Source organism: Ostrea edulis, chromosome 9 (assembly GCF_947568905.1).
Source record: "Ostrea edulis chromosome 9, xbOstEdul1.1, whole genome shotgun sequence".
Taxonomy (NCBI): Eukaryota; Metazoa; Mollusca; class Bivalvia; order Ostreida; family Ostreidae; genus Ostrea; species Ostrea edulis.
In genome coordinates, this window is record NC_079172.1 from 60,704,508 (window position 1) to 60,848,686 (window position 144,179).

General features: G+C 35.8%; 6 protein-coding genes across 41 annotated transcripts in view; 3 read left to right on the forward strand and 3 right to left on the reverse strand.

Moving 5' to 3' along the window:
* Positions 1–3,664: 3,664 nt before the first annotated feature.
* LOC125658175 (telomerase protein component 1-like) lies at positions 3,665–56,319 on the reverse strand. Of its 2 annotated transcripts, none has more exons than XM_056149776.1 (55): positions 56,166–56,319; positions 55,274–55,399; positions 54,289–55,076; positions 53,882–54,016; positions 53,481–53,642; positions 52,335–52,431; positions 51,901–52,133; positions 50,283–50,419; positions 49,196–49,353; positions 48,154–48,263; positions 47,782–47,872; positions 46,603–46,780; positions 46,165–46,345; positions 45,428–45,574; positions 43,520–43,609; positions 42,778–42,920; positions 39,759–39,830; positions 39,176–39,337; positions 36,980–37,150; positions 36,521–36,763; positions 35,927–36,040; positions 35,019–35,139; positions 34,103–34,285; positions 33,284–33,459; positions 32,718–32,865; positions 32,361–32,537; positions 31,759–31,851; positions 31,143–31,275; positions 30,820–30,997; positions 30,185–30,380; positions 29,533–29,647; positions 29,093–29,198; positions 27,479–27,653; positions 25,833–25,928; positions 25,469–25,593; positions 24,083–24,232; positions 23,322–23,427; positions 22,217–22,336; positions 21,951–22,049; positions 20,673–20,820; positions 20,242–20,354; positions 19,418–19,566; positions 16,656–16,764; positions 15,205–15,333; positions 13,318–13,425; positions 12,604–12,754; positions 12,074–12,210; positions 11,417–11,628; positions 11,156–11,225; positions 10,152–10,264; positions 8,905–9,075; positions 8,505–8,622; positions 7,514–7,738; positions 7,065–7,211; positions 3,665–5,774 (listed from the first exon to the last, which is right to left on the reverse strand). In XM_056149776.1, the coding sequence occupies exons 2-55, from the start codon at positions 55,323–55,325 to the stop codon at positions 5,622–5,624; spliced, it is 8,214 nt and encodes a 2,737-aa protein (XP_056005751.1). In that variant the 5' UTR covers positions 55,326–55,399; positions 56,166–56,319; the 3' UTR covers positions 3,665–5,621. The 2 variants fall into 2 exon arrangements, with proteins under 2 accessions (XP_056005751.1, XP_056005750.1); XM_056149775.1 differs by lacking the exon at positions 56,166–56,319 and adding an exon at positions 55,968–56,067.
* On the forward strand, positions 56,078–80,223 carry LOC125657494 (sperm flagellar protein 1-like). 17 transcript variants are annotated; one of them, XM_048888073.2, is made up of 9 exons: positions 56,078–56,595; positions 62,282–62,393; positions 63,705–63,937; positions 70,638–70,740; positions 73,190–73,252; positions 75,085–75,123; positions 76,318–76,447; positions 77,979–78,063; positions 78,329–80,223. In XM_048888073.2, exons 1-9 carry the CDS (start codon positions 56,436–56,438, stop codon positions 78,355–78,357), a joined length of 954 nt encoding a protein of 317 aa, XP_048744030.2. In that variant the 5' UTR covers positions 56,078–56,435; the 3' UTR covers positions 78,358–80,223. The 17 variants fall into 17 exon arrangements, with proteins under 17 accessions (XP_048744030.2, XP_048744028.2, XP_048744034.1 ...); XM_056149787.1 differs by lacking the exon at positions 73,190–73,252 and adding an exon at positions 71,891–71,914 and having other exon boundaries at positions 56,079–56,595; positions 63,705–63,838; XM_056149782.1 differs by lacking the exon at positions 73,190–73,252 and adding an exon at positions 71,891–71,914 and having other exon boundaries at positions 56,080–56,595.
* Positions 80,224–98,188: 17,965 nt separating this feature from the next.
* LOC125658674 (suppressor of cytokine signaling 2-like) lies at positions 98,189–98,830 on the reverse strand. Its single transcript, XM_048890009.2, has one exon. It carries the CDS (start codon positions 98,828–98,830, stop codon positions 98,189–98,191), a length of 642 nt encoding a protein of 213 aa, XP_048745966.2.
* A 7,636-nt stretch (positions 98,831–106,466) lies between these two features.
* LOC125657497 (sperm flagellar protein 1-like) lies at positions 106,467–116,623 on the reverse strand. 8 transcript variants are annotated; one of them, XM_056149790.1, is made up of 8 exons: positions 116,430–116,623; positions 116,149–116,265; positions 114,507–114,618; positions 111,456–111,673; positions 110,843–110,894; positions 110,125–110,184; positions 107,638–107,767; positions 106,467–107,322 (listed from the first exon to the last, which is right to left on the reverse strand). In XM_056149790.1, the coding sequence occupies exons 1-8, from the start codon at positions 116,473–116,475 to the stop codon at positions 107,203–107,205; spliced, it is 855 nt and encodes a 284-aa protein (XP_056005765.1). In that variant the 5' UTR covers positions 116,476–116,623; the 3' UTR covers positions 106,467–107,202. The 8 variants fall into 8 exon arrangements, with proteins under 8 accessions (XP_056005765.1, XP_056005764.1, XP_056005763.1 ...); XM_056149789.1 differs by lacking the exons at positions 110,125–110,184; positions 114,507–114,618 and adding exons at positions 108,856–108,915; positions 113,591–113,702 and having other exon boundaries at positions 116,430–116,620; XM_056149788.1 differs by lacking the exon at positions 114,507–114,618 and adding an exon at positions 113,591–113,702 and having other exon boundaries at positions 116,430–116,620.
* Positions 116,624–116,665: 42 nt separating this feature from the next.
* On the forward strand, positions 116,666–135,320 carry LOC125657496 (sperm flagellar protein 1-like). Of its 10 annotated transcripts, none has more exons than XM_048888083.2 (8): positions 116,666–116,952; positions 120,878–120,989; positions 122,467–122,675; positions 123,207–123,239; positions 125,601–125,646; positions 129,485–129,532; positions 131,622–131,748; positions 133,973–135,320. In XM_048888083.2, exons 1-8 carry the CDS (start codon positions 116,811–116,813, stop codon positions 134,087–134,089), a joined length of 834 nt encoding a protein of 277 aa, XP_048744040.2. In that variant the 5' UTR covers positions 116,666–116,810; the 3' UTR covers positions 134,090–135,320. The 10 variants fall into 10 exon arrangements, with proteins under 10 accessions (XP_048744040.2, XP_048744038.2, XP_048744044.2 ...); XM_048888081.2 differs by lacking the exon at positions 129,485–129,532 and adding an exon at positions 129,714–129,770; XM_048888082.2 differs by lacking the exons at positions 120,878–120,989; positions 129,485–129,532 and adding exons at positions 118,823–118,934; positions 129,714–129,770 and having other exon boundaries at positions 116,667–116,952.
* Positions 135,321–135,641: 321 nt separating this feature from the next.
* LOC125657493 (uncharacterized) overlaps positions 135,642–144,179 on the forward strand; it is a 30,937-nt gene continuing 22,399 nt past the window's right edge. Inside the window, exons 1-3 of one of the 3 annotated variants that reach the window (XM_056149779.1) lie at positions 135,642–135,927; positions 143,628–143,804; positions 144,016–144,173. In XM_056149779.1, the coding sequence (XP_056005754.1) occupies positions 135,880–135,927; positions 143,628–143,804; positions 144,016–144,173 (383 nt within the window). In that variant the 5' untranslated portion in view covers positions 135,642–135,879. Of the gene's footprint in view, positions 135,928–140,688; positions 142,254–143,627; positions 143,805–144,015; positions 144,174–144,179 lie in introns of those variants that run through there. The other 2 variants (XM_056149778.1, XM_056149777.1) reach the window with 2 other exon arrangements.

Below are 144,179 nucleotides of genomic sequence, written 5' to 3' on the forward strand. Positions count from 1 at the left end.
GATAAAATCCAAAATAGACCTTCACCAATATATCTGTTAAAATGACATGCGCACACCCAACAATGGCATAATAATCATCATTTTGACGGTGACCGCGTTTGCTGGTAGAAGTAGAATCACAGGAATCGCTACCTCAGAATGTTTACGACTAGAATGTTCATCTGTGGGCACCAATGGCGCTGGAGGTAACACGTGAAAAAGTGAAGATAACGAACAGTGAGCAATCTCACAACTCCTATAAAAGTGAAGATAACGAACAGTGAGCAATCTCACAACTCCTATAAAAGTGAAGATAACGAACAGTGAGCAATCTCACAACTCCTATAAAAGTGAAGATAACGAACAGTGAGCAATCTCACAACTCCTATAAAAGTGAAGATAACGAACAGTGAGCAATCTCATAACTCCTATAAAAGTGAAGATAACGAACAGTGAGCAATCTCACAACTCCTATAAAAGTGAAGATAACGAACAGTGAGCAATCTCACAACTCCTATAAAAGTGAAGATAACGAACAGTGAGCAATCTCACAACTCCTATAAAGGTGAAGATAACGAACAGTGAGCAATCTCACAACTCCTATAAAGGTGAAGATAACGAACAGTGAGCAATCTCACAACTCCTATAAAAGTGAAGATAACGAACAGTGATCTATAAAGGTGAAGATAACGAACAGTGAGCAATCTCACAACTCCTATAAACAATACAGAATTAAGAGTAAGCACTTTGGAGCCAACATATGAAGAAGAAAAAATGAAGTTAACGAGTAGAGCAAGTATGGACCTCTGGACACACCAGAGGAACGATTAGGTGCCTAGGAGCGGTATAAGCATCCCCCGTTGACTGGTAACATCCGCCATGAGTCCTACATTTTGATAAGATAAACGGAGTCAAGATTAGTATGTGAAGAACGACATATCAAGTAGTATGAAACCACAGGGACTAAGCCCGTTTTGGGCCCGAACTCTGTGATACCATAAATATAGAATGGTATCACAGAGTTTGGGCCCAAAACGGGCTTAGCCCCTGTGTATATGAAACACTTCAGATCGCATTCGCCCTAATAACATGTTGTATTAATTTTGTAAATTTTATTGTTATAACGACCATAGAATTTGCGAAGTACTGACTTTAAACGATACTGTTTAAATCCCTGTAACATCAACATATTTGTCAGTAGTCCACCTCTACTTATAAAGTGATCATACGCAGAACATGTTCTTGCGTATCAAATCAGTTAAGGGACATGAACATCAGATGCAGGTTTTCCCAGTAATAGAATATTGCTACACAAATATGGGGAAATGACGATAGAGAAGCTGACGTCATCTCGTTTGTCATAAAGTTGAATGGTTAGGGTGCCGTTATTATCTATAGTCAATAAAATATCCGAGTGTGATGCATTTGTGGAAGACTCTGTATGTAAGTGTCTTTTATTTCAAGTTCACTGGGATATATCGAATCGATGTAAGAATGAAAACAAGTTGCTGTCCTTTATTAACACAGGACTGTAATATGTGGATCATAGGCACGTGTTTTTAGCAGAAACGTGATGTTTTAGGTTGAAATGAAAATGCGTTTTAAAACAAATTTTGAAATTTCGAAACATACAGATATTTCATGACAAATTTCGTTGCAAGATAGATGCGGATCTAGAGAGGGTTACGTGGATTGTACGGTTTGTACCCTCCCTAGTGGCGGATCTAGAGAGGGTTACGTGGATTGCACGGTTTGTACCTCCCTAGTGGCGGATCTAGAGAGGGTTACGTGGATTGTACGGTTTGTACCCTCCCTAGTGGCGGATCTAGAGAGGGTTACGTGGATTGTACGGTTTGTACCCTCCTTAGTGGCGGATCTAGAGAGGGTCACGTGAATTGTACGGTTTGTACCCTTCCTAGTGACGGATCTAGAGCCTTGTAAGAATATAAAAACAGGTCGGCTTATAAAGGAGCACAATTCGATCTCATGGGCTGTTGGAAGACCTGATTACCAAAGACCACGAAGATATTGTCAATGAGGAACTCCAGCATATTTTTCATTTCAATTCAGAGTACTTGCGCGTGGAATCAGAGTGTTGTTTAAGAAAGTATTTTTTGGATGACTGATTACAAGATATGAATATTTACGTGTTCCACTAGATTTTTATTGAAGAAGCAGTTGTCTATGATGTAAAAAAAAGCCTGGTCTTTCACTCATTGTGAGGAATGGTCGTGTACTCCATATTTGGTAATGGACAGGTGGTACTAAAAATCCGGATCAAACTAGTTTGCAAGGAACATGCATTCATTGCAGCAGATGAAAGCAATGTCAATTTCAAAAGAAATATAAGAGAAAAGATTCAGTGAATGTAAATATTACACTTTGACTCCATTATTAAGACCATGATGACATGAAAATATCTTAATCTCTGGCAACAGGAGTCATGATATACCAAAAAACTTCTAATTTCTGTACATGGGAATGCTTACATATCAACTTAATAATCAGCCCCCTAGTGAAAAAGATGCTCTCAGATTTCTCCTATAAGTAACCAATGGTTATACATTTGAACTCCCAGGGATCATGGTATAAACAATTTCCAAACTGCACTAATGAGGATATGTACATGCAAATTAATCTAAGAATACGAACCTTTGTGGTTCTTGAGATTTTAAAATATTTTTCTGATATACATCTAATTTTGAAAATTGAAACCCTATGGTTGCCCCAGGGAGTCATATGGTATCATCAGTATATAAGAAATATTTCTTACAAGTTTCAACTTTTCTGGTTTCTTGAGTAAAAGATTTACTTAACACCCTACCTAAGTTTTACTGCATCTTATCTGCCTAAGTGAAGGAGCACCACACTTCATTTGAACAAACTTGTAATTCCCTCACCTTAAGGCTATTTTGGTTGGGATTATCCCCGTGGTTGACTGTTCTTGAGAAGTAGAAAACATGAAAAGTATACAGACACCTTTTACTTGAGCCATCATTTCAGGTGAGCAAAATTTCAAAAATACAATAACTTGCCATTAATTTTATGTCATACCTCCGGGAAAGTCAAGCACAACCGTAATGTATTGGATGTACTAATAAGTGGTGGATCTAGTGGGGGTGGGTGGGTATGGAGTTTCAACACCCCTGCCCTCTTTGTTTAATCATTTTTAACAAAAAAAAGGTCTTGGGGGGGGGGGGGGGGGGGGAGGTACAAAGTTGGGTTAAGACCTCCCCCTGAAATTTTTCACTTCTACTAACAAACTGAGAAACATCCTCGGGATAAGGTGGCCAGATGTTGTAAGCAATGCAAACCCGTGGAAGAGGACCAACCAACAACCAGTGGAAATCACCATCAGAACACCAGATGGAACTGGATAGGGCATACACTGAGGAAACCCAGTACTAACATCACAAAACAAGCCCTAGAATGGAATCCACAGGGACAGAGAAAGCGGAGACGGCCAAAGAACACCTGGCGCAGGATATTAACATCAGACCTGAAGAAAATTGTCAAGACCTGGGGAGAAGTTAAGACCATTGCACAAGACAGAGGGAGATGGAAAGCCACTGTAGTCGTCCTATGTCCCCCATGGGACGAAGTGGATTAATGATGATGAATGAACAAAGTATTACATTTATACAAGTTAGGTAAACCACTTTAAAGAATGAATAGGCAGACGAAGTTTGTTTGAAAATCATTTTATTATAAACAGTAACAGGAAGTTGTTATGTATACACTTTGGCATCCTGTATGGAAGATAGCAAGTCAACATAACGGTCTTCATTAAAAACACAGAAATCTTTAAATATTAATCACAATTCCTGCAAATAAATTTCTAAATATCTATGTCAATTTTACCCTTACAATGATAAATAAACAATTGTCATACATGTACAATTTTATGTACATGCTTCTACATCATCAAATGAAATATGACGCTTTAAAGAAACAAGCACGACTTTTAAAAATAAAATGGAACCCTTTCATGCCTATTTGCTAATTAACCCCCCCCCCTCCCCCTCCTCCATATATATAAAGAAATATGAAAACATTATTTGTAAAAGATATAAAACAAAATTTTCTGAAAATTATTAAATATTGATCCAAGCCTAGAGTACGCTTGATAATGTTTGTTTTTGCCACCCCCTCCATGTAACCCCAACCCCCCCCCCCCCCTATATAAGGTTGGTACATATTTATTTGATCAATAATTCTGTTACAAAGCTCAAAGCTGTGTGCATGTTTGTCTTGGGAGAGATATTTTTTCCTCACCTTTCATTGCTACAGTTTGACCTCTCTCTTTAATATCACACATCAACATGACCCAAGCTTCACAATGTAAATTACCATTTATCATACAGTGTTTCTATTCTACACAGCATTCAATACTTCATGAGACAGTATTTTATTCTGATTGCACACATTAGACTGACTGGCACATGATAACCCTTGTGAGTAGTCACTTCATGAAACACTGGAAATTTGTTCTCATTCTCTGTGATGTCTATGTAATTTGTGCACAAATGTAACTCAAGGAAACTTTACGCAGGAGAAAATTTACGCAAGAAGTTCTTATCACATATATTGTCAGTTTCTACTACAGGTTTTGTGCACACCGATTTCTTACGAGAATTATTCTCGGCTCTCTGCAACGAGCGTAAAACAACCCCTTCAAAAATATCAAACACAGTCACATACATGTACAATACGTACACTATTAAACAGACAATGCAGTTAATACAGGCTAGTCAATTACAGTCAGTCACACGGAGAAAATGGACATCACACATCATAAATATTTATAGTGTACAGTCAGTCATACAGAGAAAATGGACATCACACATCATAAATATTTATAGTGTACATAGCAGCACTAGGATACCAGGACTATACACAAATAATGATAAAGGTACAGGTATAGGTATATACAAATCACAGTACATATGCATCTGGATCAAAACCTTGTAAACAAATTTCATGGGAAATTACAAATATGTACAATTAACTCAACTATGAGTATATAAATATAAATGCAAAAGTCTCTGCAAAATAGAATAAATAAACAAGAAGAAATAACTAATCTAAAAAAAATTTACATCCAGCTGGATATCCAATTTTTTCTCAAAGGCAAGTACATATACAATTATACTTGTACATATACAATTATACTTGTACATATACAATTATACTTGTACATATACAATTATACATATACATATTACATTTATATGCTGCGTCTTTACATACATGTATATTAACATTTAATTGGAAAAATGCATGTAATGGTTTCTAATCAAGAAATATCAATTCATGAAATTTTATGATTATCTATGAATTATGTATATAAATACAAACAGTTTATACATTTCAACATCACCAGGCAAACTTACCCACAGTTCTAATGTCCATGATAAAGAAACACTGTGTGTGAGAAAGAATCCTAATAATGATTAATTATAAATACATTAAAGGAAAAAACAGATTGTTAAAACAAATCACGATATCTGTTCCCATACTGTTTATTCCCTACAGTAATATTAGTGGTTCATTATGTTCAGTTTTTAAGATTTATTCTGACATGGGGAATTTTTTTTTCTTCTATTTTTAAAAAAAAAAAAAATCACATTTTGGTCAGCACTTCACAAACACATGTCACCATGAACCTGCTTAAGATCAAGCACTTTGAAGAAATGAACATTGCCTAGTTGGTCCCCACAAACTAGTTCCATTCCAGAGGAGCTGTCCAAAATCTCCATGCAAGTCACTGGTGCTGGACACAAAAACTGACCAACCTACCAATGGAAAACACACATCATCATCTCCTCGCAAAAATTCATGGTCACTTTATGATAGATAAAAGAGAATATTGCTATTTATACAAACAACACTCACCTGAGTATCACATCCAAAAAATTAATTTACCTAAAAAGTGTCACATGTTGCCAGTGCGAAATTTAAAAATATTATCTTTTTTTTGGGGGGGGGGGGGATTAGAAAAGATGATTAATATAACAAATTAGATAATAATCCCAGAGACCTCCGTCCCTTCACTCCCAGAGTGACTTTATTTAAACTCAACTCTGCCAGGGCACATCAATATATATTGCACGCCCAACTTTCTTTTTCTAAACATTTAAATCTACATTCACTGCATGTCAGTCACCACCTCACCCAAGTGACATCTTAGGGCTGGCCATTTTTAAATTCATCTTCGAGGCATTTTTAAAATAAGGCATGTCACATGATTTTTTGCACTCTCTCACCCCATAACCCCCCCCCCCCTCCAAACCTTTAAACTTACCATCAAAGACTATTCCAAACATGCAGCCTTTTTAGATTCCTCATTGTTAGGAAATTTCCAAAAACATATTATTTAACCATCTTTCAACATATTATAATCTTAAAGATGAACTACATTAAACACAACCTGATCTGTATTACCCACCCTGGAGCCTGAACCCCTGACCAAGGGGTCATGAATTCCACAATTTGATAGATTCGATGTTAATCATAACATTGTACCAAGTTCATGTGTTAGATGTCTAGGAGTAAAGAGAATTTTATGCATTTTTAGTACAGGGGTAAAAAATTACAAACTTTTGGTAGAAGCCTCCATGCTCATTAGACCATATTGTTTCTAAAAAGAAACTAAAAATGCTCAAAGTCTACTGATAACACTTCAAGAAAAACAGAGGGGAAGGGAGTGCAAAAGTCACCAAAGTGTCTCAAGCAACCTAATGATACTAACTCTTTGATCAATTGAGACCCCCCCCCCCCCCCCCTGTCTCAGTATTGTGGTACCTGTTCCGTCCCCATGGGGATCCAGGTTAAAGTAGCTCCTCAAATACCCCTAGCTTGTGGTAAAAGGTGACTAAATGGGGTGGTCCTTCGGATGAGACCACAAAAACCGAGATCCAGTGTCACAGCAGGTGTGGCACGATAAAGATCCCTCCCTGGTCAAAGGCCAAAAGCACCATGCATGGGCCTAAATGTTGCGGCCCTTCACCGGCAATGGTGAAGTCTCCATATGAATGAAGATTCTCGAGAGGGACGTTAAACAATATACAATCAAGCAACAATACCTGTTCCAGTCCATCGGTGAGCACCTGCTGTAGCGTGGTGTACGATCTGTTGTAGTCTATTTTCCAGGCCTTCACTGACCGGTCCAAGGATGCCGTCAACACTATGCTGTCCATGACCCTGACGCAGGTTAAACCGCCATCGTGTATCTAAAGAACATAAATATTCTACGAATTTATATGAGTACTTTTAAAAAAACACATCCCTGCGAGTTTACTTTTATGTGTACTTGAAAACACGTCCCTGCGAGTTTATTTATATACAGGTGTACTTGTAAACACATCCCTGCGAGTTTGTATGTGTACTTGTAAACACGTCCCTGAGAGTTTGTATGTGTACTTGAAAACATGTCCCTTGTTCAAAGTAAATCTACAGTGCACTTTCATTTTTATTTGCAATACGGATAATTTATACTTGTGCTATTTATCTTACCACTAACGAGAGCACTAACCTTTAATGAAGCAGTTTCGGAAGTCCCAAGCAGAATGGTCAGCTGACCCTTGGAATCCCCCAGTAGGCGGGCTCCGTTTCCGTTACCTGCCAATCTTATATCATTTTTAAGAACTGTCCCACACAGTACCATGTTCAGTCCACGCTTGTGTTCGGGCACTTCCTGTGTGATGTCGGCTAGACACTTAATTTTGCATGTTGTGCTCACATTTATTTCGCAGCTTCCCTGTCAACACACAAAAAATGTGAAATCACATGACAGATATAGATAATCTAAATATTCCTTGACTTTGACCAGTAAAAACAAGAGGTACTGTGAGCAATGCTCACTAAGAATACCCCCCGCTTACCCCAATCTCCCAAAGGGTGTTGGTAATAGGTATAAACTACCTCTTTTCTGAGTGTAAAAAACAAATGGCATGACAAACCGAACCATATTGCTACTTCAATGTCCAGTGCGCGTGACCTTTGACCTTTTGACCCCAAAATCGATAGGGAACATCTTCATCCCATGGGTAGTCCGTATGTATGATATGGTGACTGTAGGTGGAAAGGATAACGCTTTAGAGCCCGGAAACCATATTGCTACTTCGATGTCCAGTGCGCTTGACCTTTTGACCCCAAAATCGATAGGGAACATCTTCATCCCATGGGTAGTCCATATATATGATATGGTGACGGTAGGTGGAAAGGATAATGCTTTAGAGTCCGGAAACCATTGCGTCTACAGACGGACGGACGGACAGACAGACGGACAACCTGATTCCAGTATACCCCCCCCCCCCCCCCCCACAACTTGTTGCGGGGGGTATAATAAAATTTATGGCTCATATTTCATCCATGGGTGGCAAACTTAGACAATTGAAATGCAGCAAAGCACAGTTGCAAATATAACTAGGACAAATTCCTAATTATGATGAAGTGAAAAGAATGTATGAAATTCAGTATTTTTCTTGGATGGTCTTTAATTTTAGCACATTCTCTGGACTTACCTTGGGTGTAAATGAGCCAGTAACCCTGAGAGTCTGTATCTGAGAGTCTGACATCATTGCTGTTAATTGCTCTCCATTGAGCAGCAAATTCATCACCCACATCCCACTGTCACCTGACCTATAGATGTATAAAAAGAAAATCCTAGAGTAGGACAAAATCAGTAATATACATACTGGGAAATTTAATGTTCCGCATATATACTGAGTAATGTTTCATTTTTGTTCAGCCATACTGACATATTTTCTAATCGGCTGAGACAGAACTGACCACAAAAATAACATGCAGAATTTAATGTTACATCCATCCTTGTCTTAATTAAGCCATAATGTTTTCTCATTTGGTAAGGATTTCATATCTCACGCAAACATCTTATGAAAACAAAAAATGCTGTTTCCTTACGTGAGTGGCACGGACTTTAATGGAGAGTTCTTATCAGTATTGATGATGGTCACTCTGGCACGGTCCCACTCTGCACAGATCACGACATGACCACTGCCGGCTGCTGCTCTCTCGTGCCACAGAATGCAGGTCACTGGTGATTTCAGCGTATAACCCTTGGTTTTGCTGATCCTTATGAAATAGAGATATCATACAATAACCAAATTAAACGTTCCCACTCAGTGAAACAAACTGACACTCATTTAACATACATTGTCTAATTTCTGCATTATGAACATCAAGTATACTTGTGTAGACCTTACACTGAAGTAGACCCTACACAGAGACGCTGCTGTAGTACCCGATACAGTAAAACACACTTATAACAAAAACACTTATTACAAAAACACTTATAATGATCAAGCTTATTACAAAGTGATATCTACCCTCCTGTTATCTATGAGAGGAAAATGACAAAAATTTTATTGGATAGTTATAATGAACTGTTTTTTACAGACCCAGATAGTTTGCTATAACTGTGTTTTACTGTATAATGAAGTTTGGTTATATAATGAACTGTTTTTTGCTGGCCCTGAAGTTTGCTAAAACTGTGTTTTACTGTGTAATGAAGTTTGGTTATAATGAACTGTTTTTGCTTGCTCTGATTCATAAAAACATTTACAGTGAACATTCTGACATCAGACTTATATGTATGTGGTAAAACTGATTTATGAAAACATTTACAGTGAAGATTCTGACGTCAGACTTATAAAGTAACACTGATTTATGATTCTTTTTCCTTAGAATATGCAAAATATTTAAATTAGTAGAATTGATAAATAGAATGCACATCATTGAGTAATCACAACTAGATCAGCCTGTTTACTTCTAACAGTTCAGCTGATGTATTAATTTTGTGTGTGATTCACTCAGTGTAATATTGTAGGCCCAATATTAACGTTAGGCACCCGACATAAAGCTACATGTACTTATGACACGTGGAGTTAGTCAATCAGGACAATGATATAAAGCTACATGTACTTATGACACGTGGAGTTAGTCAATCAGGACAATGATATAAAGCTACATGTACTTATGACACGTGGAGTTAGTCAATCAGGACAATGATGCCTGGCATCTGACAAAACTCTACGCACAATGTCAGGTGGAGTTGATGATTCAGTTATGTAAGGAACAGGATGAATAAAAACATGTATGTGAATACAGTAACAACAACAACCCCCTCCCCCTCCTTGTGGATGACCTACCTCGTGGCTCCCTGCCACTTCCACTCCGAGACCACAGCATCATCACCACCTGTCATAAACCTTTTACTGTCGCGTCCGACAAAACATCCGGCATTGACTGACTTGGTGTGTGCCTGTATTAACAAAAATAATATACAGAATTCAAGTAAAATTGTCAAACTGTGGGCGTGTAAGTGGGCGTGTAAGTGGGCGTGTAAGTGGGCGTGTAAGTGGGCGTGTAAGTGGACGTGTAAGTGGACGTGTAAGTGGGCGTGTAAGTGGGCGTGTAAGTGGGCGTGTAAGTGGGCGTGTAAGTGGACGTGTAAGTGGACGTGTAAGTGGGCGTGTAAGAAGTACAATGAGATATATAGTCCATGGTCACATAATCTGATGCAGAAATCCAATGTCTGTGTAAACATGTCTCAGCAGGCCACTCATGGCTTTACATTTTACACGTCAAACTAATGAGCATAAAAAACACAGACATGAGATTTGGAACACTTTATAGTTTTGTATTCCTTTTATACCTTTCTTTCATAGAAAATAAATACTACACAACCTGATTTGCATGGGAATTTGTGCACAATTACTTGATTTAATGAATTTTGATAAATTAACACACAACTTGTCAAACAAAGACAGTGGGAATATGAAATTTTCAGGAAATCTTGTCAGGTTCCTTTTCATTTAATTTAATCATAAATTTGATAGAAAAAATTCAAAATCTTGGTTTCCATGGCAACAGATTTCTTGATTTTTCTTCAAAAGTTTATTTTCAAGAATTTCACAGCAAATGGACACTTACAGTGTATCTAAATGAATTTTCATGCAATACTGATTCATCTTGAGACACTATTCTTTATATAATATAGAATTTCTAATGTGTTTTTTTTTTTTAATGAAATACAAGGGATACATGTACAAATGTTGTATCTTCCTTCAAAGTATTCTAAGTTTTCCTCCATTTCAAAATTGTTTAACAGGTAAGATGAAGATGGACTCTCCCTCTCAGTTCTCTTTCTTACCTTCAGGGATTGAACAAGATCCACATTGGTCTGATCAGCATTTACACACCACAGCTTGATGTAACCATCTCTGTCAAAGCAAAACAGAAATGTAAAACATCATCTCTGTCAAAGCAAAACAGAAATGTAAAATATCATCTCTGCATTTAATCGTTAGTTTACTCAGTTTGCAAATTTGTGGTAGGTTTTATCTAACACAAATAATTCCTCACTGTGATCATTTGCTCTGAAACAAATGTTGTAGTTTTGCAATAGACTAACCTGCTTCCTGTTAATAAACAGCTTCCGTCCTTGGAGAAGGATGTGAAGGTCACCTGAGCGTCATGACAACTGGACACGGTCTCCGAGCTGAGGGTGGGTTTCCACAGCCTGACAGACTTATCCAGTGAACTGGTACACAGGTTGCCATGGGAATCGGAGGCCACACTTAGGACTCTGTCATCATGTCCAGTCAAGCTAGCCAGCTCGTTAGCCTACAGAGATAGAAATGGTTAATGACAGCATCATATACCATGCAGCGGGGCCTGTGTTAGTCCTATCCTGACAATAGGTCCCACACTAACCAGATAACTGTCATCAAATTTAAGTACTTTCTTATTTACATAGTATATTCTAATTAGTACATATCAGTTAGTTCATAGACAAATTTACAACCAACAAAATCATTGAAACACCTTTATTGCCAAAAGCAAAATTTTAAGCCTGTCATGAAAATCTAATATCTAGTGGTACTAAACTCATTCAGAAGTATAGATTACAAAATTAATTACACTGAAATTCATCTTATATATATGTTAATCCAAAAACTTAAACTGTGTATTCAGCGGCATAAATCATAAACTGAAATGTTTTCTCTCCAACAGATACAGAAACCTGACAACAGAGAAAAATGAAGTTAATTCCACTGATAAGACTGACCTGTAGTGGATTCCAGAGTCGGACAGTTCCATCGTCAGAACAGCTGGCCACCAGCACATCTTCCATGTCTACTTTCGGTTTCTTTTTGCCTACTTTATCTTCTACTGGAAGCGCTGACCAATCACTGAAGTCTTCCTCTGTAATGAATATTGTGATGTCACAGTATCACGACGTTTAGCAGAAATCATAACTTACAGTCCTATTGCATACTACATCATTACAATACAGACTTCACACCTCACTAGAATGGGTTGATGTCTATTGGTGTCTATTAAAACTATGTGGCTATTAGAAAATTATCATTAATTGCTGTAAAATGAAATAGTTCAATGAAAATATAATAGAATCATTAATTGGCCTGGATATTTTTCATAGTGAACTACAGCAAACAGTTTTCTAACCACCAAATCAAAATAGAAACCAACATAATAATTCTCTCAAAACCACAAAATTCTGATCCCACTAAAATCATGCACCTCCAGTATCATAAAGGGATGGTCAGCAAGACCATGATAAATCTGGTCACTCACCTTCGTCTACGGCTGAGGACTCGGACACACTGACCAGGAGAGCACAGTCATTGGCACACTGGGTGTGACCATGGAGAGTGGTGATTTCTGTGCCTTTCTGGGACCACACCTTGACCGTCCCATCACTGGACGTAGACACAATACAGCCGTACTGCAAAAAAAACCAAAATCACAACACTCTGAGAAACAGATAAAATGGTGATCAGTCACAAACTTCATAAAATTCTTATGATAATTATAGAAATATGAAAGGTTGCAACCTCATGATCTTTTTTAATCAGTGATTCATGAATGAGAACATATGACATTGTGTTGATTTAATAAAATTTACTGGTGATATTTGATTTATGACATAGCTATATTAATGAATTACACAAAAGATGGAAATTTTGACCCAAGTAGTTATAAGATTGTTCCTTTAATCATTCAACACAATGTCGGACAGATCTGTTCTGTTAAAACTGTAATATTTTCATGCATTGTTAAAATATTTCCCATATCAATAAAAATAAGGTATGATTACATGATAGAGATTATAAGGTAGGATCACATGATAGAGATTATAAGGTATAATCACATGATAGAGATTATAAGGTACGATTACATGATAGAGATTATAAGGTAGGATTACATGATAGAGATTATAAGGTAGGATTACATGATAGAGATTATAAGGTAGGATCACATGATAGAGATTATTGGATACAGACTTACACTGAAACCTATGGCAGTGATAGATGCCATGTGACCTGTCAGTTTAAACTTCTCTTGGCCCGTTTTCACATCCCAGACTTTTAGATTAAAGTCCAACGACCCAGTCACCTGTGAGAGAAGACCAAAGACTGATTATGTAAAAGGATAAATCATATCTTTAGTGAGTCTACTTTCATGTGGATCAGACTGTAAAATAAATAAACAAGAGACCCATGTACCGTAACGGTCACCTCAGCAAACACAACATAGAATGCATGGTCTTTTCATTCCCGGGGCCTGAGCCTTGATCCAGGAGCCTTGTGTTTCACAATTTTGGCAGAAGTATCAGTGAACACCCAGCACTTGTGCATAATATTTGGGATCAGAGAAAATTTTCACAGATTCAGATAACTGCAGTTTTCATAATATGATCCTTATGGGTGGAGCACCCTGGAGTCCGAACCCTTTTAAATCAATTTCACAATTATACAAGAAGAGACTGTTGTTCTCAATATAACTTAGGACCTAATTTGTTTCCTACATGATCCGGAGTTATAAGCAGATTTTTAAACGTTTAATGCATTTTCACAACATGGTCCATAGAGCCCTAACTTGGAACCAGAATCTCTGATCCATGGACCATGAATTTCACCATTTTGCACAAGACCCCCATGCTCAATATAACAATGTGCCTAGTTGTGTTACCTATGTATTCAGGGATATGACAATTTTTAAACATTAATGCATTTTCACTGCCTTGGTCCAGAACCTTTAACTAAAAGATCACATATTTCACAATTTTGGTAGAGGTTTTCATGCTCAGTATAACTATACAGCCAGGTTTTATGCTAAATGTGAATGTTTAATGATCATACTAATTTCAGAGGTTTCACACTTAACCCCTAGAGCCCCCAAACTCATCGTTTTTGTTCCCCTAGCCCAAATGATGATCCAAAGCATTTTGATCAAAATCAATCATGCAGTTTTCAAAGAAGTCAAAAGATGACCCATGATGATAGACAGGCATAGAGGGCAATAGGTCAACCAATTACAACATAATTAAGACTGACAAGAGGCCAATGGGCCATGTTGTTCACCCGAGTCACTCAGGTAACCTGATAAATAGAACACAACATACTCAAAAACAACACATTAATGCTAACCCGAGACACAGGAGTTAAAGATATTCATAATAGGTGTAAACAAGAGGCCCATGGGCCACATCGCTCACCTGAGCAGCAGTTCCTAGCAATAAATAAATTTGAGAAAAACTATCATTATACAAGCAGCTTGATTCAGAAAACTTTTCAAAGGTAATGACTAAAAATTCATTAATTATCAAACTTAATTATAAAACTTGACTACAAATTCATCAATTATCATATGTGCTTGTAGACAGGTATGGCCTTCCATATCAACAAATTTCATCTACTTAAGGATGCTTAGTGCCAAGTTTGGTTCTCTATATAATCACCATGTAAAATTTGATTCCCTATTGTGGCCCCTTCCTAACCCCTGGCTTTCATGTCCAGTGGATCTTGAAAAGATTTTTAAATGACCCCATCGTATTTTTGCATTTTTATGATTATCTCCCCTTTGAAGGGGGCATGGTCCTTCATTTGAATAAACTTCAATCCCCTTCACCCAAGGATACTATGTGCCAAGTTTGGTTGAAATTGGCTGAGTGGTTCTGGAGAAGATGAAAATGTGAAAAGTTTACGCCGACAGAGATGCTGACAGACAGCGGACAAATTTTGATCCAAAAAGCTCAGGTGAGCTAAAAGTAGATAAAAAATGAATGCTTGTATAATACCATTTTTCCTTCAGAAGGAATTAATATCAATTCATTATAATCAGAAATCACAGTGTGTGGGTTAGAATTAAACATCTTAACGGTACGAAACATACCAGGAAGTCTCCAATGTTTGACCACCGGCAGTCCGTTATCCAGTCTGCATGACAAGCATGAAGTTTCTGGACTGGAGTGGGGTCACTGGGGTCAAGCAGACAGCCCCGAATGTCCCAGATAAATACCGACTGTAAAAAATGGAGATCTATTAAAATACCCCATCATTTATACTTACAACATGTGCATCATTGACATTTGCATTAAAAAGCCGTGATAATCAACAGAACACAATAAATCTATAGCATTAATAGTACAATACTAATAATGCTAATTGATAATCTACAACACACTGTAACATGATAGTATTAGTACAACATACTGTAACATGATAGTATTAGTACAACACATTATAACATGATAGTATTAGTACAACACACTATAACATGATAGTATTAGTACAACACACTATAACATGATAGTATTAGTACAACACACTATAACATGATAGTATTAGTACAACACATTATAACATGATAGTATTAGTACAACACACTGTAACATGATAGTATTAGTACAACACATTATAACATGATAGCATTAGTACAACACATTATAACATGACAGTATTAGTACAACACACTGTAACATGACAGTATTAGTACAACACACTGTAACATGATAGTATTAGTACAACACACTATAACATGATAGTATTAGTACAACACATTATAACATGATAGTATTAGTACAACACACTATAACATGACAGTATTAGTACAACACACTGTAACATGATAGTATTAGTACAACACACTGTAACATGATAGTATTAGTACAACACACTGTAACATGATAGCATTAGTACAACACACTGTAACATGATAGTATTAGTACAACACACTGTAACATGATAGTATTAGTACAACACACTATAACATGATAGTATTAGTACAACACACTATAACATGATAGTATTAGTATAACACATTGTAACATGATAGTATTAGTACAACACACTGTAACATGATAGTATTAGTACAACACACTATAACATGACAGTATTAGTACAACACACTATAACATGATAGTATTAGTATAACACATTGTAACATGATAGTATTAGTACAACACACTATAACACGATAGTATTAGTACAACACACTGTAACATGATAGTATTAGTACAACACACTGTAACATGACAGTATTAGTACAACACACTGTAACATGATAGTATTAGTACAACACACTATAACACGATAGTATTAGTACAACACACTATAACATGATATCATTAGTACAACACTGACAGTATCGATTCTTGGTTGTATCAGTGACAAAATCGGAAATAGAAAAACATGCACTGCATGCATATTCACAAATTTTAGATCTCATTTTAAATTAGATTTCATTCAATGACTCATTAGAATTGATTTAATTGTTACTTACAGCATCTCGACATTTTAGATGTCATTCAATGGCTCATTAAAATTGATTTGAATGTTACTTACAGCATCTCGACTTGCAGTGGCCAGTTTGGACACATCGCTATTAAATGTACAGCTTGTGATTGGTCCATTTTGACCTCGTAGGGACAACAGCTTTTTCAGAAGAGTTCCACTAAAACCAGAAAATTGATGATGTACATGTAAGTACAAAATTTAACAAGAGGCCCATGGACCACATCGCTCACCTGAGTCACCTTGGCCCATATCTGAAGACTTTCCATATATATTTGCATGTAAAACCTTAGTCCCTATTATGGCCCCAACTACCCCTGGAGGCCACAATTTTTGCAAACTTGAATCTACACTACGTCAGAAAGTTTTCATGTAAATGTCAACTTCTTTGGCCCAATGGTTCTTGAGAAGAAGATTTTTAAAGATTTTCCCTATATTTGTATGTAAAACTTTGACCCCCCCCCACTTGTGGCCCCATCCTACCCCCCGGGGGCCATGATTTGAACAAACTTGAATCTGCACTATTTCAGGAAGCGTTCAGCTCTTCTGGCCCAGTGGTTCTTGAGAAGAAGATTTTTAAATGACCCCACCCTATTTTTGCATTTTTGTGATTATCTCCCCTTTGAAAGAGACATGGCCCTTCATTTGAACAAACTTGAAAGCCCTTCACCCAAGGATACTCTGTGCCAAATTTTGTTGAAATTGGCCCAGTAGTTCTGAAGAAGATACAATTGTGAAAAGTTTACAACGACAACGACGATAGACAACCGACAAATTTTGATCAGAAAAGCTGACTTGAACCTTCGGCTCAGGTGAGCTAAAATACACAGCATATTCAGTACAATCATTTAACAAGGTATATACTATTTGAAAAGTTTGCTTGCAATGTTGGGAGGGGGGGGGGGGGGGGGTGGGGGGGGTGGGGGGTGATGTACTACACATATACAATAACAAACCATTTGAATTTAGAAAATTTCTTTTGTCATCAATTGAACTTTTTCATGTATCTTTTTTTTAATCTAAAGACAAGCCATGTTTTCATTTTCTCAAACAAGAGGCCCATGGGCCACATCGCTCACCTGAGTCACCTTGGTCCATATCAGAAGACTTTCCATATATATTTGCATGTAAAACCATAGTCCCTATTATGGTCCCAAACCTACCCCTGGAGGCTATGGCTTTTGCAAACTTGAATCTACATTATGTCAGAAAGCTTTCACATAAATGTGAACTTCTTTGGCCCAATGGTTCTTGAGAAGAAGATTTTTAAAGATTTTCCCTATATATTTGTATGTAAAACTTTGATACCCTATTTTGGCCCCATCCTACCCCAGGGGGGGGGGGGGGCATGATTTTAACAAACCTGAATCTGCACTATATCAGAAACCTTTCATATAAATCTCAGCTTTTCTGGCTCAGTGGTTCTTGGGAAGAAGATTTTTCCTGTATATTTGTATGTAAAACTTTGACCCCCTATTGTGGCCCCATCCGACCCCCGGGGGCCATGATTTTAACACTTTAGAATCTGCACTATATCAGGAAGCTTTCATATAAATCTCAGCTTTTCTGGCTCAGTGGTACGTGAGAAGAAGATTTTTAAAGATTTTTCCTATATATTTGTATGTAAAACTTTGATCCCTCCCTTGTGGCCCCATCCGATTCCCGGGGTCCATGATTTTAACAAACTTGAATCTGCACTATATAAAAAAAACCCAAAAAAAACAACAACCAAACTTTGACCCCCTATTGTGGCCCCATCCGATCCCCGGGGTCCATGATTTTAACAAACTTGAATTTGCACTATATCAGGAAGCTTTCATATAAATCTCAGTTTTTCTGGCTAAGTGGTTCTTGAGAAGATTTTTCCTATATATTTGTATGTAAAACTTTGATCCCCCCTTGTGGCCCCATCCAATCCCTGGGGGCCATGATGTTAACAATTTAGAATCTGCACTATATCAGGAAGCTTTCATATAAATCTCAGCTTTTCTGGCTCAGTGGTTCTTGAGAAGAAGATTTTTAAAGATTTTTCCTATATATTTGTATATAAAACTTTGATTCCTCCCTTGTGGCCCCATCCGATCCCCGGGGTCCATGATTTTAACAAACTTGAATCTGCACTAAATATAAAAAAACCAAACCCAACTTTGACCCCCTATTGTGGCCCCATCCGACCCCCGGGGGCCATGATTTTAACAATTTAGAATCTGCACTATATCAGGAAGCTTTCATATAAATCTCAGCTTTTCTGGCTCAGTGGTTCTTGAGAAGATTTTTCCTATATATTTGTATGTAAAACTTTGATCCCCTATTGTGGCCCCATCTGACTCCCGGGGGCCATGATTTTAACAATTTAGAATCTGCACTACCTAATAAAGCTTATCTATATATTTCATCTTTTCTGGCCCAGTGGTTCTTTAATGACCCTACTTTATTTTTACCTTTTCTTGATTATCTCCCCTTGGAAGGTGGCCTGGCCCTTTATTTGAACAATTTAGAATTCCCTTTACTTAAGGATGTTTTGTGACAACTTTGGTTGAAATTAACCCAGTGGTTTTTGAGAATTCAAAAATGTTTAAAAGTTTACAGACGGACAGACAGACAGACGGACGGACGCCGGAATACAGGTGATCAGAATAGCTCACTTGAGCTTTTAGCTCAGGTGAGCTAAAAGAATAGATTTCATAAATCAAATGAGTAAAATTTGAATAAAACTATTGAAAATCAACTTGTTTTCCAAACAACACTTTCCACCACTAAAACTATGTGATCCATGCCTGGGACATTGATAATCTCTCCTGTTTGATACTCACCGTGTACTTTTGTTTTTAACACTAGGATACACCAAACACTGATTATCCTCAGTTCCCACGGCGATGTAGGTTTTTGTGACCGTCACACAGAGAAGGGGGCTGACTGTGGACATTGTAGCCAGCAGTGACCCTGACGGCACATCGAACACCTACAACGAAACAGGTACGTCATAAATCAGACAGACACATCACACACAGAGACATCACAAACAGCCCATCAAACATTTACAGCAAAACAGGTACGTCATAAATCATACAGACACATCACACACAGAGACATCACAGACAACACATCAAAAATTTACAACAGAAGTTTCATGCTGTGTTTCAGTTTCTGGTTTCATTCAGTGTTTCTGACAGTTTCTGGTTTTGTGCAGTGTTTCTGACAGTTTCTGGTTTTGTGCAGTGTTTGTAGTTTCATGCTGTGTTTTAGTTTCTGGTTTCATTCAGTGTTTCTGACAGTTTCTGGTTTTGTGCAGTGTTTGTGGTTTCATGCTGTGTTTCAGTTTCTGGTTTCATTCAGTGTTTCTGACAGTTTCTGGTTTCATTCAGTGTTTCTGACAGTTTCTGGTTTCATTCAGTGTTTCTGGTTTTGTGCAGTGTTTGAGATTGATGCTAGCAAGGTACAAGGATACACATCACATGGTATGGAGGGTGAACATCAAGCATCAGACTGGAACCGAGTTTGTCGGTCTGAAATCTGTTGGTTTTTTTTTGCATTGCCTGTCCTTTATTTGGGGATAACCTTTCAGATCACACAAGTTTAAGATAAGTTTACTGAAAATTATTCTGTCTGCCATCAACATAAATATGTTATACATTACCATAGCTTTGCTGTCTGCTGATGCTGATACCAGGTAGCTTCCACTGCTAGATGGACTGAAGGCGAGGCGCCGTACAGCAGCAGCGTGTGGACTGAAACTGTGGATCAGGGTGCCTGTAAACACACCAAAAACATCATCATCCCAGGCCACATAGAATATACAAAAAGGGACCTGTGAACACACCAAAAACACCAACCTCCCAGGCCACATAAAATATACAAAAATTTTCATTGTTCACCAGAAGTTATAAACAGTGAATACACAATCAAGTTCTATATGTATAGGTGTTCTTCACATCTTCTTATAATGTTATTGAACAATCACCCATACATCTATAGAAATCATTACATGTAATTAAATTTCCAATTTCATACAGCATCAAATGCTCAGTTATTCAACATAGAGCATGGAAATACTAAGTACATTGGTACCTGATGTGACATCGTAGAATCTTATAAACCCCTCATGGTACCCCACAGCAAGTGTTTCCCCATCTGGTGACAGGGCCACAGATTTCACCTGGCCGTCTGTCTCCTCCCCAAGGCAGTGGATTGGCTTCCCCATGTGTCCTGACCACACCTACAAAACACAGGTAAATAAATAAATAGATGTCCTGACCACACCTACAAAACACAGGTAAATAAATAAATAAATGTCCTGACCACACCTACAAAACACAGGTAAATAAATAAATAGATGTCCTGACCACACCTACAAAACCAGGTAAATAAAAAACCAGGTATATAAACAAATACCCTGATTAAACCAACAGAACAGGTAAATAAACAAATACCCTGATTAAACCAACAGAACAGGTAAATAAACAAACAGGTATATAAACAAATACCCTGATTAAACCAACAAAACAGGTAAATAAACAAATACCCTGATTAAACCAACAGAACAGGTAAATAAACAAACAGGTAAATAAACAAATACCCTGATTAAACCAACAGACCAGGTACTAAATAAATAAACAAGTGTCCTCATCATGCCAACATATCAGGTAAATAAACAGGTGTTCTGACCCCTCACCTGGTGTGGTGATGATTGACAGATTGTTTGATTATGATTAATTGTCAGTTTGGTGATGATTGATTAACTGATAGTTTAGTGATGATTAACTGATAGTTCAGTGATGATTAACTGATAGTTCAGTGATGAATAACTGATAGTTTGGTGATGATTAAATGATAGTTTGGTGATAATTAACTGATAGCTTAATAATGATTAACTGATAGTTTGGTGATGATTAACTGACAGTTCAGTGATGATTAACTGATCGTTCAGTGATGAATAACTGATAGTTTGGTGATGATTGACAGATAGGTGGGTGATGATTAACTGATAGTTCAGTGATGATTAACTGATAGTTTGATGATTAACTGATAGTTCAGTGATGATTAACTGATAGTTCAGTGATGATTAACTGATAGTTCAATGATGATTAACTGATAGTTTGGTGATTAACTGATAGTTCAGTGATGATTAACTGATAGTTCAGTGATGATTAACTGATAGTTCAGTGATGATTAACTGATAGTTCAATGATGATTAACTGATAGTTTGGTGATTAACTGATAGTTCAGTGATGATTAACTGATAGGTTGGTGATTAACTGACAGTTTGGTGATTAACTGATGGTTTCAGTGATGATTGACAGATAGGTTGATGAGGATTTATCGATAATTCAGCTATGTAAAACTTACCTTGACTTTGTGATCATCGCTGACAGTGATTAAGTTCCTCCCAGTTGGAGAGAATGTAAGTTTATTGATTGGCAGAGCATGGCCTCGAATATTGCCAACCTATAAATATCCAAAAATATATCAAAATCCTGTCCACTGCAAAATAAAGCAGACCAAAAAAGATTTGCTGTCACTTTTGGCACAATAGAACTAAACATTGACTAGGTTGTCTGACATAATTATACACGAATGACAGTCATTTTACATCTACATCATTTTCCCCATACCGGAGTTCCTTTCTGGGACTCCCAGAGTTTGACATCACCGTCCAGGGCGGCAGATGCAATGTATCGACCACACGGAGAGTACGCTACGTCTCGGACTGAGGTATTGTGGCCACGTAACACCTGTTGATCAATCAATATATCCGTGTGTATTATATTCTTACAATCATTACATCTAACTGCTCTCAATCAAGCAAAACAACAGATTAAGGAGAAGGGGAAAACAACAAAACAACAGATTAAGGAGAAGGGAAAACAAACATGAACAACAAAACAACAGATTAAGGAGAAGGGGAAAACAACAAAACAACAGATTAAGGAGAAGGGAAAACAAATATGAACAACAAAACTTAAGAATATGGTTATTTCAAGTCATGATGGGGAATATTATCTTGCTTGATTTACTTTTGAAACAAACTGTGTTTGTGAATATGAATGCCCCTGATTGTGGCCAAAAAGTATTACACTGACATGACCTTGAGTCATACAACTTCTGACCTTATCTTTTAAATAAATGAAGTATAAAATTTGCAAGTAAACCTCATAAAAATCAAAAGTTAAAACCAAGATTGATCATCGACTTATACATTTGACATTAAAGTGATGAATAGCTTTGACAGTGTTCTTTCACTTGAGCCAATATGAAGTCTCCGTTGTGTATTGCTTAAAATTTACAACCATAAATTAATAAAAACAAAGACAAAGTAAATAATGATTGTCTCCTTATCTTTAAATTTGGGAGAAAAAAAATGCAAAAAAAAAAGGTTATTTACATGTACAGTATACAGGTGAAGTCCACATTAACACAAAATACAGGATTTACCTACCACTCTACGTGAATTCCACATAAACATGCAGATATAAAATACAAGATTTACCTACCACTCTATGTGAATTCCACATAAACATGCAGATATAAAATACAGGATTTACCTACCACTCTATGTGAATTCCACATAAACATGCATATATGAAATGCGGGACTTACCACTTTCAGCGCAGTCCTCACAAAAAGAAAACCGGACTTACCACTTTCAGCGCAGTCCTCACAAATAGAATAACGGACTTACCACTTTCAGTGCAGTCCTTGATGATATATTGAACTTACCGCTTTCCTTGTTTTGTGGAAGACGTCCCAGATTTTGAGGGTGGAGTCCCACATCCCTATTACGACCAGCTGACCCTCGGGGTGGAAGGAAACTGCATTCACAGGGCTGAAACAGCGAAAGTGGTGAAAGAGCAGAGAAAGGTTAATTTTTCAAGTCCTCAAACTCATGATTCACAATAAATGATGAAATACGCTTACAAATACATGCATACAGTCAATTTCTGCGATCTTGTTTTGTAAGATTTATCAGAAAGATATATAAGAGTCAATTTCTGTAATCTTGTTTTGTAAGACTCATAAAAATTATCAGAAAGATATAACATAATTCTTATAGATGTTCAATATCGACATCACATCATAAAATTATTCACAAGAACCTTTTTTTCGTATCAATCCAAACTCACGAATTATACAGAAAGAGTAAAATGGTGATTTACAGTATACAAATAGTACAATACTAATACTATAGTACAATACTAATACTATAGTACAATACTAATAAATGTAGAACAATACTAATACTGTTATTAGTACTAATTTACAACTGTACCAAATGTTAAATTTTGAATACATGTAATATATGTACACACCCAATACACATGTAACAATCAAAACATTTATCCAATATTCTGCTTGTTGTGTAATTTTCTGTACTCTTTCTGGTAAAGAAAAACTTCACAGTGAACCTTAGGCCGAACATCATAGCACCATTAAATGACACTTTTGGTCCGATGCTGTCCTAAATTGGAATTCAGCCATACCTGCCAACTTTAAGGTCACATTCGCAGACCCCCTTCACGAGGTTCCACACCTTGATGGTACAATCCCATGATGCTGAGGCCAGAGTTTTGCCAGAGGCATCGGAGCTGATGGACTGAACCCTACGACTGTGTCCTTTCAATATGTGTACCCTGCAATAAAGTTTTAAACATTTCTCAGACTTCCTCTACAAGCAAGACAACTAAAAATGTCTATTGGACTTCCCTCTTTTTATCCTTGCTGACTCCTTCTCTCTGTCGATTCCCAGTGGGAATTCTCTGTTGCTCAGACATTTACCATTACCAAAAATAAAGATCATTATTGTCTGAAGCTGCTCTTACAATGTACAAGGTAATACTACAGATGTGTTTTTCTCTGTGGAAGCTAGATAAAAATACAAGATACAAATATTGGTTGAGAAAAAAGTATGAGGTTCAATAACACTAGAGTATGTTATGAGTTTCTAGAGCATGTTATGAGGTTCTATGACACTGGAGTGTTATGAGGTTCTATGATACTGGAGTGTTATGAGGTTCTATGATACTGGAGTATGTTACGAAGTTCTATGACACTGGAGTATGTTACGAGGTTCTAGAGTATGTAACGAGTTCTAGAGTATGTTATGAGGTCCTATGATACTGGAGTATGTTATGAGGTTCTAGAGTATGTTATGAGGTTCTAGAGTATGTTATGAGGTTCTATGACACTGGAGTATGTTATGAGGTTCTGGAGTATGGTAGGTGGTCCTATGATACTGGATTAAGTTATGAGGTTCTATGACACTGGAGTATGTTATGAGGTTCTATGACACTGGAGTATGTTATGAGGTTCAATGACACTGGAGTATGTTATGAGGTTCTATGACACTGGAGTATGTTATGAGGTTCTATGACACTGGAGTATGTTATGAGGTTCTAGAGTATGTTATGAGGTTCTATGATACTGGAGTATGTTATGAGGTTCTATGATACTGGAGTATGTTATGAGGTTCTATGACACTGGAGTATGTTATGAGGTTCTATGACACTGGAGTATGTTATGAGGTTCTATGATACTGGAGTATGTTATGAGGTTCTATGACACTGGAGTATGTTATGAGGTTCTATGACACTGGAGTATGTTACGAGGTTCTATGACACTGGAGTATGTTACGAGGTTCTAGAGTATGTTATGAGGTTCTATGATACTAGAGTATGTTATGAGGTTCTATGATACTGGAGTATGTTATGAGGTTCTATGACACTGGAGTATGTTATGAGGTTCTATGACACTGGAGTATGTTACGAGGTTCTAGAGTATGTTATGAGGTTCTATGATACTAGAGTATGTTATGAAGTTCTATGACACTGGAGTATGTTATGAGGTTCTATGACACTGTAGTATGTTACCTGTGTCCGTCGTCTATGTGCCACACACTGATCTTGTTGTCCAGGGAAGCACTGCAGATGTACGTCTTCCCCGCGAAGCAGACGTCAGTGATGACATCAGCGTGTCCATGGAAACTCCTCACCTCCTGTGATACAACAGACCATTAGATACATGCCAGCAAACATAGCACAATCTACATCATTAACCAGTCCTGAAGATCACATTTATTTCATGAGACATAACTTTTGCACATCATCATTTATTCTTTAAGTCTTCAATATTTGAATGTTTATTAGCAAGAACTAACTTTTCACAAATGACAAGTCTCACAAAATTGAATGTTTTTGCAACTAATATGTGATTTACAGTATCTGAATGTACTACCTTTCCTGTGTCCATTTTGTGAAGATGAACAAGGCAATCAAGGCCTCCACAAGCAAAATAGGTGTTATCCTGGCTGATGGCGACACACGTCACTGGCTACAAAAGATGGTAGAAAGATTTGTGACTACAGATAACCATGACAACAGACACAGCATTACACAAAGTGGTTTTTCCCTGTACTTTGGGACTGGGGCCAGGGACACTTACAATTGGGAAAATTAACGACAAAACAAGTAGAAAAATTCATTTTTAATGAAAATGACAGTCACCTGTCAATACATGAGGCTCAGCCTGATTTACTTCATTTAGATCTACTCTCCAAAACGATGATATTTTACTGTTTTCTCTTCCGATTTCTTTGTTTTTTAATGCAATATTTACTATTATGCGACATGATTTACATGTACCAGAAATCACTAGATTTTCATCACCAGAAGTGCCACAATAGGTAAAGTGTACACAATATAATCATTTTGTTTAATAGATAAGTCATACAAAGAATTTTCTTTATTTTTCGGTCAGATTTAAGGAAAATTTCAGATTAGTACTGAGGCCATTATTTGGCCCCAAATATGCCCCCCCCCCCTCCCCCAAAAAAACCCCACTGACCCATCAAACATTGAATTCTCAGTGGTCACTGAGGTTGTGGGGATTTGTTACTTGTGACAGGTGAGGGATAGTTTACATGTGATACCTGTGATAGGTGAGGGATAGTTTACATGTGTTACCTATGACAGGTGAGGGATAGTTTACATGTGTTACCTGTGACAGGTGAGGGATAGTTTACACGTGTTACCTATGACAGGTGAGAGATAGTTTACACGTGTTACCTGTGACAGGTGAGAGATAGTTTACATGTGTTACCTGTGACAGGTGAGGGATAGTTTACATGTGTTACCTGTGACAGGTGAGGGATAGTTTACATGTGTTACCTGTGACAGGTGAGGGATAGTTTACATGTGTTACCTGTGACAGGTGAGGGATAGTTTACATGTGTTACCTGTGACAGGTGAGGGATAGTTTACATGTGTTACCTGTGACAGGTGAGAGATAGTTTACATGTGTTACCTGTGACAGGTGAGGGATAGTTTACATGTGTTACCTGTGACAGGTGAGGGATAGTTTACATGTGTTACCTGTGACAGGTGAGGGATAGTTTACATGTGTTACCTGTGACAGGTGAGGGATAGTTTACATGTGTTACCTATGACAGGTGAGGGATAGTTTACATGTGTTACCTGTGACAGGTGAGGGATAGTTTACATGTGTTACCTGTGACAGGTGAGGGATAGTTTACACGTGTTACCTGTGACAGGTGAGAGATAGTTTACATGTGTTACCTGTGACAGGTGAGAGATAGTTTACATGTGTTACCTGTGACAGGTGAGGGATAGTTTACATGTGTTACCTGTGACAGGTGAGGGATAGTTTACATGTGTTACCTGTGACAGGTGAGGGATAGTTTACATGTGTTACCTGTGACAGGTGAGGGATAGTTTACATGTGTTACCTGTGACAGGTGAGAGATAGTTTACATGTGTTACCTGTGACAGGTGAGGGATAGTTTACATGTGTTACCTGTGACAGGTGAGGGATAGTTTACATGTGTTACCTGTGACAGGTGAGGGATAGTTTACATGTGTTACCTGTGACAGGTTGCTGAGTGTCAGGTAATTGGGATGCTGGCTCTGAGGTCGGTTGCACCATCTAAAGCACATTTCACTCTGGTTCTGTGCTGAGTCAATCGTAGCAAAACCATCCGTGTACAGTTCACTATCCTGGAGATCATTGACAGCTTGCTGCCAAGTCAGAGATGGAAATCTACAACGAGTGTACAATCAACATCAACAACACCAATCAACATCTCTACATCATAAATACAACATCAACAACCGACATCTCTACATCATAAAAACAACACCAATGGACATCTCTACATCATAAAAACAACATTGCTACAACAAAATTGTATCGCTACATCATAAATACATCGCTACATCTTAAATATATTGCTACATCATAATTGTATTACTACATCGAAATACATTTCTGCATCATGAATATAAATATATGTAGTTACACTGTGCGTAGAATTAAATTTGGGAATATGTTGCTAAATTCAGTACTCTACTGCTATAAACATATGTGATTTCAAATTAAAAACTAAAGGTAAAAACTTTTGTCCTTGAGAAAATGTCTCTCTGAATCACTTACAAATATTTAATTTGTGTGTCACTGTATCATGAAATATGTATATCTCTCTCATCTCTGTACCCCCCCCCCCCCCCCCCCCCCCATGCAGCAGGTTGCCTGTGGAGCCTTGATTAAGTTATTATATTTCACTATGGTAATGCTGCTGACACTTACTTGATTAAGTTGTTATATTTCACTATGGTAATGCTGCTGACACTTACTTGATTAAGTTGTTATATTTCACTATGGTAATGCTGCTGACACTTACTTGATTAAGTTGTTATATTTCACTATGGTAATGCTGCTGACACTTACTTGATTAAGTTGTTATATTTCACTATGGTAATGCTGCTGACACTTACTTGATTAAGTTGTTATATTTCACTATGGTAATGCTGCTGACACTTACTTGATTAAGTTGTTATATTTCACTATGGTAATGCTGCTGACACTTACTTGATTAAGTTGTTATATTTCACTATGGTAATGCTGCTGACACTTACTTGATTAAGTTGTTATATTTCACTATGGTAATGCTGCTGACACTTACTTGATTAAGTTGTTATATTTCACTATGGTAATGCTGCTGACACTTACTTGATTAAGTTGTTATATTTCACTATGGTAATGCTGCTGACACTTACTTGATTAAGTTGTTATATTTCACTATGGTAATGCTGCTGACACTTACTTGATTAAGTTGTTATATTTCACTATGGTAATGCTGCTGACACTTACTTGATTAAGTTGTTATATTTCACTATGGTAATGCTGCTGACACTTACTTGATTAAGTTGTTATATTTCACTATGGTAATGCTGCTGACACTTACTTGATTAAGTTGTTATATTTCACTATGGTAATGCTGCTGACACTTACTTGATTAAGTTGTTATATTTCACTATGGTAATGCTGCTGACACTTACTTGATTAAGTTGTTATATTTCACTATGGTAATGCTGCTGACACTTACTTGATTAAGTTGTTATATTTCACTATGGTAATGCTGCTGACACTTACTTGATTAAGTTGTTATATTTCACTATGGTAATGCTGCTGACACTTACTTGTCCAGGAGGTGGATGTTTTGTGACACAAACATCTTGTATTCCTGAAACCGGGCCGTTCCCATCATTCTTTGCTGTTCACGCTCCATTGTTCTGCCAGTGAACTCTGTCAGGATACAAGAGAGTTGTAACTGTAGGCGTAACCTAATTTTGTATCATGCAGTCCTTCCAAGATTTTATTTCAGTGGTATGACATAGAATTACAGTAAAACATGGTTATAATGAACCTCTAAGGCCAGTGAAAACAGATCGTTATAACCAAACTTCGCTATATCTGATAACATTTTTATAACGTCTAATGATGGAACAAATATCACTTCACAATAAACATGAATTAATTTTTTAAGAGTGTGTTAGTTATAAGCATGTTTTACTGTATAGGATATTTTAAATGTTTAACGTGTCAGGAACATCCAGTGACAGCCCTTTATGACACTCACCCTTTTCTTGGTAGTCGTCAAGAAGAACCTTTCCAAGACCAAGTCGACATTTGTTACTGATGAATTCTAATGTACAAAGCACTCTGGCTAGAACCTTAAATTCCCCTCCATATGCCTGTAAAAGACGGACCAACCATTACAAAATAAATATACCTGTAACAGACAAATCATTACAAAATAAATATACCTGTAACAGACACATCATCACAAGATAAATATACCTGTAATGATAATATTTCATAGGTAACCTAGATAATACACCCATAGACCAAAGTATTTCATTTATTATTTCATAGGTGACCCAGATAATATGCCAAAGTAACTCATTCATTATTTCATAGGTAACCCAGATAATATGCCAAAGTAACTCATTCATTATTTCATAGGTAACCCAGATAATACGCCAAAGTAACTCATTCATTATTTCATAGGTAACCCAGATAATATGCCAAAGTAACTCATTCATTATTTCATAGGTAACCTAGATAATACACCCAAGACCAAAGTATCTAAAGATTCATAAAAAATTGCAAACTGACAACATTTCGGCGGTGCATACAGATTAGAAAAGTTTAGCTGCACCACATTCTCTTTCCTTTTCTGTGTAAATGAATTTTTTCAGACAAATTTTACAGCTTAAAGCCCTCCATACCAGATGAAAAGGTAATTCCGAGAATGCTCTGACACTGTTTCCTGTGTATGATTCGTCCCGTTTGGGGTCCACCAGCTGTAGAAAGTAGCCAGCCATTAATCGATGCAGACTGGCCTCCTGGTCTTGTGAACTCTTCATGTAACGCGATCTGACTGCCATCGCCACGTCCAGGTGTGCGAGAGACAGACAAGAGTCCCTGACAAATCAAACACGCATTCTAATTTTGGGAATTTCATAATATGAAAAATATCATTTTTATATTCCCCCCCCCCCCCCCCCCCAATTATGAGTGTAAATGAGTTGTTAAACAAGAATTTAGAACTTTAGTGCATTAAACTTCTTTATCTTTAAATATTTTTCAACCCATTAAATTTTTCACAATCTTGAAATTGTGATACTCTGAATACTTTACGAGATGCAGAATTTTGTTGTGTTACTGTTAAAGTTCCAATGTTTTCTTTGTTCATTTTGTAATTTGGATTTTGGAGACAGGTTTCCACTAGCCAGCACATTTTGAAATCGAGGTTTCCACTAGTTAGCACATTTTGAAATCAAGGTTTCCACTAGCAAGCACATTCTGAAATCAAGGTTTCCACTAGCAAGCATATTTTGAAATCTAGTAACACAATACTTACATATTATCATTAGGATTCAGGAAGGTCTGCAGCGATCTGCGGAGATGAGAGAAGACTGCGGTGGGCATCATTTTGTCCGGAGACAAGAGAACATTACAGACATCATCAGCTGTATACCGGGCATTGTTCAGCAGAGCGTGGAGACTCAGCAGGTCATGCAATTCCTCCGGCATTAACCCTGAATTAGATACATGCATAAAACACTGAGAGACCTCTTTATAAAAGTTGTGTACCTGTATTAAGCTTTCTCTGGCAAGTCTCTAAATAAATGTCTGGAAAAACGCTTCTAATTGTTGTTTTTAAAACAGATATGGGTATCTTACCATCCCTGCTGCAGACCAATAAGGACATCGCCAAGGATACGACCTCCTGACCCAGGTCTGTTTCTAGGCGACTGAGAACTTCCTGTAACATCTGAGGGACGGTCTGAGGGAGGGACTTCAGTTTACTGGTCACCTGTGATGTCATGAAACAAGGTCATCATTCCTGCACTCAAAGGTGATCTTACTAAAGCCAATCTCTACAAATTTTGGACTACCACAAAACAGATTTCCATTGACAGAGAAAACCACAGTAATTAATTCGAAAAAACATGCTATCTGTATATTTTCTAATCTAGCCTTTTTTCCTCATAGATCAACTGTATTTTATTAAAGTAAATATGTACTAAGACATGTATTGCAACTATTAAATCACTAAATCGCAAGTATTGCTACTAAGAATTCACTGCATTACTTTTAATAAATCACCAAAAAATTACTACAGTCTACCTCGTAAATCATAGTGTATTGCTACTTATAAATCACTTAAGTAATTGGGTTGTGATTTCTACATGTAATTCTATTGGGCACATGTATGTATACTGAAGAATTGAATAAGGGCTCAAAATATCAGATGTACACAGTCATGGATTGAAAATATTAATGAATTTACACTTACCATTTCAAATTTTCCAAATACCCTCAATTCCTCACAAGCCAATTTTAGAAACAGTGGGTTTCCTGCATCCTTCTTTCCCATCAAGAACTTCATCTGAATGAAATAGGTCAAATAACTTCATTAGGGCAAGTCAAAAAATATTTCACATTTTACATGGAGCAAACAAAATAACAAATAGTTGTCATAGATACAAACTTGTATCTTAAGTAAAAAACATTCTGTTGTAACAGGCAATTTGATTGGGTGATCAGAATTTGTTAAAACATCACAATACAGATCTTCCATATGTTGTTATAAATTCAGACTTTTTGAGTCAGTATAAATTACACTGCATTTTATTTAGCATAAACTGTACAAAACCAAGAAGTAGTGTAAAAATTGGTCAACAATTAGCTTAATTCCCTAAACACTGCACACTAATTAACTTAACCCTGCTACATTGGACTTTAATTTATTGCTAATACTGAATTACTAACACTAATTCCAGCGAATCTAGCAGTACGTTATGTGCAGGTATCCGTCCCTATTGAATATCAGTCTATGAATTAAATTCCTGTAAATATTACAAACATTTTTTGTCCCCGAGATATTAAAAATCTTACCTGATTCGTGAATGGAGATTCGTCCAGTTTTTTTCTGTATACTGCTAGATTGTTTCTGACGATCTCAGCCTTGTCAAACATGTCAAGGTTACTTACAATGACCTCAGTGAAAGGTCGTCTCTTCAGGGACTTGTGACATTTCCCACTGTCAACTGTTGTCATCACAAATACAACATTCTGAAAAATTATCAATGGACTCTGTGATTGTTCAACAACATTCTCAGCAATAATATCCCTTCGTGATTATTCATCAACATTCTCAGAAATTTGATGATATGACACACATGAGACAATTAATTCAAAGTTATTATCTAGTTTGATAATTTTAGCCTCTGTATAAATAGTGATCCCCCTTACTTTTGGGATGTTCTGAGGTAGCCATTCCAAGTTGTAGGGCTGGTGGGTATTCTCCATTAAATCCAGTCCATCTATAAATACCACCAAGGGAGACCCACACACTGAAGCGCCCTCTACCAGCAATTCATAAAACTTCTGGGTCAAGTTCCTACCATGCAAGAATAAGTTACAGATTAAAGGTTGGCAAATAAAACTGTGAATACTGATACAGTGGAACCCCGTTATTACATTTCCCTAATAACGGGGTTCCACTGTAAATATGAATTACATCAAATAAACACACAGATTAAAGGTTGGCAAATAAAACTGTGAATACTGATACAGTGGAACCCCGTTATTACATTTCCCTAATAACGGGGTTCCACTGTAAATATGAATTACATCAAATAACCACAAATAACATTGAATAATTATGGTTATCAAGGTTGCTGACAAAACCTACATTCACATGTTTTTTTGGGGGGGTGGGGGTGGGAATGGTTGGATGAGGGTGGGGTGGCAATTAAATTCAGTTACAGTTGGAAATGTGCACTTATGACACAAAAAGAAGAGGAAGTAAATTGTACTTGAAGTCCTCTGGAATCTCAGTCTCCACACCAAACTGTCTCCTTAGTTCGTAACACAGCCTCCTCAGGGTCGCTACAATGTTTGTGGAGCCGGGGGCTGCACCCACTACATGAACCAGAGCTGAGCTGGATCCATCACTCTGAGGACTCTCAATGTAACTGTGAACAAGGGTCGACTGAAAAAAATAATCATCAAACAATTCATTCCTAGAGGTCTGGTGAGTCAGTGCATTCAAGCCGTTCCCACATAAATGTTTTTTCTTGTATTCTTGAGAGTTGTTGTATTTTCTACGTTGTAATTAAAAAATTCATAAAATTCAAAATGAATGTTCGAGAGATAATCTACTCTGACATTATACACGTTCTGCTGGAGGGTAACATGTATGATAGCAATAGCTGAATATTTCTTTACTATACATGTACATGTATATTGTAAGACTTCATACAGGGTTATTTTCGTCCCGTGTTATTTTCACCTTTCTGCACTTGCTGACGGTTTTGCTCCATTTTAAATTCGCCCAGACACAGTTGTGTTAAAAGAGAGATAAAAGAAACAAACAATTTTGCAGATCTTTCATATGTTGTTATAAATTCAGATTTTTTAATTCAGAGAAAAAAAACCCCAATTTTGCCCGGTCTTAAATTTGCCAACTAACAACTGTAACAAGGGCGAAAGGGGCAAAAATAAAACGGGGGTGAGTCTTTTCCTGTTTACAGTGTACTAGTATATGTACACAATAAAAGTGAATTTGTGAAAGTGTGCATATCAAATATGTCCAGTATGTCAACAGAGAAGAAGATATCAGGGGAGATAACTACCAGAAGGGCTGTTTTCCCAGTGCCTGGCTTGCCATTCAGTGCGATGATGCTGGTCTGCCTTTCCATGATGTGTTTTAGACATTCTTTGATCAAATTCTTCCTTCCCACAAACTTGTCTTTGTGGGACTCCACAATGGCCTCATGTTGCTTAGCAACATGCATGTTCTCATCCAAAATGGCCTCCTAAGGTGAAAAAAGGATTATTTTATGTTTAGAAAGGTTGTCTTTCTGTTCAAAGTTTTAAATAATCAAATGCCAAATTACCTAAACGTGTGTAAGAGATGTGAGTTGCTGCCAAACCAGGTCGAATGATTGTATGTCTAATTTACTATGTTTACCAAGAGCTAAAATTGAAAATTTTAAACGTTCATACAGCTACTCTTCTGCATTCCTTTGGAACAAACTGTCTCAAAATGTTCAAAGCTCTGGTTTGGTTGGCATTTTTAAAGCTATGTATTTGATGGAATATTTTCATAGAAGTAGCACTTAAACATCATGCTTTCCTCTTTTTGTTCAGGTGTGCCAAATGTAGTTGTGATATGGCACTGTGTGTGCGTGTGTCTTATGCTATTTTTTCTTCTTTCCTTTTATGTCATGTATTCATATTTAGGTAGTCATTTTATCACTAATTTGGCATGTCTTATGCTATATTTATGTTTAGATACTAATTTTAGATGCTAATTTTATGTTTGTGTATATGTTTTAATGCAGGACCACAATGGAAACTAGCTATATGCTAATTTGTGTAATCCTGGATAAATAAAGGCTATTATTATTATTATTAAAAAAAAATCATATAATTTCATCTGCACAACTTTTACATCAGAAAAATGTACATTTCAACAACACTTTGGAATGAGTTGATATTCTGATTACAGACTGAGAAATTCCATGTTTTCACTGTTACAGCTCTCACCTCATCTGGGTATGCCTTTTTGATTGCGTTCCACAGATTGTTCAAGACTCGGACAGCAAAGTCCTCCAGGCCTGCTACCATCGGTTTACCATCGCACACTCCCCCCCAGTGACAAGGGTACCTGTGTTACCATAGAAACATAATAGTCTCATCTGAACGGGTTTAAAGGTCAATATCAGAGATCTCTGACATTATATATGATTTTCACTGCAGATTGACTTTTGCTGTAAACTTTAAAAGACCACTACCCGGGAAATTAAAATGACAATCAACACAGCCAGTTAAAACATGTTTAGAGCTGCACATAAAAACTGAAATTACAAAAGTGTGTGAAAATTGACTTGGGCAAAATATCATGAAAATAACCAAGTGTGAATATCTAATTCAAATTAGCAATTATTTCAATATCAAAGTTATAGTTTATTCCAATTATAATGAAATTTAGGGGATCAACCTCAATTGTTCAATATATCCAAAGTTCAATATAACCAATGTTGAACTGTATAAATGTTACTGGGGATTTCTTTTACTTCAACATAACAGGTACATGTAATTCAATATCAGAGTGGTAATGTCTGTCATCCTGTTCATCAGCCTGTCTGTCTGTCTGTCTGTCTGCCTGCCTGCCTGCCTGTCTGTCTGTCTTGTCTGTCTGTCCATCTAATATTAAAGAATGAGATATCTCGATCACACACTCAGCATTGTTTACTATAGCTAGAGTTAATCAGGCTTAGATTTCTTGAGAAAATCCCCGACTTAAGTCTGAATTGTCTTTTATCTAAGCAGTCTGAGCAAAATCCCTGACTTAAGCCAGAGTTTCCTTTTATTTGAGCAGTCTGATTAAAATCCCCGACTTAAGTCTCAGTTTCAACTTGATTTTATCTTGAGAAATCCAGGTCAGAACTTACCCTTTGTAGACCTCTAGCCCACTGTAGTACACTTGATTTTTAAGGTCCTCCAATTTGTCTCGAGCCTGAGCATCCTCACAGATAAACTCGGAGCACAGTTCCTTTGGTAAATCTCTGCAAAATAAAGTTACATCTCAAACTCAATATTTTACAGCAGGCATGCTGCAAGTCACTCGAATTCTGAAATAACTAACACATGTCTAAAGTGAAAAATTTACATGTACACGAAAACAACTTCATCATATACTCCTCAATACTCCGTGTTTTGATACTGTAAAATTCACAGAGTGCGATACGACTTTTCTGGATTAATAATTTCACTGTATGTCTGTTTTTTGATGATTTGGAATACATTTATTATCTTATAAATGTGGATTTAAAAACACATATGGGGGTAGATAATAAAATCATTAATACAGTTACTTTGATCCGAAGAGTTGGATCACGTCTTGTTGACAGGCACGTCTCATTTGATCTGATGATCCACGCCTGTCAACTCGACATAATCCGACTCAAACTCTTCAGATCAAGTTACCATAGTAATAATATATATTTACTATCAGATTACAACACAATGTTGTAACTAACTCTTACATCTCAAAACTTGGATCTCGTACGTAGAAGAAAGCTTTCCCCATGTGTGTACCAGGGTTAGACAATGCACCCAAATGCATCTCTAATTCTGTCACAGAAGCTTTTGGGGGGTATGTCTTCAACCAGTCAAATTCCTCTATATCTGGTACATCATAGCTCTTTGGAACGTAACCATAGCGACTTCCCAGGATGCCAATGAAGAACTCACATTTCATTACCTCTGATAGGCAAAGTGCAATCGCTCTGTAATGATCAAAATATAAAACCTTTATGTCCTAGAAATTCACATTCCTCGAGGATCAAAATAAAGTTAAACAAAGCATGATATTTGCACTTGTTAATTTGAAATGACATATTCCCACAGACATGGTTTATCAGATCTTTGAACTCTGTAAATGCATCACTTTTCAGTGACCTAATGACCTTTCTGTGACCCATGACCTCTGTATGTACACCCACCTGTTGCTATCCTCCTCCGTAATCCCCCATCTAAGGTCCACTTCCTGTACGTTAATGAAGTGCTTCCTGCCAAGAGCTCGAAGTTCTGGGAAGACAAATCGAGTCAGGACGTCCCTTTCTCCGTGCATGTCGCGGAATGTGGAGGAAATAAATACCCTTGTCTTTCTCCAGCTAAAAATTCATTGGAAAACTCAATCATACAAGCTATCCAAAATGACCATTGATTATATAGTAAAACACACTTATAACAAACTCATGCTTATTGCGAAGTGATATTTATTCTCTAACAAGAGGAGAACAATAAAAAAATTATTGGATATACAGTTGTAATGAAATTTGGTTATAACGAATGCCTTTTTGCTGGCCCTGGAGGTTCATTATAACCTTGTTTGACTGTATAATGAAGTTTGGTTATAACGAACAGTTTTTCACTTGTTCTGGAGGTTCACTATAACTGTGTATTAGTGTGGAATGAAGTTTGGATATAACGAAGTTTTTTGCTTGCTCTGGGAGTTTGCTATAACTGTGTTTTACTGTATAACAAAGTTTGGTTATAAAAAACTGGTTTTTGCTGGTCCTAGAAGCTAACTATAACTGTGTTTTACTGTATACAGTATACATGTAATATGATAATGTTTTACTACGTACAGTGTATATGTAATATGATGACGTTTTACTGTGTACAGTATATATGTAATATGATAATGTTTTACTGTGTACAGTGTATATGTAATATGATAATGTTTTACTGTGTACAGTGTATATGTAATATGATAATGTTTTACTGTGTACAGTGTATATGTAATATGATGTTTTACTGTGTACAGTATATATGTAATATGATAATGTTTTACTATGTACAGTGTATATGTAATATGATGATGTTTTACTGTGTACAGTATATATGTAATATGATAATGTTTTACTGTGTACAGTATATATGTAATATGATAATGTTTTACTGTGTACAGTATACATGTAATATGATAATGTCTTACTGTGTACAGTGTATATGTAATATGATAATGTTTTACTGTGTACAGTATATATGTAATATGATAATGTTTTACTGTGTACAGTGTATATGTAATATGATAATGTCTTACTGTGTACAGTATACATGTAATATGATAATGTTTTACTGTGTACAGTGTATATGTAATATGATAATGTCTTACTGTGTACAGTATATATGTAATATGATAATGTTTTACTGTGTACAGTATACATGTAATATGATAATGTTTTACTGTGTACAGTATACATGTAATATGATAATGTTTGACTATGTACAGTGTATATGTAATATGATAATGTTTTACTGTGTACAGTATACATGTAATATGATAATGTTTTACTGTGTACAGTGTATATGTAATATGATAATGTTTTACTGTGTACAGTATATATGTAATATGATAATGTTTTACTGTGTACAGTGTATATGTAATATGATAATGTTTTACTGTGTACAGTATACATGTAATATGATAATGTTTTACTGTGTACAGTGTATATGTAATATGATAATGTTTTACTGTGTACAGTATATATGTAATATGATAATGTTTTACTGTGTACAGTATATATGTAATATGATAATGTTTTACTGTGTACAGTGTATATGTAATATGATAATGTTTTACTGTGTACAGTGTATATGTAATATGATAATGTTTTACTGTGTACAGTATATATGTAATATGATAATGTTTTACTGTGTACAGTATATATGTAATATGATAATGTTTTATAGTATATATATGTAATAAAGGTACTGAGACAATGTGTAAAAGTGACCAGTGATGTTTAAGGAACGGATATTAATTCCCACTTTCCCAAACTCTGCCCCAAAAATGCGATGTTTTTCACCACTGACGATAACAATTCAATGTTGGAAAATTTTATCTTGACATTAAGATATGTGTACTATAAGTCAGACAAAAACTTTTCAATCCAAACTGGACTCCCATAAAGCTGACTTATACACGAGTATATACGGTGAGCATGTCCCCGTATCTCAAATTCTAAAATGAACTGCTTCGTAATTCGCTGTTGTGTTAAGCATTCAGTTTTGATTTCGTCACTTTGAGTCTGTTAATTTCCATTGAGAGACTTTATAAACACTGATACAATTAAAATTATCGTCTGAAGCATCATATTTTTACTGCCAGTTAATATAGATCTACAATGTACCTTGGTTTTCCCGAGAGCAGGGTGAGAGGTACTTCTGGTCGGGGGGTGGGCGGAGTCTTCGTGTTGTCTAGGGACACTCCCGCCAGCGGTTTCAGCTGATATGCCACGTCAACTTTCTCCACATGAATTAATTGTCCACCCTCTCCTCTTTCCGCTATGAACCTGAAAAGCAAAACACATTTTGTATACACATGCTTTTCTATAGTCATCAAGATTTTTTAAAAAGTATACACACACTTTTATTCATCAGGATTTTTTATAGCATAGATCAACACCACACCTAAATATTTACATTTCCAATTTGCAGGGATCGGCACCACACCTAAATACACATGTATTTACCTTTCTATTGTTTTTGCCTTTTTGATATCTCCACAAATTGTAATGATAGCCATTTCATCATTAATATCTTGCAGTTGTAAACAATGCACATAAGAATCTTGATATATATAGAAAATCTATTTCAATAGCTGGAAATTCCAACAGAACGTAACACACTTCATGAAGGACGCTGGTGGAAAACAATGCAGGTCATACCCTCATGTGTTGATTTATTTCTTAAATCACAATATGGAGGACCTACCTTAGAATGGCATCACTGTAACCAGAGATGTAGATATCATTGTCATGCTCTGGCTTAATGGACTGCGAGAACCTACAAAAAATCGCAACAGTATATATTCCTAGCTGTAAATTAACTCCCGAGTGATATTCCTAGCTGTAAATTAACTCCGAGTGATATTCCTAGCTGTAAATTCATTATGAGTGATATTCCAAACTGTAAATTAACTCTGAGTGATTTATTCCTAGCTGTAAATTTATTCTGAGTGATATATTCCTAGCTGTATAAATTAATTCTGAGTGATATTACGATCTGTAACTTAATTCTGAGTGATATTCCTAGCTGTAAATTAACTCTGAGTGATATTCCTCACTGTAAATTAATTTTGAGTGATATATTCCTAGCTGTTAATTCATTCTGAATGTTGAATCCTTCAATCACGTTGGTTTTGTACATTATCACTACGATGGGTAGTACCAATGTTTCACTGTTACACACGTGTATACACATCTAACATGTTGGTTTTGTACATTATCACTATGATGGGTAGTACCAATGTTTCACTGTTACACATGTGTATACACATCTAACATGTTGGTTTTGTACATTATCACTATGATGGGTAGTATCAATGTTTCACTGTTACACACGTGTATACACATCTAACATGTTGGTTTTGTACATTATCACTATGATGGGTAGTATCAATGTTTCACTGTTACACACGTGTATACACATCTAACATGTTGGTTTTGTACATTATCACTACGATGGGTAGTACCAATGTTTCACTGTTACACACATGTATACACATCTAACTGCGATTACATCAATCTCCAAGTTTTTGTATAGTGTAATTTATATTATTTTACCTGTATATCTATATTATTTTACCTGTATATTTATATTATGTTACCTGTATATTTATATTATGTTACCTGTATATTTTATTATTTTACCTGTATATTCTTAATCACCATTAGTGAATAATTATGCTAATTTGCAGGACAGATTTTCAAAAAAATAACTAATTGTCTATATTAGAATTTTCACACTGAAATACTTTAATAAGTTGAAATTTACTGCTTACTCCAATACATGTATGTGAAATTGACAAAACAGGTACAGCTGGCTTGGTGTCTATTTCTAGTTTTGACCCATTCTATAAATAACTGTCTGTGCAGGGCTTCTCTGGTAGGGATGAGGTTTAGGACAAGAGTATTCTCAATTTTATAGTAAAATAAATCATAAAGCTTTAATAAAAATGTAATTCAAAGAGAAAAACGACACGTAAAAATAATTTACCATCATTTCAAATTTGGTTGTCACTTCAAATCCTAGATTATATGTACTTACATGATGCAAGTGCTATTTTCGCAAAATCAAGTGTAAAGTAAATTCATCAGAACATGACATCACGAGATACAGTATATACATGTATATACTTTATATATACTCCAAAAGACTTTTTAGAAATCTAAATAACTGATTTCACAAAATGGGCTTCTACTGAATTAACGTGAATATCAATGGCCTACATTTTCCATAACGCTATGCGAGTTATTTCCCCCTGATTACAAATGGCGTGCAGCAAATTGCGGTCCTCAGTTGACGGTGTCATATAAGGAATAAATAGAAAATTTACAATCTTTGATTGCAATCAATTGCCAGTTAAGGAATTTTTCTAAGAATCGAGTGTAATGACTTAAAAATAGTATAAGTGAACAAAATATTTTAGTTACTAATTACATTAAATTTTATGTGTCCCTTGCGTGGTTTTCTCGCAAGCAATGCATGGTCATGATGTAATAAAGCATGTAAATATTACCTAGTCCTCAATTTCTTTACATCATGTCCTTAGTATATCAGCAATTCTTCCTTATTAATTTTTATTAATATTTTCGACAACCAAAACACAAAAAACATGCAATACGATATGCCTAAAAACACATGTAAAACCAACGTATACATGTACATTATTAATTTATCGTTTCACACTGAAAAAACTACTTGTTACTAAATGTACACTAGGTGCCAATAAATAAAGTATTATCTCGAATTGGTATGTTGAGTGTAATATTTTTGTTAAAATTATTTTTCGCGTGTGATTCAATCTTTTGAAAGTTAGATTTTGTGTACATCAACTTACACCACTTCTTGCACTTCCAATTACTCAAATGAGCACAAAAACAATCATCAGGCTCCTAGCAACAATGGGTCTGCCTCCTCTTATTATCACATACAAAGTTGGTTATTTTTATGTGCAGAGATAGATTTATAGTTGGATAGGCTGCCCCCCCCCCCCCCCCCCCCCCCCCCCCACAAAAAAAACATTGTTATGAATGGTAGTGGAAATGTAAAATTTAACCGATGAAGGGAACTGAAAAATCATCCCTTGCCGCCTTCCTTCTCGAGCTTTGGATTATTATCTTTATAAATTTACTTGTCAAAAAATTTTAGGCAATATTATGAAGTCAACTCCCCCCCCCCCCCCCCCCCCCCCCTTTATGATGTTATGTGCCTGATTGTATCACAGTCATGTTTTCATTGTGCTTTTAATTTTAGGTGTCTGTTGTTTTCAAAACAGATTACTATTGAACTCCTCGGTATTAATTGCATAATTTGGACAGAAATAAACGCTAAATACACCTATAACACCCCCCCCCCTCCCCAACTCTACAATTTGACAAAGTGCATACTTTTAAAAATTTTCTCCATAAAATCGAAGAAATTAAACCTTGTTTTTGTCATAGACAAAATACAACCTGTTAAAACTTGGAATACTATAGAATTTGCTAACGTAAGCTTTACTATACACTATTTGTTAATACTATTTATGTGAAGCTTAGGACCGCAATCGTAAGTGCGCCCCCAACTTCCGGTGTAAGGGGAGTAAATGCAAAAATGTAGGCCATTGCTCAGACAAAGATAATCAGGAATCTGCAATACACAGCAGTCTGTACGATGAAAATGGAATTTAGTTGACAGTGGAAAACATTGTACCATTCAGGCTGTCTGACTTATTGAAATGTAAACTCACCCGCATCCCTTTCCCGCAAAGGAGATGTTAACGTAGAGAAGATTGGGATTGACAATCTGTCGATATTTCTTCAGGAAGTTGGAGAGGATTTTCTGCTGACTCTGAGCAAGGTCTCCTCCTGAAAGGACCACGATGTTATCCACCTGTAAGAAAATTATCATCATAGTATGGTAATTAATCATTTCATCATTAAACATTGCCTACATAACACCTCATACATTCTGAACATGTACAAAACACCATACACTTGTACAAGTATACAAAACACCACACACATGTACAAAACACCACACACATGTACAAGACAACACACACATGTACAAAACATCACACACATGTACAAAACATCACACACATGTACAAGACAACACACACATGTACAAAACAACACACACATGTACAAAACATCACACACATGTACAAAACACCACAAACATGTACAAAACACAACATACATGTACAAAACACAACATACATATACAAAACACCACACACATGTACAAAACACAACATACATGTACAAAACATCATATATATGTACAAAACACCACATACATATACAAAACACCACACACATGTACAAAACACAACATACATGTACAGAACACTACATACAAAATTCATGTACAAGGCATCATACAGTGTATATATGTACAAAACACTGTGTTGTGTGTCAATTAATTACTGTAATCAACACACAACACAGTATTACTGTTTGAAACGGACTACATGTTATAAGTACCTGAATCCTGTCTCTCAGTTTCTCCATCAGAATGGACTCCGGGAATCCATTTGGCATGTCCTCTTCCTTCCCAATTTCAGGGAAATCAATCTATCAAAGAAAAGAGTTTCAAACATAAAATACATGTACTGACATTAACAACATAACATTTGTACTGACATCAACAACATAACATTTGTACTGATATTAACAACATAACATTTGTACTGACATCAACAACATAACATTTGTACTGACATTTACAACATAACATTTGTACTGACATTAACAACATAACATTTGTACTGACATTAACAACATAACATTTGTACTGACATTAACAACATAACATTTGTACTGACATTAACAACATAACATTGGTACTGACATTAACAACATAACATTGGTACTGACATTAACAACATAACATTGGTACTGACATTAACAACATAACATTGGTACTGACATTAACAACATAACATTGGTACTGACATTAACAACATAACATTTGTACTGACATTAACAACATAACATTGGTACTGACATTAACAACATAACATTGGTACTGACATTAACAACATAACATGAATATACTGTCATTTCATCAGTTTTCATTGAATACCAATTTTCATTGTTTTCATTGCTGTGTCAGACCACAAAACTAGGTGTCCAATTCGTATACATGTAATTCTTGCTCATGGAGGAAGAACATGGAGTGTTTTTTCATGAAATCATGTATCAACAAAATTCTAGAAATCTACAAAACTTGCCACCCAAGAAAATGAATGAAACGACAGTCATCTTACTGTTCTCTAGAGATGTCTAATGTTTTATCATATACCCATTGAGGCATTGTTTTTTGATACTGTGGATTTCACAGAGTGTGATCAGATTTTCCAGATCACTAAATGGTAGTTTTCTGATTCCGTATCAGTATCCTCTGAAACTAATGATGTCACAATGCATCAATGCAACATTTTTTTTGGAAAATATTGACCACGTCACAAACAAAACGTACACAAAACAGAATTTCACTGTATGTCTGTTTTTGATAATTTGGATTACATTTATTATCTTATAAATGTGGATTTAAAATGCATAAGGGGGGTATATAATAATTTTATCATTACTAGAGTAACTTGATTCGAAGAGTTGGATCATGTCTCATTGACAGGTACGGATCATCAGATCAAACTCGATGCTTCGTGTCTTGTGTGATCTGATGATCTGTCAACTTGACGTGATCCGACTCTTCGGATGAAGTTACTGTAGTAACAATATATATGTCTCATGTTGGCCCCATCACTGTTACTTAAATCTATACATGAAAATGCTGCCTCTGAGTAAATTTCACAATTTGTATCCCTTTAGGAACAATTCCAAATTCTTGATCCGTGGATATGCTAATGTTTACATTGTAACCAAATCCTAACCTTTAGAACCAAGTTGTATATTTGACTTCACGTTAGGCATGGTTGCCAATATAACTAGTGTTTACTTTTTATGCAAATCATGTCTCCTCCCCCTTTTCTCCCTCATTAGTACACTTATCAGACTCCGCCCCCAACACATTTCTGTCAAACCTAATGGCAGTCTGATATAAAATGTTACATGAAATGCATTCACAAACATCCCCATGTCTCAAAATGACAAAGTCCAAGTTATAGTAAAGTATCTTCCAAACATTTATTTTATCCAGACCAAGGTGTACAATTATTCCAATCCAATTTACAGCATACAGATGGACGGACAGACAGACATATGACTCATTAGAAAATCTCAGTTGAACTTTTAAAGAGAATTTATTCAGTACCGTAAATTCATGAATTAACTTTACAGAATTAAATTCTATAAATAGCTTCCCATCTGAAAAAATACATAACATAAAGACAAGGGAATTTCACAAATTCAGCACACATAATGACAAACCTGATTCAACAAGCGGTCTAAATTGTCTAAGATAGTCCCTGGCTCCACCTTAGCTTGATCCCAGCATGCCGTTTTAAAGGTGATGAAATCACATTCTTCACAGGAGTATTTACACATGAGTCCCATCAGCAGTGCCACCTCCAACATCTGGGTCAAAATAGTAGCCATATTGATTGTAGTAAACATACGACAATCAAACTGATAATCAAAACATTTACATGTATGCAACACACTATACACCAACTCTACGACTGGAAATGTGATAGTGATCGAGTCAAGTTTACGAGTTAGTCAACATTATCTGTCAATGAAACGGCTGTTTGTGGTGACAAACATTCACAAAGGAAGGGAGTTTGTCAATATTGCAAATATTTTATTTGTTACCCATCAAGTAGAATATCTCATAGGGATGGGGAGGGGGTGTTACTGGGGTTGCAGCTCCACCCTACCCCCTTTCAATCAAAAGTGGTCATTTTGCAGTCTGCAATTCCTCTTTTATGAGTCAGAAAAGGTCTGCATCTAGGGTCACACCGTCATTTGAAATTTTCTGTATCTGCCCCCCACCACCAATGCTTGGAATTTCATTTGATGGCTAATTTTTGTTTTGTACATTGGTATTAACTACACTGTTTGTGATTGACAGGTATCTGTTTCGGTCAGCTGTTTGTAATATTCATCCTCCCTGAGACTTTCCCTATCTATATATATCTGTGATTTTCTCTAATTTCTATTTATACCTGTCTGGGTTTCCCCAGGCCCCTTGCTGCGGTACAGTTAACTTTCATTCTTTCACTGCAGTCCGACAAGACAATGGTTCGGCCTCTAATTGGCTGGACATTGTATACTGTGGCTATCTTGACCGCTGTGTCCAGCGCTTTCTTGTAGCGATTGATGATTGCCGTGTCATAAGCAGTCTCTCTGGGTGAAAATGAAATCCCAAGTTATGCAAACAGACTCTACACATTGTTGTGAAGATGAAAGATTATTTCGTTATATTCTTTTTTAAAAATAAAAATATCTTTAATTTGCCCAAAGACACATGCATCAAGTTGAACTAGTTTAAAATCATTGTACAATCATTCCTGGTGTAATTAGTGCAAGACTTCTGGACTTCAATGACAGAAATCATATATACATTGAATGAACAGCTTGTTTGAAAACATGACATTGTTTACTTTGGTTTTCTTTTCTCTTCCTGCTCTTTTTTCTTCTTTTCCATCCACCATTGATCTCCTTTTCCTCCACCTCTCCCTCTTCCTCTTCCCCTCCCCCTCCCACGGCTCCCCCTGGTGGCAGGACGAGAAGTCTGAATTCCAGTCGCTTCCATCTCAGCCATCTCCACAAGCTTTTTCTCTAAAATTGTACAGCAATTTCTTATTTTTGTAAACAATAAACCAATTGAAAATTAAATGTGAGAAGAGGTCAATATCAAGGTCAAAGGGCAACTAAACAACTCAAAAGGTCAATTGTATCGCATTGTGATTTACCTACACATTTTGTAATCCAATTAAAATGTGTATCAATATGAAGGTCAAAGGTCCAAGGTCAATGTGATTGTCACTCTGAAGGTGACCTACAAGAAGCTAACTATAATTACACTGTACCAATACAGACAAATTTACATCAATGATTTAAAGACCAATCTAGCCAAAAAGTGCTCAAATTTGAAAATGATTAAAAAATATCACCTCATGAAAATAATATAATCCTAACAAACTTCTGAGTCTTTTATGGGGACATACATGTATGCTCAATGTGGCTGTGATTTTGTCTATAATGTTTTTTCATCTTGATAAGTGTGATTTATCATAAAATTAATACCCTGTATCAAAAAAGTGTCTGTTATTGATCAATAACATCCTGGCTAATAATTATCTAGTTCATCAGAATGAAAAGAAATTACAAAAATAGTTTGATATTGAAGCACCAATTTTGCATCCCCCTAAAAATTGCAGAGTTAGTCATCTTTTTTATTTGTTATGAGTTTGCAGGTGCCCTGCATAATTATGTCTTGGTTACCTAGCAACAGAATAGCTAGGGTTCAAGTTTATGAAAATATTTTTAAGACTGTTTTCTTAAAAAGTAATGCATATGTGACCAAAAGCCACTAGATACAGTATGTTTATAAATATGATGAAAATGTTATCAGTATAAATGTATAATGTATAAGTGGGTTTTTCATTCTCATATTCTTCCAAGTTTAATTTCATAAATAATTGAAACAATATCCCAGGTGTTCACACCGCATGTCCTAACTCTCATTAGTTAATGGATTTTTCCTTCTTCACAGTTTCGGCTCCGACAGACACACAAACATGGCTTTACCTCATCCAGATGAGAGTTTACATACTTACGGGTTGTCTCATATTCTTTTTGAAGGCTGCTTAGGACTTCATACGCTGAGAAGAAACGGAACGGAAACTGCTTGCTGTTGGCAACTTGTCTCTACAAGATTTCATGGAACACTGCATGTGTAATTTATTTAATATATAAGTATATTCAAATTCATAAAAATCCACAAGTCTCCAATTAATCCTGGTAGTCTGGAGTTAGTATCATCAGCATCGCAAAGACAAGGACTCCTCAGAGAAATGTGTTACAGACAGACAAACAGACAGATGGACAGAGAGACAGGTTTTCATTTATATGTGTCCACAATGCTCCACTGTACATTGTCAATTTCTCAGAATAATCAAATGCAATTTGAAACCAGATGCGCTTAATACCTCATCCGTCAGACGACGAAGAATCTGCTGATGGTGTTTCTGAGAAATTCCAGCTTTAATCAAGTTCCTTAGGTTCCTTAACATGGCCATAAAAGGCAGCTTCTTGTGATCTACAAAATAAATAGATTTACTCTTTCTCACATTCATGTCTCATGGGTACAACTAATACAAACTTGATTTGCACCAGCAGATACCATCCTTTCCTGTATTTTCATTGAACGCTTGTTGTTTTTCTGATAGTGCCTAACCAAGAAATGAACTGATAGATGAAGTGCAATTCTTGTTCAAAAACCACAACATACAGCAGATTTCCAAAAAATTTTATTTTTTGACAAATCCATGAAATTTCATGTCATCGAAAACTTATGAAACGACAGTATTTAAACAATAAAACACTTTCTTTATTGTTTTATCGTGTGATGAGGGTAGCAAGTATTGCAGAAAATATTCATAACCCAAGTTAGCGGGTTATGCATATTTTTTGTGCAATGATTGCTACCTTCATCACCCAATAAAATAACAAAGACATTTTATTATCAATATTTATATCTTTACATATCTTCAAAAAATATAAACTAGATTTAAGTACTAAAATATTATATCATTGACCCATTCGTTACTTTAAACAGAAAGCCAATACACCCTTTGACCTTGACAACGCTCCATATTTGGTAATGATTTTGCGGACAGGTGGTACTAAAAAAACGGATTGAACTAGTTTGCAACAAACATATATTCATTGTCGAGGATGAAAGCAATGTCAACTTCAAATAAAATATAAGAGAAAAGATTCAGTGAATGTAAATATCAATGAGTGAACCAAAATTTTCATCTTATTTATAAACAAGGTGACTTGTTCATGCATAAAGAAAGTGACTTGTTCATATATAAACAAAGTGACTGGTTCAGACTAGACTAGACTAAAAGGAACACTCAATAATAATGTTCCTGATTGGATAGTAACTGACCAATCAGCTCTTCCCATGTTGAAGCTTTGACTAGACTAAAAGGAACACTCAATCCTGATTGGATAATGACTGACCTATCAGTTCCTCCCATGTGGAGGCCTTGTTCCCTTTCAGGGACACTTGAGTCTCCCATGTCTCAGGGACAGGAAGTTTCATCCTTTTCCCTCCCCTCTCCTGGTCCCATTCTCCGGGAAGACGAGCCTTGTAAAAGTCCTCCAGGGTGTCTGGATATCTATAGGGAAACAAAATGAGTGGTCAACATCAGAAAAGAAGGCTGGGTTGCAGACTAAATCTCAGCCTAGAGATTCGTGTATTATTATAGCAGAACACCAAAAGGCATGATTACATGAAATCTTCCATGGTTTTCTAAAGGGTCACGCTAGAAAATTTGATAGAAACACTGTAAAGCATAAATCATTAGGACCTAGTGATCTTTTAGAAACTGTCCAACAAATAGACAGTGCTGAATGTGGAACGGTATAAATTATGGCTGATTTCAAGTCATGGATACCTTACGTATTCAACTGGTTCTGCATCATAATTAAATTTGTGGTTAACCAAGCACCACTAAATGTGCATTTAACCAGTTTCTGCCTAAGGTGGCCATCATCAGACCAATTTTGGGAATTAAGGAGGATTGATTGATTGTATATTGTTTAGTGTCGAGAATTTTTCACTCATATGGAGATGTCACCAGTACTGGTGAAGGGCTACAAAATTTAGGCCTATGCTCAATGCTTAAAGCCTTTGAGTAGGGAGGGATCTTTATCATGCCACACCTGCTGTGACAAGGGACCTCGAATTTTGCAGTCTCATCTGAAGGACTGCCCCATTTAGTCGCCTCTTATGACAAGCAAAGGGTACTGAGGACCTATTCTAAGCCGGATCCCACAGGGCAAATTAAGGAAGATAATTAAAAACAATATACTAATCATTACACTTGCTGCAAATTTTGAAAGTTTTATTTTCTTATATGAGAAAAGAATTTAAGCTAAATGCAAATTGCACCTATTCAGGTCTACTAGTCTAAGAACCGTATTCAAAACAAAGCTGCACAATAACGTGTAAAAATTAAATGGTAAATTGATGTTACAGCCTTAACAAGCTCGGGGTTTTCCATGGGAATGTTACTGAAACACATTGACAACAAACATAACTAACTTTTTTCCGATGATAGACATGACGTGCTCCACTGGTTCCATGATGTGCAGTTTACGGATCAGCTGTTTGATGGAGAATTTGATCTTCTCCTTCTCTTCCTGGGTGTGTTCTTCTTCGTCATACACAACATCACTTAACTGTTCAATGTAAAAACATCACTTAACTGTAACAACACAACATCACTTAACTGTTCAACGACACAACATCACTTAACTGTTCAATGACACAACATCACTTAATTGTAACAACACAACATCACTTAACTGTTCAATGTAAAAACATCACTTAACTGTAACAACACAACATCACTTAACTGTTCAACGACACAACATCACTTAACTGTTCAATGTAAAAACATCACTTAATTGTAACAACACAACATCACTTAACTGTTCAACGACACAACATAACTTTACTGTTCAATGACACAACATCACTTAATTGTTCAACGAAAAAACATCACTTAACTGTTCAACGACACATCACTTAACTGTTTAATGTAAAAATACTACTTAACTGTTCAACGACACAACATCACTTAACTGTTCAATGAAAAAACATCACTTAACTGTTCAACGACACAACATCACTTAACTGTTTCATGTAAAAATATCACTTAACTGTTCAATGTAAAAATATCACTTAACTGTTCAATGTAAAAACATCACTTAACTGTTCAATGAAAAAACATCACTTAACTATTCAATGTAAAGATATCACTTAACTGTTCAATGTAAAGATATCACTTAACTGTTCAAGGAAAAAACATCACTTAACTGTTCAATGACAAAAACATATTATCATAGATTTTAACATTTCTTTTTTCAGTAAGATTCTTTCCCACTTCAAGCAGTTGTTGATTTCACTGTGTGTGTGTGTGTGTGAGTGTGTGTGTGTGTGTGTGTATACATATGTACACGAGTATATAGTCTTTGATAACAGTTACACAATATACTGCCTTTCCTTCCCATCTTTACAAACAAATGTGCAACGTAAAACAGTGGGACAACTGCAGATGAACAAAAATTAATTCTAAATAATTTTTTTTTCTATACCCATTAGTGAACTGAATGATGTGACTTCTGCGTTACATTGTATTGATTATGAACACATACACGTGATATACATGTTTTTATCATTAGTGAACTGAATGATGTGACTTCTGCGTTACATTGTATTGATTATGAACACATACACGTGATATACATGTTTTTATCATTAATGAACTGAATGATGTGACTTCTGCGTTACATTGTATTGACTATGAACACATACACGTGCTATACATGTTTTTATCATTAATGAACTGAATGATGTGACTTCTGCGTTACATTGTATTGATTATGAACACATACACGTGATATACATGTTTTTATCATTAGTGAACTGAATGATGTGACTTCTGCGTTACATTGTATTGATTATGAACACATACACGTGATATACATGTTTTTATCATTAGTGAACTGAATGATGTGACTTCTGCGTTACATTGTATTGATTATGAACACATACACGTGATATACATGTTTTTATCATTAATGAACTGAATGATGTGACTTCTGCGTTACATTGTATTGATTATACATGTTTTTATCATTAACGGATGGTATCAAACCTGACGACGAACGTTTCCTTCTTCCTCGCTGTCCGATTCCGAACTACTGCTGTCTCTCTGACTGGTTGGCATATACCTTCCTCCTCTCCCGTAACCCCCTCTTGATCCCCTCTGTCCCCTGACAGGGCCGCCCCTTCCTCTTCTTCCCCCATACAATTGTTGCCCGGGGGCGCCCTCAGCCTTTTTTTCTTTCTTCTTTTTTTTCTTCATGGAACTTTCCTTGTTGTATTTTGCTACAATAATAACAGAGGAAACTTTCCATCTTCTCCTAATACTTGTCAATATCACAATTCTCATCCAATCGCCAATTACGATCATCATCAAAATCCAATTAAATAAAGCTAAATACAATTATCTACATCTGATGATAAATAGGACATGCTCACTTACCCAAACAGAATCGTTACAATCGTTTGTTTGGAAATCCATCTTACCTAACTGATACTTGTCAAACTGGGGGAACTTCATGATCATGGCTTTACGTAGAGCTGCTGGTAACGATCCGTGTGATAAACTGCGGTCATGGAACGCCTACCAAGGAAAAAAACAAAACGATAACACAACAGCCATACCCACATTACTCACTGTTTCTGAGAGGTCATTTACTGTACAGACTAACTTAAAACTAGTAAAATACAACACCCACATTACTCACTGTTTCTGAGAGGTCATTTATTGTACAGACTAACTTAAAACTAGTAAAATACAACACAAAGCACAATCTGGGATACAGTAAAAGCAGACTTAACTTTTTTTTGATAAATCGTTTGTACTATTATTATCAATACCATTAACAGTATTATCATTAGTATCATTAATACAACTACCGTCAACTTTAATCATTCTACTATCATTATTACTAGTATGATGATTATAATTACTACTACATTATTTCATTACGATTTTTATTATCATCATTGCTATTATCATTATTCTTATTGTTACTACAATTATTATCATTACGGGGAACTTTATCCTTAATATCAATATCATCATTCATACTATTCTCATGGTAATCAAAATAACTTTTCTTCTCCCGTGAAGCAAAATTGATTTTTACTACACTTCTGATAAATTCATTATTTTAAAGCTATGTAAGCCGTATTCTTTGGATATCACTGTAGGAATAAAAAGCATGTATTTCATATCAAGCCATACAAGTTATACACTTTATACAATTTAACTCAATTGTATTAAAAAGTAATCAGGTAATCAAGCTAATTTCCTATTTAATTATGTATTCTCTGATTCAGATACGAACACCCCATTTCAAAATATTTATGATCATGTGACATACCTGATAGATTTATGTACCTTATAGATTTATGAACCTGTTAGATTTATGAACCTGTTAGAGTTACGTATCTGATAGATTTATGTACCTACTAATGTTAAGTACCTGATAGATATATGATAGATTTATGTACCAGATAAATTTATGTACCTGATAGATTTATGTACCTGATAGAGTTACGTACCTGATAGATTTATGTACCTACTAATATTACGTACCTGATAAATTTATGTACCTGACAGATTTATATACCTGTTATATTTATGTACCTGTTAGATTTACGTACCTGATAGATTTCTGCCACCTCTATCCAGTCTGAGGGCAGCTGAATTGATGCACAATAATACTTCTTCAGGAATGGTCGACAGACATCCATGTTGGAGGAGAGAGCCAAAAGGAAGTTGGCCGTGGTTCGTATGTTTAGTTCCTTCCTCGTGTACAGGGCAACCTTAATATAAATGATCAATATACAGTGTGATTTCTTTTGTAGCAAAACATTAATGGCAATTCTTTATAGTAATATTATGGTAATATAATCAAAATAAGCCCATTCATTAAGGATGCATCTTTCAAAATCAAATGCAAATATATCTCTCACAATTTATACAGAATGCTTAGAGAAGTATCTTCCTTTTTAACAGATGTTTTATCTTTGATAGCTTTTCTCTAAAGAGTTCTATTAATTACCTTGAGAATGAACTCTGGGTCATAGGTCACGACCCTTCCTGCCATGTCTGATAGGGTCCTTCTAGTTAGGTCGTTGCTATCGGAGAAGTTTGGTTGACATATCAGGGAACCGCTGACAGCATTGATGAGAGCCAACTAAACAGGAAATATTTCATATAATTGTGAACTTTAAACTTTTCACATGTGTAACAATATTTTGATGCAACATTCTATGTGTACTAGTATTCCTTTAAGTTGTACATCTCAGAGAATGAAAATAACTAGGGGATAAATATTTCAATTTCTGATCTTCATTTAAAAAGATTCAAGCCAAAATTTTTCAAACTATGATTATGCATGATTCTGTACTGAATTATACATCATATGATGCATGTTATTATATATAACAATACTTTGAGCACGTGTACCTTCAGTCCGTTGACATCATGCAGAGGAATGGCTGGTCTGTTCAGGCTCGGATCCTTGCTTGGATTAACAAACTTTGGCACCTCCACTCCTTTGTCCTTGGGAAGCACTTTTCCAAGGTCATAACGAGGGGCCTTCACTTTGTATTTTTCAAAGTCAGATTTATCCTCAGCTGCTCGTTTCTTGGATTTCTTTTTGTTATCTGATTTAACCGATTTCTCTTGGCCATGTGTCCCTGTCAAGCTACCAAAACCTGTAGTCTGTTTGCTGGATGTAAGCAATAGGTTGGTTTTTAGAGATGTGCCTCCAACTGGCTGCTGATTGGTCAGGACTGAAGCATGTGACAAGCCAGACATTTTCTGAGTTGCTGAGTAGTCACCCTGTCCTTGCAATGACTTTCCTGTGCTTAGGTTAGATGTTAGTGCTGAAGTATACCTAGACAAGAGACTGAAGGAGGCTGTATTTCCCAGAAGAGAACCAGTCAGTGGTTTTGTCTGTGATGTCGCATGGCTATCTCTAGCCGAGAGAGACTTTCGCTGTAAGGTAGATTCTACCAGTGATGAGCTCAAAGAAGATGTACCAAGAAGTGAGCTCTTGAGATTGCTCTGGGTTAACAAGGATGAAGATTTCAACAAAGAACTTTTGAGTTGAGCTTTCTCCACCAATGGTTTCTTGTCTTTAACAGATGATTTAATGGTGGGTGGTTTTCTCTTCCTGTCTGTGGACATACCCCCTACTCCGGCTGACAGCTTGCTGTCCAACCCGGTGCTTACCAAGCTGGACTTTTGACCTTCAATGAAACAATATTCTACAGTTTTCTCTTCACATTGTGCCACAACTGTCATATCACCTTTAACTGGTTTTGAAATTAATTGTGTGTTGAATAGTTGGGTTTAAAAAAATTAATCTAATATCCTCTTTCTTCTCAGAATATAACTTCATCTGTACCTTACCTGTGTCTGTGAAATGACCACTTGTATATCTTACCTGTGTCTTTCAGTGACCACTTGGACAGAAGGGACTGACCACTCACGTCCATGGTTACAAGACTCAATCTGATGATCCAACAACTCCGTTTATTTTTACACTAGAATCCGATCAACAACTTCCTTCCTGGAAAATATAGTGTTTTGTTTAATAATCCTAAAATTGTTGAATTTTACACTGGAATTGCATGCAGTAGGCCTTATACACACCGCACACGCAGTTCACAGTTGTAGAATATATATGTATATATACAAATTATACTAATACTTTTATTGTCCCTGTTGCATTCTTAAAGGATGGTGCAACATAGTGTAATCTACCATAATTTGCAGCTTCAGCATTGTCATGTTTATTTATAGATTTACAGACGCCCAACTTTGACCTATATAAAGTTGAATATTGCAAACTGGGCTTCACAACCTAACCCCAAAAATTCATAAAAATTGACTTGATACTTTTAATTTATTTACAAGATATTACGCTTGTCTAAATCTATTTCAGGTTTGTTTACTGCTGCGTCCACACCAAGGAAGCCTGCATGATACTTGTATCAACAAGCAAGCCTGGCCCTAGGCATATCAGTCGAGCCAAATACCCCGAAATCAAAAACAGATCAATTACAAGCAATTTAACATTCATATAAATATAATTGTTACCAAAGTAAAACAGTAAAAATAAACGCAAATCGAGTTACCTTATAATATTCTAGAGTAAGTGACATTTCACAAACATTGCAAACGTCCGGTTCACAAAATCTACTTTCAATTTTCAAAGAAATCCGGAAGGTTCCGAATGACATAAAAACTGGACTGATCGGTGAACCTTTGTCTATATGTTACAAGAGGCAGGGGCATATAAAGCCTATATTATTATTTTATAATTTACAATATACCTTGCGGATAGTCTATTATTTTCTGCAAAAGCTGGTTACTCGTGACAGACGTCTACTTTCGCTTTCCGTTTTGAAACGGAAACGCATTTCAAGCCTGTTTTGTTACTAACGACAACAAAGCGGATTTCCACTCTGACCCACGTGTTCATTGAAGCGCACTGGACGGTTTCATGGGCAAGTTTGCAATCGGAAGTTCCGATGAATAGTTTTTAGGAGTTTGCATTCAACAAACAATTATTTTAGTTGACAAATGTACACTTTTACAAAGAAATGGAGACTATAACATTTAGAAGGCAAATGAACGGGTTAACACGCGTGGACATGGAGGAATATTTTGATGATGTCGAATTAGAAAATTTATACCAATGGATTGATAGAATTCCGTTATCGAGGCCGAAAAAGAACGTTGGAAAAGATTTTTCAGATGGAGGTAAATGAAACTGTGCATATTTAGTGAGCTTTCAATTTCGGCAAGGAATTAAATTTAATTTAAGCATGGAATCTTGCCAGGTAAATAGGTATGGACCTGGTGCAAACAGTATTTGATCCACTGCCAATGCAATGTTAGTCAATACAGATAAAAATTTATTTATTTATTATCATATCATAACAAAATACAGTTGTAATTAACTCAAAGTAATTTACAAATTATTTTAAAAATATATTATTAATGCTCATGGATTTGAATTACATAAACTGTTATCACTGGTTATAGATTATAATAATTGGTGAGGAAACTTGATATCATTAAAAAAGTAATAGTTGTAACTTCAACTCATTAATTAGGCTCCACTTCAAAATCGAATTTACTTTTCTTCATTTTTATCTATCTATTGATATATTTTTTATTTTTGTTGACAACATTTTGTCATTTTCTTCATGAAAGTTTATCCTGTAATTTATCCATTACTTCATTAACATTTCTGAAATGATCATTTCTTGAAAGTTACAGTTGGCTAGTTATATCATCAGGACCATTGATTTATTTCAATTCCTTTTCTGCTATATTTTGGATAATATTCAGTCACTAATCCTAATCCCAGGAATGAATTAAGCTCTAAATCTTTGCAATTTGGCAAGGCCATTTACCAAGAAAAATCTGGTAGACTCTAACTATACACCTGAAAAGGAAAAGTCTCCTTTCAAACTTTTTGATTTTTAATATGTCTAAAGAACTGGCAGTGTATCATAATTTTTTGGCCCTTAGACATGACAGAGTGTTAGAATAAAATGATAGATATAGTGCATTTTCTGGAAGTAAGCATTCCAAGTAAAATCAGTGTACATTTCAGCATTATTTATTTAGTGAAACATTCTAAATCCAATTTTCATCGGCAGTCACTGGTTTTAAAACTACCGAGATGCATAAAACATGATAATCAATGGGACTATGTTACAGTGACTGTTAAGTAATAAAACATATAATCAATGGGACTATGTTACAGTGACTGTTAAGTAAATAATGGAGGCACTTCTCAGTTTATGACATACTGAAAGTCATAAAAAAAATCTGTATGTAATATATTTTGGAAGTGGTTGTATCATAAGATCATCGATGAAGTTCATGGAACAATATTTTTCAAATTAATTTATTGACATACAGTGATAAATGGTAGACTTGAGAGTAGTTTAGGTGGCTTTGCCTAATCCCTATTCAATATTACATTGTTCTCCTATCACCACTCTGGGTATGGAGAAAGTTCTGTGCAAATACCGGTCCTCGATTATCCATATTTATAATTAGGTTTGGAAGTCGACAAACTGTGATCAATATATATTAGAGTAATGCACTGGATTTAAAAAAGTTCAGGTGTAGACCAAGGTTTTTCAATGAAATTTAGTTAATGAAGCTATATGTTTATGTATAATATGGTGAAACAAAATTGTTAATAAATTGGGAGTTATGATAAAGTTTGTTGAATTTCTGTTCCTAGACTTATCTCTCAGAGAGTTCAATCTGCCTCTAGATTGTTTGATTGGTGATTGATCACTTTTACTGCTTGGTTATCTCCCTTGGTCTCTAACAACTCCCATTAGTTATCCTATGCTTTTGTATGATACTGTAGTTTTTATGAATTTTAGACCAAAGACGCTTAACATCTATAGCAGTTATTATCAAAAATTTGCATTGTTCAGCTTGAGGCAAGGTAAATTACAGAATTTACCAGATGACCTCTATTTATTTATGTAACAAATTACCAGGAGCTTAATAAAATCCCAACATTGAACAAAACCAGAATTCAATGTTGATAATCTGTAAAACAATTTTAAAGAATATGATTATTTCAGAAAATTCTCATGTTGAATAATTTTCAATGTTGATGTCCTTAATCTATGGTATTGTGATGTTAAAATATCCATGAATGAAAACTGGGGGTTGGGGTGGGGGGGTGGTTGGGGAAGGGATGGTAATAATGGTAATAATTATAGATATATTAATGATACATCACTTACTTAACCTCACAAGAATCAGTTATCTCCCTTGCATAGTTTGGGAGTAAACTATCTTTATAGAGTCAAATTCTAACTACTTGTCCAAGGCATCGAGGCAGAGGATGTCGCGACAAAGAGAAATGACTACGAGTCACCTCCTGAATTAAAAATGATTATGTGTAATATTACAAGAAAACGCCATGACTTAGCGTAGGACTGCAGTCAATGGTTTAACTAACTACCCCGGTACCCGTAAACCTTGTTACAGCTACAGGTTCTACACCTTGATTCCTAATTCCATCTAACTCCTCTCTTGGAATCTTAGAGAAACTTTAATTATAATTAGATAAAACTGAGGAGAAATCTAATTATCATTAAAACTGTAGAGAAATTTTATGGTCTTTTTGCATTCATAAGTTGTTCATGTTTCTATAGGATTTCCGTATTAAAGGTTACATGAAATATTATGAAATGTGTAATTATTCAACAATGTATACTTTGAGGACCTTGGAATGGTGGAACCTCCCCCTCCCCTCCCTCTCTCTCTCCTGTCTTTGGAATGGTGGACCCCCCTCCCTCCTGTATATTCTGATGTGTTTCCATGTAACCACTTAAACTTTCCACACATGTAGGATCCCCATAACCCCTCATACCTCTTTAACACTAAAGATATGTGCATGTACACCAGTTTTTCCCTTCTGATCTAAAGACAGTTTTCCTAGTCAAGAGTTTTTGATCCACCCTGCTCCACATTTGAATTATATGTAGCCGAGCAGATCAGAAACCCATGACTTGAGAAAATGTCTACAGACATAATATTGTTTAAGGGATGACGCCGGGATATATCCAATAAACTAAATTGTTTTCTATTTATGGTTGGCCTATAGATATGCGCTTAAAGTTAAATATTAATATTCATGAATGGCATTTACGACATGGTAGTTACTGCGTTGCATATCTATAAAGTTGAGTTGAAATTCATGGGAATTCTTTTATTAATAAGCTGTTATGGGGGGTTGGGGGGGGGGGGGGGGGGGTTAAGCCAAAAAATTAGAATTGAACATTTTCACTTAGAAAATCAGTGAAAAGTTGCCCAAGTTAGATTATGTTGCCTTCTCGTGCCCACTTTTTCTGCTTCCTGTACACTTAAATGATGAACTCTTTTTACAAAGTTTTTGGGTTGTGATTTCCCAAGTCAAGTAATTAATAGCAGTGTGTTTCACAATTGGCATTAAAGTATCAAGTTTTTCTTATCTCATTTCAAATATTTATCTTCAAGGTTTCAAGTTTCCCAGTCTTTTTTTCACTCTCCTTCCAGTCATGATATACAGAAGGCCAAATTCTCCTGATACACCACAGACAGTATTGAAAGGAAAATATTTGAACAGGTCATATTTGCATTTCAGACCTAGTCATCAAACCTGCACTACCTAATTTCACTTAGATTGCCTACAGTTTAAATAGAGGCCTTCCCACATTAAGCACTTGTCTTTTAGACCCAGGGAAGTATTTGGTAGAAAAGTTGTTCTGTAAACAGAGAGTTAAATGTCTTAGTTACAATGTTTGAGATAATGAGACAGCCTAATTGTTTGAATTTCTGATTATGTCTATAAAGTTTGGAATACTTAGTTGTTAAGGACACATGAATGCAAGTCAACGAGACCCTGAGACTGGGCTTGTTCCCGTAAAACAGCACAGTATGTTATATATAAAATTATAAGCATCGATTCGACATCACCCGACACATCATTCCTCAGTTTGAGAAAGATACAACACGATTTATATTGTTGATTCAAAGATCAGGATATAGAGCTTGTGGCAGGTTTGACTGGTCAACAGGGGATGCTTACTCCTAGGCACCAGACCCCACCTTTGGTGTTTCCAGGGGTCCGTGTTTGCCCAACTATCTATTTTGCATTCTTTATAGGAGTTATGAGATTGATCACTGAACATTATCTTCACTTGTTCTGCCAATGTAAACTGTCTGTAAATCTGTAGCTCTCTGGAAAAATACTGAGTCAGAGCAAAAATAGTTTCCTCAGAGAGCTGCAGTTCTTCTGAATCAGCTAAACCTTAACCCAAAGTGAATAATGGCTAAGGTTTAGGAGAATGGCAGTGATTATCATGCCCAAGGCCACTGAACCAATCTATACAGTGTTATACATCAGTTTCTAAACTCAGGATTTTCTTTAAAATTTGTCCACGGAAAATGTAACTAAATTTCTATCACACAAAACAATTAACAAAAAAGGGGCTTTTTATTTGTGGACGTATGTTGGTAAAAATCCTCCCAGTATGAAAGCTGTACTTGATAGTACATGCTTTGTGAAGATCTTCTTTTCTCAGACGGGTCATCTGATTATGAACGATAATGAAATGTCATTTTAATCAATAAAACATGATAATGAGGCTATTGATTGAAACATTTTCATCAAAGCAGTAGCAGAAACTGGTAGAATATTAATCAATAGTGTTTAGTCCAAGTGTCATTGTTCTTATCAGTGGAAGCAGTTTTTTGTCCTGCAGGCTTCCCTACTTTTCAACATGTTCTTTTTTCCAAACACCAAACATACCTTCAAAAGTTATATATATTAAAAATGTAATGAATGGGTTTTTTGGGGGGTTGGGGATTGAAAATACTGAATTAAAAAAACTCAATCCTTTAATTAATAGAGTAAATTTACAGCACTTGATGAAATTAAGTCATATTTCATCTAAGTAAGATCATAATATTTCATAATCTGGGACCCCTGTAATTCCATGCATCTGCCTCCTCCCCCCTCTGAAACATCTTTGCCTCTTGCCCTTTTAGACAACCAAGCTGTTCCTAGGCAAAGTCCCGTGGGGATCCGGGTTAGAATAGATCCTCAGTACCCCTTGCTTGTTGTAAGAGGTGACTAAATGGGGCGGTCCTTTGGATGAGACTGCAAAAACCGAGGTCCCATGTCACAGCAGGTGTGGCACGGTAAAGATCCTTCCCTGCTCAAAGGCCGTAAGCGCCGAGCATAGGCCGAAATTTTGCAGCCCTTCACCGGCAATAGTGACATCTCCATATGAGTGAAAAATTCTCAAGTGGGGCATTAAACAATATACAATCAATCAATCAATCCCTAGGCAAGTATTTCACCTGTCAATTCTAGAAGCAGGTCACAAAAGGTATGAACCTACAAGCCTTGAAACTCCAGTTAATTATATGGACTTGAAAGCATTAATGCACGTACCGTCTGGCAGTGTAGATATCTGCAGTAGCAGCAGTACATGTATGTAGCTCTATAATTTGAACAATCACATCACAACATAGCACTCTAAAGTGGGGCATTTTTTTATGCTATTAAAACATGGTGTTTTTTTTCACAATTATAAAGGACTTATTTTGATGCTAGCTAATGAAAAGATTAGAATACATGTACTTAAATGAAGTTGTTGCAAATATTTCCTTTCCTGTATAAATTGATAGGAGCGATCTCAAAAATAAAGTTTCACAAAAATGTCTTGATCTACAAGTTGCATGCAGGCTACGCAAATGATTATTTTCTTTCCTGTATAGATTAGCAGGGGTGATATCACACATGGATTTTTATGAAAGTGTTCCAATCTGTAAATTGCAGTCTTTAGATATAATGGTAAGAATGAACTCGAGAAAGCATTTCATTCTTTGTACCTGTATTTACTTTCTCTTTCAGTGCTGATAGCAGAAATCATCAACCATTACTTCCCTAAATTAGTGGAGCTCCATAATTACTCACCTGCTGCTGCCACGAAACAGAAGATGGAGAACTGGTACCTGCTCAATAGGTAAATGTGGCTGGCTTGGATTTTAATCCTGCTCTCAACAGTTTAAGAACATGGGATTGACAAGTACTGTAAATAAACTTTTATTCATTTGTGGGAAAATTTCACAAGAACCTCATCATCGCGAATATTTCTCGCCGCAAATCAGTCCTTTAATGTCCCTCATATGTTTATGATTATGTTGGTCATGAAAATTAGTCGCCATGGACCTAGTGAGTTCATCACTGGTAAACTGTGAAATAAAGTTGTCGCAAATAAAAGTTGGTTTTACAGTAGTCACCTATTTATGAATGTGAGTGTTTTAGTTGGATCACCATTCTATTTGCAAGATGGAAGTCACAATTTTTTAACACGCTTGCAGGAATGCTATCTTGCATAATGGTCTAACTTCATAGAAATTTCAAGGTCATTGGGCAGAAAAATTCTGAAATGTGTACAAAATTCAAGCAACACATATTCCTTAACCAATCGTTATCAAACTGATGTCCCTAAGATATGAAATGCTGTTCACAAGATATTGAGTATATTTTGAATCTGATTTTACTTGTTGATGCTGTCTTATCATTCTTTTGCAAAAATCTTGGTTTTCATTTGAATTTTAGAATTTGATATCAGAGTCAAGGTCACCAGAGTGAAATTGCAGAATTCTTGAATGTTTTTGTCTATAACTGATGATTGCAAATGATGATGCTTTCTTGGACCAGTTTTCTTCTGAAAGAACCAGGGTCCCTATTGACTGTCAAGGTCAAATGACAAGGTCCTAATGATTGAAAGTAAAATCTGAATTTCCGGCCACCAGTGTGACACAAGAATTAAGCCATGTTCTTTTCTGGTTTTTATCATGCTGCTACATATAAAGGATAGGGATGCTGCATTGCATGAAGATCTGAGTTCCTTTTTATTTGTGAATTCAAATATGAAAGGTCAAGGTTACAGGTGATAAAATTCTAAATGTTCACAATCCAATTATAGATGACCCATTTCCTGGAGCCCAGATTGAGGAAAGGCAGTAATTGTGAAGAAAGTGTTATTTTCATAAATTGTTCAATAAATCTGATTAAATCCTTTTATACATGTACCGGTATCTAAAATTATCCTGCAACACATGTTGTCTTGGACATTTTAGCAAGCAGAATATTTCTATTTGTAATGACAGTATTTAAGCAGTGAAGAACAAACATCCTCCCAGGCAGCTGACAGCTATGTAACATGTTGCGTCTTTTGGATTTGGATGTTTTAATGATACACCATCACATAGATACAGTGGAATGGCATCAGAGGGAATTAAGAAATGTGACATTAATTTTTTTGTAGGCGAGTGTTACGGAAGCTTGATCTTGACCTGTCTGATGAAGTCATTCGAGCTCTGGCAAACTGCAAGCCTAAGGTGGTCGAGAAGGTTCTGATGCTCCTCCGTCTGCAAATCGACAGGAACCTACAGAGACAAGGTAGGAGCCGATTGGAGATTGATGCCGGCTTCGCCCAGAGTATGGAACAGAGTAAAGAACAAAAAAAATCACATTCTGCCCCTGCTGATGAAAACAGTCGTAAGTCTTGTGTATCCATGTGTGCTTCCTGTCCTGGCACTTGTACACAGGCATCAGGTGAAAAGGTCAAATCCTCTGCCGATCTCTCCATTTTCGAAGAAAATCATAATAAAAAAAGTTACCTTTAATGATAGGGTTTGCAAACAGGAAATCAATAACAAAAAAGTTTATGATCATAGTAAAGTTTACTGTATCTAGAAGTATTAAACTTCACAATTTTAGTACTACTTCTAGTAGTTAACATCCATAAATGTTTTTGTGAGGATGACCCTGATGTCTGCTGGCATATCCTCTCACTGTGGGCCTTCACTTTCACATTCTCTGTTGTCTGTTTATATACCAGAGCTTGGTCTTTTCACTGCATCTCACTCCACTTGCGAGGAAATAGTTCCTGGACCCGTCTCCTTTACATTGAGGGATTTGGTGTAGAGGACCAAGGCTTGATCTCTGTTTCTGATATACATGTAATTTTCAAATTTACAACTGAACTCTTTTTTTAACAATTTCATATTAAACAGGGACTTTTTCTTATCTTTATTTGTTCTTTCATCTTATACATGTAATTTTTGTGCACGAAAGTAATCATTTTGTATACCAGAAAATAGACAATTACAATGTAATTATATTTAGAATCTACTAATTGAGGAATTATCATCAACTTGGATTATATAATATGTATAATACATCTAAAAATTTACGTAATCTGAGACCTGACAAGGAAAATATATGGCTGAAACTCTGACAGGAGTGGACCTGCACACGCCATTTATTTATAACTCTGACAGGGGTGGACCTGCACATGCTATTTATTTATAACTCTGACAGGGGTGGACCTGCACACACCATTTATTTATAACTCTGACAGGGGTGGACGTGCACACACCATTTATTTATAACTCTGACAGGGGTGGACCTGCACACGCTATTTATTTATAACTCTGACAGGGGTGGACCTGCACACACCATTTATTTATAACTCTGACAGGGGTGGACGTGCACACACCATTTATTTATAACTCTGACAGGGGTGGACCTGCACTCGCTATTTATTTATAACTCTGACAGGGGTGGACGTGCACACACCATTTATTTATAACTCTGACAGGGGTGGACGTGCACACACCATTTATTTATTACTCTGACAGGGGTGGACCTGCACACGCTATTTATTTATAACTCTGACAGGGGTGGACCTGCACACACCATTTATTTATAACTCTGACAGGGGTGGACGTGCACACACCATTTATTTATAACTCTGACAGGGGTGGACCTGCACACGCTATTTATTTATAACTCTGACAGGGGTGGACCTGCACACGCTATTTATTTATAACTCTGACAGGGGTGGACCTGCACACGCCATTTATTTATAGTGGTGTTGTTACTAAAACTTCGGAGATTTTCAGAAATAATCACCATTAGAATGACCAAGTAAAGTCTTTTTTGTTGACCCTTCATATTCAGGCTTCATTAGATTGGCACAACTTTATGGTAAACTGATTTACAGTGTATAAAACTGGACTATTGATTGATTGATTGATTGAATATTGTTTAGCGTCCCTCTCGAGAATATTTCACTTATATGGAGACGTCACCACTGCCGGTGAAGGGCTGCAAAATTTAGGCCTATGCTCAGCGCTTATGGCCTTTGAGCAGGGAGGGATCTTTATTGTGCCACACCTGCTGTGACTCGGGGCCTCAGTTTTTGCAGTCTCATCTGAAGGACTGCTCCATTTAGTCACCTCTTACAACAAGCAAGGGGGTACTGAGGACCTATTCTAACCCGGATCCCCACAGGAGATATTGATGAATGCAAATAAAAAAAAAAAAAACCCACATTTTATACAATGTGATACAGACGACTTTTATTTATATGAGGAAACTTTATTCATATGATTCTCGTGAAAGTGCATTAAATTCACACACAGTACTACGCCGTTAAAAAAATGAATTTTACAACTGGAATGAAATTATTGAAGCTATTGTGTGTTTTTACTATAACGTGAGCAAAAGCAAAATGATGTTAATAATGATTAATTATAGGAATGACAAATTAAGAGAAGATCACTGTAGGTGGTATGATGCAGAGCAGGGAGTGTAAAAATATTCCATTACTTAAATCGGTGATTATAGCGGGTTAAATTTCTGAAGTATCGTTCGTGTGAATAATGTTGTAGCCGGATAATTCCTCCATTATTTGACAAGATGTGTTAGAGAGAATAGATTTTACCGATAACAGACTATTACGAAAAATAAATAAGATTTTTTTAAAAAAAAAAGGAAGATCCTGTTTGAACCCATTACTGTAGATCAATGGGTTTAGTTATTAGTGATATTGAGTTCATCAGAGCTTGGGATATAAATGAAGGATTTTAATGTTGAATCAGGATTTAATGTCGCTGGAGGATTTTGTAAGTGTTGCCATTGATTATGATTTTTTTTTAAAAAAAGAGGTATATTGATTTAGATTCTGAAATACATAATGCAGATGTACTCTCTCGTATACATAATCTTACACTTTCTCCATTGTGTATTTTTAAATCTACAACTTTTTTGTTTGAAAAAAGATTTTTTGAAAGAACATGAAAAAGACATTTTTGCCAAATTTAACGATTTTGAAAACATTTCTGTGGAGTTTTCTAAAAAGTGTGGATTAATTATTAGTTATTAGACATGGAAGAAAAATTAGATATAAAATTCCACAACCCCCTTTTTATCAAGTGACCTTAACCTTTATGTAAATGACCTTGAACATCAAAAGACCGTGTATCTCATTTAACCAAATATATGAAGTTTCCTTATAAAAGTCATGTTATACAGCATATCTGTAAGTTTTTGGTCATTTAATGATGGCTAAGAGGGACACGTCTTAACAAAGCAAATAAAGATGTTTAGAAATTATCTAATTTTGATACTACTATATTGAAATGCAGGAATATATATGATTTGATTCCATAAAAATTTAATGAATCATTATAACATACAGAAAAATATGAAATAAGATTTCTTAAAGTACACCTTAAATTGTTCACTTCCTATCTTCAATTCAAAACCTTTCGTGATACATCAGTGACCTTGTTAGGACAATTTTATAAGGCTGATTACAAGGAAGAGAAGAACAGTGAAGTAAATGTATCAGTTTCACAGTAGTTTGGTGAGATTAAGCTCATTTAATACCGGCAGCTAGCTTCTACAGTATGTAAAGGATTAATATGAATTATTTGGAGAGATTATTTTAATCCTGGAATGGAAATACAATAAGTGTAAGTAGGCAAAGCAATGGACTTTAAAGTGTGGGTAGATTAATAGTGTAAGACCCAGGACAATCCACGGAAAATAGTTAAATATAGTCTCACTGCTTAGGGGCTTTTGATGTAAATTCTTCATCTTCAATCAAGTGTTATTTCATGTTTACCCAAAGAATATAAATGTCAAATGATTGGTACATACTCTCTAACGTGTAAGGAGATCTTCACTATATAAATGTCAAATGATTGGTACATACTCTCTAACTTTATTAGTAAGGAGATCTTCACTATATAAATGTCAAATGATTGATACATACTCTCTAACGTGTAAGGAGATCTTCACTATATAAATTTCCCATGATTACTAGTAATTGTGATACCTATTCAAAAGTCCTATTCAAGTTGATATTGGATAATGGCTAAATTTCACAAAGCTAATTTAAGTTAACTTAAATCTTTAAACTTTACACAAGTGATAGGAGTATAGTCATGATTTGAGTATAGGTACAGAAGAAATCATTATTACATTAAAAAAAATCTTGTGACTCCCACTGTCACTCAGGTGAGCAGAATGTCCCATGGTTGTGACTCCCACTGTCACTCAGGTGAGCAGAATGTCCCATGGTTGTGACTCCCACTGTCTCTCAGGTGAGCAGAATGTCCCATGGTTGTCACTCCCACTGTCACTCAGGTGAGCAGAATGTCCCATGGTTGTCACTCCCACTGTCTCTCAGGTGAGCAGAATGACTCATGGGTCTCTAGGTATTTTGTGTATCTCTTGACCTTAACTTGTTACTGATGGTCAGTTTGCCATTTAATTTATTTAATCCTGCTAAGATTTGCTGCTCTATCAAGGGTAACATTGTGCAGATTAACAGGCCATCGTCATTCATGGCTTTTTGACAATGGCAGTAAGCGTGGATAAGTTGGGACTGTTTTTCTGATTGGAAACCAATGCTAACAATGGAGGCTATGTTTCCAATGACATGTAGCAGGAATGCTTTTGGTTTTACGATACTGTGAATTTTTTCAGACCAATTAACTTCAAAATTCCTTTCATATCCGTGACACTAGTAATTTGGAACTTTTCAAATTTTCATTTGATGGATTTAAAATACATATAATTGGAAAATAACTATGGATTACAGTGAAAGATTTAAGAGATATTCACGGACTGACTCGAAAGATAGTCGTAGTAAACTTAGGTCCAAAGAAAGTCGCAATGGGTCTTTAACTATGAAACCCAGCTCTAACGAGAGTAACGACGAAGCTGTAATTTACGGAGGTCAAACCTCGCGCAGGGTGAGCGGGGAGTTGAAAGGAAGACTAAGAGAATATAATAAAAAAGAGAGTGGAGAAGTGAACGGCAGACAGAGGGGCAGTAGTGAATTCAATCGTAAAAGTGCAGAGATTTATCATAGCAATAAATCCAGTAGGGAGGGTGGAGAATTGAACAGCAGGGGGAAAGCAAGTGCAGAAAATAACAGTGGTAAACACACATCGAAAACCAAAGATCGCAGAAGACAAACGAAAGAACCACAATCTCAAATGGGTAGGCTCTATGTACAGATATGATTGTATGTGAATCTCTCGATTTAGCTGATGGAAAATGCATCCACCTTTGTAATTATAGTAGTAAATGCCTACATGTAATATGTTTTGAGAGATTTTCTGGGAAACAAATTGGGTGTTTGAAAGGAAGGTTTGGTATTTCAATCTTCTCGGCCTTAATATAATCAAAGGAGCCAAATACAACCTTCTGTATATACAGACGCCTGGTATTGAATATATGTGTAGAGTGGGAAATAATATTAACATAAAGAAAGTTGACTTTGCACTAGACTTGTTTCAAAATGAAATTGATAAATCACTGGGAACTCTCGATGATTGACAGAGCAGACCAGAGGGTGATTAATTCTTCATTCTTTACAGTGTATCAAAGTGCTCTATGTTAAATAATATTCAGTAAAATTGAAACTTTTGAACAATAATGATCAGTTTTTGGAGGTTGATAATGAGGCATGCTGTTGTACTGTGCACGAGATAGCAAGGTTTAACACGGTAGCTCCGACATGCAAACAGGTGCTAATAGTGCAACACAGCAGATATTTTATGTCCAGTTCCATCGATTTTTAGTTTTCAATACTGATTAAAGTCCAAGATGTATGGTCTACTGAAATTAGCTCTTCCTATTGATTGATTAGTTAGAGGGTTGATGGTGTCAGTGTTGCTAGGAAAGGGGCCTGTCAACACTCGAAACCCACATCTGTTACAAAGTTTCTTTTACCTAAAATATACTCGGAATGAATGTTAGGTTATAATGATCTTAAATGTTTACACACTGAAGTGAAACTTCTTTTGATAGTCGGAAGTTTAAAGTTCTTCAATGAAGACCACCAATTGATACTATAAGCATCTACTATAGAGCTTAAAACAAGTTTAAATCCTTTATATTTAGGTTTTGATTAAACAATGAGAAATGTACTTGCCAAATAATTTTCTCACATGGTTATTTAAAGATAATATCCGTACATGAGGAGAAATTATGGAATTTTCCCAAAACGGATATCATGATATTGTATTTAAAATTGTGAGAGAAAGAAACATGATAAAAAATCATATAGTCTAAGAGCAGACACAGACGAAATCGAGGTCTTTTCGTAGTCACATGTCTGTGCTGTTCGTTTTATCTGTCAGAATTTGTGTAGACTGTGAACGACTTTAATACGTAAATACTAACTCCTGTTTCTATGATGATTGTCTCTGTTTATACAATCACGAGAAAAGGAAATCGCGGCTCCGTTCCGTTGGGACACATTCAGTAGAGATTATGATGCTAGCAAGATTTGTGAAATTTACAATGATGGGTGGAGTTTTCTGATCCTAAAGCTAAATTACATGCAAAATTAATGGACTTCTCACAATAGATAAGGAATCTTCAGAGCTAGATGGGAATGGACATTTTCTGTATGCCACAGCAGATGATTGTAATCAATTTTTGAATAAAAATATTATTTGAAAGAAAAATTCAGTGCCACAAATTTAATCTCAATGATAACATTAAATTCTTATTTTCTGCTTTCATTAAATTATACATGTAATAATGCTCTCTATTTCTATTAATCTTCTGAATTCATTAATTAAATATTTGACATGTCTTGTTTAATGTCTGAGTATATTAGTATTCTGTTTGAATAGCAACAATAGTGTTTCTTTTTATGAATATATGCCTCATTGATTATTGATTAAGTTCTTGCATTCTTCATAAAGCACCCAGAAACTTTTTTGGCTATTGCAAACAATTTATTTACTTCTGTAATTGTAAAACATGAATTAATTATGCATTATTTATGAAGCTCATTTTCAATTCTGTTAACCTACACAAATTGTTTGATAAGAAACTGAGAAACGTTGGCAAATGTTTAATGAAATGCAACTTTTTGTTTCAGAGGCGCTAGTTCCTGTAAAAACAGGAAGGTCCTCTCCGGGAAAACTGGCATCTCCACGGAAACTAGGAAAGGGAGAAATTCCCCACAACCACCCAGACCGATCGTAAGTATAATGGCCTGCTCTTTAGACAAGTGGGTCAGGGAGGGAGAAAATGTGACCAGCCAGGTACTGATTTGAACTAAGGACCTTTGTATTGTAGTACAGACTATACCACTTGAAGAGTTTTGGTCACTGGTTCGAAACCGTTTCACTGCAATGTTTTCTTAAAGTTGTTGCTGATCTACACGTTATATTGTCGTCAACTATCTCTGCAGTCGTGTAATCTTTGTTATTTTTCTGCAGAAGAAAGTTGAACAACAGATTTGATGTGTACAATCATTACCGACGGGATCTGAGTTCCAACACTTAAAATACATGTACCTATAATAAAACAGGAATGTATTTCGAAAACATGCATATTGCATGATCATCATGTTCTATATGGTCTCCAAAATTTGGGCATTTGCTCCGAAATTATATTGTACTTGAGCAAGGATCTTGATGTATATTATTTCTTGCCTATTCATTAACCAAAATGATCTAAATTCAGAAAATTGACATAATAAAAATAACATTTCCCCTTCATTTTTACATAAAATTAATTTTTTCATGCAGTTTTCCTTTCAGAAAAATATCTATGAGTGCAGACTTGGACAAATGATGTTTATGCAATATATTCAAGTGACAGAAAAATTATATTAGATATTGCATTTCTAAATAACTGTTAATCTTATAGACAAAATAATGAGAAACTGTGTTGGACATGATTTCTTTTATTGAATGACATAAAAGTTTAATATCTTCCTTAAAATTTTTAGGGTGTCTGAGTATCGTAGTGAGTTAATGCACTTGTATCTCACCGCTGCGACCCGAGTTCGATCTTTAGGATCGGCAGTGGGTGTATGTGAGAAGTTAATGTGGTCACCCGCTTGGAGACGTGGGTTTTCTCCCATATCAATAACCTCTTCGTGCAAAAATCCCAGCTGTTGTAGAACGTGTTTGTTAATCATCATAAAATAAATATTAAGTTTAAACTTTTCAGTTTTAGGGGGGGGGGGGCTGAAAATAGCTGTTATCATTTTATATATGTATTTTATTCTTATCGCTGCAATAACCCAGATTCAACTTTTACTCCTTTTGCATACATTAGCACAAAGATATTAAAATTCATGTTGCTAGTTTTGTATAATTATTTGGCCTCTGAATTGTATAGGGAAAAGAAAAACCAACTCCTTAGGTAAATTATGACAGTGTTTCTACAATCTCACACATATATCCGTAGTCCTCCCCACAATTTACAGGGTTTTTTTTCTGCACAGCTTTTTACGACTGATGCTTTAATTTTTTCCATTAATATACCTAAGTGAAGAGTTCAAAATTTCCTGTTGAAATATTTGTAATTGTCTATGTACACACTTCACTGGTGTGAATGTGTTTTCTGCTTTTTGAACAGAAATCCTTGATGTAGTGATATTATTCTAGATTTGCTTATGTTTCAAAATTTTGAAGCAGAGGAAAAAAAAATAACTTCACCCTTATTTGTAGCATATAGCACCCTGTATTCCTATTAAATAATATATCTCACCCTTACTAAAAGAAATAGAGTGTATTGATATTTTATCGTATAAGTACAAAATGTGTGTTAAGAAATAAATTTCAAAATACACGAGGGTATGAACTGTTATGCTGCCTGCTGAAATGCTTCAGGAAGTATGTTAGTATGCTGGTGTGAAGCATCACAGTTCATACCCTCGTGTATTTTTCAAAGATGAAATTCATTTTTTCATATTTACATTTTACTTTTTACATTTCTGTTGGAATTCCCAGGCGTACTATATTCATCAAGATTCATACGCACATTGTTCACATTCATGAGGAAATGACTATCATTTCAATTGGTAAAGATTTCAACGATAAAAACATTGGAAATGTAAATATTAAGAAGCAAATTTCAAAATACATGAGGGTATTAACTGTTCCGCTTTACGCTGGCATACTTCATGCAGAGTACGTGTTAGCGAAAAGTTTGTCAGCATGAAGCACTGCAGTTCATACTCTCAGGTATTTTCAAAATGAAATTAATTTTTTTATATTTATACTCTACTTTCATTTCTGTCAGAATTTCCAGCCATTGAAATAGACGTACTATATCTGTTATCTGTATTCATACATCGGTAATATTCACAACTGCAGTGCATTCATGGCTATATCATTACAATATGTGAAAATATCAAAAGCAATTGGAAATGTAGATATTTTTTAATATTATTACAAACATGGAAATGTCATTAATTATCATTTTTTATTTTTATGCATTGTTTTCAGTATTCTGTATGATGATGAATTTTATCCAGACGTTTTGAGGTGAAATTTCGAGGAACTACTTTTTAAGTGTCGCATTGAAGTGATGTCACATATTGCGACTTTCCGTGTTTAATCATTGGTTTGATTTGTTTTCTTTTTTAACAACTGTGTTTAGAAAAACTGTTAAACAGTAATCCAAATATTTCAGAATTACAGAAATAAGAATGCAATCAAATGCCCTTAGGAAATTTGATATATGGCAACGCCCAAGGTATATATGTTTGATGGAGCTATCATCTGGCTGGGGGATTGCAGCACATGATTACATATGACATGTTTCGGTCACATCACTATGGCAACAACATTCATTAATGCATTGGATTTTTTTTTCTTTTACCAGAATATTAATATTAATAGTCTCAATACATTATAGACAGGCACTGCTTTATTATATATATATATACTGTCAATGTTTAGGGATGTGGTGTGATTTTAGGATAAGGTGAATTTTGAGTGTTTCCATGGTTACAGTGCATTGATGTAAGTTTTTTTCCTGTGTGGTATTAATTGGCATGTTGGTGACTGACTACACAAAATTTAATGATCCTGTATTGAACTTAGAAAATTCTGCGCATGAATGAAAAAAATCAGTGCATGAAATAGTGTATAACTGAAGTTTACTTTAAAACTCTGCATGAGCTACTTTTTTATTTACAGATTCTAGTTGATGTATTTCCCTTTCAATTTACTTAGGCTAGTTCCCCTTGTTCTGATGTTTTAGACCACTAGAGTTCTTCCAATCACCAACAATATAGATATTTAGATTTTATAGATCTTGCAGTGTCTGCAAGAGTTATGTCCCGTGCTATACACTAAGAAGGTTGGCTGTTAAGGTGTCCTATAGATGTGAAAGCTACTGTGATCATAAGGAAATTTTCATCCATATGTGCATAAATGTAATGTGACCAACTTAGAACATTAGAGTGATATGAACTGAACTGTGTACATAATATTAGTGATACTTACTGCAATATTTTTAATGGCCGGGATTTACATACATAGTTACTGGGATCATTCTGTGTGGGATTTACAGTTTCAGTGGGGCAATTTTTTGTGAGATTTGATGATCAAGTTAATGGAAAATTTTGTATGGGATTTACATAGTTACTGGGACAATTTTATGATGGGATTTACAATTACTGGGACAATTTTATGATGAAATGTATACATACTAGTTATTAATTTAGTACAATTTTATGATGGCTAGGATATTTGCATTTACTGGGACAGTTTTATGATGGGATTTACGTTGTTACTGGGACAATTTTATGATGGGATTTACGTAGTTACTGGGTAATTTTATGATGGGATTTACGTAGTTACTGGGATAATTTTATGATGGGAATTACATAATTATTGGAACAATTCTATGATTACATAGTTACTGGGGAAATTTTTTGATGGGATTTACATAGTTACTGGGACAATTTTTTTTTTGATTTATGTATAGTTATACTGGGTTAGTTACTGGGACAGTTTTATGATGGGATTTATGTATAGTTATACTGGGTTAGTTACTGGGACAGTTTTATGATGGGATTTATGTATAGTTATACTGGGTTAGCACTATGTAGGATTGAGTATATGACACTAGGACTGATCTGTCTTGGATCTATATACACTGTAGTTACTGCCCTACAGACAGCTCTATGAGGGATTAACATAAATACCATTCTGTATCGTGGACATCAATATTTGGACAACTCACTGCCTGAGTCGGACAAGATCTACGAAATAGTTTTCAAACTTCAGCTTAGCTTAATCCTAAGTCGTTAACCTTACATGCTTAATATTTAAATGCTGTGTGGTGCATTTTAACATTTTTAAAAAAGATAAAAAGTACAAAGGCTTGTAATTGTAGAGTAATTCATTTTTGAATTAAACTTTTTGAGAACTATAATTCAATTTTTAGATAACGGTGCAAACATGATAAAGTGTTGACTTTACATATTCTTATAAAAACAAACAGTAAATTGGTTTAATTTAAAATTATTTATTTTGTATTCATATTTTTATTTGAAATGTTTACATCATGTTTTGAAGTATTGGTGTAAAAATCAAGGGCGGATCCGATGATTTTGGGTATGTAAAAAAACCCACTTACTGCCCAGTTCTTAGTAGTACACTGCATTTAGTCAGACCCATACGCAGATCACGTCACTGGCTTATCTCCCCTTAACATATAATCAGAGTATTCTATGATTTGCTGATAGTGAAATTAATTCTAGTACTTTTAATTAATATTGGAATTCTTGTTGAATGGAGAATTACAAATCAGCGATACTGTATGTGTATTATAATAATTAAAAATGTCAGTTTATTCAAAATTTAACACAATGGTAGATTATGATCAGGACTGTTTTGTTTATTTCGGCATGCAGTAAATAAGTTTGGTCACCTCATCCTCCAAAATATAACACTGATAAGAGCTCACATACGGTACCGCTTTATAAAATCATACTATGAAGTACTGCTTTATAAAATACTATGAAGTACTGCTTTATAAAGTACTATGAAGTACTGCTTATAAAGTACTATGAAGTACTGAGAAGATGTACAGTTCTTTTAATCACACACTGAGTAGCTAGTATATAAACAATTATATGTACCTTTACATTCATAATGAAATCAAACTTGTGTACAATTTTATCGATAAGTGGTTTGGAATTTGTATATTGTATTGAATAGGACAGCAGATATGTAACATTTGTTTATTTATGAGAATTTCTTCCCTGATCATAGTACACTTGTAGAAACTTGTTTACATCGGGTGCTTGTATACACAATATAGCAGTACAGTGTATCATTCATACACCACTGTAAGGAGTGTAACCATGAGCATGAAATAGTACAGGGACATACAGACTCTTTGTTTGTCAGTCCTCACCTTAAGTCTTGATCATAACTTTTGGGCCATTCAAGAAAGACTAATAAAGCGACTTCATGTTAGTCAAATGAAAGGCTAAGGTCAAAGGTTAAGGTCAAATTTTATTTTTGGCCAAAACATATGAAATTATAAAAATTCATTTATGTAAAGAGCCAAAGTCAAAACTTTTTTGGTTCAAGGTCATCTGTGAAGGTCAGTCTTTCTTCTTCCTATAAAAGGATTTAAGAAAAATTCAGATATAATTATGTCACAAACACACATTTTTCTTGTAATACTGTCATTCTGTTCATTAAGAAAACCACTCCAACAAATCATATTGAAAAAACTACTTTAATTAGAATTATATTTCATGAATGATGCAGTCATTGTAGGTGATTGTGTCATTTCAGTTCCTACCATTTTGAGAGTCGTGGATTTTACGACCCATCCATCTACTTATATCCAACAACTGACAATGTACCCCGCAGTTACCTAGAGGAGAAGGAAATGGAATGCCTGGCTAAGGACGAGACTATTAGGGTGAGTTGTGATACATCAGACAATGGAGCGCGGGACTGAATTATTTATTACAGAATAATCCTGCTCCGTGTCTCTGAGACTTTGTCAGGACTGGGTGAACTACTAGCCTGCTTTGGCAGCCATCCTTACTAGGAAGTCCTTTGAGCTTTGTCCTTAATAATAAAGTCGTAACAATTTCCACTTACAGGATTTGATGTCAGTCTTAGATTGTCAGTCAGCCTCCAACAGAAATCACTTAAAGCTGAGCTGAGAGCATTGAATGTTTATAAATTGTATTAACCAGCTACACAGAGTGCAACATCATGTGACCGAGATCTGAACGAGCAGGCCTCAGATTAAAAGTTTCTTCCATTTTTTTTTGGTCTGGTACATTGAAATACTCATTGATTTTAAAAGTCACAGACTTGTATCAATTCCACTAGATTTACCCAGCAGCCTGACATGGCTTCAGACTCCGGTAAAGAAGACTCAATTCACCAGCAATATGTATACCATAATAGTGAAGCAGCACTGCACTCTATTGATGGTCAAAGCCTGGGCTTTAACAGTCCTAATGGCCCGGACTATGGCAGTCCTGATGGCCTGGGCTGTGACAGTACTGATGACCTGCGCTGTGACAGTCCTAATGGCCCGGACTATGGCAATCCTGATGGCCTGGGCTGTGGCAGTCATGATGGTCTGGGATTTAGCAGTCCTGATGGCCCAAGCTGTGGCAGTCCTGATGGCCTGGGCTATGGCAGTCCTTGTGGTTTGGGCTATAGCAGTCCTTATGATCTGGGCTTTAGCAGTCCTAATGATCTGAGCTATGGCAGTCCTGATGGTCTGGGCTGTGACAGTCCTGATGGTCCGGACTGTGGCAGTCCTGATGGTTTGGGCTGTGACAGTCCTAATGGCCCAGGCTGTGACAGTCATGATGTTCTGGGCTGTTGCAGTCCTGAGAGCCCATGCTATGACAATCCTGATAGTGCAGGTTGTGGCAGTCCAGACGGCATTAAGGCTTTGACAGTTTGATAGCCCGGGCTACGGCATTCCTGATGTAGAAACATGTACTGTAAATCACTTATATATGTCACGATACTAGTTCCGCGATTTGACTTGTTTTGTAGATGTTAAATACGAAAGTGAACAGATTAGAACAACTAAACAGGATTAAAGAAGAGAGACTCACAGACATGAAATACCAGCTTGTCAATGACTTTAGAATACTTCGCTTTACCAACAAAAGACATTTCCTACGATAATCTAATTTTTGGCACATCACAATCCCTGATTTGTCCCACTGAATTTTTTCTTGACTAGCAGCAATATTCACTATACCCTCTACTAATGGATACTGTAGTTCCCATCAGGAGTTCATGAATTGATGTTTTCAAATGTAGAGGGGTTCTTATTTTCAATTTTCAGTCTATAACGACAAAAATTCTTTTGTCTAAATCACATTCAACAGAAAAAAAACCTCCCCAAATAAACAGAATATTCTTCTTCTGAGAACGAAATCATTTATGAACTCAGGAATTTTACTTTTTTGTAGATACTGAATTCCAAAATCAGGAGATTAGAACATCTCATACAGCTTAAAGATACGCGGCTCCTTGAGCTCCAGGGACAATACAGTCGTGAGCAGAGACTGTATTACATGGCCGCTAGAAATAATATTTTACGATAACACAACATTAATATCGTATTCTTCTCATTTCATTAACATCACCTCAATGTTTATTTCAGTGTACCCTCTTGCTTTGCTCACTATTTTTATGTTATAGTCTTGACTTAACTTTAAGTTTTTTCCGTGAATTGAATGCTACTCACTCTTACTTTACGTCGACTGGACTTGGGGAAACCTATTGCATGTTCACCATTTTTTCATGTCATATTTTGTAGATGCTCAATTCAAAAATTCGACGACTTGAACACCTCTTACAGTTAAAAGAAACCAGAATGTTAGATCTACAAGGGCAATTAGCAAGAGAGCAAGGCCTGTACTACGTAACCAGCAGGAAAAATGTTGTCAAATAAAAACACACCTCTCCGCCTTGAGCAGAGAGATTAAACCATGTGATCCAATGCATATTGCAGCGCGACAACAGTATTGTGAAACATTTTCTCGAGACCATCCTCTCTTGCTTGTGTCTTTGTGTGTATTGTCTCATCATGTATATCAAATGACCAATCACAAGTTCTCTAACAAGTGGTGTGTGGGAATCTCCTACTAACTTATGTAACAAGCATGATCACTGGGTCTGGATTGTGCTGAATTGACTGTGATATTTTTCTGTGATAATTCAGATTATCAGTGTATATATACATTCACATCTCCAATATTTTATTGAGTTATAGTCAATATATTTGGTGTTAATCACCTCCATTGTAATTGAGGTCACTGATTGCTCAGACTAGTTTTTTCTTTCATTATATAAAATTAACACAGAATTTCTTTTGCTTGCTTCTAAAAAAGACTCGTAGTGTGAGGATGTAATGCTTTCATAGTGTTTGCCTTGGATCAGTTGAAGCAACTCTAAATTCGTGTATCATACGAATGACTTATTATCTAAGTAAAGATTTATCAGTGTTGCCCATCAACTCAAGCTTGCTTTATTTTGAGAGTTCAAAGCTTAGGAAATTTTATGGCACCTTTCGTGAGACACCAGAGGGCAGCACCTGGCTGTAGATCCTCCTACCCCCTTTTTTTATCTCCCTTTATTTTAAAAGGGTTTTTTTTATCAAATTTTCAAACAATTTATCTGTGGGGTGTAGGGGTGTGTTAATTACTGTTGGGGAATGAAGCCTCTTTGGAGAAATTCTAGAATTCACATTGTAAATAGTGTACATAAGTCAAAATAACTCTAGACTCCTAATGAAGGCTTATAACCCTGAGTGTGAAGAATTCCGTGTTTGCCAAAGTGTTGTACATAAGAAAAGGGCAACTAATACTCTTAACAGTTATACATCCTAAATTTGTCATCAAAACTAAAATCACTATCTAAAGAAAATATTTGTATGGAAAGGGGTTTTCCTTGTTAGTAATATTTCTCAACAATTATAGTACAATTATAGTACATAGTAAATAGTCATTTTTGTTTGGACTCTTTTAACTTGTGTTCTCAAGCTTCTTTGTTCTGTCTGGCTTATTTTATGAGGTCTAGATATTTTTTTTTTTTTAAAATCTGTCTTTTTATACTTTCTTTTGTGTTTTTACAAATCTGAACATGCATGAATATGTCAAAATTTGGAATTCTGTGTAGAATGAATATTTCTAGTCTTATCTTATATAATTGTGCTGTGCATTTATATGTTTGAAATACAGGGAACTGTCATCCATCATTAATTCAAAAAGTGTATAATTAAATTATATGTCAATTTTTGTTAAAAAGACAAGATTCGTCGTCGATTTTTTATGTATGGACAATCAATACCGGTTCCTGTTTTGTATTCATGTATGAAAGCAATGTCAATTGTTTTTACGTTTTCATTGGGAAAAAAATCTTTTTGCTCCTTAAATGATGGTGTTTTTGATTTGTTCACAGAATGTTTGAAATTTATATACAAATTTTGTGTTATGCAACATGTTTGGGCTTTGTGTTCAATCTAATTGAGGAAAGAATTACAGTGATTTGGCTACAATCATTACAAGCTGTATATCACACTGACTCTTCACACAGAGAGTTGGGAGGAAATGTCTGAATGCCTTCTTTTGTGTTGATGTATACAAAAGTTACCATTATTTATGTAAAAGAGATATATTTATTTACAAGTTCAATTAAACTCTTTCTACCAGACCATGTCCTTTTTCTTATTAAATTGAAGATATTTTATTGTCAATATATGAAAGACGAAAGGAATGGGCACAATTTCTTAAAACTTAGAGCACCCTTTCCTTTTTAGGTCACCTGAGTAAACTCAGGTGACCTATTGCAATTGGTTGTCGTCCGACATCGTGCGACGTGCGTCGTCCATTAACAACTTCTTTCCAGAAACTACTGGGCAGCCAATCTTGACCAAATTTGGTATGTAGCATCTGTAGGTGAAGGAGAATATCTATTCTCCATGTGACCTAATGACAGTATATAGAATCCATATCCACCCTCCATGTGACCTAATGACAGTATATAGAATCCATATCCACCCTCCATGTGACCTAATGATATGGAATCCATATCCACCCTCCATGTGACCTAATGACATGGAATCCATATCCACCCTCCATGTGACCTAATGATATGGAATCCATATCCACCCTCCATGTGACCTAATGACAGTATATAGAATCCATATCCACCCTCCATGTGACCTAATGACATGGAATCCATATCCACCCTCCATGTGACCTAATGACATGGAATCCATATCCACCCTCCATGTGACCTAATGACAGTATATTGAATCCATATCCACCCTCCATGTGACCTAATGACAGTATATAGAATCCATATCCACCCTCCATGTGACCTAATGACATGGAATCCATATCCACCCTCCATGTGACCTAATGACATGGAATCCATATCCACCCTCCATGTGACCTAATGATATGGAATCCATATCCACCCTCCATTTGACCTAATGACAGTATATAGAATCCATATCCACCCTCCATGTGACCTAATGACATGGAATCCATATCCACACTGTATCAGTTTTCTGTGAAAACCAAAGAAGCATCCTCACGTATTATAGAATCAGGTTTACCCCACAATCCCTGAGGCCACAATAGAGGTTCCAAGTTTTCCATAGATACATAGAAACATTCTTTAAGAATTCCCATCTGGAAAACAACATTTGATAGATTGAAGTGTATGTAGTCTTAAAGTAAATTCAAGTTAGTTTACACCATAACCCATGGTCAGGGTAAGCTTGAAGTTTTAAACAAGAATCTCTCCAACAAAAATTCATTAATAATTTTCTTTAAAAGAGCTTGTGGGGGGGGGGGGGGGGGTTACTTTAAAATCTTTCCAATAGCATATTTGATGATTACAGTTTGTAAAAGTGATATGCCAGCATGTACTACAGTCCCTAGGATGTGCAGCGTATATAGTTCAGACAAATACTGTGCATTGTTGAGCAGAAGGGAGAAAATGCAACGGATCAGACCGGATTTGTCTTCAGACCCTATGAATCTGTAGCGGTCGGACAGATTCGATCGCCGGTGGCCAGATAGCTGAGTTGGTAGAGCACCTGACCAGAGATTCAGGGAACCCGGGTTCAAACCCCGGTCTGGTCCGTTGCATTTTCTCCCTTCCTGTTACATTTGGTGCCTTAGACCAGCTCCTAGAACTGACAGGTGAAAATGCCTGACAGGGGATTAAGATCCTGGGTTGATGTCTTCAAGTGTGAAGACATTTAAGGAGGGAGGAATGTACTGGTCAGCTGGATTTGATCGCCAATGGCCAGATAGCTCAGTTGGTAGAGCACCTGACTATAGAATATAGGGGGACCAGGTTCGAATCCCAGTCTGGTCCGTTGCATTTTCTCCCTTCCTGTAACAAATCTCTAGTCAAGGGCTCTATCAACTGAGCTATCTAGCCACTGAACTCGTATGATTGCTATATTCCTCCCTCTTTGAATTGTGTTCAACCTCAAAGACACACAATTCAGATTATTTTTGCCCAGGCAGAACTTTCACCTGGAAGTCCAGGAGTGGTCAATGGCACCAAATGTAACAGGAAGGGAGAAATTTCAACAGACCAGACCAGGATTTGTACCAAGGCCCCCTGAATCTCCAGTCAGGTGCTCTACCAACTGAGTTATCTGGCCACCTGTGATCAAACGCGTATGACTGCTACATTAACAAGGTGACTAGGGTGAGCATTGTTTATACAATTGATTGATGTTAAACAAGTAACAATGGATATGTAGACATGCTTTAGAAATTGAATACCATATATTGGGTATTTTTGCAGAATTTGCAAAAAGGAAAAATCTGCAAAAATTACAATCACAAAATATACATACATGCTCAGAGGTGCAGAAAGGTATAATGCAACTGCAGAAATTAGAAATGCAGAATATAAATTGCTACCCTTTACGGATTAAATTGCAAACATTTCCAACCATAGAAAATACCTGTTTTACGGTAATTCAAAAAGAAAGGATTACACACTTTCAGAGCCCTAGCTCTTCATTCTAAAATTGTAAGCAATATCAAACTTTACAATTTGTAAATCACACATTTATGTCAAAAGTTTATCACACCAGAATCATTGGGAATGTCTTCTCACACCAATCCCACCCTCACCATAGTCACACCAATCCCACCCTCATCACAGTCACACCAATCCCACCCTCATCACAGTCACACCAATCCCACCCTCATCACAGTCACACCAATCCCACCCTCATCACAGTCACACCAATCCCACCCTCATCACAGTCACACCAATCACACCCTCATCACAGTCACACCAATCACACCCTCACCATAGTCACACCAATCCCACCCTCATCACAGTCGCACAAATCACACCCTCATCATAGTCACACCAATCACACCCTCATCACAGTCACACCAATCACACCCTCACCATAGTCACACCAATCCCACCCTCACCATAGTCACACCAATCCCACCCTCATCACAGTCACACCAATCACACCCTCACCATAGTCACACCAATCCCACCCTCACCATAGTCACACCAATCCCACCCTCATCACAGTCGCACAAATCACACCCTCATCATAGTCAGACAGATTAAGAATAGTATGTCCCCGAATCTTTGATTCCTACGGCACAAAGTTTACCTTTTTAATAGAACACACCATAATATATAATCAAGTAACTTGGATGTGAAAGTATAGGCCACATAGACATTCTGTTAACTGTTTCATTTTATCACCAATTAATTTAAGTATTTTTCAGTTTTCTATAGATGAAAATTACTGATGGATTGTTTCTTTGGACAGTGACAATCAATAAGTTTAACAGTGCTATATATAATTATTACCTCCCTTTAATGATTCCCGAGTTGATCATTTCATTCAATCATTCAAGCTTACTAAAGAATAATTTTACAAGAGTACTTCATGACTTGTAATGACCAAAATGAAAATATACTTAGTTTAGTACTCTCTCTCTCTCTTTCTCTCTCTCTCTGTCTCCTCTCTTTCTTTCTTTCTCTCTCTCCCTCTCTCTCTCTCCCTCCCTCTCTTTCTCTCTCTCTCCCCCTCTCTATCTATCTCTCTCTCTCTCTCTCCCTCCCTCTCTTTCTCTCTCTCCCTCTCTCTCTCTCTCCCTCTCTTTCTCTCTCTCTCTCTCTCTCTCTCTCTCTCTCTCTCTCTCTCTCTCTCTCTTTATCTAATACTCTTTCGAATTGTGAAAAAAAAAAGGTTTTGAATATTTGTGAGAACATGTCCCCACACCACTTGTCCTCACTAATCTAATATTTCGTATCTACACATGCTGTGGATCACGTTTATGGGGACGTAATTATGAGGACAGAACTTTTTCCTCATTACTTCTATCAATTGGTTGAAATTTGTCCTCACTATACACGTTTTATCATCTCTCTCTCTCTCCTAACTCTCCTGTTTTTAACTCCCAGCTCTTTCTCCAGCTCTCCCAACTCCCTCTCTTTTCTAACTTACAACTCTCTCTTAATTAACTGTTTTCTTCTTTCTCTCTCTCTCTTAACTCGTTTTCCTTCCTCTTAAGTGTCTTCTTTCTCTATTAACCCCCCCCCCCGCCCCGCCCCCCCCCCCCCCACCCCCGTTTACTGTTAAACAGACCCCATGGGTATTTTCTTCTTGCTTTAAATATTCAATTCTTAGATATTATATGGCCCTACCCTGGTCCGAAATGTCATGACTGGTTTAGAGAAATGAAACAGTTCTGCATGCAGTATTTCTATAAATCCGAATTTTCCCCTCTAGTCTGTTTTTATTTTCATATTACGTAAAATCCCTCGCAGAGGGGGACTTTCCAAAATCTTTTTTTCGTTACGGATACTCCGCCTTGCGGATGATATTAAGGACCGTTCGTGTGTGAGTGCTTTTATAGTCCTCCACATAGTGAGCCTTTACATAATTGTTACAGTAGATAAAAGTGTTTAAATAATAATTTACAAATGTTGTCTAATGGAAGAAATATTTTTTAAAGCTTTGATAAAAATGCACAGTAAAACTTTACTTTAAAACTTCTTGTTTAATTTTCTTTTCTAAATGATTATAGTACAATGGAGTATTTTTATAGTTTGCTTCCTAATACGCTTATAACGGGAGGTAACTTTGAGCAACCGCACGATTTATCATTACCTTGCAGTCTATTGTAGTACCTTGCAGTGCTTCGAGATCTCCTATTGTTTTATTTTTCATTGTACCAAAATGTAATATCTTCATGGTTTACCTCTTTCGAAATAGGTTAACTTTGAACAACAAGTCAACATCTGATTCCGTCTTACCCTTCTTAATCCAATCATTTCTTAACTCTTCTTTTGTACCAATTTATAGATCCCCGTGTGGGGACATCAAAATTTAAATTTTTTCGTTGCGACTAATACTCAGATGTACCGTTAAGCAACTAATTGCGATCCGTGCCCGTTCGTCGTGTAAGGCTAGATTTGAAATCACGAGCGCCCATTTCAATCCTAAATACAATTTTTGAAAGTTTGTGAACAAGTAATTTTATAAGTATAAAAAATAAAACACTGTAATCCTTATTAAATACAAAATTTACGTTTTGTTATTTATTTTACTAGTTCTAGTATTTGTTTAAGAGGTAATTTATATGTAGATGAATAAATATTTGTCTTGTTTTTAATGTTTAATGCAAACAAAGGGAGCTAATTTCAGAGCACACAACAACGCAAGTCATTTGCTTAGTAGTTAATCGTTGAAGGTCTTACGAAATAATTTCTAAAAGACCTTTTCGGATTAAAGGGTAAATCTGTGAGTCTTTCACAATATTGTGATCTTTTAGGCTCAGATGTGGAGCAATGCGATGCGCAGTGAATCTCTGAATAATCTGCTGTTACAGTGAAAATGGTAATAAAGGGTATATTTTTTGCCCCGTTTTAAATTAAAATCGCGATTCATCTACTCAAGTGTATTTACTATATGAATCGAATTACAGTAATCCATAGCCGCGGACGGTATACATGTACTAAAATTGCGTCACATTGAAGGGGGGGGGGGCATAAATTGATAAAATTTTCTCCCATCATCGCAGATTATTTTATGATTTCATTGACATGTTATGACGCTCCTGCTCTGGAATGATTCTGACTATTTTCTACAAGCTTCCAACTTTACCCTTGTATATCTATAGGGCGTTTATATTGTTTCATTTTGAAGGAAAAAAATATACGGTAACGTGCTAATGTCCCAGCGGAATAAGACAGGTGTTATATGTAGGCCTACAGTTTATTCACAAATATACACATATATTTACACACAACATTTATGGTGAACAACTTCAAATATCTGCTTACTACGGAAGCCCATTTGTGCAAACTAAAACTAAATAAAAAACAAAATTATTACCGTATGTAAAATACGAAATTATTAAATAAAAAATGGAGATATTAAATGAAAAACGAAAATATTAAATAAAAAACCAAGATTAAATAAAAAACGAAATTACTAAATAAAAAAAACACCGAAATTAGTCAATAAAAAACGAAATAACTAAATAAAAACCAAAACTAAATAAAAAACGAAATTATTATATAAAAACGAAATTATTATAAAAAAAACCGAAATTATTATATAAATAACGAAATTATTAAATAAACAACGAAATTAATGAATAAAGAAAGGAATGTATTGTACTGATGTGAACTGATAAGTCATTATTTCTACATGACACAGCAAAGTATTCAGTGCTTGGCATAAACAAAGGCCACCAGTTTTAGCAGCCACGTACACTGGTACACACGTATCACACCGAGTGTAAAGTCAAGTGGTTGTTGAGGTACCTAACTGATGGGAGCCATATATTTTCTCAGTTTCAGTTCACTTTATTCACTCACACCATATTATGGTATATGAGGTACAATATATACAATATTTACAAATAGAATATATTATATACATGTACAAGGTACACGTGAAAAAAGCAGGGAGTTGTTTTATATACATAAAATGAGTTAAGGAGGACAGAATTGGTCATATATTTTAGATATAAAACTACACAATTTGATAAGTACATTAGGGTATGAAGTTGACATTAACTCTGAAAATTTGAAAAAGTTAGGTCTGTGACAATATTTTCTACACAGATACTTTCTTCTATAACATTAAAAAAAAACTTACATTCAAGGATAAAATGGTATTCGTCAGCTATCTGACCCGTATTACAGATATGGCAAGTTCTTTCGTCTTTAGGAGTGCCACACCATCTTCCAGTCTCTACTGGGAGTTGGTGATTTGAAGTTCTAAATTTAATAAATATTGTTCGAAATTTTTTAGGTAAAGTATTTAAGTATTTTTCAAACCCAAATTCACTTTTGAAAATGCCATACGTTTCACCCTTAGATGACTCCCGTATATCACTTTGCCATTTATGTATATACTGATCTTTAAGACGTCGTTCAACAGTAATTTTTAACCAGTTTGTATTAAAAAATGCTTGTTCATTCCATATATTGGAGTGTCCACAAAGATCAAAAATATTTTTAATACAAGATAACCAAGAATTCTTATAACTTTCTCTACAGAATAGATCATGTACATACTTATACAAATTACACACAATCTTACTATCTGGATTTAAAAATAACCCTCCCCAGTAAGAAATCATTCTTGTATACACCGTTGCATATAAAGGAAAACGGCCAGTTTCTCCAAAGACCATATAATTTGGAGTACTACTTTTTAAGTTGAAAATATATTTTAAAAATTTTAAGTGCATTCGCTCAATAATGTCAAGATTTTCTTACTTATACGCCGTCAGCTAGCCTATGATACCACATCACTCTATACACACGTGCAATTTGATGAGGCAGTAGATACATACTACGGTAAATCGGACAAATCTGTCTATGCAATAAATACATCATTCACTGGCGATCTGAGCCTTCTCTTCAGATTAATTTTGGAAAATAATACTTTTAAATTTAATTCAAATAATTGGATGTGTTATAAGGGTCTAAATGCTCCCCATCTGTATGCGATATACGACTACATCAGATAACCAAGGAAATTATATACAAACAAATTTCCGGGTAAACATCGCATAACGTACCATGTGCGTTATCATGACGATGGCTTTATTTTATTATGTTTCATGGTGAAGAAAATGAAATCCATGATTTAAATTCTACTCATCAACTGCTTAAATTCACATGTGAAATATCTGTGAATAAAATGGTGTATAAAAGAAAGGAATTTAAGGCAAAAATTTTAGATTTGAAAACGTACATCAAACCTACAAATTGGAACGAAAAAGTGCACATAATCCTTCAGTTTATAAGGGGTTTATAAAAGGTGAAACTATTTGCCAATGAGAAACACAAGTGATGAAGATGTACTTGAAGATAGTAATTGCTAGAAATTACTGGTAAATTAGCCGACGCTTACCACCTTATCTTTAAAAAAGTAAATTACTATCCACTCTACGGGGAAAAAAATTGGGCTCCTAGACATTGTCATGTAGAGAGTTAATGACAACATAACATATCAGAAATGGATGCACAATATGCCTATTGGTGAAAACACAGTAAGCTTGAAATTGGGAATTCAATATATTGAATACTCTTTTAAAAGTTTGTGAATTCACACTGCATTTAGTATGCATATCCAATTTTACAGACCTATTTAATTAATTACTGATAACATTTAGATTATCTTTTAAGAAAATTTTGAGGAATTATCATTTAATTCTAGATCACCTTAATTACATATGTATCATTAAATCTGTTTTAAAAATCAAATTCATCAAAATTATCGATTGCAGTCATAGTAAAATCTAAGAGAATTCAACTATTTTTCACCGATCTATGCTATGTATTCTGTCTGCTTGGACAATTTCTGCATTTTCAGATAAAGCTTCATCTCAAAAGATGCGCAAGGCTCAAATTAGCAATGGAGAATGCTATGGTCAGTTTTCTCTGATCAACAGCAACAAAATCTTCATCCTCTGGGTCAGATGAATCTTCACTAGAATCTTCTTGATTTGTAAAATCTTCGCTCAACATTTAAATCAAACCAATCATCATTTTCTCCTAACACTTGGATTTCATTTGACTCTGAGACCTTGATACTAATTTCAATAACGACATGACCGGGATCGGGATCATCGAACTGATACAAATTGTTTACATGTGTTTGTGTTATTATGTGAGTGTTAGTGTGTGTGAATGGGTAAACGATGGACGGGTAAGTTACTTGCTGAAAATGCCTAGATGTTTAGTTGTTTTACTTATTTTTCTGCGATGTCGTTGTCTGAAAATATTTCAATAGCCACAGTGAACTGTCAGGGGCTGGCATCTAAACGTAAAGATGTTATTAATTACTTGAAACAAAAGCGTTTTTCTATTATATGTCTACAAGATACTCATTTTATTTCTGAATGTGAACCATATATTGAATCACAGTGGGGATACAAATGTATTTTTAATTCTTATATGTCAAACTCAAGGGGTGTGTGCATCTTGTTCAACAATAACTTTGAGTTTAAAATTCATGGTGTAAAAAGGGATTGTGAAGGTAATTTACTTGCACTTGATATGACAATTGAAGAGAACAAAGTAACTCTTATTAATATATACGGGCCTAATACTGATAACCCTCAATTTTACGAAAATGTACGAAATATTTTCTTGGAATATGACAATGAATATTTTATTCTATGTGGTGACTTTAACCTCACATTAAACCCTTCACTGGATACTTATAACTATTGTGGAATCAATAATCCCAAAACACGTGCTAAAGTTTTAGAAATCATGGACGATCTACAACTTTTAGATTACTACAGAGTGCTAAATCCAGATAAAAAAGCTTATACATGGCGGAAAAAAAATCCCTTAAAACAAAGTCGCCTTGACTACTTTCTTGTATCTGATAGTTTGTCAAATTTGGTTGAAAACTGTACCATAAAGCCAGGATATAGATCTGATCATTCTGTTGTTATTCTTGAATTAAAATTTAATCCCTTTACAAGAGGGCGTGGCCTTTGGAAATTTAATAACAATTTATTAACAGACAAAAAATATGTTATGAAGGTCAAAGAAACTATTCAATCTGTTACTAGCCAATATTTGGATAACATAGATAATATAAATTTTCAGTGCAAAAACGATATTGATGAAAGTTTATTTCTGGAGGTTTTAATGATGGAAATTAGGGGAATTACTATATCATACTCAGCATTTAAGAAAAGAGAAAAAGACATCAAAGAAAAGAAACTTTTAGATGAAATTGAAATTTTAGAGTCTGACTCTCCTATTGATTTTGATATTCTAGATGAGAAGAGAGCAGCTCTTGAAAACATTAGAAAAGAAAAGCTACAAGGTCACATGATAAGGTCTCGTGCACGTTGGATAGAGGAAGGGGGAAAACCTTCAAAATACTTTTGTAATTTAGAATCCCGAAATTATTTAAATAAAACTATCAAAATAATTCAGTTGGATACTGGTACAATTTACAAACAGTCAGATATATTAGAAGGTGTCAAGAAATATTATGAAGCCTTATATACTAATAATGATTTTAACTTAATTAATGTCGACCTGGAAAGCATCATCTCAGATTACAATTCTCCTGAGTTAGATACACATGCAACCAAAAAACTGGAGGATGATATTGGAGAAGCAGAGGTTCTTAAAGTATTAAAAAATATGAAAAACAACAAATCCCCGGGTAGCGATGGTTATACAACTGAATTCTTTAAATTTTTTTGGAATGACATTAAATATTATGTTGTTAGAGCTATTAATTGTATATATCATAAGAGGGAACTTCCTATTTCGCAAAGACTAGGAATCATTTCATGCTTACCTAAAGGGGATAAACCAAGACAGTTTTTAAAAAACTGGCGACCAATTACACTTTTAAATGTATTATACAAAATTATATCTGGTTGTCTCAGCTTTAGAATTAAACAAGTTTTGGATTATATAATATCCGATACACAGTCTGGTTTTTTAAAAGGGGAGAATACTCGATTTATATATGATATTATGTCATACACTGAAAGAAATAATATTCCAGACCTTCTAGTTCTCATTGATTCGAAAAGGCCTTCGACTCAATGTCATGGTCATTCATATATAAAGTTTTAAAGTATTTTGGTTTTGGGGAAAACTTTATTCAATGGATAAAAATCTTAAACAGAAATTTCAGAGCCTCAGTTTTACAGAGTGGCTTTTTATCTGAACAGTTTGATATACAAAGGGGATGTAGGCAGGGTGATCCCATTGCACCTTATTTATTCATCCTATGTGCAGAAATTCTTGCAATATTAATTAAACAAAACAAAAGTATAAAAGGCATATGTATAGAAAACACAGAACACAAAATATCACAATATGCAGATGATTCTTCACTAGCCCTTGACGGATCACCTGAATCGCTTTTTGCAGCTCTAGATACGATAGAATTTTTTTCCAGTTTTTCTGGTCTAAGGATTAATTCTTCTAAAACAAAAATTGTTTGGATTGGTTCAAAGAAATTTTCAGATCAAGTTTTTCACCATACAAGATGGAAATTAGATTGGGGATCAACAACTTTTAATTTATTGGGTATTAATTTTTCAGTTGACCTTACAGAAATTGAAGATATAAATTTCGGAATTCAAATACCAAAAATCGTTGCTCTTACTGAACAGTGGAAAAGAAGGATTCTTACTCCCATTGGGCGGGCTACTGTCATTAAAACCTTGCTTATTCCAAAATTGAATCATTTGTTTATATCACTTCCTACTCCAAAGAAAGAAACAATCTCTTATTTATACAAAATTATTTTTGAATTCCTATGGAAATCTAGTGTAGATAAAGTTAAGAGGTCTGTGATAACACAAGACTGTCTATCGGGTGGTATCAAGATGGTTGATATAAGCAATTTTATTACATCATTGAAATGCTCTTGGATTAAAAGGCTTACTAGGTCCAACTGTCAGAAACCATGGATGAATATTTTTTTTGCCATGTATGGAAATTATATTTTAAAGAAATTATATGACTTTGGAGATAGTTTTATTGTGGAACAATTATGTGTTAAAAGCAATGTTTTTTGGAAGGGTGTTTTTAATGCTTGGTTTTTTTATTTGAAGACTAGTCAAAATCTTCCAAATATTAAAAATAATTTTCATAATATTCCAGTGTGGTACAATTCTAATATTAGAATTGCGGGAAAACCTGTGTTTTATGAGAAATAGTATGAAAAGGGGATTAAAGCTGTTCAAGATTTTTTGGATACTGATTGTAACTTCCATACCATAGAAAATTTTCAGTGTTTATACAATCTTCAAGAAGTATGTGTAATGAAATACAATAGCATTATTACTGCAATTTCAAAATATTTTAAACGTCTGTCAATTGATAGACACTCAACCAAACAAAATGTTAATCCATGTATGCCTATATTTTTTGAACCAGTTTTATTACATGAACGATGTTCTAATATTATTTACAATATTTTAAATGCAAAAGAAGATATCCCAACTTCTATGGGCAAGTGGAAAACTGAACTATCTTCATATGGAGTAGATGATATTTCAGTGCAAGATGTGTTTCAAAACATCTAGTGATTCTTCTGTTCAGTGGCTACAGTTTAGAATTTTACATAGAATTCTTCCTGTTGGTTATTATTTGAAAAACATTAGTGTTAAAACAGATGATCTCTGTAGATTTTGTACAAGTAATATTGAAACAATAACACATATTTTTACTTCGTGTAATAAGACCCAAACATTGTGGAGTGAGTTAAGTCTTCATATATATAGAAAAATTTCCGAAAGAATTGGTTTTAATGTGTCAAATATAATATTTGGTGAAATTCCACTGTCTTTAAATAATAAAGCTATAAACTTTATAATTCTATATGCTAAACAATACATATTTATCTGTTTAATGCAGAATAAAGAACCAAACATTGTTGGATTACTATGTCACTTAAAGTTTAAATATCATGTAGAGAAATATGCTGCAATTCAAGCATTTAAAATACATAACTTTGATAAAATATGGATGAAGTGGGAAAATATTTTTGCAATTGATTAATTATTACTACATGTACTTGTCATTTTTTTTAGTACATGTATTATTGTTATTATTATTATTTTCACTATTGTACAGCAAGTAACCTAAACCACAGGGAGATTGAAGCATGTATGCATGTATGAAAGGTATGTTTGTGTAAGTGTTTGATGTATTGTATGTAACCAAAAAAATAAATAAATTATAAAAAAAAATAAAAATAAAAAAAATAAATAAAAAAATAAAAAAATTTCAATAACGAGGCTCCTGGACACATTTGTTACGTAGCACATTCCACAGTGCGACAGCGTGCTGTGTGATAGCGTGATAGTGCGACGACGTGTTGTGTGATAGCGCGACAGTATGTTGTGTGATAGCGTGATAGTACGACGGCGTGTTGTGTGACAGCGTGGTTGCGCGACGGCGTGTTGTGATAGCGCGATGGCGTGTTGTGTGACAGCGTGATAGCGCGACGGCGTGTGGTGTGACAGCATGGTTGCGCGACGGCGTGTTGTGATAGCGTGATGGCGTGTTGCGTGATAGCGCGACGGCGTGTTGTGTGTTAGCGTGATAGCGCGTTGTGTATCAGCATGACAGCGCGATGGCGTTTTGTGTGATAGGGCGACGGCGTGTTGTGATAGCGTGATAGCGCGATGGCGTGTTGCGTGACAGCGCGACGGCGTGTGGTGTGATAGCGTGACGGCGTGTTGTGTGTTAGCGTGATAGCGCGACGGCGTGTTGTCTGACAGCGTGTTAGCGTGACAGCGCGTTGTGTATCAGCATGACAGCGCGATGGCGTTTTGTGTGATAGGGCGACGGCGTGTTGTGTGATAGCGTGATAGCGCGATGGCGTGTTGTGTGATAGGGCGATGGCGTGTTGTGTATCAGCGCGACGGCGTGATTAGCGTGATAGCTTTTGCACATAACCCTGTCCGGACACCATACACAACTGATGAGCGACCTTTTCCTGATTTAATTCTCGTGCTTTTCCGTGAGCATACTATAAAACATGGCCTTGTCCCTATTAGGCTGTCCTGGCCCCGGCTGTAGCCTCTAATTATGATCCATACCAAATTTTGGCCTGGCCTCAAAAGTTAACCTGGCTTCAAATTCGGATTCTGAAACTTTTTTTGGCCTCAACCCCAATAAAAATTATTAAAAATTTGGAGTGATTTGTTTGATTTATTATTGGTTTTAGGTTTCAAAGTCCATCGACTTGGATCATAGTCACTTTTACATACATGAATAGTCTGTGTACATTGATTGTCTTTCGGACATGTACAATGTAATTGACATGTGGTTTGTTTTCCCACCGATATTTTTCTGAAGCTTTTAAATCATTACCCCCCCCCCCCTTTTTTTCCCCAAATACAAAATCTCAACTAAATTTGACCTCAGCTGATAAGAACACAATCTGAGCAAACTGGTATATTTAGTATATAGTGAGAGGGGAGCTAACAAAGCAGCCATACAAACTGTTATATATAGTATGTAGTGAGAAGGGAGCTAGCAAAGCCGCCATACAAACTGTTGTATATAGTGAGAAGGGAGCTAACAAAGCAGCCATTCAAACTGTTATATATAGTATATAGTGAGAAGGGAGCTAAAAAAAAGAAGAAAAAAAGCCGCCATTAATTATCGGTTGCTCGCTTCAAACTCTCAAAACTTCGGTATTAATCGTGATAATGCATAAAAAAAAATCCCAGTTGAAAGCCAGAATATTGTTCTGTTTTATAATACAAAACTCGTTTACCTGACTTCACAGGAACTTTGAAAAAATAAGTCTAACTTCTGAGAATTAGGTCGCCGTTGTTAACCCTACACCATTTTCTCCATGCAATTTTCCTTCATTACGTTGGATTTTATGCATCCGTCATCCGTTGCAGTCCAACTTGGAATTATCGTTTAAAATATAGCTACTTGTGGTCACCCTTAATATTTGAATGAATGTTGATCGTCCGTTTCGGCAGATCAGATTCGTTTTCACCAGTTATTAGCCTCTGAGTTCAAACGAGTCAACCATATTGTAATTGTTCAGCACTGAATGACTGAAGTCAAAAGGTGTAAAATGATTGGGCAATATTAGTACTTTTGCTGCGGATCTTCACCGTATAATGTTCGTCTGTTCCGGTTTTGATGAGATTCTACGATCATCAAAGATGTGCATGTGGTAGATTTAACGAATAAATAACTTGATGCCTTCCCAATGCGATGAGGAGATGTGACACCCCCCCCCCCAATTCCTGACCTAACCAAGTAAGACTATGTTAACTGTGGATCCATCATTTGCGTAGTGACAAGTTGAGGTTCAAGACATTTGTATGGAGAATCGTGTACCGTCTGCCTTGCCTGTGACTCGACTGAACGTCTTTTCTAAATTTCTTCTTGCGAAAGAACGGGTTCAAATATATACAGCTCCAAATTTAACTGTTCATGACTTGTCATGTCTACAGTGCTGCTTATGAAATAAACCGGAAACGACGGTGTGACGTCATAAATTAAACTTCAATGGCCGCTCTCGTAGCGGCGGGTAATTTAAAAAATATATGATAGATTGATATTGATTTAATCGGTAAGCAAGGATTGTGGTTGTTATTTAAAGATTGTCATTTACGATATCAGTAAGTAATACTTCATAAAAGCAAATATGTGGTTAGGATTGCCTTCCCCTTTAACCAACAGTATCGTCGCCTTTTCACTGCTTTTATACATTTCCTTTTGGTATCTTTTTTAGATCCAACTCTTTAAGAAAGTATGGTTTTGTTGGGGTTTCGTGCAGATAGATACAAATAGAATGTTCTGTCGTTAAAGTGATGGCCTGTCCCGAGACACAGTTAGACTATTCTAACTAATATATATATATATATATATATATATATATATATATATATATATATCTAAAGTACACTCCACGCAAACCCTTGCCCAATATATGTACAGTGTACAAGACAAAAATATACTGGAAATGTAAATTTATATATGTACATGTATTTTACACACCAACACTGTAAATCGAAATAAATTAAGCTCCAGGGCGATAAAAGTAAGAAAGCTCAGTTTTGACCTTAAGTTTCACTTCTTTTTAAATATTCCTTTCGAAAATATGCTCGTCTAATCTTGAAGACCGACAGATAACAGTTATGAAGATAAAAATGTAGAAATATTTTTCATAACTCATATTATCATTCAATATTCATGAACAGGTGCCGAATTCACCAAGTGCATATAACATTGATATTAAACCTTGCAACTGGGTACAACAGTATCCCCTAACAACGGATTTCTTGCTCTCTCTACATTCTATCTGTTATTTTGTAGAAGGCCAAGAATTATTAGGTTAAATCATAAAACCTTCTAATATGAAAAGGTGAAGATCAATCTGATAACTCCTATAAGAAACACAAAATTAAGATTTGGACAAACACGGATCAGGTGCCTATAGAAGGACTAAGTATCTCCTGTTGATCGGTCACACCCGCCGTGAGCCCCACACTGTATATCTTGATCAGGTAAACGGAGTAATCCGTAGTAAAAATCAGTGTACAAAGAACGGCCTGACAAAACTAAAAGAAGAAAAGCGTTTTTATTATTCCATTTCAAGCATCAACAATACATTAATTCAAATTAAAAGTAGTCCAAGAGCAACGCATACCAAACAAGACTTTTGTTACAGTACATATACGTGTAGGTATACATGATATACATTGACCTCCAAGGTGAGGTAGTTTATACGGTGTCAATCCCAGATCTGAGATAGTTTATACGCTGTCAATCCCAGACCTGAGATAGTTTTCACGCTGTCAATCCCAGATCTGAGATAGTTTTCACGCTGTCAATCCCAGATCTGAGATAGTTTTCACAATGTCGACCCCAGAAATGAAGTAGTTTTTACATATGTACAATGTCAATCCCAGATCTGAGATAATTTCACGCTGTCAATCCCAGATCTGAGATAGTTTTCACGGTAACGGGACGTTTCGACTCGGAAGACGTTTCAACCTAGGACGTTTCGACCAAGGACGTTTCGACCCAATTTTGGGTCGAAGCGTCCCACTTATTTTTTTATATATAACTAAGACGTTTCGACCTCAAAGACATTTCGACCTTAGACGTTTCGACCCAATAAGATATTTTTTTCCCATAACTGAGACATTTCGACCCTAAAGTCAATTTTTTGTTTTAATTGATAATTGTGAAGTTTCTATCCTAAAGACTTTTTTACCAAAAATGTGTGATCTTGTGTAAATATATATATCAGCGGCGTAGCTTGGGGAAGATAAATATGGAAGCAGAAAGGGCAGGGGGTTTGATTTAATTAAAACTGCTAAAATTCGATGTATGTAAAATGAAAGAAGATATAATCGAATTTTAGTAGTTTTAAGTAAAGTTTTGACAGAATTCAGAAACACATTAGTTGTTATAACTAGAGTAAATAACGTCTCAAAAAAAAAAAATTACAGATCCAGTCTCGTATATTACAATATTTGTCTCGAAGATTACTAGAACTTGCGTATTGGACACCGAGTTTATTTAATTTATTGCACTATGATAAATTCAATGAATCAGTTTATTTCTTTCTAAAAGAGGTTTTTTAGCTAATTTCATTATTTTATTAATTATTCCACATATAGTTATATACTTCATTTATTCGGACAAATCCACATATAGTTATATACTTCATTTATACGGACAAAATGTACATGTATGTGTCAAAGACTCGTAAATTACATTGGGTTTGAATTCAAAACAAGAGTATTTTTAAAGCAATGCTGCAGAAAACTTGGGAATATATTCCCTAGATATGTATCCATCCAATAGATGATAATTGTGTTGCTTTTCGTCTGACGGTTTTAGCCTATTTTTAATGAGGAAATCTCACGCTTATGTGAAAACAAGTGTTTAGTAGAATAGTATGAATTCAACTTACCAGACATCTCGAATCGTCAAACACTATGGGTGTAACGAAGGTTGTTTGGGGTGACTTTCATATGTATGTGGATGTGTATACATTGATCTCATCATTATCGTCTCCACGCCAAACACCGCCTCTTAATTATTTTTTAAAGGCTTCGCTTTCGAGTCCACCAATTAGCGCCAACTTTTTCACGTTTGATCACAGTTATCCCGCACGCGGCTCTTTGTAGTCACAGCGACAATTAATTATTATAATAATGAATTCCAATGAAGAAATAAGCATTTGTTTTCAAACTTTACAAAAATCATTATGTAAATCAAAATCCCCATAACTAACAACGCAAGTGGCAAACATTGAAATATATTTATTTAACATCATAGATACATAATACTGACATTCCAAAATCAATTCATAAATACACATAAAACAATCCCAGTTATATCAATTTAAAAAATTAGGTGAGACGTTTCGACCAATATATTATTGGGTCGAAACGTCTTGAGGTCGAAACGTCTTGTGGTCGAAACGTCTTAGGTCGAAACGTCTTGGGTCGAAACGTCCCTGAGGTCGAAACGTCCGAAGTCGAAACGTCCCTTGGGTCGAAACGTCCCGCATTCGTTTTCACAATGTCAATCCCAGATATGAGGTAACTTTCACTATGTTAATCCCAGATATGAGGTGTTTGGACACAGGAAGTTAAATAATGTGCGGATAATCCTTCAGGTAGCTCTTGAGGGGCCTAGGGATTGGTAACTTATCCATGCTGTTCAATACCTTTGTCCTGTTCTGGGTTTTCGGTAGATTTCTGTTTATTGACAACCGACACAGATGTTTCAGATCCGAGACGCAATTCAGTTTGGGTTTCTGCAATACTATCGGCAAGTCCCTTTTCCCCGAGCTTTCTAGCCATCTACCTGCTTTACTTTTCCCCATCTGTGTCATACGAGCGTAGAAGTCCACCAAACCCACTGCACTGTCGAATGTCGGCATCTTTACACGACTACTTTCGTCACAGTCCATTCGAAACTTGCCCTTGCGATAAAGAATTCTCACACTGGTAGCATCCCTACCTGTTTTGACACTTAGCGAATATAAATACCTAGAATCGGAGCTGTCCCTGATTAGAAAAGTCCCTTCTGTTTCCTTCTGTAGTAGACATTTTGCGTCCTTACGTGTGAAATGTTCGTAATACCACCCTGTCTGTGCTAACGACTCTGCCGTTCTAATCTGGATAGTCATGTCTTTTGCACAATAATAGGCTGGGTCTCTTACAGTCTTACTTTGTTTTGACTCACACGGGTCATCCTGAGGCCTGCCGTTCATAACAATATTATTCATCATCAACAACTTTTACGTCCCCTTGTCTGAATCTGACTGTGAATGGATTTACAGAGCATATGTCTCGCAAATGGCTCTTGGGGCAATATCTAATTTTTTGGTTAACGCCCACAAAATCCATTTCTCCTGCGATTGGTCGTATGACACCTGCCAATCAATCAGAAGACAATAGCCCCTAATTATATGATATGAGTGTCCAAGCGCTACCTGCCAACCACGGGATCTGTGTTTTTAATCACCCATACCGACGCCATAACCTTTCAAGTGCCGCTAGGTATTACTCCAAATTAAAATAATTATTGAGAACTTAATTCTGTATCGTAGTAAATAACAATCAATACCAAATAGAGAAAACTTAAGAATAACGACATTTATGAAATTGTAATAAAGCATTTTATTGTTCACCTTATAATTCAATTTGGAACATCGGGAATGTGTAGACATTTGATTATGATTTTAAGTAATCGTTCATGAAATCCAAACTGAGTATTTCTAAAGGTCATGTACACTGTATCAAATCTTCATCCTCAAGACCATACCAGAATTTCCACAATTTTTTTTTTATTTTGAATTACACTATAGGATCAAAACGTAAACTACTGAATATTGAAGTAATCGCTAATTTTCATAACAATGTTAAGAGAATATATAACCAGAACAAACCTTGTGTTCGTATGAAGTTTTAAAACCTAAAGTTGGAGTTAAACAAGGCGATAATCTAAGTCCTAACTTATTTTAGATATTTATCAATGACATTTCTAACTCACTGGTTTTAAAACTATCACATGCAGGTGGTATTTCTTTTCTCTGCGACAGCAAAAGGAATTCATATCAAAACTTGGTAAATTAAACACCTGCTGTAAGGATTAGTGTTTGAAAGTTAATCCGACAAAGAAAAAAGTTCTAATATTTTAGAAATGCATATATTTTTTCCTGATAAAACAAATCTAAAAAAAAAATATGATGTAAATATTGCACTTCAGCACGAAATTGAGTGATTTTGATGCTAGGTCTTAATCGTTTACCCAAAACAAATTATATAACAAGGCTCTCATAACATACCACAAATTATGCTAAATAAATTTCCGCTAAGTACAAAAATTGCATGTATGCTTTTCAGTCTATTTTGTTGTATTTTTCAGATACATGGGCCATTATGGGGAGTCTTTAGCCAACTCATAGAGCAGCTGGAGATCCTCTATCAGAAACACACTCTAATGTGTGGATTCCTAGTGAAAAATTATTGTCCTGTTCTTATAATATGGGACGAAATATAAAATTATAGGAGATCATTTGCTAAAGTTTCTACAGAAAGAATAAACGCTGACATTACGATAACTTTTAATAGAAGACCAACAACTAAATCAACAAATATGTTAAAAATTCACAAAAATTCAATTCCCCAGTATTCAAAAGAAATTTGCCCAGATATCCGCAGAAATATATCAGCATATAATACCCACGATTCTATCGATTTTGCCTTGAAGTATATAAAAATTCATTTATTTTCGATAGTTAGAAAATGGATTTTTTTTTGGGCTCAGAAATAAGGGATAAAACTTCAATTGATAGATAAAAAAATCGCATTGAAAAAAACTCCCTCGAAACCACTTTTTATTTATTTAATCAGCGATATCTTAATATTATTCATACCAAACATTCTTGGATTTGAAATAATGACCTTTATTGTGACAACATTTATTGCCTCTCCAAACAGTATATTATGTGGTCATCTTGATTTTTACATGTATAATTAAATAATAACTTCTTCCAGATTAGTACTGTATAATGAAATAGGATAGGATACTCTATTACACTGAGAAGTTTGCAGTATATAATTTTACAAAGTAGCGTTAACATATTCAGTTAAACAATAATTATTCAGTAATTTGATGGGATTGAGCAGTAGGGTTAGCATATATGAGCCCTCTCCCTTAACATATTGACATTGCTTCACGACATCTTTATGAGATTCTGAAATAATTTTTTGGGGGTTACATCTTGCATAGTCCAGGAAGACACTCCATGGAAGAGAAGGACAATGTGAGGCGTCACCCTGGTGTTTCTTTTTGCAATGTTTGTTTTCAGTAATCGTTCAATTGGCTTAAAATCGTTCACTAATATTTCACATTTAGCCGTTTCAAAAATCTGTGATTGATTAAAATGCTTATCAAATGCAAACCACGATTTGTGGCATAATTATAATCAAAGTTTACAGTCTGATAATCAGATTAAATACAAAATGTCGGTAGGGTGTTACTCCTCACCTGCTTATCGGGTAATTTAGTCGTTGACACGACTCCGTAAGTGCTAATTACATCATTATATGGTTTAGATCAAGGTAACACTTATTCGGATCTGGCCACGCCTACTTCTCAGATGCTCAATTCCAGGAACTGCGCGCGCTGTTTTCAGAAATCTAGAGTAAATTCCCTACAATGAGCGATCTGGCTTTAAAGTAACATTAGCTCTAAATCTGAAAATTTAATTTTGTGAGTTTAAACATATTTTATTGAGAAACTCAATAAGATCGGGCAACAGGCATAACCTTTATAGGCCCTCTCCCAAATATAAAGGTCAAGTACAAAGATAAGATTGACAACAGGATTATTTGAAGATATGACAATATTGTAATGAGGTTCACATGAAAATAGTTGATACCAGTTTTGCTGAATTTTACTATGGAATGATTTTTATAGATCAACATGTTCTACACATGCACACATACACCTACAAAATCCTCCACCTACAGTCACACACATACATATAACATAGATCAATATAAGTTTTATTTTGTTGTAAAATGTGCTATTATGATTGTTTTGTACGTAACTTTAACCACAGTAATTGATAAAATTAAAACTAAGTTTAAGATTTGATTTCTGTTCTATTGAATATAAATAGCATTATATAGAAATCCAGTTTTGTACGGGAGCCTCTGGATAGGTACTCGAGAAAGTTTACCAACATATACTAAGACCCATATCACGACCGTGCGATTACTGAAAAAGTAGATGGAGCTTAATCCAAACAAATTTTATTTACCATATACCTGGAGTGCCCAGGGCCTACCTAGGTGTTCATATTGCTATATACAAAGAAATACACAGGCAATATCATGTGTTAGAATCTGCCTGTCCATGGTTGAGGAATAAGATCAAATCTATCTTTGAATCATGAATTTGATCAAAAAGTATTAGATACCAGATCAGGATCAGAGGTTATTTACATTTAAAAAAAAATATACTTCCTATTATTTTTAGTATACACGTATATAAATGCCTTATTTAATATCAAAGTACTGAAAGTACTGATGGGAGTTGATTTTATGTAGATTTGCACCAGGGGCTTCAGGGATTGAGAGTTATTTCAAAATGAAAAAAAAAAAGATAGAGAAGTATCCTCAAAAGTCTTAGACTTAACGTATAAACGTATGTTATGTTTCTGTAACAATTAAAGTGCAGTTATTTATGTTACATACAAATAGACACTGGTAAGTTAACACCTTGTCTGGCTTGTACTTTCCAACATATCATATACTTTTAGAATGGCTCATTTTTGTCAAAATATGTCACTACATTGATATTCTAGCACAAGAACATGTTTGGAAAACTCGACACAAAACTTAATCATTCTTGGGTTTTTGCAAATTAATTCTTAAATTTTTTCTCTACAACTCATCTTAAAGATTTACATGACTTACACAACTAAACAATTCCTCATTGCATAAAGTGTAAGAATTTGTACTTAAACCTCAGGCATTACATATCCTTTATCTTTAAAATTGTCTATGATCTTACTAAAGATTTGCAATTCATTTCCTATAAAGCTCTGTGCAAACATCTAAGAAAATCCACACTACGCACATATAACAAATGACAGTGAAATATTCAATCAGCAAAAATAGCCATATGGTCTTAATTTTGCGCATGTGAAAAGGTGAAGAGAACGAACAGTGATCAATCTCATAACTCCTATAGGAGTTTTACGAAGAGGCTTACTTTTACAATCGACGGCTGACTTTTACAATTTAAAGGGGACAACTCCAAATATGAAAAATTTGGGAGTGGTATTTGCAAAATTCAAAGACTTTATGGCATTCAGTTGTTGTATATTATTTAATGCCCCACTCGATAATTTCTCACTCATATGGAGATTGCCGGTGAAGGGCTGCAAAAGTTAGGCCTATGCTCGGTGCTTATGGCCTTTGTGCAGGGAGGGACCTTTATCGTGCCACACCTATTATGTCATAGGGCCTCAGTTTTCGGGTATCATCCAAAGGACCGCCCCATTTAGTCGCCTCTTACAACAAGCAAGGGATACTGAGGACCTATTCTAACTCGGATCCCTACAGGGTACTGCATTTCCGACAAGCATATGTCAAAAGCTTGTATAGATAATGAACGGCAATAGTGACATCTCCATATATGAGTAAAAATTCTCAAGAGGGACGTTAAACAATATTCAATCAATCAATGTGTGTTGTGTTGTGGGGGTGGGGGCGATTTTCATGTTTCGAGTGATTTAAACCTATATTTGTACATCTACTAATTTAAGTAATTTATGCGTTTACCCGATCAAGACATAGGGCTCACAGCAGGTGTGCCCGGTCGACAAGGAAGGCTTACTCCTTCTAGGCACCTGTCCCACTTTTAGTATGTCCAGGGGTCAATGTATGCCCAACTCTTTATTTTGTATTCCTTGTGGGAATTGTGAGATTGATCTCTGTTCGTTATCTTCACATTTCATGTGTATGTGTAATTCAAACTTGGGTGTCATGAATTTGTGGTAAAAAGGGGAAACAATAAATCAAGTAAAACTGAGTTACCACAAATATGATTGATTCTACAGTGTATATTGATATACATGTATATACAATTTACACATGACTTATTGTCTTCACATTTAAACCTAGTGCTTCAACAAGAAAGAGAGGGGTACTAGGACGTAGCATTGTATTTTTAAAATTAGGGGAAGCTATGAAAAAATATATCTCGACAAGCCTACCCCCCCCCAACTTTTGGGTCTGGTACAGAGCTGGCGTCAAAAGTGTGTGCGTGGGAGGGGGTTGCTCGATCTGTTCCTGGGGAAGCCAGGAACCCAATATGTAATACAGTGTATATAGAGAACTTTTACCGTTTCAGGTCTGATGACACATTATTTAGAAATGTCAGGATAACTTGAGTTACACTGAACGCACTGTGGTATACTTATATGATGTACTGTAAAGTTCAAACACTCTTTCTTGTTATGACATTTTCTGAGTCCCTTTATGCATTTCTCAGCTCGTCATTCGCAGTTAACAAAATTACATATGAAAATCGATAAATTTAACTTAATTAAAAATTGAAACGAGTAATGCATTGCGAAAGTGTCGAACAAATGTAGAAGGAATAAGGCTGGTTGTATATTGTTTAACGTCCTCAAGAATACTTCACTCATATGGAGACGTCACCGTTGCCGGTGAAGATCGAGCTGCAAATGTAGACTTATGCTTGGCATTTATGACCTTTGAACAGGAAGGGATCTTTATCGTGCCACACCTGCTGTGACACGGGACCTCGATTATTGCAGTCTCATCCAAAGGACCACCCTATTTAGTGGCCTCTTATGACAAGCAAGGGTATTGAGGACCTATTCTAACCCGGATCCCCAAGAGTTGCCAAAGAGTTTATAATACTATATCAATAAACATAATTGTCGGTTTTGGTGCTTTTACTAAAGCAGTCTGTATATTTATTTCGGTCCAATTTCTTTAGTTGGGGTTGATCCCTTTGAATTGTAAAAGTCAGCCGTCGATTGTAAAAGTAAGCCTCTTCGTAAAACTCCATTATGAATATAAAATTAAGAGTTGGAAAACCATGGAGCTCTGTACATATCAGAGGTTGGATCAGGTGCCAGGGAGGAGTAAGCATCACCTGTTGACCGGTCACACTCGCCATGAGCCGTATATCTTGATCAAATAAACGCACAGGTGCTTTAAGTACAGGACTTCAGGCTCTCTTTCCCTTCTTTTATTTTTTGAATGATATTTCGGGTGTTTTTTCGACAAAAATAGTTTAAACTTGAGTGTTTTTATTTAAATGGAATACACAAATCTCGCATAGAAACCTTTTTTCTATAATATTGTAAGAGAGAGGAAATTTAATTTCAAGTTGAAAAAAAAAATTGTGTGATGATGGGATTGGAACAGGGGACCTCTTGATTTGGTGTCGAGGTCGTTACCTATTGACCATTTCATTTTAAGTGTTGACATATTGGGTGAAATTATGTAACATGAAATGATAAGCTTATGAGGTTTGGAAATATAGGATTTATTTGTAATCATTTCTTATTTTCATTATTTGTTGAAAATTATTTCGGGTTATGTTATATAAAGAAAACTTTTAACATAAAACTAATTGTGCTATCTTTGGGTTACCTCATTGTGTTGTTTTTGTGCTACCTCATTGTGCTGTCTTTGTGTACCTCATTGTGCTGTCTGTGTTACCTCATTGTGCTGTCTTTGTGTACCTCATTGTGCTGTCTTTGTGTTACCTCATTGTGCTGTCTTTGTATTACCTCATTGTGTTGTTTTTATGCTACCTCAATGTGCTGTCTTTGTATTACCTCAATGTGCTGTCATTGTGTTACCTCAATGTGCTGTCTTTGTATTACCTCAATGTGCTGTCTTTGTATTACCTCAATGTGCTGTCTGTGTTACCTCAATGTGCTGTCTTTGTATTACCTCAATGTGCTGTCTTTGTATTACCTCAATGTGCTGTCTGTGTTACCTCAATGTGCTGTCTGTGTTACCTCAATGTGCTGTCTTTGTATTACCTCAATGTGCTGTCTGTGTTACCTCAATGTGCTGTTGTTGTGTTACCTCAATGTGCTGTCTTTGTATTACCTCAATGTGCTGTCTTTGTGCGACCTCAATTTGCTGTCTGTGTTGCCTTAATGTGCTGTCGTTGTGTTACCTCATTGTGCTGTCTGTGTTACCTCAATGTGCTGTCTTTGTATTACCTCAATGTGCTGTCTGTGTTACCTCAATGTGCTGTCTGTGTTACCTCAATGTGCTGTCTGTGTTACCTCAATGTGCTGTCTTTGTATTACCTCAATGTGCTGTCTGTGTTACCTCAATGTGCTGTCTGTGTTACCTCAATGTGCTGTTGTTGTGTTACCTCAATGTGCTGTCTTTGTATTACCTCAATGTGCTGTCTTTGTGCGACCTCAATTTGCTGTCTGTGTTACCTTAATGTGCTGTCGTTGTGTTACCTCAATGTGCTGTCTGTGTTACCTCAATGTGCTGTCTGTGTTACCTCAATGTGCTGTCTGTGTTACCTCAATGTGCTGTCTTTGTATTACCTATATGTGCTGTCTTTGTGTTACCTCAATATTTTGTCTTTATTAGGGCACCTGTCATATAGCAGGGCCCTAATAAAATGATCTAAAGAGTGTAGTTCATCATCATCACCATTAGACATAATAATAATCCTCTCGTGGATAAAAAATATTTCAATCTATTAAAGTATAAAATAGATTTTTCTGATGATTTTAAATTCTACATCATATATGTATATAAATATATATATATATATATATATATATATATATATATATATATATACCAACAATAAAACTGTCAAGAGGAATAGATAGTGTACAAAGTGATTTATTTTCCATGGAGCTATATACATAGTGAATAATGGATGTACATGTATTCTCTGTGATTGGTTAAAAAATTCCCTGACACCAGCAGTGAATACGCAACACTACAGTACAAATCAAATCTTTGGTCTAAAACATTACAGCTCTCTATTATGACCGTCCCTAAGTTTTCAGCCCTGTTTGAGCATTTGCATGACATGCTTCTGTGTGTGTTCATAAGTCTATATAGAAATTTACTACAGCTTAGACTTCATAGTAATCTTCCACAAAAGACAGGTTTAATGACTGGCAACAGGTGATCGACCAGTGGAAGTCGTTGGCGGATGAGATCTACAATTCTTCAGTCATTGTGCAGAGAGATAGCTGAAGGATAAGGTTCTGATGATCTTACAATTAGATTTAGGGAACCTTGAGAAAGGTTTATGGTCTCTCAGGGCTTTTGTATAAATCATACAATTCCACATGTTCAGAAATTTCCTCAGGAAAGTTATAGATGGTAAATCAGCGGAGCATTGGCAGTAAAGATGATGTTGACAACAATGAAGGTAGGCCTTGTGAATGAACTATTTTCTACGAATTTGATCCAGAGACAATATAAACACTGGACATCTTGATCCAACAGCTCAAGTTTACAGAGAGCACCTATGTTATCTGATATAGTTTGGGAGTTTGAATCAGGTCAGCCTATAAATAACATTGGGGTTTTCCGCAGTCCTAAGGCTTCATCGCCTTACTAAACTGCCTGTAGGACGCATGGTTTCCACTCGGTTCTGTAGGTCATCAATTCGCACATCCTTCAGGTGAATCAGATGTTCCATTCGACTGATCTTGGCTTGTAAAATCTGAAATGTTGAAAATTGTTTTAATATTTAAATGATAAATGATGTGTCTTTGTTAATCATGCACTAGTAACAGTAAGATGAATGTGTAGGAATGATATTGAGTCACTACACATGTATAACATGTACATCTATATTACTGCAGAATGTAGCAGTTCTCTTGGGCTACCTCAGGAAATGTTTGTAATGTAACATCAATAACAGCCCTTAATTTAGTGTGTGGAAAATGTGGTGATCTTTGACCTTATAGAGTTCAATAAAGGTCATTTAGTAGTCATGCCTAACCTACTAAAGCAGTTTGGTACTACATCTATTTACCTTTATTGTTTCATCCTTGGACAAACTTTCCTGCATTTTTTCCTCAAACAGAAGGCGGGGAATGTAATTGGAGTCATACTTGCTGGGTCCCTGCTGTTTGTGCTGTTGCTGATCAGGGTAATAATCAGGCCTGAAATGGAACAGTCCCATTGATGAGAACGGCAACTCAATCTGAGTGAAGAAATGGGTGTCTATTATCACCAATGGACTCTTTTTATTAATTTTTTTGCTTACTTTACTGCTGTTAAATATATTCATTGGTGAATAAAATAGAGTATATACAATGAATACCCATAAATGACATTCAGTTTTTAGCACAAAATAAGCAGAACTGTCCATATATATCATAAAGACTGAAAACTGTGACTCTCTGAAAGTCTTAGGGAATTCAAATCTAGGACATTCTGGAGTATATTCTTTGCTGATGTACATTTTTACAGATATCTATGATGTCCCTGTATACAAATATATACACACAAATATGATATCCCTGTACATGTATTACATCAATATCTGATATCCTTATATACATACAGATATCTATGATATACCTATACATATATTACATCAGTATCTGATATCCTTAAACAATACATACAGTTATCAATGATATCCTTGTACATATATAAATACAAAATTTTGAATTGTTAGTGCTACCTGACTCCATGAAACCACAGATATCAAATCACCAGATAAAATAAACACAAAAAGATCCCAACACCACTTATATATACTGTTAAATCATAGTATCTTGTTGCTTTAGAAATATGTTTTTGTGAATACACATTAGGTAATTAATATTTACTGTTGTATATTGTTAACTAAAATAAATTTTGCATCAATATGCTTGTTATAATTATGAATAAGAAAGTATAAAATGTACTAAATAATTTATAAAACGATGCATGCATGTGCATTAATCTTTAAAGTTTGCAATATTTGTTAATAAATATGTTTGATTTTTTTATCTGCATGGTCCTTTTATTTCATTACTCATGACTTATCTGATGAATGTAATATGTATGACAGTCTAGGCTCATAAAAACCAAGCTCTCCTTTCTGTATCAAACTCTCAATTACAGAAAAAGAAAAAAATATATCATAATATGACAGAGAAAAGACTGAAAGTTCTAGAAAATTGTGGGAAAAGTGCTAACATGGCAGATGAAAAATATATAGTAAAAAGGCAGTGACACAGTAAATCTCCCTGTCTGATACCTGGACTGTAATGAATCTAGTGTTATCACTTCATTGGTAGCAGCATGTGGCATTACATTCCTGAAAATCACCAGACTTTGTCAATATACAGAGTACCATAGTGTTCTTCCATTGACCTTGATGTTTCCATATTATAAGGAATACAAGAACTGTCATAAATACATATTGGTTTGCACACACTCAGGTTTTTTTTTTTGGGGGGGGGGGGATTAAATTTGCTTTGAAGACTGATCTGATTGTGTGGAATGATAAGAATATATCCTACTCATAAAATACCAGTTTTACATGAAGCAAATTCTTCACCCTGTGAAAGGTGAAGATAACAAATAGTGATCAATCTCATAACTTCTAAAAGGAATACAAAATATAGAGTTGGGCAAACATGGACCCCTGGATATATCAGAGGTGGGATCAGGTGCCTAGGAGGAGTAAGCATCTCCTGTCGACCGGTCACACCCGCCGTGAGCCCTATGTATTGATGATCAGGTAAACAGAGTAATCCGTAGTCAAATCAGTATGCCAAGAATGGCCTAACAATCACTATGGAACACATCAGACAGCATTTTACCCAATAATAGGTTGTATTGGCAAACTATTAATATAATTATGATCCTAAAAAGTGAAGAAAAAACTTTAATATTACATGTATTTCAACCTTGGAATAAATCCTAAAATGTCAGAAAACTTCCACAATAGATATACAATGTACACATAATACATCCTGGGAAATATCTAGATAATGTCCTGTAATGTGAGAAATATTTCTATCATTACGGAATAAAAATGTCATACTGCAAACATTTTACACCTTAAAATATATTCTGAAATGTGACCATTCTTTTATATATCACACATATTTTAAACTTTGGAATATATCAAGTGCTTGATGGTTGTGGTGCGACATTCAACACAATTACCATGGCAGGTTAACACCATATATCCTGACCCAATTAATGATATATTGGAGGTCGACCACGCACATCCAGACCAATTGACTAATACATTACAGGTCCACCAAGCGCATCCAGACCAATTGACTAATACATTACAGGTCCACCAAGCGCATCCAGACCAATTGACTAATACATTACAGGTCGACCATGAGTTAACATTTTGAAGTTATATAAATAATGCAGTTTGATTGAGTAAAAAGTTAATTTGTTTTATATAATTAGTCTATGTTTTTTTTTTTTAAATACTTCTACATTGCAGATTATTTGTTAAGTGTAAGCAGACATGCACTTTACTTATGAATGTAGTACACTTGACCATTGAGTGAACTGGTGGGTGTCATACAGTCCACGGTCATAATGCGACATTCTCTGAATCCTGGTATAAAAAAAAAGGGTAAAATTTACTTGCAGAAAGTAAATCTGGTAAATTGAGAACTTCAAAGAATTTAACTGACTTTGACATGAATTGGTTATTTATTTCCGTATACAGTTGACCTTCTATATCTCAAACACCGATATCTCCAATACCATGGATATGTCGAAGTGATTAAGTCCTAACCACTTATACCGTAAGTATATATTTTACCCTCAATATCTTGAATCCTCAGATACTCAAAGTTTTTATCTTGGTCCCATCGAGTTCAAGATAACAATGTTTGACTGTATAACAATATAATGACTGGAGTTCGAAGTCATGTGATGCTGGTGTAACATGAGAGAGCTCCCAGGAACGCGTTTCATTTGTCATCATAAATTACGATATAAATACATGAGGAATACACAGGCTAAATATCAAAGTCGAAATAGTGACAAAGTTTTAAGATGTAATAGATGGATAGACAGACATGCAGACAATAAAACAAAGTAATTCCTAAATATTGCTACGCTAAATTTGCAGGCAATGTATCATTATAATCTTGACTCACTGAAAATAGGAAATTGATCTTATGAAGACTTAATTGTATGTGTTTATTTTGATAAGATAACCCATATTAGTGTGTAGGATCAACATGAAATCCAAGTGATGCACTTACCCTCCTCGTGTAGGGCTCTGAGATTTCTTTCCTACTCCTCGACCGGTTGTTGCTACAAAATAAAAATTAAAAGTACTGAATTAAAAACTGTGTAACTTCAATATCCTCTACAGCAAAATACGGTTGATCCCTTATTTTACGCGAGTACTTAATATCGCGAAATGACTCATACATGTCAAATTGCGATAACATAAATTCATGAATGCTCTGTTAATTAGAGTTTTTCCATGTGTTTTAGCAAGATAACAATAAAAGCGAATAATTTATTTCGTGAATGATTCTTCTCGCTAAATTACGCTATAATAAATTCCTCGGGTATAATTATGAATTTACGGTATTCTTGTTGAATGTCCAGTTTCAATATAATACACATGCTTGTTGAATGTATGCAATTCAAATATAATCTACAGTCTTGTGAATGTCGACTCTTCTTAAATGTTCAATTGATCAGCCTCAATATCCAACACACCTACCCATATACATATGTACTGACCATTTGTCTCAATCCTCAATACACCTACCCATATACATGTACTGACCATTTGTCTCAGTCCTCAATACACCTACCCATATACATGTACTGACCATTTGTCTCAATCCTCAATACACCTACCCATGTACTGATCAGCCTCAGGCTTATCGCTCTCTGTACGTCGTCCTCCTTTAGCTTTGTATTTAGGAGGGAGTTGTTGTTTTGTCAGCTCCCACTCTGCTCGTTCAAGTTTCAGCCTGAGCATTATCAACACTTTCTCGATAACTCCAGGTTTGGCCATGACAACATCGCGGATGACATCTTCACCCAGTGTGAAATTCAACTTGCTCAGCACTTTTCTGAATAAAGTAAGAATTTCTTACCATTTCAAAAAGTTGATTTATGCATATGGTACTTCAAGTATTTACTCTCGGGTGCATGTTATAGTATTTCATTTATTCATTGTTTCACAGTACACTAAAATTAAATTAGACACATTTTAATTCAAATTGAAAGAAAATATTTATTTCAAGGTTATTAGCTGTCCTTTATCGTGGAATCTTTAAATTTGTGAGGCCAGTTTTTGTGGGTTACTAAAATTTTTACAATTTTGTTGGAAAGTATAATTTTGTGGATATAGTCTTTGTACACATCAACTGTTATAAATCAAAATAGTGCATGTATTTCACAGAAGTTTTTATTCAAACAATTGAAAGTGTTCTAACATATACTCCGCCAAAATTCTGGACCCATGAAATAAAAGACTCCACAACAGTAACAATACTAAATACTGCAGCTATATACAGAGTAGACCAGCTAGAACGAGGTATGATTGGGAAACACAGATGACCCAGTAAATGGAAATCAACATCCTGTTACATATGTACCACAAATTCGAATTAGGTCGATCTTAATGTCACAAAGATAATATGCATCTACCAAATATAACAGCAGCTTTCTTTTGTAATGTATGGAATGTTGAATTTTTCAGTTTGTTCAAAAGATTTAACCACAGAGTGCCCAAGTTTTCCGGCTGGATTAAAACATTTAACCTGCAGTTAAAAGTTTTTGGATACAGACGGTTAGATGGACAGACAGGACAAAAATTAATATTTGACCCTTGGATTTTTAATCTAGAGGTAGAAAAAATTTCATTTTTCAAGATCAATGGGATTAAGGTATATAGCATTGTCTCCCTTGAATGTTAGAATAAGGAGCTAGACGACAATAAAATTCCAATTCTAGTATTGCTCTGTAATAACTAATGACATACCAATTATGATAGCAAAAATCATTCTGTTTAATCTGTTACCTCTAAATTATTGACTGAATATTGCTCATTTGAGGTAAAATTGTTGGCCAAAAATGCAGACCAAACTTCAGTCAAGAGCAGATGCACTAGCTATTTGGTATTATTATACATGCAATTTAGTGTTTCTTTTATGTATGAGAATATGGATATGAATAGAGAATTTCATATTTTAGCACAATTAACTCACTGCTTAACGCTGAAGTCGCTCAAATTTGAATCCCGATAAAATAAGTACATGTATAATGAAGTTAACTTGGATTTCCATACATAAGAATTCTGCTCTTATGAAAAAAAAACAAATGGTAGTAGTTTCCAAAATTTCACTTATTATACAAAGTGCTTATATTCAAAATGTCTGAAATTTGGTTTTATGATAAAAACTCTGCAGCAATGAAAAACTTGCATTAATTGCCAAGATTATATTTTGGGAAATATATCAATGTCATGATAAAAAAAATATATATGTTGACCTTTTATGAAAGATAATCATTACAATGATATAATTTATGGTATCTCAAATAACATAGATAAAATGCGGATTTGTGAAGTCCGAGTAATTAATACAATGTACATCAAAGAAAATTGTTGTGCTTGTATAATTTTAATAATGTGGACATTCTGTAACACACAGGAAGTTCTTTGGTGATATAAAACTGAGAGAGAATTGAAAAAGTAGAGTAATATTGTGTATCATAATAGAAGGATCATAAGCATGATGAATTTAAAGATCATGTAGATCTAAAATTTCAAAACATATTTTAAGCAAAAAGATGCATTTTCAGGAACACTAATTAAGAGAACAGCAAGAAATTATTGGAATGGAATGATGGCGTGCTGGGAATGTCCAAATTTTGAGCTTTCACTGAACATATTACTCTGAAATGGTAGAAAATAGGGGCATGTAACTTGCTGTACAGAAAGTATTCGCAATGTTCACTTTGGGCATTAACACTGCGGACGTTACCTGTTAAGAACTTTCCAGTTGAGTAATTTTTTGTCCGTAGCACTGGCTGTAGAATAGTTGTGAAGCTCCACCAGTGTGGGGAATTTATTTTGAACGATCTCAGCTATCAGGACTGAAATTCAATCAACAGTTTTACTAAACTCGGCAGAATGTCAGAGGGTGTGCTCTAATTAAGAACAGATGACAGAGGGAGGGGTATACCAATGTAACAGAGATGTTCAAAATGTATATACATGTACATGTAATCACATGTCAGTTGTTTAAAACAAATGAAATGATTGACCACAACATTTTATAATTTCATTGATAGTCAAATATGGATATACTGTATACAGGTCATTAATTTATCTTGTTTTTTTCACCTACATTTAATTTAGCCAGGCAACGCAGTTGAGATAAAAGAGAGAAATTAAAGAGAGAAAACGGTTTCACCCAGTCTTAAATTTGCCCAATGATGATCAGGGCAAAAGGGGGCAGAAATAAAATGAGGAGAATATTTTCCTGTATACAGTTACATGTAAGTAGGAATCAGTAATTTGTGAAGCTGAGTCTGGAAGCATCATTTTCTATTTATAATTCACATAAGTATGCTGACTTCCAGTCTGTCTTTAAATTTGAACATCTCTGCAAGGAGTATATTACTAGCACAACAGACACACTCTGTATGACACAGCAATAAGGAACATTCATCATCTGGGGACCCCCTTTCAAGATCACAAAATAAACGATCAATGAACATGTGTACAAGATACATGTAGGGTTGTCCATCGAGTTTGGAACAGTTCCTAAAGATGAACCTTTAACATTTTGAACAGTTTCTGTTGGTGAACCCAGATGATGAATGTATAAGAATGATCAAGATGCTATTGATCTAACTGACACAAACAAAGCTGACGGTGGAGAACGTGCCCTGTACCTGTTAAGGACTGTCCAATTGTCCTTCTTAATACTGACCGCACTTGCCGCAGTGTAGTTGTGCATTTGAATCAACTTTGGTCTGAAATGCTGGACAATCTCAGCTACCAACACTACAGCAACAATATTAATATCTCAACCATTAAGAGAAGCAGACATTTGTGTTTTAACATGAACATGAAGGACTCAAAATGGCGCAAGCAAGGTGTTAATGCATGCAAACAGTGCTTCAATCACGCTGCTATCCACCAGCAGACAACACTACATACATCTGCATCCATTTACAATTTCCAGTGCTTCTTGGTGGAAGTTTAAACATATATTGTTGATACTAATTCAGACACCAACCATAATACCTTGACATTTAATCTAACAGTAAATTATAATACCGTTTTATGGTAAAAGTTATTGTCATACTTATACATCAGTAGACGTAGCTTGAATATTCCAGAACGTGTGCATTCTGGGTTTTCCTAAGAATGTTTTAAATGTTAAATAAAAAGGGTAAAGGTCAATGAAAAAAAATTATGGTAGGGGTGTGACAACTTTTGGAAGGTAGTGACATTATAATTTTTTCACACATTGGTGAACATCAAAACTTTTTAATTAACAGTATGAAATATCAATTTAACACTTGATTGTCAGATTTTACAGACGAAATAAATATTACATCAATTTACATGTATTTTGAAATAGACCTTCCCAAACATTACTGAGATGTAAATATGTATATTGTTAGGACATGATAGCTTTTTTTTAGTACATGTTTATTTACTCCAATCCAAGATACGTAAAATTGGTTTTGGAGCATTCCCTATAAAAACAAATATGGTCATATTCACTACTCCACCAATTGTGTCGTTAACATTCTAGACAACCTAGCGATATCCTCAAAGCCCTAGGACGTGTTTTCACTTTGCCGACATGTGACTGTTTCATTTTTCATGTGAAAGAGGAACACCGTGTATCATCACCCTTGGCTAGCGAAGATGCTTTATCGGGTGATCAAGATAGTACACCTATATCTGGAATACCAACAATTTTCTTATCAATGAAAGTTTTCTAAACCAACTGAATTTTGCATCATACATTTTACACCTAATCTTATATCATGTAATTATCATGTACTTTGATCTCTACACATATATACACCAAGTTTGTTAAAATTACAATAGAGAATCCATGATCAACACTACGCATGGAAATTTATACAGTGCATCTGTTAAGTTATACAGATGCCCTGCATGTAAATTTAGTGCAACACCCCCGTTAAATGTGGAGCAACCTTTTAATCTAAAAGTACATTATAATATATAGGCCTATAAAATATCAAAGCCGAATGAATATACTCGACTAGTTTCTTTTTCTTCCTCAGGAGTATACTATCATATATTATACTCCATAAGAAGTCAAGAAACTAGTCGAGTATACTCGGTTGGCTTTGTCAGTTGTGATACTGTAGAACGTTTTATTATGCTACATGTATCTAACATACTTGTAATAGTTGTGATAGAACTTTTAAATATTTTATGTACTGTACAGTTTAATAATATAATTTTTAAATGTACTTATTTCTGGATTTTATACATATATATGTATTCATATATATATATATGATTTTAAAAAATACAAATAGATCTAACCTCCATCGGAGAAGTCTCTGCCGATATTTTTCTTCGGTCTACTCAGCGGAATACTGTCCACCCAGTTGTACAATTCCTCCAACTCCGCGTCCTCATAATCCGCCAAAGGCATTCCACCTGATTTGTAATTGTTCATGTTTGTTAGATGATAAATTTACGGATCGGTATCTTTTTGGTAAAAACTCAGCATTTAGGGTTACAGGGCCTTGTTAACAGACAAATTATTTACAATATCACTAAATACACAAAATCATAATAAAGCGTCCGTCGCAACGAAATACCCACAATTCCTTCACACCGGAAAAGCAGTGCTTTCCAGTATATCATTCATGAATACTTCTATAATGTGTATATCAGTCTAATATTGCATTAATTTTAGTATAACTATTTAACAAAATCAACTTTGTACAATCTCTATATATTCTCTATGGGTTTTCAATGGTTCGTTTTGCCTATTTCCAGCTACAACACCCTACGATTTTTTGAACTACTTAACAAATGATCAAACTTCCGGAATACCGAGGTGCATGACGGGAAATTCGTTGACAACAACAACTATGGACGCTTTTGTGTACATAATGATAAAGGAATCGTTTTATTCTGTCAAATTAACACTTTTTGTTGGATCATAAAGTTTTAGGCCGAATTCAACTAGCTGAAAAATGTCATTAGATAAACTTCAGTCGAGCGGTTCCGGTTTAGATGATTTCGATGATGCGGAATTAGAAGAACTTTACACATGGATTGACACCATCCCTCTGTCCAGACCAAAGAAAAACATATCCAGAGATTTTTCTGATGGAGGTAAAATTACTTTTATGAATAAAAAGTAAAGATGTTATGAACTAACCATGTATCATGACATTGATCTGAGCGAGATTCGACTGCCGGCTGTGGTTTTGACTGACACCCCAGACCACACCCGAAATATTTTAGACCGGTTAGCATAGTGGTTAACGGCACGCACTCGCTTCAAAATTTTCAGTGAACAAATGTAGAGATTATCTTTATTCATTTGCTGATTTTCTCATTTTTTTCTTTACATATGTGTTACCTTTAGAACCTTGCTTTGTGGACGGGCCTTCTGCTTGTCCGAGCTTTGCTCGGTATTAGGATTAAACTGTTGAATCTAATTTGCTTTATATTTTTGAAACGTTTTCTGAAGAATGGCTGTTATAGACTAGTTCTATATGAATTGATATGATTTGCACAAAATCTGATAGAAAAACCTTTTCAGACTCAAAGTATATGGATAAAATGCAAACTCAATATTTGATGCCGTGGTAGATCAAGAAATTCCAAAAGGTGGGGGAGGGGGGGGGGGAGGGATAGGAAGCCCTGGTCAGGGGCCAGGGGAAAAGCTCCCTTGTTGTTAAAAAATTAATCTTCCAAATAAGACATATATATATTTAGGACTCCAAAGTGCGATGGGACTCTAAAGTGTGATGGTCTCGCCAAAGTGCGATGGTCTGCACCAGACTCTGATGCGATGGTTCACACTCATGCGTCGAAGTGCGACGGTGTGACATGCCAAAGTGCGATGGTGTGAGACGAATGTGCCAAAGTGCGATGGTACTCATTAATGTGCCAATGTGTGATGGAGATGGAGTGATACGCCAAGGTCCGATGGTTTGTAAAACTGAATACACACAGTGTTTTGGTACAGACTTACCAACCGTGAGTTATTTCACCAAAATATCAATGCAAAATAGTTATAATGATAAAATCTTCATTCATTACCATTTAGTTGTCGTGTTAATGAACATAAAATTTTCCAACGTGAAATCGCATAGAATGCTTTGCATTATAGCATAACCCCCCCCAGGAATTTATTACATGTACATCACAAATAATAAAATTTGATGATCATGTCAGCATGTTTGGTCAAAGTACTTTGCCATTCTCACAATACCTTGCCCTTGCTATCGTCCATGTAAATCTTAATCACCCGTGCCTTTCTCCGATATCCTGAAAACATTGGTGCCAGCAGAAAGAACCTTCGTTGGTGCAAACTGACGTTGGATTTTGAAAGACATTACGAATGATGTTATAATAACATGACGTCACAAACGTTACTCTACCCCACAACCATCGGACTTTGGAGTGTCAGACCATCGCACTTTAATGTGGTGCACCTACAAATCATGGGCCATCACACTTTGGCTTGCCAGACCATCGCACTTTGGTGTAGCGTGCCTATAGGAGAGGGACCATCGTACTTTGGCGTGACCATTGCACTTTGGAGCGACCATCACACTTTAGAGTCTTACATATATAATTATATATATTAATTTCTATAATAAATGGATCATATTAATTTCTGAGGCGTGTGGAGGTGTGCACAGTACTGGATCTGCCACTGCAGTGCTTCATGCAGTATGTAGAGAAGGGTATCCATCAATATATTAAAACAACATTTGTTGATATTATTATATAAATCAAGTTCTTGCATTAAAGTAGTACGGTGAGTAATGCTTTAATGTGAGTATAACACTCTTAATAAAATGCGACATGATATACTATGATGTAACATACTACAGATCTATGCTTCGCAATAAATCCACCTCTTGTACTGGGAGATATTGTCCCAGAGCTCAATATCAAGAGGACTTTTATCATTTCAACAGCACATAAAAGTTAAGATAAATTTCATTGGCAATTAATTGTACTGTAGTGTTGGTGGCAGAGATTGTCCGACATTATATACCACAACTGGTTCAAACACACAACTACACCGCTGCCAATTCTAGCAGTCAAAAGAGGGAGAACTGGCTTCTCCTGAACAGGTACAGAAAGGTCACATGCTGTCTGAATACATCTCTGGTTTTTGGTGTTGTATAGCTAACGTTAATTAACTTCACGTCTCCTGGAAAACACTGTTCACTGGGCAATCAGAGTGAATTTTTTTTTTATTTGGCATTTAAATTAATAATTGTTCAGTTTTTTTTTCTTGACTAACATTTCAAACTCTGAAGAAGATTCTTTATTGTTTTCCATGTCATCTTTCAGTACATTTTTAGATTTGTTATCCAGGTGATTTGATTCCTGTAGCATTTTGTATAGCTATGCAATATTAGCTGGTTGTATGTGTAATTTCCCAATATTATCTTTATCTATCATAACTATTTCATTCTAAATTATATTTAACAAAACAAAATATAGTGCATCAATTTTTACTTCAAATAAATTTTCAGTTCTGTTGACTTTTCTTTTCTAATTAGAATTCTGTTTAGCATTCATTGTTCTTTTGTTGCTCTATCGATACCACACAATTCAGAAAATGCACCCATAAAGCAACAGCAAATTATTTAATGATTTCTGCAGAGTAAAATAATGTTATTTTCTAAATTGGAATAGGGTAGGATCGCCCAATCAGTGATTAAGATGAATGTCAACACATAGTATTAGCAGTAAAATGTTTAGCAGTAACGTATTCGGATGTAGAATAGTGAATATTTAGCAAATAATACTACACTCCAAATTAAAGATCAGATAGCAATACCACACTCCAAATACAGATCAGATAGCAATACTACACTCCAAATACAGATCAGATGATCAGATAAAGCAATACCACACTCCAAAATATAGATCTGACAGGTTAAATAAATAAAGCAATGGTACCACACTCCAAAATACAAGCCTGGAGGTTATAAAACTTTTACCATACTCAAACTCAGCCATATGTTTGTTTTTAATATAACTCTGAGCAAGCTCCCAGTATACTAAAAAAAAATCTTGAGCATGCATGTACTCCATTCAAGTGTGAGAATGATTTAAATTTATAAAAGTTTTATAACATTCACTTTTGAATATGAGTATGATTTAGAGCACAGAGCTTGAGTATGAAAAGTGCTCAAAACAGTTTTATAACCTCCAGGCCTGATAAGGTGAATAAAACAAGTAATACCATACTCCAAATACAGACCTAAGTGTATAAAGCAAGTACATATGCAATACTTATACTCCAAATGTAGATTAGGTTATGAAGCAAGTAGTACCATTTTTCAAATGCAGATTTAAGGTGTATAAATCATGTAAAACTACTCCAAATGCTGACCTAAGCAGATACACCAATGCCATTTGTGAACACTGTACTTCAAATGCTGACCTAAGCAGATATGTCAATTCACATTCTGAACACTACTTCAAAGTCCATTGCTATAATTGTTGCTATACTAAGAATGATGGGGGATTTGTAAAATTCAAATTCAGTTCTGAATGAATTAGTATAATTGCTGAAGTAGTCATTGGTTGACAAGAGCACCCATAAGCTACATCTGATTTTAGGAATTTCCTGCCATTTGATGAGTCTTGTTTTGCAAGGTGGGTGACATTGTCAGATCCTTAAATTGGCTTATTTCGTCTATGAACTCACATGATGAGTAAAAGACAATATGAGCCGTGGGTATCAGACAATGACAGAGGGTGTTATTGTAGATTTACATGTACCAACATACGCTCACAGACAGGAAGTATTAAAGCAGATATTTCAGCCCTACCAATATCATTCAATTATTAATTAAAGTAAAGACCTATCTTATATATGAATGAATTCTGTGTAGTTTGAGTTAGGATTAGTAAAATGCTAACTGTATCAGTTGTGTGATACATAACTAGCACTTGCCAGATACACATTTAACCACAGGGTTGTCACAGCAACACAGTTAAATGTACTCACTAATTTGAATGTGACCTGTTGTTTTCTACACCATGTGCTTACTTTCAGTTCTGGTCTCTGAGATCATGCACCATAAATTCCCCCATTTGGTGCAGAAACACAACTACAGCACAGCCAACTCCACCTCCAAAAAGATGGAGAACTGGTACTACCTGAATAGGTAAATTTGAGGATCCCCTATAACAACGAGAACCTCGATCCTTATCTGTTCTCCCTGCCATTTATAGTTTGTATATTTATTCTACATCATGCAGACATTCTGATTAGTCAAAGATTGATAAATCACTATAATCTCCTCTGACACTGGGGATTAAAATCTGTATGTTAGACAGGAAACATATATATTAGAGCACTTAATCAAAGTGTCTCCATCTTTAAAGCCAGTAGACTGCTCCGAGGTTGTACAAACATGTACAGATTGTAGGATTCTTCCTGATGAAATAATTTTGACCACATCAATATTGTCAATTAAATGTTAGGGGGACTGATTAATTCTGTAACTGTCATCTGCCATGTCACTAAATTCAACACACAGACTACACCCGCTCACAGATTTGCTAAAATGAGCACAAAATGATTTGTCTTCAGATAATATAACTAAATAAAATAGGAAAAGTTTGGCTAGAATAGGCCAATATATTATGATTGAGTTCAGTTACCAGAAGACAGGTTAATACAGTAATCCACTGTTATACTGATTTTAGGATCTAGGTCAATATATAATGAGCCTGGTTAGAAAGGATAGGTCAATATAGTACTTAATGTAATGAGCCTGTTTAGAGAATATATTCTATGATAGGGCCTGGTTAAAAATCATAGGTCAATACACTAAATAATAACTATTTCGTCTGGTCAAAGGTCAATGTAATATTATCGAGTCCAGTCAATATACTGCTAGTAGTCACATGAAAAAAGAATAGGGGATTTACACTAAGAATGAGTTCTATCCAGAGAAATAGATAGCTTGGGTGGTATGTCAAGCTAGAGTTCTATCCAGAGAAATAGATAGCTTGGGTGGTATGTCAAGCTAGAGTCCTATACAGAGAAATAGATAGCTTGGGTGGTATGTCAAGCTAGAGCTCTATATAGTCTTCTATTTTCTCTGTGTTTAATGCGCTACACATAGTTATGTAATATTATATCGTTATCTGCATGTTTGCTTTCCTATACTCAATGCTGTTGTAAATCATAATGTTATATTATATCTTGTAAAATTTGTTTCTAAAGTCAAACTCCTTATCGAATAATTATCAGACCTAAAGTTAATTATTGTTTGTTTTTCATTTGTAACCCACAATTTGATTAAATGTGGTTAAAGTGCATAGTTGAAAAAATAGGGGAGGGGGGGTCAAAAATGTACATCATGACCTCCAATTTTTTTGACATTGCTGATCTGCCATAAGGAGGACATATCATTTTTATTGAAATCTCAGCATCAATAAATAAATGTGAGTCAACTCACACAGTAAAAAAAATTCCATAAAAGTAAATGTTTTAGTAATTAATATTGCTCTGAAGTTTGAAAATCATTTTAACCTGAAGATTGATTTAATCAAGTGTATTTATCTTTTAATATGAGCATGTATGCTTGGCATTGATGATGAGATTTATATGCTATTCCTTGTTTATAACTGTAGGAAGGTGTTTAAGAAATTTAGATTTGAGTTGTCGGACACACTTATTCGGGATTTAGCAAACGCAAAGCATGGAACCATCGAGTTGCTGTTGAGAATGTTGAAGCGGAGAATAGAGCGGGCAGAATGGGAAATGAAGAGAACCTCTCAGCAGCGGCCACACGGAGGTAGGCGGAATGAAAACGACCAGCCTGAGGCAGACCAATACATGGGTACGCATTCAATGTCGATCTTAAATAGTCTCAGAGCAAACACAAGTAGGTGAGAAATGTCCTTCTGCAAGATCGATACATGTGCTAAAACTATTTTTGATTTGTCAAACATGCACACTTATCATTCATACCTTTAAATGTACTAATATCAGACCAAATAAAGTATTACTGACTACTGTTCACTAGATGTACTTTGAGTACAGATTTACACTTGGAGATACATAAATATAAATCATGACAGCTTCCTGATTCAGTTTTCACAATAATTCTGAACAGTCTAATCAAAATTCATGTTAGATCCTCTCATGCACTGATCGCTTAACACAAATGAGTGCACGAGCCGGTCTACATGTATTACATAACATATAAGTAATCCTAAAGAGACTGAATTCTTTATGAATGAGTTTCATTTATAGATTTTTTCCTGTTTTTATAGTCTGCATAAACCCCCCTCTCTTCTCTGACACATTAAGGACTACAGTGTGATATGTGTGACATTAGTACTTTAACAGTGTTTTGTGTTTTCTCAAGGTCGTGCCTCAAAGAAACCTAACTTTGTCAACAGTAATGTCCTTTTATCACTTTAGAGCACATATGTACAGTGTGTAGACAAGCCTATATATATTCTGTAGTGCTACATATATTACACGGTTTACAGAGGTGTATGATGTGTATATTTTAATTGTCACACACGACCACTTTGTGTATCTCTTCACATGCATGATTTACTCTTCCCACATGTCTGTCCATCTGTCTGTCTGTCTGTCTGTCTGTCTGTCAATTCATGTAGATTTAAAAAAAAACCTGTAACCATTCCTAAAGAAGATGAAAAATGAATATTTCCAATGTTTTGATTCCCAGTATTGTACAATGGCCCTAAAGGTGTTAGGGGGTCAAAAAGAGGTCAAGCTGACAGACACCAACATAAAAATAATTTGTCTGCAGACACTAGCTGAATTTGAAACTTCATATGCAACACATGTATCATATATTTGACCAATTTTCTCAAAATATTATTTTGAAATGTTTGCATATTAATTTAATTTGGGTGGATATTAATCCCAGGTATTTGTAATGGTCAAAATTTCTATCACATGAAATCTGATATCTGACAAATATCCTTCATCTGCCAAAATATGCTAACATTTCCAGCATGTCAAAATTTACTTATCAATTTAAGAATCATAGGGTCAAAAAGGTCAAGCTCACAGAACACCACCAACAAAGTAAAATGTTTTCTGTTCAATTCCTTTACATACAGAGTCAGGGTGCTTAGTAATATAAGACCTAATTCTGTTGGGGGGGGGGTGTGTGTGTGTTAAATTGGGATTTCTCTAGTATTGAGTCTTGGTCTGTAGAATTCTTGGATTGTTTTGCATGGCTCTCTGAGTTAGGGTGGATGTTAATGAGTGTTAGTGCTAGAGGGTAATCCAAGTACATCAGAACATTTTTGGTATGGATTTTGAATTTCAATTGTAAGCAGTGACACTATTTACTAGTAAGTGTAATCCAATTTTCGTTAAAGACTATACTAATTAAGGGACAAATGTCAAGGTTGTGTGTACCTTGTTTTTATATCTTCCCTAATACAAACAATCTAGTTTTTCTTAATATTTCGTGATTTTATTATTTTTTTAAAATTATTATTTTGGTTTTTATGTCAATTTTAATTGAAATATTGTTGGTTTTTTTTTTTTTACGAAGAAATAAAACCACATTAAAACAGCACCTATTTATTGCTGATAAAATATTGGGAAAATTTCAATGGTTCATTTAAGGAATGATAATTTTTAATTAAAACAAGACAATTAAAAATTCTGAATTTTGGGTTATTTAAATGTTTTGCTTTTTCTGAATAAAAAGTAGGGCTACTCTAGCAGTGTAGATGTCATATGATGAAAGTATTTTGAATGGAAAGCTATATTTTCTGAAATTCAGTTGTGGGGAAAAGGATGAAGGGTGTCAAAAAGATTTTCCACACTGCACTGTATTAAGGATGTTGCAAATATTTGTTTATGTCCTCAATGTGAAAGGCTGGATCCTATAACATTAGTCTTGTCACTGTTGTGTTCGTCTTTAGTCTTATGTACATTTGGTTTTGTTTTATTTGTTTTATAGTCACCCTTAGAGAATTTTTCACTCACACACAAGCAAAACCTTTACCTCACATGCTTGTTTAGCTCCATGTTTTTAATGACTATGAATGTACAGTAAATATTTGCAATACATGATGATGAATATATATTATTACTACAGTAACTTGATCCGAAGAGTCGAATCACATCGAGTTGACAGGCGTGGATCATCAGATCACACGAGATGCTTCGAGTTTAATCTGATGATCAGCGCCTGTCAACGAGACAATTGATCCACATACTCTTTGGATCAAGTTACTGTAGTAATGATAAACTTATTATATACCCCTTTATATATTTTTAAATCCACATTTATAAAATAATAGATGTAATCCAAATTATCTAAAACACAGACATACAGTGAAATTGTATTTTGTGTATGCAGTTTTGTTTGTGATGCAGTTGATATATTGAATTCCATAAAAAATGTTGCATTGATGCATTGTGACATCATCAGTTTCAGAGGATACTGATTCAGAATAAGAAAATCACAGAGTGTGATCCGGAAAATTGGACTACACTCTGTGAAATCGACAGTATCAAAAAACGAAACCTTGATGGGTATATAATAAATATCAATATCACTGCACATCCCTAAATATGGTGCATGTATCTCATTGTGTAAATGGTACAAATTTCTATTGAGTATAAAGAATCTCATAGATCTTCATGATAATAGATGTACTAATATTTTGTGACTATCTACTTTACAGACTAGAAATCAATGTTATCTTAGAGTAAGCTTCAGTTAATGAATGAAATTTATCATTCTTAACTCTGTCATTTCTAGGATCTCCAGGGCGAGGTAAAAAGGGAGGCAGCCCCACCAGAGGAGGGTAAGTTCATAAAAGTTTGTAATCAGCCCCCCCCCCCATCCACACCAAGAAGTGTAAATCATGCAGCCTCCTTCCCCACCCCCTGACAAGTTTACAATCAACCTTCTTCCCCACCCCTGACAAGTTTACAATCGGCATCCTTCCCCACCCCTGACAAATTGACAATCAGCCTCCTTCCCTACCCTTGACAATTTACATTCAGCCTCCTTCCCCTCCCCACCCTTGGTAAGTTTACAATCAGCCTCCTTCCCCTCCCCACCCTTGGCAAGTTTACAATCAGCCTCCTTCCCCACCCCTGACAAGTTTACAATCAGCCTCCTTCCCCACCCCTGACAAGTTTACAATCAGCCTCCTTCCCCACCCCTGATAAGTTTACAATCAGCCTTCTTCCCCACCCCTGACAAGTTTACAATCAGCCTCCTCCCCCCACCCACCCCTGATACGTTTACAATCAGCTTCCTCCCCCTCCCTACCCTTGACAAGTTTACAATCAGCCTCCTCCCCCTCCCTACCCTTGACAAGCTTACAATCAGCCTCCTCCTCCCCCTCCCCACCCCTGATAAGTTTACAATCAGCCTCCTTCCCCACCCCTGACAAGTTTACAATCAGCCTCCTCCCCCTCCCCACCCCTGATAAGTTTACAATCAGCTTCCTCCCCCTCCTACCCTTGACAAGTTTACAATCAGCCTCCTCCCCCTCCCCACCCCTGATAAGTTTACAATCAGCCTTCTTCCCCACCCCTGACAAGTTTACAATCAGCCTCCTTCCCCTCCCCACCCCTGATAAGTTTACAATCAGCCTCCTCCTCCCCACCCTTGACAAGTTTACAATCAGCCTCCTCTTCCCCACCCCTGACAAGTTTACAATCGGCATCCTTCCCCACCCCTGACAAATTGACAATCAGCCTCCTTCCCTACCCTTGACAATTTACATTCAGCCTCCTTCCCCTCCCCACCCTTGGCAAGTTTACAATCAGCCTCCTTCCCCTCCCCACCCTTGGCAAGTTTACAATCAGCCTCCTTCCCCTCCCCACCCTTGGCAAGTTTACAATCAGCCTCCTTCCCCTCCCCACCCTTGGCAAGTTTACAATCAGCCTCCTTCCCCACCCCTGACAAGTTTACAATCAGCCTCCTTCCCCACCCCTGATAAGTTTACAATCAGCCTTCTTCCCCACCCCTGACAAGTTTACAATCAGCCTCCTCCCCCTCCCCACCCCTGATAAGTTTACAATCAGCTTCCTCCCCCTCCCTACCCTTGACAAGTTTACAATCAGCCTCCTCCCCCTCCCTACCCTTGACAAGCTTACAATCAGCCTCCTCCTCCCCCTCCCCACCCCTGATAAGTTTACAATCAGCCTCCTTCCCCACCCCTGACAAGTTTACAATCAGCCTCCTCCCCCTCCCCACCCCTGATAAGTTTACAATCAGCTTCCTCCCCCTCCTACCCTTGACAAGTTTACAATCAGCCTCCTCCCCCTCCCCACCCCTGATAAGTTTACAATCAGCCTCCTCCTCCCCACCCTTGACAAGTTTACAATCAGCCTCCTCTTCCCCACCCCTGACAAGTTTACAATCGGCATCCTTCCCCACCCCTGACAAATTGACAATCAGCCTCCTTCCCTACCCTTGACAATTTACATTCAGCCTCCTTCCCCTCCCCACCCTTGGCAAGTTTACAATCAGCCTCCTTCCCCTCCCCACCCTTGGCAAGTTTACAATCAGCCTCCTTCCCCTCCCCACCCTTGGCAAGTTTACAATCAGCCTCCTTCCCCTCCCCACCCTTGGCAAGTTTACAATCAGCCTCCTTCCCCACCCCTGACAAGTTTACAATCAGCCTCCTTCCCCACCCCTGATAAGTTTACAATCAGCCTTCTTCCCCACCCCTGACAAGTTTACAATCAGCCTCCTCCCCCTCCCCACCCCTGATAAGTTTACAATCAGCTTCCTCCCCCTCCCTACCCTTGACAAGTTTACAATCAGCCTCCTCCCCCTCCCTACCCTTGACAAGCTTACAATCAGCCTCCTCCTCCCCCTCCCCACCCCTGATAAGTTTACAATCAGCCTCCTTCCCCACCCCTGACAAGTTTACAATCAGCCTCCTCCCCCTCCCCACCCCTGATAAGTTTACAATCAGCTTCCTCCCCCTCCTACCCTTGACAAGTTTACAATCAGCCTCCTCCCCCTCCCCACCCCTGATAAGTTTACAATCAGCCTTCTTCCCCACCCCTGACAAGTTTACAATCAGCCTCCTTCCCCTCCCCACCCCTGATAAGTTTACAATCAGCCTCCTCCTCCCCACCCTTGACAAGTTTACAATCAGCCTCCTCCTCCCCACCCTTGACAAGTTTACAATCAGCCTCCTCCTCCCCACCCTTGACAATTTTACAATCAGACTCCTCCCCCTTCCCCACCCCTTACAAGTTTACAATCAGCCTCCTTCCCCACCCCTGACAAGTTTACAATCAGCCTCCTCCCCCTCCCCACCCCTGATAAGTTTACAATCAGCTTCCTCCCCCTCCCTACCCTTGACAAGTTTACAATCAGCTTCCTCCCCCTCCCCACCCTTGACAAGTTTACAATCAGCTTCCTCCCCCTCCCCACCCCTGATAAGTTTACAATCAGTCTCCTCCCCCTCCCCACCCCTGATAAGTTTACAATCAGCCTCCTTCCCCACCCTTGACAAGTTTACAATCAGTCTCCTCCCCACCCCTGATAAGTTTACAATCAGTCTCCTCCCACTCCCCACCCCTTATAAGTTTACAATCAGCCTCCTTCCCCACCCTTGACAAGTTTACAATCAGTCTCCTCCCCCTCCCCACCCCTGATAAGTTTACAATCAGTCTCCTCCCACTCCCCACCCCTGATAAGTTTACAATCAGCCTCCTTCCCCCTCCCCACCCCTGATAATTTTACAATCAGCTTCCTCCTCCACCTCTTGTCAAGTTTACAGTCATTCCCCACTCCTAATATGTTGATTGATTTATTGATGTTTTCCGCCACACTCAACAATTTTTAAGTTATTATCTGGTGGTGCCCAGTTTTTATTGGTGGAAGAAAGAACCCAGATACAATGTACCTGGGAAGAGACCACCAACTTTCCGAAAGTAAACTGGGAAACTTTTTCACTTACCGGTGTGAGCGGGATTCAAACGCGCGCCGAGAGAGGTGAGAGGCCGTGTGATTTTGAGCGTGATGCTCTAATAAGTTTTACAATCAGCTGCCTTTTCCATCTTATCCCTGACGAGTTTGCTTTCAGCTTCCTTCCACACACATTACAAGTTTATTATCAGCATCCCCCCCATTCTTCTTTAAAGTTTACAATCCTTTTCCTTTCACATCCCTTACAAGTTTATGACCATCCTCCTTCCACACTCATTATAATTTTATGATCAGCTTCCTTCCATGCTCTTTACAAGCTTACAATCAGCATCCTACCATATCTCTGACATGTTTATTATTACCCCCCCCCTCCCCCATCCCACCCCCTGACAAATTTACAATCAACTTCTCCCATCCACCCAAAACAAGTTTACAACCAGAGCATAAATGTTAGTATCCTGTTCCATTGATAAACATTACAAAAAAATATAGAATTATTTTTTGGCCTTTGTTAAAGAATAAAGTGAAGTATTTAGTGCCTTTTAACTTGTTAAATACAATTAGTAAAATGGCTGTATATTTGGTATACTTCTAGAGAATGTTTGTGTAATTGATGATACTAGTTAATGATAAGAATGTTCAATTCTGTTTTACATATTTCAAGATACATGTTTTGACAGTCATTGGTAAGACTTTCACAGAAATGATAACACAGTTCAATTGTAACCTATTTTATTTAGGATTCAGAACGTGTCAATAAGACATGCTGGAGTATTTGAAATGATGGGGTATAGGTCTCATGTTTGCTGTGAAATATATGCATGTCATCATAATAACAGCATGACTTACATCAAGGAAAAATAACATGATAAAATTAACATTGAAGAGCATTAGTTCATGTTGAAACATGGTAAAGGTGTTAGTTTAACTTTGCTGGTGTTTAGTGTAACAAAGTTTGGTGATTTACAGGTATTTGACTCGAGTTGCTGATGACAAGGAAGTGATTACTCTAGATAAATTAGAAAGGTATCAGCCAGGGATATGTTCTGTTGCCTTGTCTTTATACAGTAGATTCTGCAGTGTTCACACACACTCTGTTCTTTGATATTCATACTCATATTTGATGTGTAAAAATGTACTGTTTCTTTTCCTGTAAGTCATATTACCAAGCACAAAGTTGGAGAAAGTCTTTTTTCTTCATCTATCTGTATATGTACTGTCTTGTTTCTGTGTGGATCTTTTAACTCCAGTCTAATACTTTCTCATTAAGTCTCATACACTGTTAATTAGGGAACATTTTATTCTAACTTGGTACAATTTAAACCATCATGTGCAAATGTGCATGAAGAAATGTGATATTTATCGGTGCAAATTATTACCCTTAAACTATATTTTCTATGAACACGATTTTAACCATGGCTAAGCATTGGATCCAGCAGAGGTTGATTGTGTCTCGATCCATAATGTGCATACATATTCTTAGATTGAAGCTTTTAAATATATCACCAAGGTTAGTGACTTTTCAACCTTGAAAAAAAAAGTAACTACCATCTAAACATTCATGTTTCACAAACCATATGTTGTCTGGAGGAGTTTGTTGAAGCATTGTACATTGATGAGAAACATTATGGTGTCTTCTGCTTCGATGAGTTGTTTCGAGGGATTGCATTACCTTAGGTATTCTCTCAGAATGACTGTTTTCTTTTTATAATCATTATGAGACTTATTAGTTAATAGTTTAGATCACTTTACAAAACAATATATCTGTGCAGTAGAAATTGAATAACCTTCCCTGCTGTATTCTACAAGATTTTATCTGAGTTTCTAAAATTCAATCACAAATTAAGATAATGATTCATGTATGTGTATCACTTTGATAGTTAGTGGTTGTATGACATGTTACAGAATGCACATATATGCATGAAAAATTGATAGCAAAAGTATGATAGATTAGTTTATTGCAAGCACAGTGTTGAGGTGATATGTAACGGGTACAGAGTCATTTTCATTGCTGTTTTTGTCTTCTTGTGATGTGTGTTTGCTTTAAAGGATTGATGGATTGAACTGTACTTACTAAACAGCTTAAAATTCTGAGCAAAAATGGCATGTATAACTTTATAAGGCCATTTCTTGTATTTTCTCAGCTTTGTGTCCTTTCAAAATTGTGTAACCTATCAGCCAGCCGGGGGTAAAAAAACAAGCAAGCATACAAAACAAAAAAACAAGCAAGCATACAAAACAAAAAAAAACAAGCAAGCATACAAAACAAAAAAACAAGCAAGCATACAAAACAAAAAAAACAAGCAAGCATACAAAACAAAAAAACAAGCAAGCATACAAAGCAAAAAAACAAGCAAGCATACAAAACAAAAAAACAAGCAAGCATACAAAACAAAAAAAAACAAGCAAGCATACAAAGCAAAAAAACAAGCAAGCATACAAAACAAAAAAACAAGCAAGCATACAAAACAAAAATACCTTTTTGCAATGTCTGATCATATAAGATATAACAAAAACTTTGTCTATTTGATTTATTAGCATCACAAATACCCAACAATATGTAAAATTAGAATATATTGACTATATTCATTGTAATAATCATAATACTTTTGCACTTTCAACATGTTGAAATAAAATTGAATTAACTCATAAAATAATCTTTTATCTGCTCGAGAAAAAAAAAGATATTCAATGTACGAAATTTGTTTGTTTGTTGTAAGGTTTGGGGCTTCAAAACCTACCAGCACAGGGACGCAAAACAGAGAGGGGGGGGGGGGGGGGGGGGGGGAGAAGAAAATAGCTTGATTTGGTATTGATGTAAACTCTACTGTTTTGTTGTAGTGTAGTAAGTACAGGTGTGTGTTCGTGTGATTACAGGTATGACCATTACTCAGACAAACCAAAACAGAGAATCGTCCACAACATGGCCGAGGCTGATCATGTTCCAAGGCTACTGTTTGAGGAAAAGGTGCAGGAATGTCTGGCCAAGGATGAGACTATAAAGGTAGGTGAAAGGTAGCTTATAAAGATATACAATAGTTGGAGATGTAGATCTTAAAGGTGTAGATCTAAAGGTGTAAATCTTAAAGTTGTAGATCTTAAAGGTGTAGATCTTAAAGTTGTAGATCTTAAAGGTGTGATCTTAAAGGTGTAGATCTTAAAGGTGTGATCTTAAAGGTGTAGATCTTAAAGGTGTAAATCTTAAAGATGTAGATCTTAAAGGTGTAGATCTTAATGGTGTGATCTTAAAAGTGTAGATCTTAAAGGTGTGATCTTAAAGGTGTAGATCTTAAAGGTGTGATCTTAAAGGTGTAGATCTTAAAGGTGTAAATCTTAAAGATGTAGATCTTAAAGGTGTAGATCTTAATGGTGTGATCTTAAAAGTGTAGATCTTAAAGGTGTGATCTTAAAGGTGTAGATCTTAAAGGTGTAAATCTTAAAGATGTAGATCTTAAAGGTGTAGATCTTAAAGATGTAGATCTTAAAGTTGTAGATCTTAAAGGTGTAAATCTTAAAGGTGTAGATCTTAAAGGTGTAAATCTTAAAGGTGTAGATCTTAAAGGTGTAGCCAAATGTGTGGACTATAAAGGAACAGTAGATTCCTTATTTTACGCGAGTATTTAATGTGACAAATAATTCGTATACGTCAAATTGAATGAACATGAATTTGCGCATTGTCTGTTAAGAGTTCTTACATGTATTTTAGCACCCGAAAATTAAAATCAATATATTGATGCCTATCGCGAAATTACATGATAATAAATCCTCACATATATCTATGATTCTACAGTATATGGTAGATGAAGGTGGGTGACCTACTATACAGTTTTAAATTCACTCCTAGTTGTTTTCAATGTTTCTTGTCACATAGGTTTATAATGATCACTTTCATGTCGATTTTATGTATGTCTCTATATCTGTATGTTATAGTTATATTCACAGAAGTTTTAAATGACAGGAAAACAAGCAAAAATGAAACTTATACAGGTGGTTTAAAGGTTAATGGATCGTTATATATGCTTACTGTAAATGAAAGGGATATTAAGCTACAAAGGAAGGGATAGTCAGAGATGTAAATTTTTACATTAGGGGATAGTCAGATATGTAAAGTTTTACATTGGGGGATAGTTAGAGGTGTAAATTATTACATTAGGGGATAGTCAGAGTTGTAAACTATTACATTAGAGGATAGTCAGAGTTGTAAACTATTACATTAGAGAATAGTCAGAGTTGTAAACTATTACATTAGAGAATAGTCAGAGTTGTAAACTATTACATTAGAGGATAACCAAAGTTGTAAACTATTACATTAGAGGATAACCAAAGTTGTAAACTATTACATTAGAGGATAGTCAGAGTTGTAAACTATTACATTAGAGGATAGTCAGAGTTGTAAACTATTACATTAGAGGATAGTCAGAGTTGTAAACTATTACATTAGAGAATAGTCAGAGTTGTAAACTATTACATTAGAGAATAGTCAGAGTTGTAAACTATTACATTAGAGAATAGTCAGAGTTGTAAACTATTACATTAGAGGATAGTCAGAGTTGTAAACTATTACATTAGAGGATAGTCAGAGTTGTAAACTATTACATTAGGGGATAGTCTATTATAGTTAGAGATGTAAACTATTACATTAGGGGATAGTCCGATTCCTATAAATCCTGTAAGATGTAAATTATTACATTAGGGGATAGTCAGAGATGTAAATTTTTATATTAGGGATAGTCAGATATGTAAATTTTTATATCAGGGGATAGTCAGTTGTAAATTTTTACATTGGGGGATAGTTAGAGATGTAAACTATTACATTAGGGGATAACCAAAGTTGTAAACTATTAGGTTAGGGGATAACCAAAGTTGTAAACTATTACATTAGGGGATAGTCAGAGTTGTAAACTATTAGGTTAGGGGATAACTAAAGTTGTAAACTATTATGTTAGGGGATAGTCAGAGTTGTAAACTAGTAGGTTAGGGGATAACCAAAGTTGTAAACTATTATGTTAGGGGATAGTCAGATATGTATGTAAGTGAGAGGTTGATCAAAATGTGAATTAGTTGAGTAATATCAGAATGTATTTTTAAATGACTAATGTGCTGTCATAATGAATGCTATGATTTAGCAGTTAATGCACACTTAAGATTATACAGTATAGGATAGTATACTGTAATTAAAAGTGACAGTTGCTGTTGTGTACTTCACTTGTTGTGTGTATACCTTACAGATTTTACAAGCCAAGATCAGTCGATTGGAGCATCTGATTCACCTGAAGGATGTGCGAATTGACGACCTACAGAATCGTGTCGAGTCCATGCGGCCCACAGGAAACTTGAAGAGGTGAAAGCATTGGAGGAAGTGGGCATGAACTCACAAAAACTGCACTAAACACGAATACTCAGCAAACAGTAAGGGGGATTGATGCATCAATGGACAAGACCACAGGATAACTGCCCTCCACCAATTCCACGGATTAAACTTGTCTAACCTATTAACTAAGAAATTAAAATCTGTAATCAGAATCATTATTTACCGGTAACACGGAAGTAATCATCACTTGATCACAGTTAATTGTAGAGAGTTCTTCCATGCTAATATCCAGAGTCACAGAACCATGCATGTTTATTCATTACGTCATTTTCACTTTCATTTTAGAACAGATTTGATTTTCCATTATACAATTTAATGTACTGCGGTTTCCTTTTTGAAAATTATTAGGGAGCTTATTTAGCTGATAGAATGCAGATTCAGAGTCTTGTATTCCAGAAATTTCAATAATTTAACCAGTATAAAATGTACTATCACATTTTACTTGTCCAAAGGAATTTTTTGAGGTCAAAACTCTCGGACTGATAGATTTTGGAGATTTTGGAGTTTCTCTTTTTATAGCTAGGGGAGAAATGCAGAGTGGAGTTTTAATGTAGCGTAGTGCTTTAATGTAATCAGGGAAAACAGGTCAACTTCTCACATACCTCACCACTGCACGCCTCCAAACCAAAGATTACTGTACACACATTATTGATGAGTGTCTACATAAAACTAAACAGTTCTAGAAGCAGTCGTAGTGATGTGAATGCCTTGTGACGTCATATTGTCACTGACCAATCACGTTCAAATAAAAACGGTCATAACACTGTTCTCGGCTGCTGCAATAAGTTGATCAAAACGTTATATATGTAAATGAGGTAAATACATTACAGAAGCACATTTTATTTTTTGAAAATCACATGGAATGATGTTGGCAGGTGAGCAAAGTGTGCGTTATTCATTTGCTCACCACACGTCATTCATATTTATAAGCATGATTTTCAAATGTGTATTGTTCAAATGCTTTTCAAAACTGTTCCGTCCCTTTGTTTGTGATATCTTGATTTACTTAAGCTGACAGCAGACCATCTTTAAAATCCGTCCTCCAAAACTCCCTTCTCGTCTTAGAATTGTTCAAATGTATCGACACGTCTTTTGTTAATTCCATGTTTTTTGTTTGTACACTGACAGCATGCACAAAGATTTTTATCATAACTAATTTTAATTCTTGATATATATGTGATAATAAAGAAGTTGTTATTATTTGTGTTGATCTCTTTTGTTGTTCATTTACTTAGTAAGTATGATATATATTCAATCTGTAATATGCATAACATACAAAGAGCGTGGCTGGGAGGGCCTTTCGGAATATCTTCGACACCCCCCTTCTCAAAATCGTTTTACGGGCCTGCATACCATTGTATTATGTTAATTAGTCAATTCATGCATTAGTCAGAGACCCATGATAATGGAAAGTATGTCACTCAAAACGCCACTAAGGCTTCATGATCAGCGAATTGTCCACAACCATCAAAGTGAGGTCGAAGTCTGATTTGTCGGCAACATATTTCCATTCTCCTTAACGAGCGATAAGGCCGCACACCGCTTTCTATATCACTGATAAAACGCAATATTGCAGTTGCTCAATTAGTTTCTGTCGGTAAAGAACATTATCCTGCTAATATTACTTTGACAGACATCGGACATTTTGTCTCAGATAAGGAAAGCCGCATTATCACTAATGACCGTCACCATGGACAGATAGAAGACTACAGTAGACCTGGAGTTCGCATGTAAGTGTGTATTCTGAACACGTGATCAGATGAGATGTCGTCAGAGGAAGAGGAAACTACCTTCTTACCGGCCGTCACCAAGGTAACCCAGTTAACACCTCCGAACTTCTTTTAAAATTTCTCTTGCCAGCATACGCGTGATTCGATTGGTGTGGAAGGGCCATAGAGTGCTTTGTTTAGAGACTTGCAGTTGCTGTTGTACGTTTTAAACATGCAGTTTACATTTAATTGAGCGTCGCTTTGTACTGTCTTACGAGTTGCAATCTTTTTCAAACGTATGCTGTGAAAAAGCCATGTTTTGTTAAAAAGAGACTTGCTGTTTACTCTATCATGCTCCATTGTCTGAACGTCGTCATGCTGCTTTTGTACTAAGTAAGCATTAGTGTTTTGCGAGTTCGGAACATTTGTAAATCTAGAGTAGATTGTAGTGTACATTAGTTTTATGGGTTGAGTACAGCTGCACATTAGTTATAAATGAGTTGAGTCAATTTCCATTAAAGTTGCAGAGAAATTTTTACATGATGAAATCCATATCGTATGTCAGCCTTAGGGTCGTTGCGCAGAAGCAGACCTCACATACCTCTCAGCGACATCTGGCATCTGGTGGGCATATTTCCCGATATTCAATCAATAAACTACAGGTAAAAATATCAGCTAAGATTAAACGAGTCCGCTGATATTTCGGTAGAATGCAACTCTTTTAAGTTTACATTAGTTTTATGTGAGTTCTATGAGATTCCTTTAAAGTGCAGCTCTGAGTTGACATTTGGCTTTATTTGAGTTCGGAGAGATTCTGCAGCTCTGTATTCTAATTAATTTTACACGAATTCAATGAGATTTTGGTCCAGAACATCACTGAGTTCACATTCATTCTTTTGTTTGAATTCGCTGAGATTCCGGTTAATTGCAATCCTGAGTTTATGAGAGTTTAGTGAGATTCCGGTTAATTGCAATCCTGAGTTATGAGAGTTTAGTGAGATTCCGATTCATTGCAATCCTGAGTTATGAGAGTTTAGTGAGATTCCGATTCATTGCAATCCTGAGTTTATGAGAGTTTAGTGAGATTCCGGTTCATTGCAATCTTGAGTTTATGAGAGTTTGGTGAGATTCCGGTTCATTGCAATCTTGAGTTTATGAGAGTTTGGTGAGATTCCGGTTCATTGCAATCTTGAGTTTATGAGAGTTTGGTGAGATGTCGGTTCATTGCAACCCTGAATTCACTCGAGTTTATATGATTTCGATGACATTCTGGTAGAGTGCAACTTGAACGCACATTGTTTGAAATACAGTGTCAGACTATTTTAAACATGTGAGTATGCGTTTTTTAAAGTACTGTGGCAACCCAATTTAAGAAAATGGGAATTTAATATAGTTTTGAAAAGTAAGTAGCTTTATTAAAAAAATTGTGAATTATAATAAGCATATTTGAAACAGCTTTTATGCAGTGAGCTTCTAATTTCTCCTCATTACAAAGGTCTGGGGAAATGGAGTGTTTTACTTTTTATACCCTTGACCTTGACTGATAGATCTTGACCTGACCATAAGCAGCTTGCATTTGGAGAATAAGCTTCAGTTGTTTTCTACATTACAAAATTCATCTGGCCTTCGACAAGTATTCCTAATCTTTTCACCAGTAGGTCTGTCCTTGACCAGATGACCTTGACTTGGGTAATGGCTTACCGGTATTGCCTGGTCATCTAGCTCTACAGTCAAAAATAAATTGGATCCGCAATCTTATTGTCGAGTAAGTGTATATAACGTGTCATGAATATGTACCCAAAGTCTTTTGAGCCTGCCTGGGGTATGGCGTCTGACCCAGAAACATCACGTTTATACTTCTGCCCGAGATGTTATAGGGGGAAGTTATTTTTCAAGATATATTGCAATATCTGGAATTGTATGTCCCATACGGGGGGGGGGGGGGGGGGGGGGCAGACTCACCATTTTAGTAGAGGTCTCTTTGGTCATTGTTCGGGAGATTGGACCATTTTTAAAGGGTTAGGACACCAAAGGCATGAGAAGCATAAGATTTATGAATGATATTTTTAGTTGCGTCTAATGATGCTATGCACCACTTTTGGTGACATTTGATCTTCATAGTTTCCGAAAAGAATTTGAAAATGTTCGAAAGTTTACTATAGACGACGATGGGCCAACATGGTTTGCAATGGGTCATTCAAGTGGCCTAGGATAAGCGATGACTCTTTCCTTGCTGTGTAGGTACTCAGACCTGTCGCTTTTAGCGGTAGTCGTCCATACCTATCGAGCGCCAAATTAACATAAACTCAAAATTGAAGATACCTTTAATTGATATAAGATATCATAATTTCATTTGATGCGCGCAACAATTCAGCTAAAGATCTCTTCAAATAATGAATGATATCTTCAAATCTAAATTATTGCGTGCGTTTATTGAATTGTTGATAGCATTAATTATTCTGCTGAATTGGTGAGCGCTATAACTGAATTGTTGCTCTCTTCAAATGAATTGATGATATTAACAATTGAATTGATGCATGCTATAATCCAATGGAAGAGAGCAATAATTCAATTAATACACACAATGCGCTTAGTAATTGGATTATTGCTCTCTTCAATTGAATCAATGAAATAATTAATTCAACTTATGCGCGCTTTAATTCATTTAGAGATTAAGTATATAATACTTCTCATTACCAGCACATTAGAGTTATCGCGCTTTGATGACTCTTGTGCGTCATTGGTAAGAAAATGCACAAGTCTCGCGAGATTACTGGGACATAAACGAAACGTTCATAGCACCCCCCCCCCTTTTAAAGTTAATGTACATGGTGTACTTTTAAATAAAATAGCCATTGGTCAAACTGCATTTTAAAAATATTCTAAAACTAATTTATCAAGGATGTTACATGTTTTTTTAAACTTTACTACACCTATTATAAAAATTCCAAACAACGATGTTCTCTGTCCTAATTCAATCAATATTTTGTGTAATTTTCAAAATAGCTTAGATGCAGTTTAGAAACGCATTTGTTGTGTTAATTAGTGTTATAAACGTCTTTAAAAAATGCAGTTTGGCAAATATATAACTTATTCTAAAATATTTGAAAATGAGAGAGAGAGGGAGGGGGGGGGGTTACATTAACCATTACAAAGTCCATGCCATATGAACCTGTCCAAATGGTATGATAAAATAAAATGTCTTCATAATCTGACAGAATAATTTTAATAACATATGAATCCCATTAATTACAAGAAAAGTTTTTGTGTTGGATGTGCATATTGGTTTTTCCCTTCTCAGTTCTTCTTGCGATTGATGCTTTATATCCAGGGGCAGCACTTTAAGAGGCAGTGGGTCCAGGGTCCAGGGGGCGAAGCCCCCGGAAGCTCGTGGATTTTACAGATTTTATGGGGCTTGAAATATTTCTCCTATTTAGTGTACTATTTACCATCATTTTAATACAGTGAAATTGATAAAATGACCCAAATTTTAAGGGGGTTTTTTTGGAAAAAATTAAGTTCTCTCAATAAAGTAATTCAAGAAATCAAAAGATTTTGTCATTTATTTCTCCCGGAGTAGAAGAAATTATTGCTTATATTATCATTTAGTACATTTTCAGAATCAAGATACCGCGATTTACCTTAAATTTGAAAATTTTAGCTGCGCCCCCTCTAAATCCGCCACGGATATCGGTCAGATTTGGCAGATTTAGTATCATTAAATCTAATCAGTGGCATAGCTTCCATTGAGGCAACCGAGGCAGCTGCCTCGGTAAAAAAAAACAAAAAAACACCTTTTACGTTGTTAAAATGTCGATAGCTTCAGGGGGGCTGCGCCCCCCCCCCCCCCCCCCCCGACCCCCTGTCTCGGTAATATTCGAACCCAAGCTACACCTATGCTAATGATTCACATAGTTTAATAAGTTCGTCCGTTTTCTTGTAAGAATAACCAATTCCTAAATTTGCCTTTAGAATTTTAATCAGTGTCGTGGTTTGCAGTCGGTTATAATATGTATTCGATGCCATAATTTATATTACGTATGCCTAAGTAATGTTTACGTATGTTGTCCCAGTAGCACGACTTTACGCGCCTTTAATTTGAAGAGTTCCACTAATGGAAATGATAAGTATTCGAGATATCTTCAACACACCCCTTAAATTGAATTGTTGCTCTCTTCAAAATGAATTGATGAACGCATTAATGGCTTATATAATTAAAGCGCTGTACATGATCAGATATATCTTAATTGAATTAAAGAGATCATCAAATAAAATTCATTATTGTTCTCATCATTGATTTAATGCGCGCATCAAATCAATTATTGCTCTCATCAATTGAATTTATGTTCTCGTCAATTAAATTGATGAGTGTAATAATTGATTTTATGCGCGTATGAATTCAATTATTGCGCGCAATAATTGAATTGATATCTTCGAGTGATTGAAGATATCTTCCATTATTTTAGTTTATGTTAATTTGGTGCTCCGTATTTACCATAGAATGCATTCACTCTGCACCGTGTCCCACTTACCTTTCTCCAAATTATGAAGATTTTCTACGTGAAATATGTTATCTTTGTTACTTTACGTCGTTTCGAGATCCTTTCACTCAGATAGAGACGCCATCCGCTTTGAGTGCAGTGCTCTAAATTCGACCTATCATGACGATTTTCATTTCTATTGCTCAGAGGTGGAGGAGCAGCTGCATTGTAAAGGTGTTAAGCTTGACCTCCCACGGCAGCATCGAGAGTTTGATAATCGAATCTGGATCCTCGTGGTTGTGAAGCGAGCGTCCCATATATCGCGTCTTGTCATCTCTTTACGGAAATTAAAACTGCAATACAAAAAAACAAACCCAATGAAATACAGTCGTGTTTATTGCTGACAAGATCGTGGATTGCAGTATATGCACGCCAAAAAACAATTCATGTGTAAATGATACACATTCGCAAAAATATGTATAATTCTTATGCTGCATCATATGCGTACTTCTTTTAAATGGCTGTGTTTCACGCCATAAACAAGTGTTAACATCGCAGTAAGGTTAACAGAGCGTTCAAACGCTGCTAAAGAAGTCATGGACGCCGGGAAAACTGTTGTTCCTCTCAGTTATAAGTCGAGAACTCTGGACCACGGATTTCTGAACGGATCTAGCAATCCGGTCTTCTTGGAGGAACCGAGTGTCTTGAATGAGGTATTGTTTTGTGTTTCAAAGTGAGTTCCCAGCAGGCACATGTTTTCCTTAACGTCGGTGTGCCTGTTCGGTTGTACGATTTTAGTACTAATGTGTAGATTGATGTACTTTGGACTAAATATACAATTTTTCATTTCAGTTCGTTAATTACAAGAAATAATGAATACACGCTTGTATGTAACACGTACTTATTTTATAACAGTGCACACAATGAAGAATATAAATAGAAGTCATCTTATGAATATGTCAGACGCTCCACAAAATCTTCTCTTTGTTCATTTAGCCAAGTTCACACGCACACATAAAAATAAATAAAAATAGCACGTCCTTCTAGCTCATTTAACAATAGGATGTCGCATGCATTGCTCTGCGATTTCTTGTACTATTGCGCAAATCTTCCCTTCCACAGATTTTACAAGTACTAGTGGTTGCTACCCGCGGTTAGCACTGTGTGGTACTCGTCTCTCAGTAGAACCTAAACCCATTCAATACCTGTTTCCCGGGACCCTAGTTAAGTACAACCCGTCAATGGGTTTATAACGACAGAGTGTACAGGTAAACGGCCTATACCTGTCGCATGTGTGCATTTTATGCAGCACATCCTGTAATAAACATGCTGGTGAGATTTCATTTTCTTGGATGAAACCAAGTCGAATTCGATGCAGATGAAATCAAAATTCGAAAAACAAATTACCGAGTCCATCAATCATATTAAAATTTTCTCGGTGAAAGGTCAGATAGCCATCTATCAGAGCGCGTTATGACAGGTTCAGGATCATTAACACTCCGGCATATTGTCGTCCATAAATTATCTACAGAGCAAAAAAAAAAAAAAAAAAAAAAAAAAAAAAAATAAATAAAATAAATAAATAGAAAAAACAACACAGTCCCTATACCTCTTGTAGCGCTTTGCTAGATAAAAAAAAAAAACCCCACCAAATGATTTTAGGGTTCATAACACTATTTACAGTGTGAGACATAATTTAGTACGGATGAGATGAAGAATCTGAAACAGCTGTTTTGAATGACTTGGCTGAGTCGCACATTACAATGTCCAGAGGGAGAAAATCACAGGTTTTTACAGTGTGTGTAAAGAACGAATTCTGCTTAATTTGAGTTCTACAAGATGGAATATGGAATGCGAGTGTGTGCATATTGCACGAGAGTTCGAGAGAGGAGTGAGTCTCTCCGATTTATGTATGGTCACCTTTTCGTGGACTATTTTGTATAGCATGGTAAGCCTTGCGTCTGTTTATTTTCTCCATTGCAGATGGTGTAGCATGTCACTGAAACTAGAGAAGTTGTTATATTTGCCAGAGACAAACAGTACCTAGCAGTCTGTCTCTGAACCATTTCAATTTTATGTCCCAAGTAATTAAAGTACGGGTCCCGGGCACACTGTACGGATTGTCGTACCAGGGATTTGTAAGCCCGCTCCTTAACTGGGATTATAAGTTTCTAACACTTAAGTTTCTTTTAAGTCTCGCTCTTCTTGAGATGTAAACTCCTTAGTATTTTATAATATCAACATGTTTAAGTGTTTGGCCATGTAGGTAATGATACTATTTTATTAGGCTTTTACTTGTACTTATGGGTAATACGTTACATTTATCCGGCTGGAAGGCCATTTTCTATTTACTTTCCCAGATACCCTGTTTATTAAAACCATTAAGGAGAGTTTTACAGTCAATTATTTAATTTGATGTCATCTGCAAAGAGGCTAATGTTGGAATTAAGGCCAGTATGTATGTCATTGATATAAAACAGAAACAGACAGGGACCCAGTACAGAACCCTGAGGCACTCCGGACTGTGCAGGGACATAGTCGGGGGTCGCCCCCTCTAGAACTACGGCGTGGGTACGATATTTTAGAAAACTACTTCTCCATTTATTTGCCATAATGGTTTAGTTCATGTATAAAAGTAGGTCGTTGCTGCTTTGATCGATATGTCGGTATGGATGGAGTTTTCCATGTTTTTGTTAAGTCAACTGAAACAAGAAGTTGAGTTTCGCAGGACCTAGATATACGGAAGTCGTGTTGTAATGAATACAGGATGTTGTGTGAATCTGCAGGTGTCATGGCTGCACTTGATACTATATGTTCCAGGATGCAAGTTAATGATATGCCGATCTGTAGTTTTCAGGGTTGTCCTTTGATTTGCAAAGTGCTGATCACGTCATTGTTAGCGATGGAAGGGACAAACGTAACATAACGACGTCTGGATATGATGGAATAGATGTCTTACGTTTTTTCCTTTTATCTATATTTGTAAACATAATGCATAAATATCTATGCTCTGAATAATTTTCCATAAAAGCAAGTTTTTTTTGGTGACGTAAGCATGCGTTCCTAATACGAGGGTATCTAAAGATTGAACTAGCAAAGACCTATTATTCACTAGAAGTGGAGAATGTAAATATTATATAATAGGCACATCCTTGTACCGATATGCCAAACATTTTCCCGAATGGTTTGTTTGTACAGTAATTCTATTGGTTTGTAAACTTCGTAACAAATGTATTTTGCATTCGTTTTGGACATATACGGTGCACTCTCAAAATTAACCGGTAATCAGTTATGTATAATAGGTGAATTTAATCCACTGTAGGTCCCGTTTGCTACAGAACAGAACAATGGGGTTCCAAACCGAGACAAGCAGTCACCAGGGGACACAACTAAGTCTGCCTCAGAAGATGACCCCAATATCGTTCAGGAGGAGAGAACTCTGATCTACAAAATCAGCGACGCCACCCCGATTCACCTCACCCTATTCTTTGCAATGCAGGTATACTTTTCCATCTAAGGCTATTGTATTTCGAAAATTGAATTACATACACAAATCTAAAGACTCTTTCTTGTTGGTGTTAACATATAGATCTAAGACCGTAATATTAGCGTTTATGTATAGATCTTATGTAAAACGAAATAAATCTGCTCTCCAATACATGTTGAACATGTCTGGGAAGCAATCACTTTTTGACAGTTTACGGTTTCAGCAAGCACTTCTGTCTCTCTCGACATCTTTGGCTGTATCCCTATTGGTTGCTGAGTACGCATGTGCAGAGCATGATGAGGACTTCAAATCAAGGCTATTGAGTTCCACTTTGTTTATGAATGGGATCACTACTCTCCTTATGATCACTATAGGTGTCAGGTTAGC

Excerpts from the sequence above, each read along its gene's own strand:
- LOC125657497 (XM_056149790.1), bottom strand. The coding sequence starts at position 116,475 with ATGATATACTGGAAAGCACTGCTTTTCCGGTGTGAAGGAATTGTGG. Across the intron at positions 116,266-116,429 it reads CCGGTGTGAAGGAATTGTGG|GTGGAATGCCTTTGGCGGAT; the intron begins GTATTTCGTTGC and ends ATTACAAATCAG. Across the intron at positions 111,674-114,506 it reads AATTGGACAGTCCTTAACAG|AAAAGTGCTGAGCAAGTTGA; the intron begins GTACAGGGCACG and ends TACTTTATTCAG.
- LOC125658674 (XM_048890009.2), bottom strand. The coding sequence starts at position 98,830 with ATGAATAATATTGTTATGAACGGCAGGCCTCAGGATGACCCGTGTGAG.
- LOC125657496 (XM_048888081.2), top strand. The coding sequence starts at position 116,811 with ATGTCATTAGATAAACTTCAGTCGAGCGGTTCCGGTTTAGATGATTTC. Across the intron at positions 123,240-125,600 it reads GAAACCTAACTTTGTCAACA|GATCTCCAGGGCGAGGTAAA; the intron begins GTAATGTCCTTT and ends TGTCATTTCTAG. Across the intron at positions 131,749-133,972 it reads CCAAGGATGAGACTATAAAG|ATTTTACAAGCCAAGATCAG; the intron begins GTAGGTGAAAGG and ends TATACCTTACAG.
- LOC125658175 (XM_056149776.1), bottom strand. The coding sequence starts at position 55,325 with ATGGACGTGAGTGGTCAGTCCCTTCTGTCCAAGTGGTCACTGAAAGAC. Across the intron at positions 30,381-30,819 it reads CTGAATCCTAATGATAATAT|GGACTCTTGTCTGTCTCTCG; the intron begins GTAAGTATTGTG and ends TTGATTTGTCAG. Across the intron at positions 27,654-29,092 it reads AACATCCACCTCCTGGACAA|ATTTCCATCTCTGACTTGGC; the intron begins GTAAGTGTCAGC and ends CACTCGTTGTAG.
- LOC125657494 (XM_048888071.2), top strand. The coding sequence starts at position 56,436 with ATGGAGACTATAACATTTAGAAGGCAAATGAACGGGTTAACACGCGTG. Across the intron at positions 62,394-63,704 it reads AACTGGTACCTGCTCAATAG|GCGAGTGTTACGGAAGCTTG; the intron begins GTAAATGTGGCT and ends ATTTTTTTGTAG. Across the intron at positions 75,124-76,317 it reads GGCGGATCCGATGATTTTGG|TTCCTACCATTTTGAGAGTC; the intron begins GTATGTAAAAAA and ends GTGTCATTTCAG.